General features: G+C 41.3%; 1 protein-coding gene across 2 annotated transcripts; it reads left to right on the top strand.

The window, feature by feature from the left end:
• The first annotated feature begins 62,305 nt into the window (after nucleotides 1-62,305).
• On the top strand, nucleotides 62,306-116,958 carry LOC147448329 (dynamin-2A-like). Of its 2 annotated transcripts, XM_086524175.1 has the most exons (23): nucleotides 62,699-62,828; nucleotides 62,908-63,059; nucleotides 63,230-63,280; nucleotides 63,375-63,495; nucleotides 75,373-75,465; nucleotides 75,786-75,847; nucleotides 76,000-76,117; nucleotides 76,203-76,545; nucleotides 77,399-77,546; nucleotides 78,003-78,104; nucleotides 78,299-78,418; nucleotides 90,560-90,643; nucleotides 90,724-90,851; nucleotides 91,177-91,261; nucleotides 91,366-91,492; nucleotides 91,678-91,754; nucleotides 91,834-91,890; nucleotides 91,961-92,117; nucleotides 92,204-92,367; nucleotides 115,737-115,850; nucleotides 115,928-115,995; nucleotides 116,078-116,241; nucleotides 116,331-116,958. In XM_086524175.1, exons 2-23 carry the CDS (start codon nucleotides 62,934-62,936, stop codon nucleotides 116,588-116,590), a joined length of 2,769 nt encoding a protein of 922 aa, XP_086380301.1. In that variant the 5' UTR covers nucleotides 62,699-62,828; nucleotides 62,908-62,933; the 3' UTR covers nucleotides 116,591-116,958. The 2 variants fall into 2 exon arrangements, with proteins under 2 accessions (XP_086380300.1, XP_086380301.1); XM_086524174.1 differs by having other exon boundaries at nucleotides 62,306-63,059.
• Nucleotides 116,959-144,179: the final 27,221 nt, after the last annotated feature.

The raw sequence follows: 144,179 nt of genomic DNA, 5'->3' as shown, positions 1-144,179 counted from the left end.
TTCAAAACTTCACTTTCTCAAGTCTTGAAGTTACTTAAACAACATTGGGCCTAGCATGATTGGTCCTATAGCCTATTGAATTTTCCCACCCTTTAGAGCTGGAAATTTGGAATTTTTATCAAGAACTTTTGTTTGAGTTTCTCCCTTTGTATTTGATAGCAAAATGCTTGCATATTGCCTCATAATCTTAACCCAAATTTTCCATATCTTGTGACTTGTCATCACACAAAAGCACACGCAAAATATTTTTTGATAATTTTCTATGTAATGTGCACTTTGTGGCCTCCACAAAGGTAAATTATAATAGCATTCCCTTGATGGAGACATTACAAGATATAAGGATGAAATGAGGATGAGACATGCATTAGTTTTTTGTTTCCAGTGTAGCACTAGTAAATGGAGTTCAGGCTTGAACTTAAGTTTGAGCCTCAATTTCGAGTGATGCACTAGCATACAAAGGTAAGGCTATAACTTAAAATCAAGACTTAATACCATCACGGGAGATTCACTAGTAACTTTTCTATAGTACCATGTGAGTGTATAGTAAGGCTTTTTTGGGAAAAAGTGCATAAGTATATACAATAGAGGTAGGCCCCCAAAACTTGCATACACATATCATATATCTAAGTGGGGAAGAGAGTAAGGGAGAGATAGAGGATACTTTAGGGTACTGCTTATAAATTTTGGGATCCTCTCTCTCTCTCTCTCTCTCTCTCTCTCTCTCTCTCTCTCTCTCTCTCTCTCTCTCTCTCTCTCTGGGAAAAGTTTTTGTTTAGATATTCTTTTGAGTATTCCCATTAAGGACCAAAGTAAGGTTTGGAGAAATTCCCATAATAATTTATACAATGTGCCTTACTCCAACATCATGAGCTGTTAAATTGTTTGTATAGACAAGGTACGGGGATCATGTTAAAACTTTCAATTCTTCTTCTCATTGTAATTCTTGTTCAATAATCAGACGGGCCCATATTGATGTGCATTTCATGTACCTGAAGCCTTTTGAGGGGCGGGATGCTTAGTATGTTTTCCATCCCCTTATCAAATATGCTCATTGAGGCAAGTGTCTCGTCATACCTAAATTGGATGAGACAAAGGGAGATGAAGTTCTGTGGAATCAAAGTTGTCTTAAAGTCCTTGCTTCATAAAGGCAACACATTGCACTGCAGGGGTCCATCAAAAAGTAAAATTATTGCATTCAAAGACCTCATAGAAAACTTATTGGAAATGCAACTTAGATATTACGAGGGAAATGTGCCTTTGGAGTTTGTGAAGCTCTAAATGAACTCTTCTATTTCGCTCATATCATTGGCTCCTTATTGCGGCACGTCACATAAGTAGACTTTTGCATGCAACATGTGATGTTGACGCTTGAGTGGCATATGCTACCAAAATACCTTCCTTGCTTGTTGCTTCTTGCAATGGGTATACTTTCCTTGCTTGTTGCTTCTTGCAATGGGTATACTTTCCTCTTTCCTGGTTGTCTACTTCGTGCAAGCCATGGTACAACAAATTTTGTCGAATAGAGGAGCTGAATGAAAAGGATTCAAACTCCTTTGTTTTTGCCAAAGTTTCAATCATTACATTTTGACGCTCCATCATTGTGGGTCATGGTGAATTGGAAAGTGTGTGCACCCCCACATGCATGGCCGACATGTGGCATAGCACTATGATAAGATTCATTATGCCACAATGCAATTTCGGTATCACACAAGTATAAACACCCCCCTTTGCATTGTGATTGGACAAAGTTGTAGTCACGATACAACATGAGAGGGAGTGTGTTTAAACACATTAAACCCCACATTGTGTTGTTGTGTGACAAACATTATGTGTGTGTTGTTGTTGTTGTTGTTGTTGTTGTTGTTGTTGTTGTTGTTGTTGTTGTTGTTGTTGTTGTTGTTGTTGTTGTTGTTTTTAAACTTATACTTATGCACAAAAGAAAATATCAGTTCAAAGACAACTGGCTTTAGACAAAGGACAAGGATTAGCACAAAAACGACTCAGTCTTTGATTCATTTTTGTACATCATAGTGAGAATGAGGTATCATTCTAGTGATTTGTACATAAAATAGCTAAAATTGATACCAAAGTGACAAAGGACAAGTATATTGGTGACAGACAGCAACAAAGCCAAAAAGATCCTAAGCAAAGATAGAGTCCTCACCTGCATCCATATAAACAAGACAATTGATTTGTTAGCCTTGAAAACATATTACAGGTGTCAGCAAACCTATCAATTGGTATCCATGTCCTACTTAAAACCTTTTCAACTTATATCTATCATCCAAATATAAATGTGGGTATCTTTCTCAACATTAAGCAATTGCCCTTTGTTTTAAAGTAATCAAAAAGCTATTGCCCATTTGATTAAGTGCAAGGTTTTTTTTTTAACTTCCTGTTAAATTCGTTTTTATCTTGTGATCATAATGTGATCATTCCTTACGATCCAAGGGAGATTATAGGTTATAAGTAAGGTTACCAGTTTACTCTAGTTTTTTAGGGAATATATACATCTTTATTTAATTAGATTAAGTCCTTATTAGAAGACCATCACCCCTTCTGATCCAAGTGTCTTACCCATGCTTTTGTCCCATGGTGTTTATGTTTACAAATTTTTAAAGCAAAGTTACTTCCAGTTTTCCAAGGTCAATGTTTACAAGATGTGTCACAGATATAACTTCAAAAAACCAACTAAAGCAAGGCAAGGTAACTTGTGAATATGAGAGCTCAATTACCGCCAACAACCATACTATTTATCGGGCACACATTAGAGATCATTACTATTGGAAATTTCAAAATTATGCTAGCTATGTAGCGTAAAAAATACTATCCAGTTTTACCAAAACTCAAATTAGAAGCAATCCAATTACCTTTCCCTATCATAAACACGGATTTCATTTAGTGTGATATAATCAATAAAAAAATTCCAACTTGCAACCATTTTTTTATATTTGGTCTAAACTAAACAGAACTTGGAACGCGAATTGAAGTAGAATCAATTCGTATTGCTCAAAAAATTAGTATAAGACGAAGTTCCAACCCTAAGTCCTATTCCGGACATCCAAAACTAGAGCCAGGTCGAGCTCTCTTAGTATCTCAGCTTGTGAAGACCATACCCATCTCTCAGCAAGGATAGTAATGTCATAGCAATTATTGCTCGAATGTAGTAAGTAATCATAACTAGTAAGTTTTAGACCCAACTAGATGTCAAGATCCTTATGCAATATCAAAGTGGGACAACCTAAACCATACAGTAAATCATCAAGGGATGATTGATAAAATCCCATAATACTTTATTATGAAACCTTGAAGTAAATAACAAGGGTTGATTGATAAAATCCCCTTTTAAATTATGTAAAAATCATCAGGTTGGACCCTTCAATAGATAATCCCACATACCATATCTTTCATCATAGTAAATGATGATTTGCTAAAGGCATTGAGAAACCATTAGAGTCGGCTCAGCCCCAAACTATAAAGCAACAGTTTTCTCAACTAAATTTATATCGAAGTAGCGTTTTCTAGCCGCCTGCTGTGCAGGCAAGGCTTATCAGAAAGCCAAAACCAACTAACATAGAGGTAGCATATTGCATTACCAATGGCCACATTATTATAACAGCCAATTACAGCCATAGTTTAGGCCATGCCAATGTAATATCATCACATTTAAACCAAAATGCTAATCTATGCCAGACATTACTACAGTAGAATGCAGACAATCTCCAAAGTAGAGCTTTAAAGATTGTCACTAAAAGCTAAGCAACCACATTTTATTCTTATCATATGAGTAGATTTCAATACCCACAAAGTAAGTAATCCTGGTTTTTGTTATGCAATATAAAAACAGTAGTATCAATCCTAGATTAGTTTATTCTAGATCCCTAGTACTCCTTACAGATTCCCATAGTGAATCCAACCCTTAGGTCAATTATGAAATAGCCATTATCAAGGTATAAAACATAGGAAAGCTACGTATGTTAGTTAATAGATGAAACATTCCAAGCCAGCAAACAGTCAGCAACCAAAAGTGGAATGTTGTTTAAACCTGTCCAAAATGCGGGGGGTCAATGCACTATAATACATATAGTGGTATACCTAATCTAAAAAGTATCATTAGGGCAATATTGCCAAGTTAGGACACAAAACTCGAGCCAAAAAAAACCAGATTTTTTAGAAGCCAACTACATCCAGAGGTACAGGGAGGTAGTAGAGAAAGCTTCCCAAAAAAATTATGAACCGTAGTTAAACCTAATCCAAACAAATCTATCTGATGTATTAAGACCATATGGTATACCATATCAAGAAGCATCATTTTTTTACAATCATCATGTACTTAATGCAAGTTTTAACACCATCCGACTCATGACATGCACCTCAATCAAAGTCAAGCTCCATATGCAGAACCAGGCCAGGTTTCTAATTCATAAACCAAGAGAACCAACAATTCGGCCTTAGCCAGTAGGGAAAATGACTGTATTTCACATGTTAGATTATGGGGGGAGATCTAGAAACATATCTTAAAGTATCAAATCAAACCATAGCAGCCACAGATACAAAGTAATCAACATTAACAGATTTCGGGTCTTAACCAGTTCCTATAGAGACCATCATTTCAGCCTTAACCAGTCCAAGCAGCAGAGATAAACATTATTTTTCTTAGTTTTAATAGATCCTATATAGACCTTCATCATCCATCATTTGCAACATTCTAAACAAACAAAGAGGTCGCCATCATCAAGCCATATGTAGCATCAATTTAAACACGCAGAGAGGCGACCAACATGAGCGCGCCACTTGATTTAATCCCGATGAGCTCCAAAATGTAAGAGCGGGAAACAACATTCCCACAATCCACCAAAATTTGTAGTGCCATGGTAAAGTTGGAAATAGAACATAGAGCTAAGCCATATTGCAGACACAAGGCTAAATGACTTCCATATTGTAGACAGCCATGCAGTACGCAGATCACAATTCTTTTTCATGAAACTCAAAAAAAATTTCAAGGCTAAGTGAGGGGGATATCAACCCTCACATGTATTTATATTAGCAGACATCGTGTGTAATCAGTAGAGAATCCCTGCATGATCCGCCAATGAATGGACCATGGCACGAGGCAGTTGGTTTACCGAGATTAGATGCAAGGAGTAGTAGGTAGAGGCAGAGAGAGGTGTGGATAGGGAGACCCATCCACAATAGCATCTCAGAGTTCATGTGTCTGCTACCTAGTATGCATAGGGTACGAGATGAAAGGGGAAGAGAGAGAGAAATCGGGAAAACAAACCAAGTAGAAGGTAAAATTACCTTGCCCACTTGTAATAAGTGTGGTGTAATCCTATCATGTCAAACCCCATCATACCATGAGAGAGCTATATGGGCTAAGTTCCCACGAGGGTTTAAGAGCGAGAAGGGGTGGAAGGTGTGATGTTCCAACTAAATATTAGCCAGGTAGCTCCACAACTTAGTAGGAGATTCTCTCTCCACCCAATACCTGGGAGAGAAAAAATAATCAGCTGTGTTGAGAGGCAGTCTTCATTATCGGGCTATCAGTAGGTATAATTGTCCAGTGACTACGACAAACGTAATAGACCTGGCTAATGAAAATGTTGTCTTGTTTATATGGATGCAGTTGAGAACTCTATGTTTACTTAAGATCTTTTTGGCTAAAATGTTGTCCATCAATGTCCAGTGACTACGACAAACGTAATAGACAACCCTAAAACCAGATTTTATACAGAAAACATATGCAGCCAACCAAAACAAGCATGCACACCATGCGAAGCCAATCATGTACTCCTTACATAAAGGAAAAACGATGAGTTTTGCCAAAAGTGAACTCATACAGTGTTGTTTAGCATCTGGAAAAAGCAAGTAATAGTACTCCTTACAAAACCAAAATGATGAGTCTAACAGACTTGTCAACCCCCAAATAACCAGTGAGCCTTTACGCTTATCAATTAAATTCCCTAAACCATAACCCCCTTCTTCTTAAAAAACCAGTACTGATTATCACCCGGGGAAGGAAATCCCCCTTTTTTTGAATTCCAATTTTTGAACAAGCCAGGAACAGAACCCCATTTCTACTTTTACCAGTGTATGTCAAGACATTCCTGCCAGTCTTTCCCCATATTAATGGAACCTATCATTCCAAGGCAATAGAAGTGCCAACTGTACACAGTATGAAGAACCGACAGATCCAGACGGTTGTAAATTTTATCATAACCATGGCAGAAATTGTCTAAAAAAACACCTGCCATTATATAGTGTTTCACCTTACCTTGTCAACACATAGTAGAAGAAGGCATATTATGCCCCTAGTTTCCATGTTGAGCCTATTGATACAACAATAACAAAAAAATATTTCAGTTGTATACAGTGAAAAAAACCGACAGTCCTCGACCTCTGCACAAGGCCTATTATGAATGCGTGCTTAATAAGCCCAAGGTAGGACAACCTTCCCATCTTTTCAATGTTAGATGAAAGCATACAGTGCAGTAAACCAATAAAGCCAGTAACGAAGCAAGCTAGGGTAAAAAAGAAACCTGAGTCACCTGCATCTCCATCTCTCTTTGTTTGTGAAGCAAGCAGTACGACCTTTAAAAAAAACAACAGAACCACAATGGCTAAGTGAGGGGCAGAGATGCACCCTCACCTGCTTATATAGCAGGAGGAGGATGGTCTACACGTCCACTCTGTTACAATAATGAGTGAGCCTGGCCACACTCCCTTGTGAGTGTGTGGTTGCACAGAACGGCACGCAGATACCCATGAATGGGGAGATCCAGAGCCAGAGAGGTGAGGCCACCTTCACAGCGTCATGAGGAAAGAGACCATTGAACACGCTCGGCTCTCCAAGAGTTATGAGTATTATAATTAATTCAAGGGCTATGCCCCATGGTCATAGCAACTAATGGCATATTATGAATATTTTATCACTTAAAGTGACCCAATCAGGTCCGGGCAAAAGAAAGGGGGGGGGGGAACTGAAAAAATTCCAGGGGTGTGTGGGAGAATGATTTATCTATCTATGAGTTATAACAGTGTGTGTGTGTGTGTGTGTACCCGCCCTTTCCCAGGCACCATACACAATGGGTCGGTAGTAGGCCCATTGTGTATGGGCCTACTACCTAATAAGAGAAATGAGATTCTGTTGTTTAAAGTGTAACCCTGGCCAGTTATGTTGGGTGAGAGCTTGTATGATAGTGTTGCAGATCTGATTTCTATTTAACTCGTTAATGCAATACTTTTTAATAAGCAAAAAGACCTCCTCCAAGGCAAGAGAAGGGTTAGAGAAAGAATATAAAATTAAGTGTAGCAGGCCGATACAAGAGCTAATAGCATCCTTGTACGGCCTATTTCTATTCTTTTTTATGAATTCTATTAGTGGTAGTTTCAGGAGATCCCTTTTCCATAAAAACCTAAGATCATACCCAGAAGGGGTATGAAGGGAAATTGAGAGGTTAAGAAATTTTATAGATGTGCAAAAGGCCCCATTGGGTGTGATGGTCTCATGGAGAGAGGTAGGTTCAATTTTTAAGCAGTGAGGATATATCAGACAAATTTCCTTGGGAAAGTCCCTTATGTTAACACTAAGTAGGTCATCCATGTATCTATAAGTATGTCTGAATTGTGGAATTTTATTCTTGTTAGTTTCCATGGTCTTGAGACACCACTTGTATTCAAAGAATGCAAGGTAAATATTGCACATAAGTGGAGAGCATGAAAAACCCATGGGGATACCAAGGCATTGGTTAAAGCAGAAAATACCTAAAACAATAGTGCAGTTGTTCAGTAGCCAGGAAATGTAGGAGAAAAGCTTAGCTTCATCAAAGTGTTGGGAGTGTACGGAGTGAGATAAGTGAATCCATTTAGGTTTTTTGGAAAGAGAGATGTAGAAAAACTTCTTCTTTCTAGGATTGGAGAAAGCCAATTTAATCACCTTGGCAAGAACAGCCTTAAGGCCAAGATCCCCATCAAGGGGAATGTTTTCGTAACATTGTGTGATGTCGGCGGTAAAGATGTGGAAGATCTGCTGAGGAAGGTTAAGCGAGACCTCTTTAGAGTTTTTTGTAAGCCAGAAGGGATTATACCGAACATGTAAGAAGTCCTCGCAGATTTTCTGTTTAGTGGCACAAATAAGCTCAAATTCGGATAGAATAAGGTCTAGGCAAAAAGTAATATCCTTGGTGATATCAGTAAAAATACAATTGGAGGCGTCAGATATCCACCTGAACTTATGCTTATGGATTTTATAAGTGGGAAAGAGCACTGGTAGCTTAGTGTTCAGTATAGAATAGCCTAGCAACCCTAAGTGTTTAGCAATTTTATTGGAAATGGTTTGAGGTGTAGCATTAATGTGATAGAATTCCTTACCAGATACTCGATTACAAGCGGCCTTCCAAGCCAGGGATTTGCAAACGATAGTGGGTTAGAGCTTTTGTCAAGCTCAACAACAAACCATTTATCAGAGATCTTTTGAAAATCAAGAGTTAGCTGAGAAGTAAGCCAAGACTCCTCAGAAGATAACCATTTACTAGGATGTTGTGAAGTTTTATGAAGGAAGCATTCCTTCACTACTTCCCTTAAGTCCGGTAGGACTGTCATCTCCAGTCGGAGAGCACTGACCAGGTCAGTGAGACTGCTTAGTATAGCTGATCAGGCAAGCTATGGGTTTTTAGGAAAGTTAGGTATATGATTGAGCCCTTTGGCTAAAATTCTATGTATTTTAGTACTTTCAATAATGCTAAGATCACAAGTGCAAAAATGGTTGCCAAAAGCCTCAAAATCTCTACAAAAAGTGGTAAACTTAACACATGTACAATGAGGGACAGAATCCTGCCGAAGAAAGTCATTGTTATAGACCAACCTTTTTATGGGATGATGATATTTCCATCCTATGAGTATATTGTCGAGCAATTTTTGATTGCCAAAAAATAGATCAAAACACTCGCAAAAAGGACTTTTTGGTTGAACCCAATCGAGGAGTACATTGTGAAATAGACAGTGTATGTAGATAAAACCAGTTTCTGGATCCTCTTTGTTGAGAGTTCTTCTTCCGCAAGGGCTTGTAGCAACCTGCAACATAACCAGATTTAAAATTCAGGGAAGTTCCTGACAGGGGGAGATTTGCCTCTTCCTCTAGTTAAGCTACAAACTTTTCCTCGGTTAGAGGAAGAACTAGGTGTTAGGAAGGAAGTGAAGGAGTTAGGGGTGATCAAGGAGTTAGCCCTTTTGAGAGTAGGGGAGTCATCTTCATCACCACAAGGTTTAAGAAGGCTAGTGATGAGCTTAACACCTTCAAAGTTAGCATAAGTAGTTAAGTAAATGCCAGGTTCATCAGCTTTTAATTCCTTCAGAATATCAAGCATAAGTCCACGGAAGATGTTGAAGGCAATCTGTGCAATTACAATTTGCTTGTCCACCTAGCCAAGAGCAAATGAGGGAAAGATGAAAATCCACAGGTTTTTTAGGGAAAAGTAAGTCCAAATGGTTGAGAAGAAACCAGATGGCATGATCAAACCACATGATGTTGGATTCACAAGAGGCTTTAGGGTCAAGAAATCTGCAGCAAGGCACATTTCACATAAGGAAGAAATACATTCCAGATGGTGTCAGTGTAGAAATCAGGGTTACTCTTGGCGAATTCCATGTTTCCTTTGGTACAGATGTACAGGCCTGTATTTGAGGAGCACTTGGAGTGATCTATGAGATTGAGATTGAAGGGTGCTTTGATAAGCTCACCTTTGTCCAAGAATTACCCTCCTTTAAGAATCTTGAGTCGTCAATCTTCCACAGTAGAGGCAGGGAGGTTGGCAAGGTAAACCCAGGTCTCACTCAAAATAGGAGCTAAGAAAGCTTTGTTGGGCACGACCCAAAGCTGATGGTCAACCCCGAGGGATTCAATTTCAATTTGTCTCACGGGCAAGACAGGAAAAACTTTGGAGATTTTGGGCACCATCTCTAGGAGATTTGAATCATTGAGAAAGCAAAGATTACTCTGAAATTCCTTAACTGCTTCAAGGGCCGCACTATCCCGGCAAAAGATTCCACCAGTTTGTGGAATAGAAGGGGTGGCAGGCGCACAGACAAAGGAGGGATTTAGTCCACATAGCTTCCTAAGAAAGTTAGATAGATCTGCACCATAGGAGGAAAACAGAGCAAGCTCTTGCTGATATTGTGAGGATAATAGAGGGAGTTGGGCAATGTATTGGGAAATTAAATTTACTCCTTCCATGGAGTCTTTATCCAAAGTTGCTAAAATTTTGACCCAATCATTAAAAGATAACATATGTAAGACAGATAATTTTTTGTCAGAGGTAAGAGCCGAATCATAAATTAGTTGTGAAGCATCCAAGCTGCTAATACATCTAAGAACAAGAGAAGTGGCCACTGAGAGGGGCTCCGAGGTCAAATCCAATCCTTGCGAAAGAGCAAGTGTCTGCAAAAACATTGAGGTGAGGTTCACTTATACTTGCCATAGTAGGTATTACAACTTTTGGCCTTCCTGGAGAGGAAAGGTCTAGTTCTAACTGCCAAGGCATTCTTTGGTTTACAGTCCTTAAGGTAAAGCTTAATCTGTTCAAGAATCTTTGCATGATTCTCAGGGTTGTGATTAGTGCTCATGCGAGCTGTCTTTCTATAAGGTAGGCAATCCTGAAAAGGGAACAGTGTAACATAAATAGGAGTAGAAGCAGTAAATGTAACATTTTTTGGGCCTGCAAACCTTCAACCGGCAAAGTCAAAGACTATAGTACCCGTGAGCAGGGAAACAGAAAAAGAGTCTAAAAGACACCACCTAACACCAGTCAACCGGTCAAGGGATTATAGACTGTGGGTCCAACTTAGAACTCAATTTCGAAGAGAATTTCCAAAGCTAGCATCCCGATTTCTCTTGGAAAGAGAAACCTTATGTATAGGATGTGTGTGTAGCTCTTAAATCTTAGACAATAAGACATAATTGAATTTTTACATTCAAAAGTTAGCTGGCAATGGAACAAGGAATAGATATGTACAAAAACAATTCAGTTTTAGAATCACTTAACTACAATGTTTGTAGGAAAGAGATCCCTTTTCAATATGCAAAAAGTACAAAAAAACTTCCCAAGTCATCTGTGAGTGCTTTATCCAGAGTAGGGTAGCTTGCCAAAGTAAAAAAACCTTCCAAGATAAGATAGAGTCCTTACTGCATCCATCCAAACAAGACAACACGGACCATATCATATGTTATCCATGTCCATCTCATAAACTTTTTTCATTTCAAAAAGCTTAGTGACAAAAAAATGTACTTCTTTTCAGTTTATTAGCTAAAAAACTATCATTATGATTAGAAGGCCACCACCCCTTCTAATCCAAGTGTCATAGTCCCCTATCAATAATTCTTTCAAGTTTTAATGAATTTTATCCGAAGCTCAAAAAGACTTCTTTTATAGACCAAAATAATACCCTAGTTTATGTTTTGTTTTTAGAATAATTAAGTTAAATGTTCATTAAAAAAACATCCTATGGCATGTCAGACTTTCATTAGATACATCTCTCAACTATTTTAAGTGGCAAGGAGCCCTTGAAGTAACCAAGTAATTTTCAAAAAAAACCATATGTAGTCAGCAGCCCAAATCTCCGAAATGCATAGAGCTGGCATTAGTTACTATGAAAGAAGATATCCGATAGCATATCCTCCTTATGCCAAACCAAGGGTTGTATGATGTATAGCTAAAAATAATCCCATAGTGCATACTTACCTCAACCTAGGTTCAGGTTTTTTTTATAAGAAAAAACGGGGTATGTTACAAAGCAATGGGTGCGACAGGTCAAGGAGTACTTATACACCAACTTGTATAACTATCCAGTGAATGCAATAGAGGTAATAGACAATCCTAAAACCAGATTTTATACAGCAAACATATGCAGCCAACAAAAACAAGCCTGCACACCGTGCGAAGCCAATCATGTACTCCTTACATAAAGAAAAAACGATGACTTTTGTCAGAAGTGGACTCATATAGTGTTGTTTAGCATCCGGAAAAAGCAACTAACATTACTCCTTACAAAACCAAAACGATGAGTTTAACAGGCTTGTGAACCCCCAAATAACCAATGAGCCTTTACGCTTATCAATTAAATTCCCTAAACCATAACCCCCTTCTTCTAAAAAAGCCAGTACTGGTTATCACCCGGGGAAGGAAATCCCCCCTTTTTTCAAATTCCAATTTTTGAACAAACTAGGAACAAAACCCCATTTCTACTTTTACCAGTGTATGTCAAGACATTCCTGGCAGTCTTTCCCCATATTGATGGAACCTATCATTCCAGGGCAATAGAAGTGCCAACTGTACACAGTATGAAGAACCGATAGATCAAGACGGTTGTAAATTTTATCATAACCGTGGCAGAAATTGTCTAAAAAAACACCTGCCATTATATAATGTTTCACCTTACCTTGTCAACACATTGCAAAAGAAGGCATATTATGCCCCTAGTTTCCATGCTGAGCCTATTGATACAACAATAACAAAAAAAAATACTAGCTGTATACAGTGAAAAAAACAGACAGTCCTCCTCGACCTATGCACAAGGCCTATTATGAACGCGTTCTAAATAAGCCCAAGGTAGGACAACCATGCCATCTTTTCAATGTCAGATGAAAGCATACACTGCAGTAAACCAATAAAGCCAGTAACGAAGCAAGCTAGGGTAAAAAAGAAACCTGAGTCACCTACGTGGTGAGCTCCATCTCTCTTTGTTTGTGAAACAGGAAGTACGACCTCTTTAAAAAACAACAGAACCACAATGGCTAAGTGAGGGGCAGAGATGCACAGGAGGATGGTCTGCACGTCCACTGTGTTAGGATAATGAGTGAGCCTGGCCGCACTCCCTTGTGAGTGTGTGGTTCCACAGAACGGCACGCAGATACCCATGAATGGGGAGATCAAGAGCCAGGGAGCAGAGGCCACCTTCACAGCGTCATGAGGGAAGAGACCATTGAACAAGCTCAGCTCTTCAGGAGTTATGAGTATTATAATTAATTCAAGGGCTATGCCCCATGGGTATAGCAACTAATGGCATATTATGAATATTTTATCACTTAAAGTGACCCAATCAGGTCCGGGCAAAAGAATGGGGGGGGGGGGGGGGGCGAAAAAATTCCGGGGGTGTGTGGGGGAATTATTTATTTAATTGTCAGTTATAACAGTGTGTGTGTGTGTGTGTGTGTGTGTGTGTGTGTGTGTGTGTGTGTGTAGCTGTTAAACTAAATAAATAACACACCAATTGAACAAGATGTTCAAAAAGATGACTGGCTAAAGATGTCAAGGCAAAGATATGTACAGAAACAATTCAGTCTTTGAATCAAAACTGTACAATACAGTAAGAATGAAGTATCATTCTAAAGGAATTTTTACAAAGGTATCAAAAACTATCCCAATTGCATCAACAAATGCTTCCAAAGTCGGACTGCAGCAAGCTAAACCTCTTTAAGCCAAGATAGAATTCTCACCTGCATCCATATAGTCAAGACAACAGATATGTGAGACTTGGCTACGTATGGCAGGCTTCAAGGAATCTATCAGTTGTTATCCATGTCAAACTTAAAAATTATTAGACCTGTGGGGGAGCAGGAGAGAGAGCCCACTTGCTACTCTATGCAATGAGAGTGAAGGAGAAGAGGAGAGTGGCGCAGAAGAAGCACACACAGAGAAAATACGTGAGAGAGAGAGAGAGAAAACTCGTAGAAGTTTGGGAAAAGACACGATAGATACATTTTGGGCTTGACCTTTGAGTATATGAGTAAGTGACTAGGGGGCCATTCACACTTGGGCCCCCTCACTTATAAGACTTTTAACTTATAAGTTAATAAGTACAAGGCACTTAGGCCTTTATTCCCTAACAACCTCCCACCTAAAGGCAATGTACCTTGGGAGATCAAAGAATCAGCTAACTATGATACATCAGCTGATCATGCACTTACTCATCCAACACCCATCATCTGACGGCAATATGCAAACCGCTCTGCTGGAAGACTCTTGGTCAAAAGATCTGCAGGATTGTCATCTGTGTGCACCTTGACAAGTGTAATGCTCTTGTCATCAAGCACACTCCTGATAAAATGATACTTCACCTCTATGTGCTTTGTCTTGGCATGAAAAACAGGATTCCTTGCAAGCATAATAGCACTCTAACTATCACAGTGTAGCACAGGAACCGGTGACTTAATGCCAAGCTCTTCTACCAAACGCATGAGCCACAAAGCTTCTTTGCATGCCTCAGTGGCAGCCACATACTCAGCCTCAGTGGTAGACAAAGCAACACATTTTTGCAGTCTAGAAATCCAAGAAAATGCACCTCCTGTGAATGTAAACACATATCCAGAGGTAGACTTCCTGCAATCTGGATGTCCAGCAAAATCTGCATCTGTAAAGCCATGCACAGATGTCTCACTCTTCCCAAAACAAATGCACAAGTCTTTAGTGCCTTTCAAGTATCTCAAGATACACTTCACTGCTTCCCAATGCTTTTTGCCAGGATTGCTCATGTACCTGCTTACCACTCCCACCGCAAATGCAATGTCCGGACGTGTAGCAACCATAGCATACATCAAACTGCCAACGGCTGATGCATAAGGAATCTTGGCCATTTCAGCCCGCATATCATCTGTGTTTGGGCAGTCATGTGCAGTCAGTTTTACATATGGACGCAGCGGAGTACCAAGTGCCTTTCCCCCATCCATATGAAAACGATGTAGCACCTTATTAACATAATCTCGTTGAGATAGATACAGACGCCTGTTGGGTCTATCTCGAGAGATACGCATGCCCAAAATATGATTAGCATCACCAAGATCCTTCATGTCAAAGCGATTCTTTAAGCTTTGCTGTAATGCATCCAACTCCGTGACATTTTTACCCGCAATAAGCATGTCATCAACATACAATCAGCAATAGAAGAGATCCATCACTTGCCATTTTGATATACAAACAGTGATCAGAATTACTTCTTTTGTATCCTTGAGACCTCATGAATGTATCAAACTTGTGATACCATGCACGGGGAGACTGTTTCAAACCATACAAGCTCTTCAAGAGTCTACATACTTTCTTCTCTTGCCCCTTTGACACAAAACCTTCTGGCTGCATCATATAGATCATCTCAAGCAAATCGCCATGCAAAAACGCTGTTTTGACATCCATTTGCTTTAACTCCATATCTTCAGAAGCAACCAGGCCTAAAACAAGACGTAATGTGGCAAGCTTTACAACAGGAGAAAAAATCTCATCAAAATCAACACCATGCTTTTGCTTGTACCCTTTAGCAACCAAACGTGCCTTGTACTTAGAAGAAGCATCAGATGTGACCTTCGTCTTGTAAACCCATTTACATGGCAGAGCCTTATGCCCTTTAGGCAAATCAACCAAGTCCCATGTATGGTTTTTCTCCAAAGACTGCATTTCCGAAACCATTGCTTTGAACCATTTCTTATTGTCTTCCCGTTGCATAGCCTCTTTATAGCAAGACGGCTCACCACAATCAGTAAGCATGACATAGTCCAAAGACGGTTCATATCTATCGGGGGGCCTTGTCACCCGAGTAGACCTACGCACCCAATGATCCATAACAGGTGGATTTTCAGCCTGTAAACCATCAAAAACAGCAGGCTGTTCAGCCGGTTGCATCGCAACAACGGGCGGTCTAGGAGCATCAACCTGTTCCCCTACCTGTGGTGCATTAATGGCAACTTGTTGGGGCTGATTTTCAGCACCATTTTCAGCATGTAAAGGCTGCTGAACATTGGGCCTTCTTGGCTGTCCATATGTAACATCTTCACGAAAAACAACCCGGCGCACTTCCTCGACCTTTGTGGGCTGTTTGTGCATGCAATTCTCATTGAAGATGACATCATTGCTGCGTATGATTTTCCGTAATGCGGGATCCCATAATCTATACCCCATTTCACCATCCTCACCATATCCTAGGAAAATGCATTTATGAGACTTTGGTTCTAGTTTGGTGCGCAGTTCACTCCGGATGTGAACATAGGCCTCACAACCAAACACTCTTAAATGTGCATATGAGGGTGGCTTGCCAGACCACACCTCCTCAGGCACCTTTCCACCCAAAGCCTTGCTAGGTGAGCGATTAATCAAGTGAATAGTTGTTTGCACAGCTTCTGCCCAAAAACCATGAGGTAATGCAGCATGTGACAGCATACTCCGAACTTTCTCTTGGATAGTCCGGTTCATCCTCTCTGCAACTCCATTCTGAGAGGGATTAAAAGGAGCCGTGAGCTCTCTTTTAATACCTTTAGTAGCACAAAAGTCAATAAATGCTTTTGATACATACTCCCCCCCATTGTCTGAGCGCAAAGACCTAAGCTTCTTGTCAGTTTCATTCTCAACAAACGCAAGAAACTTCTTGAAAGTATCCAAAACGTCGCTTTTAGCACGTATTGGATACACCCACACCTTACGTGTAGCATCATCAATAAATGAGACAAAATATTTCTTTCCCCCTAAGGACAACTGTGGCATTTCACATACATCGGAATGCACTAAGTCTAACCTGTCAGGCTTCAAAGAAAGAGACCTTTTGTGCGGTGTTTGACTGTGCTTACCATAAATACAGTGCTCACAATGAGAAAAATCAGCATACCTCAAACACGTCAAATAACCACAACGAGACAGAGTTTCCATTCCTCTTTTACTCATGTGTCCCAACCGGCCATGCCACAAAGAAACACTTGGCTGCTCGGTTACGGCGACAACATGGTCACGCACACTAGATACATGCAAAGGATACAAAGTGTCCGATTTACAACCCTTGGCTACAATCCGGGCCCCTTTACAAATTTCCACTTGCTCTCACCAAAAGTGGTGTGATAGCCTGCATCATCTAGCTGCCCTGTACTAATCAAACTCTTCTTGAGTTGTGGCACATGGCGCACTTTGTGCAAAACAAAAGTCATACCATCAGCAAAGGAAAACTAGACACTGCCAATACCTGCAATGTCACATGCATAGTTATCTCCCAAATAAACAGTGCCCTGCACCTCACCTGAGTACTGTGTAAACCAATCCCTATGAGGTGTTACATGAAAGGAGGCACCTGAATCAAGAATCCAAGTATGCATGTCCACATCAGAACCCATAGCAAGGGTATGTGCATCCACAGAAGAGGCATTGAGTACATCAGTGCTGCTGTCACTGTCACAACTACTAGCAACATTGATTTCCTCAATCAACACAGTGCTCTTCTTGGCATTTCCCTTGTCCTTTGCATCAGTTTCAGCACCCTTGTTCTTCTCTTTCTTCCACTCATAACATTCCCGTTTATAATGCCCTTTCTTTCCACAATGATGACACACAACATCTTTCCTACGAGATTTGTTGCGTGCCCTGTCCTTACTGTCAGATTTCTCCCTCTATTGAGACCTGCCTCTCAAGTGCAATGCATTAGAAGACCCACCTGTGGTGTTCTTCCTGTTCATCTCTTCCATCAAGAGAGAACTCTCTACATCTGCATACTTAAGTGACGCACTTGAGTTACTAAGAGCTGTCCGGAATACATCCCAACTCTCGGGCAATGCGCATAGCAAAAAAGTAGCTTTGAACTCCTCATCAATCGTGAATTTCAGCTCTGTCAGTTGGCTGAAAATAGAATTGAATTCATTGAGGTGCACTGACATGTGCGTGCCCTCCTTCATGCGGAGATCCATAAGCTTCTTAAGCGAATACACTTTACTGGCAGCACTCTGCTGTGCATACAACTCGTCTAAACGCTTCCACATGCCCCATGCTGTCTGCTCATTCTCTACATTGAAGAGTAAATTGTCAGACACCGAAAGCATGATCGTGGAGCGAGCCAACTCGTCCACTTCTTCCCATTCTTCAACCTCCATATCATTCAGTTTCACACCCTGTAACTTAATAGGTTTCGCCTGTTTCTTCTGCAACATCACATTATAACATTGCTTCTTCCATATAGCAAAGTTATGGGCCCCTTCAAGCTTGCGAATGTGCAACAAATTGCCACTTTCACTGCTAGAAGCCATTCTGAGTGATTGCAAACATTGAAACCCTGTTTTGCCGACCTAAACACGCCCAAATGTGCGCAATCGGGCAAAAACAGCGAGCAAATTTCACGCGAAATCACCCCAAAACGGCGTACATTCACTGTCAAACCCTTACCAAAGGTTTCCACAAGGTGTATACATCATTTGCTTGCTGAAATTCCCTGTTTTAGGGCAAAAATCAGACCTGTAAACACCTGTTTTGCTGAATTTTCAGAACCTCGTTGGTGGAAACACCTGTAAGATTGACCTGTGAGACTTGCCCTAATGAAATTGCATCAAATTGACCCCGAAATTGGTCAATTTCAGCAGAAATAGGCTGCTGTTCGCCAGTTTTTGAAACCCTAATTTTGGGAAAACTGTCACCGGAGGTCGATTCTACACGGTGAGAGGATCCCTTCGCGACAGAGTTGATCGAAAACGGTTGAATATCCTTCCCGCAGCGAGCAAGAACAGAATTCTGATCTGTGTTGCGAAAAATGGCTCTCTTGGAAACCCTAAGGCTCTGATACCATGTGTGGGGGAGCAGGAGAGAGAGCCCACTTGCTACTCTATGCAATGAGAGTGAAGGAGAAGAGGAGAGTGGCGCAGAAGAAGCACACGCAGAGAAAATACGTGAGAGAGAGAGAGAGAGAAAACTCGTAGAAGTTTGGGAAAAGACACAATAGATACATTTTGGGCTTGACCTTTGAGTATATGAGTAAGTGACTAGGGGGCCATTCACACTTGGGCCCCCTCACTTATAAGACTTTTAACTTATAAGTTAATAAGTACAAGGCACTTAGGCCTTTATTCCCTAACAAGACCAGCTACTGTCCTGTATAATAAAGTATCAAGGATTTTCTAGCATCATATTCCTGCTAGTAGTTAGTCCATTTGTTTTAACTTTTGCCATAAATCAGAGCAATCAACAACCAAACAAGGTATCCGTTATAAATTTGCTTCAGGTTAAGATCATCAAAACAGCCAGCAGATAGGCAGCATCCCAAGAGAAACTCATGTGTTCAGTATTATCAGTCAAATCCGCAATTAGGTTGTGTTATAACAATCTTGGTGATCACTCCTTCTAACCAAAAAAATCAGTAAATAAACCAGTCAAAAACCGAGCAGTAGATCAAAGTCGGATCTCGTATGCCACACTCAAAAAAGCAAACATAAAGTAAGCTCGAGTAACTGCCAAAAAAAAAAATTATATCGAGCAATACTTGTTCGGGAATTTACTTGTATCTGCTATACTTCAGCACAGTAGCAGAGGATCACTTAGTACCAAAAGAAGCCCAAACACCATTATATACCGATGTGAACAAAACTGAACCAGGAAATGGCAGTAAAAACCAGTGTACCCTTTTGCAATGTTCCTTTAGATTAAGCCTGAATATGTAAATTCCAAGTATGACCAGCTAGACCAGGTCAAGTACAAGCACCCCCCCTTTTTTCCAAAACTAACAGGTAGAGAGGCTAAACAGCATTCCATACTGGTGTGGGCATAACTGTACCAAAAAATGGCAACCAAAACACAACCTGAAGATCTGTATAGTGATTAAGCTGAAGAAATAAGGTCTGTGCAAAAATCAGTTTAGACCAGGTCAGATCTATATTTCCTGCAATTTTTGTTACTAGTTTTAACAGAATATGGCAGCATTTCATTAATCAAAAAAACTATGCATAGTCTGCACCACCACCAGGCAATCAGCCCATATGCTCACAATCTGGTTCTTTTTTAAAAAATAGTATTAGATGTCATATTCCAGCTCAGTAGAGGATCAATCAATATCAGGTAAAGAAGCTAAACAACAACCTATACTGATGTGAACAAAAGTGTACCAGAACATGGCAGCCAAACCAGAAAATACCAGTAAGTTAATCATCAAGTACATAGCATCAAATGCCTTGTCGACAATCATCTGAGTATCAAGGTAGTCAGCATGAGTGCCTTCCTCAACCAACCAGATGAGGAATCAACCTAGCAATCCTAAAAGTCAGGGCCAGATAGTGACCATCCATACCATGCATCAGATTCAATGAGACCTAAGACCAGTATCAGAAGAAAACCCAAAAGACCAGTATCAGAATCTGGCAGTATTCAACTAACCAGAGAGTTTATGCATAACCAGCACCATCACTAGGTATTTAGCCAGGATAAGTTAGATGTTATATTCTAGCACAGTAGTAATCAGAGAATTAGAGTTAATGTATGCAGTCATTATCAAGCAACAAAAAGAAGCCCCCATTTGTAAGGGTCAGTTGAATCAGCCCAGCTCTATTAAATGAGAAAACTAGACCCTGCTATTATTCAATCATACCAAAGATTAATGTAGAGACTGTGTATAACTAGCTAGATTAGGCTAATTAAAAGCTCCCCCCCTTTTTTTGAATGTAACATCACCAACTGCAGCTATCTCAGAATGGCAGTATAACCCTCCTTCTATTACTCAGAAAAAGGCATGGATAACCAGCAACTTTCCAGGATTTCAGCCTTAATATTCCCTCATCATAGTCAAAACACCAAAATAAGCACCATATGAAAGATTCGATGCCATCTTCCTAGTATTGCAACTTAACAAAGACATCAGATTTACAACAGTCCTACCTGTAGGCACCGAGTGTCCAGCACCATGTTTTTCAAGAGATGATTCAACAGCACCATTCCTTCCTCTCACTTTTTCTCAAGAAAAAACAACAACAAAGTCTAAGTGAGGGAGCAGAAGATCCCTCACCTTTTATAGTGGAGGAGGCAGGGATGCACTCCGACAGATGCTCATTAGTGGTGGTGCCGCGGCCGCCTAGCCTCGATGAATGTATGAGGTAATCTGGGTAGGGTTCTATCAATGAGTGGGAGGTAGGGAAGCCAAGGCAAACAACTTTCCATCAGAGCGGGGCAGTGATGCAGTCGCGACAGAATGATGAAAACCTAAGTAGAGACAGTGAACTCGAAAGCCGCCCAGGTTTATGCGGGGCCAAATAATAGGTTTTACCTTAAAAACTAAAACTGGTAGGAGGTATATTAGGGGATAGTACCCATAGGGTAGTCAGAACAAGATGCTGGGAAAGCTTTAGCTTTATGGTAACTAGCTCGAATATTAACCAATGTGATCCACATCGCAAATTAATCATTTGTTCAGCACAAGGTAATCCCTTACCAGGCAGCAACTCAATTTAACCACTTGAGCGCAGACACTGATTCGGAGTGTAGTCTACAATCCCCTCCAGATGAGGTGCTAGAGCAGCCAGCCCCAAGGCAGTAATTTAGCATGTAAAACATAAGGTAAAATATCCTAAAGTCACGACTCACAACTCAAAAAAAAGATTTGAGTGTTTGGAGGTCCTATATTGTGGCCAGAAATGGCAATTTAGAACATTAACCGAGCCCCATAGATATTATCCAGGTCAGAAGTCATGAGCAATGTCTGTGTGTAGCTATAGTCAGCTGCTGTGACATTGTGTGTGTGTGTGTGTATGTGTATATCTATGTGTGTGTGTGCGTGTGTGTGTGTGTGTGTGTGTGTGTGTGTGTGTGTGTGTGTGTGTGTGTGTGTGTGTGTGTGTGTGTGTGTGTGTGTGTGTGTGTGTGTGTGTATGTGTAGCAGTTCTAAATCTATCTATATATATATATATATATATATATATATATATATATACGCAAACGAACACTAACTGTTCACAGACCAACAATTCCAGAAAAGTACAATGGATTTGTACAATAATCTATTTGCAGTTGAAAATAAACTTTGTACAAGGTAATGAAGATAACAGAATATAGCTCAAGAATCCGTAAACCCAAAGTCTGGGAAATTTTGCATCACAATAAGAGATCCACCATTTGTTAAGAACGGGACGTTTTAATCAAGGAAGGTAGCCCTCACCTGCACCCATAGCCACAAGAAAACAATTCGTTAGCATGTGACTGTACGCAGGTGATGCTGGGCATCCCAGTTGTTATCCATGTCACCATTAAAAAAACATAGTTCTTAACTTGTAATTTGTTCTTTTAGATAAAAAGGTTTCTTTTAGAAAAAATGAAGATTCTTGGCTTTTCTGCCAATCTGATACAAAAAGTGCTCAAAACCCCATAGAGCAGCCATAAATCTGATTTTATTGTTTTTTATAAAAAGCTTTCTTAAAGGAGTTAAGGAGAATATCAAATTTTACCAGAACTTCATCCCTAACCAGATAGGAGCAACTTATATTCCATTGATTTATGTATAAGCAATCTCAAGCCAGACCTAAACTTACCACTTCCTTGTATATAAACAACATTTGGAACAGAACCTATTGTTTGGAACCAGTTTTATAATCAAGTTGGGATATCCCCCCAAAAAAAATCAGTATTTACCACTTTTACCTACCTGAGATACCCCTATCTTAGATAAATTCATAACCATTATCCCCAAATAACCTTACTATTATGTTATGTCAATCATACTGCTTCCATATGTCAGCTAAAAAATGTATACCACAATACATTGGACGACTCAGTCACACAGAGAGCCCGCTCAGACTCTGTCCGAGAAATATCTAAAAAGTCTCCGGCCAGGCTCAAATAAAGGGAAACTTTATGACATACTCAGCATAACAAGCACCCCCCTTCCAACATACAATAAGCATTTTGTGTTATATATTGCAAGATGTTTAGAAAAAGACCAGTTAACATATACTTTGAGAGAAAAACAAAAAACCAGCAGTCATTGCCAGCAAATATTATCGAATATTCGAGGTGCCAAGAAACTATGGCTAGTTAAAATCAATGTGTATGCTGACTAGGTGAGCAGTAATAGGAAACATTCATTAATATTCCCCTTTAGTGAACTAATATGGTAAAAAAGTCCAAGTATATTTGAAACCAGCTATCTACCACACTCCTGTATTATGATGCATTCATTTCCTACCAAATATCAGAAACTAGGGCAATACCCCCGAAGTATTCAATAAATTCAGAGTATCTTTTAGTTAAATCAGTAAATTAAATCGTCTCTTTTTAAAAATTTAGAGTAACCAGCCAGGATTCGCTCTAAAGGAAAATATATGACTTTCCTTATAGTATCGAGAACCTTTTAAACCAACCCACTAGAGGCTTTTTTGTATATACTACAAGATGGTAGGTAAGGACCAGTTCCTATATACTTGAATGAGAATAAGAAGCGAGCAGAAGATGGCAAGCATATTAAATTGAGTAGCCGAGGTTCAACCTAACCATGGCCATCAGAAATCTGTCAACACATTGAATCAGTGATAGGTTACCAGAAACTATCACTACTCTTCCTAGCATATGATGAAAAAAAACAAGTAAATTAGAAACCTGCTTTTTTCAACCTCAATCCGGTTTGTGATGCCACTTTATTTCCCCCGAACTAGTAATCAAATCAGTCCATGGTCAGTTGTCCAAGGTCAATCCTCTTACCCAAAGTACCTCAGCAATGAAACCACACTATCCAACAAATCTTATACATCTCATTTTTTGTGAAATTCTGGTTATTTTCAGATCTGTAGTACCCCTTTCATAAGTACATTACCCAATTGAGTAGCTATTTTACCAGAATCAACCGTATATACAAACCATTTCCTTTAAATACCACACCATCCTCTTATCCATGCAGCCATAAGTTAAGAAATCCTTCATACCTGGCAGTCTACCTATTTTCAAATAAGTATAAAGGACAATTTTTTTCTCAAAACAACCAGTTTTACAGCCCATTTTACGAAAACTAGATTTATTACTTCCATCATTAAAAATACTTGGTAGTTCTTAATTTTTCATGAGCCATTTCACATAACCAGGAAGAGCCAGAGCATGGTTATATATATTTTTATACAGCAATATACGTCATTAGTCCAAGAGAACCTCAACTTCCCATCTGTCTCAAAGTAATCATACACTACCACATACATTTCCCCCATTTATCATTGTAAACAGTCCTCGGAACAGGTTACCAAAAAGTCTATTAACTGGTTTTTTTTCAAGGCAAAGTTTCACAGTATCTATTGACAGTCTTTGAGAGCAAGAAAAGATTTACTTTTTATATATTCAAGAATCAAAAAACAGATTTCTGTTAACCTGTAGATTAGGAGACGACGACGCCTCCACAATAGCTTTCTCCGATTTTTTCGGCATGTTGAGCCACAGCAACCAGTAGATAAATACACACAGTTTTGAACTAACACACGCAGAGAGGTGATAACAGAGCACGCAGCTATGTGAGTATGATTACTCACCTTATGAGCCTTATTTATACCAGTTGATGCTCCTCTGCAGAAGACGCGACACTTGAGTTGGACAGGTTAAACCCACACCCGAGGATGCCAGCATAGGCACATACCACAGGATCCCTCACAGCCCAAGATCCGGAGGATTACTGGCGAGATTCCGCCATATCTGCATACTATAGTCGGCAGCAGACCCACACACCAATACCTAAGCGGTGGCGTGTAGTAGAGGCAAGAAGGACTCAATGCAGTGAATAATACCACGCTACAGAGTAAAGATTAGTACTATGAATAGAGAGTGTTTAAGTTAAATGTAAATCCCAGTCATACGGTCCACCTCACCACAAGGTAAAATTAGATAGCATCAATTCCCATAGTCAAAGCCCGGTCTTTTAGACTCGTAGCGAGTAAACTGTATTAGGCCTCAGATATACATACCCAGTAGGTATTTACACCTGCTATCTCAGCCCTACTTTAAGCTTTAGCAATCCACTAGTGTTTTAAAAAAACCCTTCTATAATGTGAGAGTATAATCAATTTTGGGTACACTTTCCTATTCCCAATTTGGCTTAGGAGTCAAAAAAAAGGGTTTATTTTAGATGGTTGGTCATATATAAAACCCAAGTCCAGAGTATCATTTTTAGAGTTAGTAGTCTTCAACTATTTTGTTTAAGTTAAATGTAAAGCCCGGTCAGACAGTCCACATCACCTCAAGGTAAAATTAGATAGCATCAATTCCCATAGTCAAAGCCCTGTCTATAGACTCGTAGTGAGTAAGTTGTATCAGGCCTCGGGTATACATACACAATAGGTATTTACACATGCTATCCCATCCCTATATTAAGCTTTTAGAAATCCACTAGTGTAAAAAAAGCCCCGATCTACAATGTGAGAGTATACTCAATTTCGGGTACACTTTCCTATTTCCAATTTGGTTTAGGAGTCAAAAAATGGTTTTAATCTAGATGGTTGGTCAAATATAAAACCCGAGTCCAGAGTATCATTTCCAGAGTTAGCATTCTTCAACTATTTTGCTTCCTCAGTGTATTATGGCATACAGTCATGAGACCAGGTTTTTTTCATAGCAACTGCACATCTCTTTATGTCAAATGAATCTATACGTCGAGCAACATTACTCCATTATGAACTTTATCCATTTCCGTAGTTAGGAACCACTGTTTCCCAAACAAAGTGGTGGACATATCAGGACCGAGTGACACGAGTGACCCTTTGGGGTCGTGAACATTTCAAGAACAATATCCAATTGGTGATGGTTACTGAAGCAGTGGGCCTAGGGCCAAAGTATTATTACATCGAGCATTCAATAAAGCCTGGTTTTTCAGATCGGCTATATCTGCTAGCCCAGTTTCTACCTCCTCATAAGATTTTCTTATACTGTAGCTATGGTCATCAACTACCAGGATATTTTAACTGTACTCACCGCACTCGGGAGTATGGGGTAGCCTTGGCGACTCGTATCGTACCTTTGGCTGAGCATCCAAACACTTGCTTCTACTGTGACAGCTGTTTGTGTGATCATGTAATGGGCGGCATAATAGAGATGTAGATGAAGGGCTCCTGAAATAATCATCAGCTAAGCTTTTTTGTCCCGTGAAAGCTTTTTTTTGTGTGTGTGTGTGTGTGTGTGTGTGTGTGTGTGTGTGTGTATCTATATATACACACATATATACACACACACATACACACACACACACACACATATATATATATACACACACAAATATATATATATATATATATATGTGTGTGTGTGTGTGTGTGTGTGTGTGTGTGTGTGTGTGTGTGTGTATATGTATATATAGCTTCTTATCTATAGAACACCCTCTAGTTCATCTCTGTGAAGCTTGTAATCCTCTATGATAAATCAAGTATCTCTTTTGTTCTACCTTGTCCACGTTCTTTAAATTGTTTCCGCTCCGCATCTCCATATGCTGTTAATATCTGCTCAATCATAATTTGTGTGTCTAGATCCTGCTTAATTGGTATCAAAGCCATGTGTTATTTGGTTTAAGCGCTTCATTATAGCAAGTGGTATTTGTTGAAACCCTATTAACAAGTACCTTCATATAGTGAAATTGGAAGCGCATAGTTGTTTAAGTCGTCGTTGCTAGGCTTGGTGCCGCTCAGACACAGACAGTGTCACCTCCTTTATACCTTCCAATCAAGTTCACTATCAAGTGCTTAGCAGCTTAGTACTTTAATCGAGCTCAACTACCCCTAACTGTGTGAAGCCTTAACCTCTATCAATATGGCTATTATCATATCTTCCTTCAAGAAGTTGCTATCTGATCATATCGAATTCGACGAAGCTAATCCTTGTGGAAAATGGAGCCTCCCTAAGGTATCTTCTGCTCAAATATATAAACATCATAAGTTTTTTTCCCTTTCAGCCAACACCCTGTATCAGGAAACGCATGCCAAACTTACTGTCAGAGACAATGAGACGGATAATCATATTATCCATCTCTTTGAAGAGCTTTCTGACTTTAGGCAAAAAGCTTTGAAAATAGGTCACCAGTTTATACATATAGGATATATAGCCATAGGCATAATCCCATTGTTTTGCAAAGGCTTGAATGTATCTTGCATTAGAGCATTACTGGACACTAGGCATAGAAATTTGGCATACCAAACTATTAGTGACTTGCAAGGAAGCCTTTCAAACGGTACCTATCTATATAGAGTGCTTTCCTAACTTCCCTTGTAGTCTCATTGACAAATACTTTGATGAGATTGTCTCTTTGTTAATCAAAACCCATTGTTTAGATATCAAGCATAGTTCAGATCACCTACAAATAGCTTATCGCATGATCATACGAACTGTGAACACCTATTTACCTTCTGTGTACAATTCTGTGTACTTAAAAGAGGATGCTTCTTTTTAGTCAAGGGACAAAACATTATTATGAAGGTGGACAAGACCACTCAGGGAACCCTACCTGAGATGGTTACTTGGCAAGAAGTCCAATTCCCTCATGAATGGCAATTGGATATTTCTAAGAATCTTTTAAATAAAGTGACTTCACCAACTCTTTTGCAAATGCAACGGTTGGGCTCAATAGACCAGTATAAGATACTTGGTCGATCAAAGTCTAAGAAGCATTTGGAATCTGTAATGGCTAAACCCCAGTACTATGCCTCTACATCAAGCTCTACTGAGTCTACTTCATTTGCTAGACTACATCCATCTCTGGCATGTCTTCATCCAGAAAGTTACAAGGATTCAGAAGGATTATTTAGATGTAAACTATGCAACTGGATCATGGCTTCTGCTTATGTGGCTAATGGGATTGACCTCTTGAGTCATAAGGATATCAATGATAAAGATTTGTCTCATTGTACGCCCTATATTGTGCCTTCTCCCAATACTCGATTACGACCCTTCGAGTCTTTTGCGAATTGGCACACTAACGCTCTAAAGGAGCTTGCTACTTGCAGTACCAGGTACTTAACAATTTTTCCTTGCTTACTTAGTCTTCACCTCTTTTTCCCCGGGGGGGTATTATATCAAGATAAGAAAGAAGGAAAGGAAGCAAAGCTTGTACAGTTAGTCCAATATGTTAATCAATCTAGTGACAAAACTTTCCCAAGGATGTTTTTTGTTGTTTTGCATGAACCCACTATTGAATCAGTAACCCAGTTTCCTGCAGATATGTCCCCGTTTGCACCAGAGGATTTAGAAGACGGGTTTAATCCTAATATTGGGTTTAATCCTAATGTTAGATGGGGAATTAATGCTCAAGTCCAAACTTGGAAACAACAACAACAACAAGGTAAGGTTGTTAGAACTATCTTATCAGAGGATAGTAACTGGACAGTTTTTAAGGATGATGCATATGTGCTGTATGAGGAAGAAGAATTGGATGAACTAGATGTGCAGCTACCACAAATATTTCCTATCCTAGAGGCTTCCTCTAATGATGAGTCAGTGATCAGTTCTGAGATTATGCTTCCTTCTAATGATGAAGATCGGGTAATGAATCCCGTCAAAATGGAAACGAAAGGAGTCAAAGTAGAATCACGCTCGTCAACATCCTCAAATTTAAAGGGAGTAACAAAGATCGGAGATATGACCATACTTGACATCGATGGTCTTTCTCAAGAACAGATTTGGAAGGTTTTTGAGTTCATTTACAACTCAACCTATTATGGAATTAACTATAAGGATTTGACACAGAGACAATCTGTATCTATGATTATAGCAGGTTTTCAGGGAATGCTGAGAGCCTGGTGGGATGACCTCAGTCCGGACAGTAAAGCCTACATCATGCAAGGTGGGCCTGAAGGACGAGAAAACTTTGATAATGTGATTTCTCTATTTTTTGCAGCTCTTGTTGTGCAATTTTTTGGATCTACTAACAAGATACAGGAGCGCAACAAAGAAGCTTTTTTCAAAAGTAAACTATGTGACTTAACCCAAGTCAAGAAATACCGACAGCATATGACACAACTCATGTATCATTTTCCTAGTGGCTATTTCAAAGCAGAATATAAGCAATATTAGCTGAATTCTTTTCCTGAGTCTTTCTCTAACCTGATCAAAGAAAGGATTAAAGCAACAGGTTTGCATGTGGATGAAAACCTTTCTCTAGCACAAATAAATTCTTTCATAGATGAAGTTACAGATTTGGAGTGTGCTAGAATAAGGGTCATAAAAGAAATAAAGCAGGTAAAGGGATTTAATACCAGTTCTTGTGAAAATAGATGAAAGCTAAAGCATTTGGATGCAGAACCTCCAAAGAATGCAGCTGCAAGGTGAAAGCTCGAAGAAACAAATTTGGAAAAAGATTCAAAGTTGTTCGCAAGAAAAGGAAATTGAGCAAAGAAGAGGGAAGGCAAGTTAGATGTTACATCTATAACAAGCCTGGCCATATTGCTCCAAAATGCCCAAAAAGATCAAAGAAGTTTGGAAATGTTGTCTTGAAAGATAGATATGAGTACGAGGTAACCTATTGCAATACGCTTCAAAAGAAGGACTTCTATATTGATTTTGATGCTGATGAAGAATCTACCTCTGAAAGTTCTTCCACCTCAGAGACTTCAAAAGGACCTAATTTTTCTGACAATAGCGAACCTCAACTACAGAATATGGTCAGAAAACCCTTTTCCTTTCCTAGGCAAAAAAGGGTTCAATCCTCTAGTTCAGAGTCAAGTTCGGGTTCATCAGAAGAACTGAAAGAATGGAGAAATAAGTATCCTCCTCTTAAGCTTGACAAGTCCCGAAAGGAACAACAAAGGTTTCAGCCACTACCTCTTTTTAGAGATATGGTTGAAGAAGCCCCTGCTATAGCTCAAAGAAAAGAATGGCTCAGGATGATGAATCAAAAAAGGCAACCTGATTCTACCCATTTCTTTGCCAACAAAGAAACTAGTAGACATTAGGAAAGATATCAAAAGAATCCATCATCAGCACAACTAGACAAAGAGATACATGAAGCTTCTACTTCTCGTGATCATCCTCTAAATGAAGCTTGTGAGTATATTCAAATTTGTAGTGAGAATGATCAGGCCATTCTAAAGGCTATACAAGAGATACATATCAAAAGTGATCGATTGCAGCAATAGATTCGTTCTGTTGAAAATCAGTTAGCCACCCTTGAAACTAAGATTGATCGTGTTCATGGGATTGCTAATCATCTATCAGATGTAGTTGCAATGACAAAAATTGCTAATAAAGCTCCCACTAATTGGGTCTCTACTCGGCCTATGAACAATTGCAGTATCATCAACATTGATCCCAAGTATAATCGGTCTTTCTATTTCGAAACCTGGATCAAATTTCCCTCTGAGCAGTCTTTTAGACTTGATGCATTATGGGATTCGGGGTCTGTTATTTCATACATCAACCAAGCTCTCGTTCCTCAGCATTTGGCCAAAGATCTTCCTTATGGTATCGCTGTGTCTTATGCCACTAATACACGTGGGCGAATTTCTAAGATTGTAATATGCAAAATGGCTTTGGGATATGCTAAATTGCAGGTCACTCTTTATCTTCATCCCAATCCCAATATTGATCTTACAATCGAAGCTGATATTATATCTCAAATCACACCCTACACAGTGAACCCTGATTTATCTATCCGATTTCGGCTAGATAACCAGCACTATACGCTTACTAAATCTCATGGAGCTCTTTTGCTTGGGGGGGTAATTCCTACACTCCCTAATCCACAAAAGAATGAGCATTTCTCATGATGGTTTGAAGCAGAAAAATTGAAACACCACAATGAGCTACAATCAATTGCCACTTAGCTAGCCAAACAAACCAGTGAAAATCCTTTAGCTTTTTAGGAGAAAGAAGAATATTGGGTCTCACTCTCTGGAAACCCACAGCCAACAAGACTAAAAGCTACTCATCCTGGAATGCCTTTTAGAAGACTCGAAGCTATGCAAAGCAGAAATTGATCAGCTGCTTGAAAATGGTTTAATAGTTTCCTCTAACAATACTTTTGCATGTTAGGCTTTCTATGTGAATAACCATTCAGAACAGAAAAGAGGGAAGAAGCGGCTAGTTATTAATTATAAATCAATTAATGACTAGCTGGAAGCAAGGCACTTTCCTTTACCATTAAAGGATGATCTACTTCGTCGGATCAAGGACAGTAAGGTATTCTCAAAGTTTGATCTAAAGAGTGGGTTCTGGCAATTCAAAATCCGACCTGCTGATAGGCATAAAACCAGTTTTGTAGTCCCACAAGGAATGTTTGAATGGACATTATTACCTATGGGATTAAAGCCAGCCCCATCACTCTGTCAAGAACGCATTGAGGTTTTATTTTCAGATTGCAGGGAATTCTTATTGTTGTACATTGATGACATTCTTGTCTACTCCAAGGATATTGAAAGTCATCTCAAGCATCTTAACAGGTTTTTGCAAAAGCTCCAAACCACTGGATTGGTGCTTAGTCTCAAGAAAATGGAGCTTTGTCAAACACACACTACTTTTTTAGGGGTGGAAATCTCCTCTTGCTGTATACAAATGCAAGACGATGTTTTGAAGAAATTATTGGATTTTTCGGATCAGTTGCAAGATCGCAAACAGGTTCAATCATTTGTGAGATGTTTGCAATGGATAGCCCCACAATATCCTCAAGCAATTGGAAAGGATCAAGGACTTATTTTGGTCTAAGAATTTGTCTATTACCGTGCATAAGATAAAGGAGATTTGCCAAAAATTACCTCCCTTACAAATTCCTATGAATAATCCTTTAATTATATATTCAGATGCATCTAAAGAAGCATGGGGAGGTATATTGTGTGAACAAGTAAATGATAACCCTATCATTTGTCGATGGGCTTCTGGAAGGTTCAAAGATGCTGAGCAGCGATATTATCCAATTCAAAAGGAACTGCTAGCTGGTGTGAATGTTGTGTTATCATCCCGATTATTTCTATTGGGAACCCCATTCACACTAAGGAGTGACTTAAAGCATTTTGATAAGTTCCTCCAAGAAAAGAATGCAGGAAAAGTCGGCAATGCTTGCATATACAGATGGGCCTACAAGCTGAGTCATTTCGATGTGACTTATGAATATGTGCCTTGTTGTAAAAATAATATTGTCAATTTGCTATCTCGCGTCAAGGCGAACTAAGCAACGATGTCATACAACATTTCTAGAATAGATAAGCTCTCAGCAATGACATAAGATATGCCCTACTTTTGTAAAAGATCTGCACTAAGGTCTTCTAGTTGACATGTGTATATATATATATGTATGTGTGTGTGTGTGTGTGTGTGTGTGTGTGTGTGTGTGTGTGTGTGTGTAGACAAGAGCGGTAATATACCCTGGTAGGCTGCAGCGCAATTTTGATGATGGTATTAAGAAACAATTATTCCAATCCTACTATAGACAACCAGTTAGTATTTCAAAGGGTACTACACAATTTTCAAAGTTTTCCTTATACAAAGACCACAACATCTATACAATACAAGTTAGGTGTGCTTCTCTTCTTTTTTTTAGGGGGATTAGGCCAAAAAAGTTATAGTATTTTCTCGTACTATATAGAGCAGGCCTGGAGTAGCATTAGTACACACGTACTAGATGAAGGGTTTTTTGATAATAGATATGCAAAAAAATACCATAAGCAACTATATGCAAGGTATTCAGAGGAAAAACCAAACATTATTCCATATATCTATCAAGGCTAAGTCATATCTTCCAGATATCTACAGCTTTGGTAGGCTAAAGGCCCCATACCCGATGATATTTTTAGGTACTAAGAACCAATTAGTCCCTGCCGATTAGTATTTCAAGGGGTAATGCATATTTTTCCAAGTCCCTTTATAAAAAAGCTTTCCTACACCCAAGTTAGGTGTTTTAAGGTATTTCCTTGTTTTGTATAAAGCCCAGCCTGGCGTGGCATCAACACATATGTACTAGATGAAGGGTTTTTAACACTAGGTTATATCACTTCATAAGCAACTACATGCAAGGTATTCAGAAGATCTTTAAACATTATTCCCTATACCTATCAAGGATAGGTCATATCTTCCACCTACCTATTGTTTGGTGTTTTAACCCAAGTCAGGGCATAGCAGAGTTTTACCCTATTTAGTATAAAAGAAAGGAAGCCATTGGAGTGGCATCGACACTAGTACAGGAAGTTAGTATGCTTTTTTACACTTATCCTTCATGGCAACAAACATCGATCTGATATTAGCTTTTGCAGTCCAACACCTGCAGCAGTCTAATGAGTTAGCTCGTAGATCATTTGTCAAAAAATATGCCAGCCTCCTCTTTTCGAACCAGGGAACATCTGTAGCCCAAACACAATGGTGGACATATCAAGATAAACTCACCAGAGTAACATTATGGGGTCGAGAGCATTTCAAGAAGAACATTAGTCTGGCAATGGTAAAAGAGGCCATGGGTTTAGGTCCGAAGTACTATTACGTTGAGCAGTCTATGAAGCGCGGGTTCTCAGAGCGATTATTCCTACTGGCACAATTTATTCCTCATCACAAGCTCTTCCTATGTCCTCATGTTGGCCCCTACTTACGAGGATACTTTGATTATTCCCCCCGAACCATAGGTTTAAGCGTGGCATTAGCTAATCGTCTCCTGCCCCTTACTGAACGACCACCCATATGTTTCTATTGTGATAGTTGTTTGTGTGATCATGTAATGGATGGCTTAACCGTGATGTAAGAGGAACCTAGGCGGTTTATCTGCTCTTATTTATGATAGACTCTTTTTTTGTAAGCAACACTTTGAACAAGTGTGTGTGTGTGTGTGTGTGTGTGTGTGTGTATGTGTGTGTGTATATGTGTGTGTGTGTGTGTATGTGTGTGTGTATATGTGTGTGTGTGTGTGTGTATATATGTGTACGTGTGTGTGTGTATATATATGTATGTGTGTGTATATATATGTGTATGTGTGTGTGTATATGTGTGTGTGTGTGTGTGTATGTATATGTATACATACATACACATATGTATGCTACATGGATACATACATCTATACGTGTATGTATATATATTTATATATACATATATAAATGTGTTTTTGTATGAAACCCCCTCATAATTGAAGCATACCTAGAGAACTGTATTAAATAATATATTAAATAACAATATCATAAAATAAAATGTCTTAAAAATGAATAAAGAATTCATGTATACATCAATACAACATTCTACATTTGAAATTCATTATAGTCATTTAGCTTAAAACTTTGATCTTTGACCATTTAAATTAATATCTTGTGGTTGTAACTCTATGCGTCCATCCTTTGAGATGAGCCTCTACTACACCTACAAGGAGAAGGATCCAATTGTTACCTGCATCCATACAAAAACATTTAGTTAGAACTAGCTATGTTTATACTTGTTGCACGTGTCAACATTGGACCCAGTTGTCATCCATGTCACACCTATAGACCACGTTTATAGCTTACTGTGAGAATTGACAATTAGTTTAACTTGAAATATATATGATAAAGCCTGTGTGTAAAATCAAGGAGGTTTATGAGGTATACATTTTCAATAATCCAATAAATGTCGTCTCTTAGGAGAGTATGGCTAGGAGGTTATTATGGTTTTCTAGCCCAACGCACTAGGTGCTTTCATGTGTTGATGTCTTTAATGTAATTAAAAAAAGCCTATTTATCAAAACTTATGAACTGTGAAATATATGAAATCTTGACTTTCTCAAGGACCTCTTCTAAGAAGTTTGTAACATCCTAGGTATAAATGTTTCTATAGAGGATATTACACACCTAATTGAACTATCTAAATTCATCCAAAAAATTTGAATCATCATTAGATTAATCAATGTTATATAAAACATGAGTATGAGTAACCAATAGTAAATAGAGTCTCGTTCGTAATTGGAGCATTTTCAAAAAAATCAAGTTTCTGTGCCATCTCTTGGTGAGACCCTCAACTAGAGGTTTGAGGCTTCAATATCATACACAACAAGCATTACATACATCAAAATTAGTTGTATGTCGAAGAAGTAGACTCATTACTATTACCATCCAATAGACCAAGGCTAAAGGTTTTCAAAACTAGTTATCTGTCTCAAAGTTTTTGTCAATCTCAATTTTAAGATCCTATTTCCTTCTTTTATCGTACAAGCTATTAGTTTTCTTAGCATATGAATCAACAATGTAGACCTTTTTGTCAAAAATCGGACAACATCTCATCTATATTTGTAGCAATTTTTTGAAATTTCAATAATCGCCTCTCTAGAAAGACCCTCGATGGGAGTTTTAAGACACTCAAATCCATAGAAACTATTCATCTTTTCTCATATTTTGCCAAAAAGCTTCGCAATACATAGCAATTGAGTTAATGTTCTTACCATGTTAATTAGTACTTCCAATTGTAATTTCCAACACTTATGAACATTGAAGTATGATTATGGAAGATTTTAAAAACCTCAGTCAATGCCATCTCACAAGAGACCCTCACTAGGAGAATTTACGACTTTATACATAAAACAGCATGTCAAGGACCTATGATAGATAAAAATTCCTTCTTATAAGAGGAAAACCAATCAAATTCCAATATCTTCATTTGTTATGAGAAGGCAAAGCTTACACCAGACATCTATTAGAAAAACATATTATCCAACCAAAATAAAGTTTTAGCATACTCCTGATCAAAGGCAGATAGCACTTTGTCTTTTTTGGATAATTTTGAAAAGAATTGAATAATAGCCATATAAAATATTGGCAGCAAAATTCATAATATTTACACATATTGCATTATATTCAAGATAACATCCAACCATTATGAATCAATCTTCACAACGTATGGAAAAATGTAATGGAATATGGCTATGCCAATGATTGTAGAGGAATTTAAATAACAATAGTGAGCATTTTGTTTAAGAGAATTCTTAAAGAGCACAAGAAGAGCACTTGATTAAAGATAGCTAAATAAACATTACACCTAATTAGCTTGGCATGAACAATACTTGTAAAAGAGAAGAGAAAGGATTTAAAGAGAAATTGACAATAGTTGAGGACCGGATTTATGTGGAGCCAGTCCCCCCTCCAAAAGGCTTTTGTATTATAGATTCCCCCAAAAAGAGAGACATGGTACAATACAAGCTTGTTTTCCTTGAGACCTCGTTGGTGCAATGAAGATGGTAGACTTCATAGACCAAAACTATGCCCTTAATTAACTTGCAAAAGCATTAACATATCCCCGGCCTCAAACACCTTCAAAGGTGGAGAGAGCTAGCAAGGAGTGAGGGAAGGGAAGAGAAAGAAGAAGTAACATACGAGAAAGAAATAGTCTCCTTACTTGTTATTACTCTTGTAGCTTAGCATAGCATAGTAGCATAGTAATTGAAATGAAGAAGATGGCAAGCTTGCACTTTGGAGCATGGCTCTTGGTTGAATTTGCATAGGAAATAGCAAAAATAAATGAGCAAGGGAAGGGATTGATCGAATATAAAGACTTTACGTTGATCCATGCAATTGCAAGTGGTATGCATCGAAGATGGTGCTGCACAACTGGATTCATTTAAGAGGGTATAAGTATATTTTTGTATTAGCAACAACTAAGCTTGGTTTTTAATAGTGTTATCTATATTTAAGAGCATATTAGTATTCTGACCAAGCTACCAAGAATCAAAACACCTTAAATGAGTAAGTAGCGTGCTTCCAGATATATCTAGGTAGGTAGCATGCTCAAAGCATTGCATAGAGAATTTAGGAGTAACACAATAATAGGTTTTCCATGTGGGGTAGAGGGAAATTGTGTAAGCCGACGTCTCATAGCCATATACCACGATAGACAAATGCGAGCATCTGAGTTTTAAATACATACCATGTGCTTCCATACACACTGCTCGATTGGCTAGGGATTAGAAAACCATGTAGCCTCTACTAAGTGGGATTTAATCCAAGTGTTTAGTACAAAGGTTTTGTTCTTAAACCATATATGGCCATCAAGGTTTTGTTCTTAAACCCATATACATATATGCATTGGACCTTGACTTTCAAAGCCAAATTTTTTAGTCTTTAGTCTTGCATGAGCAGGAGAATGCATAAGTGAGCATGCATGGGGAGCACCCCAGATAATGATTGAGATACCAAATATGTCAGTTTGTAAAGGGAATTCCAATATCATACGAAAATTGATGTTAGTTTGTGATTGATATGCACATGATCATCCCAGGAACCTAGATGGGGAATCGAGGTGGGCTAGTAGGGAGTGTACCTCACGAGCGAGTAGAAAAAAACTAACTCTGGTGCATGAGCATAGAGAGTGGCAAAGAGAGATAGACAAAGGGAATGGTCTTAAGCTTAAGATAAGGCAAAATCATCTAAAAAGGTATACTGCCAAGTAGGTATGCAAGTCATCCACACCAAAGCTCATCCTATGTAGTGTGTGTGTGTGTGTGTGTGTGTGTGTGTGTTGTTGTTTTAAACTAATACTTATACACAACATAACATATGAGTTCAAAAGATAGTCGGCTCTAGAAAAAGGACAAGATAAGCACAAAAAAGACTCAATATTTTATTCATCTTTGCACTTTACAATGAGAATGAAGTATCATTCCAATGTTCTTGTACACAGGATAGTTACGAGTGGTGATGTTTATAGTAGAAAGGGCTAAGATACACCAATGGTAGACAACAATTTTAAGCCAAAAAGACCCTTAAGTAAATAAAGAGTCCTCACGTGCATCCATATAATCAAGTTAATAGATTTGTTAGCCTTGAATATGTATTACAGGTGTCAACGAACTTATCAATTGTTATCCATGTCCTACTTAAAATCTTTTTGCCTTAAACCTACCATCCAAATTTGTTTTTTTGTCACATGGCTTATCTGAGAGGGTATAATCATCTTTTCGCTCCTTTTACGTATCGAAGGTCATCACTCCTTTTGAAATGACATCATAGCTTATATATAAATAAAGATAGTACTTGACTCCATTTTTTAGAAAAGAGTTTAAATTTATTTAAATAAAGTAAATTTTGATCAGAAGGCCACCACCCCTTCTGATCCAAATTTCTTCCCAAAGATCATTGTCCCACAAGGTTCTTTTGCCTCTATTATGGTACCAAATTCTTTAATCTTGTGGAAAAGGTTTATAATTATTTAATTAAATTCACATAAGAAGGCCACCACCTCTTCTGATCCAAATGTCCTACCAAACTCACTTCCCCACAAGGTTTATTTCAAATCCATCAAGGTAAGAACATGTTTTTAAATAATTTGTTATAAATTGCAGAGAGTATGGCCTAAAAGGAGCTACATAAAGTACTTTTTTTCAAAGAAAATCACTTTGGTTTTTAGAGTATGGTATAGGCCAGAACGACTGATTCCTAGATATGGTAGTCCACAAGTTGTACTCTAGGTAAGAAAGTAAAGGCAAAAAAATAAATACTTTTCTATATGCAAGAACACCAAGTAGGATTTTCATAAGGGAAATTTGGACTCTCAAATGGGCCCTATAAGGACTTTGACTTTCTCCATCTTGTCCAAAATGGACGTAGGTGAATTTTTTTACAAATGACATCAAAACTTGTCGGACCTTTTGGATTTAGAATGTACTCATCGAGATCTATCTATTGATATATATATCATGCCATTAGATTCCTTATATTCTAAAAGATACCATTTTTTGATGTGACAACTTCGTCTTATAAATAGAATCTCTCCCCACTTCAGCTTCAATGGGGAGTCCATAACTTCTACAAATGAACTCCAAATTTGTCGTAGTTTGAGGATTTAGAACCTACTTTTTAAGATCTTTCCAACGATATGTTGGTTGATAGGGTTTTGAAAAAGTGTTATGTACTTCACCAAGTTGCCCACTTTGGACAAGAGAGGCAAATTCAAACCTCCTTATAGGGCCCCTTTGCGTCCAAATTTCCCCTTATGTAAGGCTGGGTTCACATCGAGGCGGGGAAAAACATGACGCTTTATGAGCTCTTCCAGGTGGAAAAGCTTGCAAACATTCTCTTCCACCGTCCATGTGTTCACATTGCTGGCGGAGGAAAATGTGAGGCAATTTTCTACCACCATCTTATGTGAACGTCGGGAGCGGCGGAAGAAAGAGGAGGAGGCAAGTGTGGACAAAAGGGTGGGAGGTTTAGTTTAATGTGATTGGTGCCAAGGTGAAGGGTGGAAGAAAGAACTTCGAGGGGGGGAGGGGTCAGAACAAATCCCCTTTTTCTCTTCCACGATGTAGCTGTTGCCGGATATGCCACGACAGACGTTAGCACAGCGAGAACTCACCTAACAAGATTTGTCAGCTAGGGAAGCTCAACCCGCAGGCGCGTGGAAGCAAGCATAGAGTGTCAACCTACACTCGACCGAGTATTGACTACTTCCTACAGAGGTCTCTACCCAATGTCTAAGCTACAGCCTTCAAGAGTACACAAGATGAGATTTTCTACAACGCTTTCAAGAGCCAAATACCCATTAAACGTTCTCGAAACGCTACGGAACTGGAGGGAAATCTTATTAACACCAATAGGTCGCTCTCCCTAAAGTCCAAGAATCAAAACTCTAACCCTAAACACCCGCTGCAAAATCACGTAGGATGTCTCGTCGAAATTTACAAGTCGACGTTTCTGAAAAATAAAGTGTCTAATGTGTAGCTCTACTCATTGCGAACGCGTGGGTATGCTGAAATGCGAAAACAGACAACGTATGCTCACCGATTCACCAGATATAGCTCGTGGGTCGATCTCGCGAAGCCGGGCCATACACTTGCAATGTAGGTGTTGGCGCGTAGCTCTCTTCGGGGGCAACACGCTGCACTTCTCCGCACTCGATTCCGACCACTAGTGCGCACGTAGCGTCAAGATAAAACTCTCACTCTCTCTCGTACACAAAGTACGATCAACTCACACAGACAAAAACTTATCTAAAAATGACAAAGGGGTTTTTTTTTGCATTAAGATCAAAAGTGGTATAAATACCTTACAATCTCAAACCCTAATGTTCCAATTTAACCATTTACTCGGTTTAAATGTCAAAAATGGGATACAATTTGGAAGCTTCTGCAAGCCCCACTATTTACAACGGTGAAATGACGGTTTCTTCTCAATTAAGAAATAATTACAAAGGAAATTAGTATCCCACCAAGCAATCATCCTCCTTTGAGTGTGTTCAGCCGCTAACACTCCCCCCCTCCTAGATCATGTCGGCCCCGACATGACAGTAGAGCTGCTTCTTCAATAGAGGCTTTCATGCATCTTTAGAAGAGACTCATACCGTGCATGCTAAGCCAGTAATGTAGGGCCGAATATATCTGTATGAATGGTGAAGAAACCGGTGTAGAAGGCTTCTTCAAAGGCCTGGAGATGGTACAAGAGCAAAAACATTATTCGCTGGTAGAGAACATGTATCACCTCATGGGAAGGCTGAGCAGACAGTTCATATGCACATCTATATGTGTCTTGGAAGAAGAATATGTTGTTTGTTGCATGTACAAGTTTAAAGATCTCAAAAACTGCCATAAGTGTTTTACATATTTTCCTGAACATAATGCAAGATAGGTCAGGCTAGCCAGTGAACAATTTAATGGCACCCATTAGGGTTTTCACCATGTATTTCTCACTCATTCTCTCACCTGCCTTCAAGCCTGGCAGCTTTGGGTAGTTGAGCCACGTGGGGTGGCTTTTCTTCAGCAGCTCTTGTTCTTTCCAGGTTCGCATCCTTGGTAGAGGGCAAAAGCTAAGGTCATCTCTGATTATTTTAGGCGCCTCTACCAGATCAACTAAATATTGTGGGTATTTAGTTAGCCATGCCTTTCTCCATTTTGGCTGAGAGTCCACAATAAGCTTAACACCTTCTGGTTTGGAGATATCTTCTTCGTATAGTGGCACTATCGGCTCCCCTTTAATCCACTTGTTTATTGTAGCAGCTTCATACTTGAGAAGAGGATATGGGAGAGAAGGTTGTAGCCATTCATGTCGAACAACATTTGCATCTAACTTCTAATGGTCATAGACATCAATACCCTCTGCTCCCACTCCATTGCTTCTTTGGCAGTGTCTTTTATTGCCGCTTCTATTGCCTTTTGTAGATTTTCTTCTTCTTCTTGTGTCAGATCCCGGGGCTCTTGGGATGGTCCCACAAGGATGTCCTCTTGCATTGTTGTGTCCACTGGATCTGACACATTGTCTATGTCAATTCCTTCCATTGTTGTTGGCCCTGTGCTCAAGTGTGGCTCTTTAGTCTTCTGTTGGCCTTTCAGCTCATCAATCTGCTTCTGATATGCTTTCTTTTCCTGTTCAACTTGATCCCCCATGTTTACTAAGAGGTCGTTCAATTCAGCATTGGCTTTTTTAGTCTCTTCTAGCTTCCTCTTGGTGTCTTCATTTTTTGTTTGCATCCTCTTTAGATCCTCGTCCATCTTCTTTTTCAAGGCTGCTAGCTCATCTTTCATGGCCTTGTTCTCGTCCTCCAACCGGCTTTGCATCACTAGGGAGCCCTCGGCCAGCATCAATCTTTGTCTCTTCTCTTGTGTCAACTCCTTTGGAGTTCCTTCATATGTTCTTCATATATATCCTTCTCTGAAGCAGTGCTAGTTGAGGTAGCAGCTTCTCTGAAGCAGTGCTAGTTGAGGTAGCAGCTATGACTCTGCCCGAAGATGCCCTTAGCCTCTGGATGGTCTGATCTTTCACTTTCATTTGATCTTTTAGCTCTATAATTTCGTCCTGGCTTGCCTCATGTTCTAGCTCAGCTTTTTCCTTAGCATTCCTCAAAGTTTCCACTTCTTTGGACTCATCAGCAAGTGGAGTGTCAAGTTGTCCCTTTCTTTCTAAGCATCCGTCAGTGATTTGCTGATTTTCTTGTACTCCTCCTCTGCTCTTTGAAGCTTTTGGTCTGCTGCCTGACTCTGACTTCCCATCTCTTGGCATCTTTTTAGTGCCGCGTCTAGATCAGCTTGCAGCTTGGCTTGCTTCTGTGTGTTCTCTTAGTCCTGCTTTTGAAGCGAGTCCACCTCAGCTTTGATTTGAACTTCATTTGCTTTGAGATTATCAATTTCACTCTCAGTGTCCATAGACCTTGCTCTGAGCCCAGTGAGTCTTTGCATCACTTCATCCCAATCATTGGCTTGTGGCTGTAAATCCACTGTATCTGTGGCCATTTCCTTTAACTCCACCAATCGAGGGCTCAGCATATATTCTTTGGGCCTAGTGCTAGACGACTCAAAAGCTGCATTAGCTGCCTCTTCTCGAGAGTATCCAACAGCTAGTAGATCAAGAAATATTATATAGTTTTTTTGTTCTGGATCTGGCTTCTCATCTTTTGGTTCAACTTTTGTCTTCTGCTCTTCCTCTTTGTTCTTCTCTTCCTCGGAGTCTTGTTGCCCAACAGATTTGTTCAACTCCTCAATTTGTTAGGTTTGAGGAGGACTAGGAGGAGGTGGTGATGGTGGAGGGCTGGATTCTCGGCTTGATGGTGGGGTTGGTTGCTTCTTCTTGAAGTCCCGATCAGTCTTTGTTTTCCTCTCTCTTTCTTGGCCTTCCTACTCTTCTAGCAGCTGCCGCCTCACATCATCAGCTTCTTTTTCGGTAAAAGATATGTTTGGGATATTCTCGGCTGTAGCATCTAAGATCTCAAAATTCTTTATATAATCTTCAAAAAGATCCCTTTAAGTCCTTCAAGATGATCGAGACATAGCCTCAAGCGAGGGCTTCCATAATTCGCTCAGATCCCCTTTTAGCGCTTGGTCTGCTCTGAAACTTTCCATTAGTCTTTCCAGCCTTGCTGCTTTCTGTGACTTTGTTTCCTTTACTGGCACCTATAGAGTTTCTTTCTTTCCCTTCTTGGGCTCTAGCGGCTCTTCTAGCACTGTCTCTAAACGGAGCTTCAACCTTGTGGCTACCCTTGGAGCCTTAGGAGGCTCTTCTTCTTTGTCTTCCTTTAGCTTGAGCCAATCATTTTGGGAGGGAGGTAGAGGCCAATTTCCCTTGGCATGCAATGCTCCATAGATGACTTTGGTTATCAACTCACCAGGCACAATATAAGTGGGATTTTTGGTCCCCATCTTCACAAGGTTGTCGTGAATGTAAGCGGCATAGTTTATCTCCCTCGGTTTTCTCTTCTGCATCGCCCAAGTGAAAGTGGTGGCAATAGCTCCAGGTGGCATCTTGTATTTCTGTGGCCACTTGGTACACATGTGGAAGTACTGATTGTATAGTTGGCCTCATGATGGCCACCTTCGGGTTTGCAATATCTTCAAATGTATAGTTTTTTTTTTTTTCTGAGTAGACCTTAATGTCATCTCGCCTCTTAGTCACACTGTCTCCTTTGTTAGAGAGGTCAAGTGCTGCTGCCACCAGCTTCTCTGTGATAACAATCATTGTATTAGGCTTGCCTTGCAGATCTGTAACTCTGGCTATGCCGTCCTCTTTGATTGTGGTGACAAATTCCCACACTCTTTTAACGTCAATCCCTGCTGGTAAGGCTTCAAAGTAGTTGTGGAGATCCAGTTTCTCCAAGTAGTCCCCCATTTTGCTCCTTACAGATTCATTGAGCTCTTGAGGGATCATGGGTAGCTCTACTAAATTTCCCTCCGGATCTTTAAACACTCCTTGGTAGATTCTCAGATCATTGGTTTCTAGTAGGTCATCTTGAATCCAAGTGCTTGTTGGCTTCAGAGTTCCCTCTGGGATAACAAAAGGCTCCACTTCTTCTAAGTAGTCCTTGATAGTCATCCTCTTCTTCTTTGCAGGTGACTTTGTGGCTGCCATGGATCCTGTTGCACTTAGTAGTCCAAAGTTAGCGTTTTTTACAGATTAGCTAATAAACTGAGTTCTGACTACCCAAATGACTTGAAAATTGAAATAAGAACTCAAAGGGGACTAAGGAAACCATGCATGTGCCCACAGTAGATTTTTGGCTGAAAAATAAGCATGTAGACATCCTACGCGTAGGATGTCTACCTTTTTTGATTTTGATGAAACTTGCAGGCTTGTGGCCCTTGACTTGTGCAACATGGCTATGTACTTGGAATTTGGTTTGGACATCAAAAAGTGCAATTTTGAGCAGATTTAAGCTTTTGGCTCACAAAATGGGTAGGATGTCCTATATGGATGGCAAATGATATTCAATTGGGTTGAAATTTGATATATAGACTTCTTATACCATGTAAAAGACTCCCTTGAAGTCAATTCTTGCACAGAAGGTCAATATGACACAGGAGACATCCTACGTGTAGGATGTCTACTTTCTCAGAATGACTTGATTTTGGTTCTGTGGGTAGCCCTTAGCATGTAGAACATGACCCTGCTCTTAGATTTTGATTTGGATAAGCCTTGGTGTTGTAGGAGCATGTGTAGTGTTTTTAGGCTCAGAAAAGTGCATCTTTGAGGTTTTGGGGGCCAAATGTGATGGGTCTGGCTTGAAATTTGATAGATGAGCTTGTGAAGAGATATGTGGAACTCAAAAACACCAGCTGGAGGTCAAATAGGTCATTTAGACATCCTACGCGTAGGATGTCTATTTCATTATTTTTCATATCTGACCCCACAGTTAGCTTGGCAATGTGCAAATGAGTATATTGTGCAAGTTTCATGTGATTTGGACTAGTTTTGGTAGGTTTATGACCCATTATTGCCTCTATGCTCTGACTTTTTGTTTTTTTATGCATATGAGGTCAACTCTTGTCCAAATGTGATGAAACTTGATGGCTAGCATGTATAAGCTATGTAGAAGCTGTGTACGAGGTGAGATATTGAGTTTGGTGCCCAAACATGGCCTTGAGGCATCCTACGCGTAGGATGTTTCCTGATGATTTTTTTTTAATGAGAAATGCTACTAGTATATGCCCTGAGCCCCCCTGAGTCCCCTTTAAGCCTTATTTCAATAAAAAAGTCAAAAAGTTAGATAGAAACTCCCTGTTTGGCTTTCAGAGCCTCTGAGTCGTTTTCTGACTCTTGGAGTGCTTTTCGGCGATAAAATTTCTTGATGTTAGTCTCCATAGCTTCATGGTTCCTTGGAGATCCTTGCCATATGGTTTTTGTTGGCTTTGGCTTCACCGAAGCTCCGTTTGGCGATTTGCCGCTCTGGAAGCACCCATGGTTGCATTTGCATGCCGTCGATGACTTGTGGTGGTCTACCACCATAGGACTTGGTTGTTGATGGTCTAGGAAAGCCGCTCGTGAATTTGGTGGCAAACGGACATCCGGTTTGGCCGTGAGAGCTAGTTGTTGACGCTTTGTGTGTCTAATGCCGTTTCTAAAGCTTAGTCCCGCTTCGGGTCGCCTTATGGCCATGTGGTCTATATAGCCTTGTAGGGCATGTCGAGATGCTCCTACCCATGAGTTTTGGTAGCATTGGGGCGACTTTCCACCGATTTACCACTTGGTGGCCTCTTGCAGGGCTCTAGAAGTTAGGGTTTTTCCCAATGGTTTTTTGCCGTCTTTGTGCATTCAAGAGTGGTCTCCTATGCTAGGGTAAACCCCCTATGAAGCCTTATTGCTATTGTGTTAGCCGTTAGGTAGCTCCCTCTACTTGTAGGTCTCTACTGCCCGTTCCTCGTGTGAACCCCACACTATTTTTCGCAACAAAACATCAAACATACGCAAAAAGCTCAAGGTGGTGAGCCTACCTCTCATATCTGGAGCCTTTCGGGTGGTCGTGTATGTCGTAGAAGCAGTTGGAAGTCCGGTTCGTTCTAGGTGGCAAGAGCTCTCTCTCAAGAAGGGAATAGTAGAAATGAGCTCCAAGTGAAGTGAAAAAATCTATAATGGGGGTCCCCGAACCACTTTCTATGAAATTTGACATGTGCTCCACTTTCTATGAAATTTGACATGTGCTCCCAACTTCTTGTGAGATGCGGTTTAGGCTCAAAAAAGTTCTTGATTTGGACTCCGTTTGCCCAGGTTCCGAGAATTTTGACGTTTCGGTCAAAATCTGGCCAAAACACGGCTTCCGCTCCATTCACATAATTGCACCCCCATTGTACCATAGGTTGTCCTATAGTCACTGATTATCCCCATATTTTTTGTTTTTCATTACGATCGTATTTCACCTGCTTTTTGTATTTTTGAAGTTTTTCTATCGATAATTAGTAAAATTCAAAAGAAAATAGCAAAATAAACCCAAAAAAAATCCTCAAAAATCACAATAACTCAAAAACATCACCGCAAAACACTATGTACACTCACATGCAATTTTTATGGCCGGATTTCTCTGTTTTACCAATATTTTGTCCGAAAAATGGCTATTTTTATATATATACACACACCTAGGGGCCTAATTTGGCGTTTGGCCCCATATACTTGTAGATTCGTGTTGTATAAGGGCATATGTACTTAAGTTAGTCCAGAAAATTTTGCAATTAAACGAAAACCCTTCAAAATAGTCAAAAAACATGCCCTTTTTTGCTCCTTTCACCTTCATTGGGTCCGCATTGAGAATGCCTCCCCCCCTCCTAGTCAGAGTCCTCCCAGACGACAAGGTATCGCCTCGGGGTATAACAGTGCTTGAGTTAAAAATTGTGATAATGCGTGGCCTTGTAATGTGGCTCTATTTGACGCATACTCAATCAATGCATGGAAAAATCAATGTTGTGCGAGAGGAGGGAATAAGCAATATGCTTATTGGCATTCGACGTCAAGGTTTCCTGTTTGTTGTTGATTTGGTTGTCGGATTTTCTTTGCAAGTAAAAGTTGTAACTCTATAACTCTTTGTTTGATCGTCTTTTTTGCAAAAGTTGCTTGGTTTGCCGCTACTGTCGATATGGCCGTGGTTGTCTCTGTGGAGAGAATTGTCGTGGATGAATTGGCCGTAGTCTTTTTCTCTTTTGCTTGCCATTTGTAGCTTTGTTTTGGAGGCTTTTGTAGGTTTATTGCCTCGTCCGTGGTCGTCATTGTTGTTCTGCTAATCGGCACCCACATAGATCGGTTTGTAGGTTTCATATGTAGTGAGTGTCTGGCTGCTGGTGTTGCTTGTACTGAAGGAAGTTCCTGTTGCTTTGGTTTTGGGATCCAAATGCAAGTCGCATTTAAGTGGTTACTGAGTATTTTCTTTGGGATCCATATCTTTTTTATTCCCGTGGTTGTTGGTTTAACTGTGTTCTTCTATTGACTTCTGCTGTTGTATTGTGGTTTGTATGCCATGTCGCCTCTATCCTTCCGTACCCATACATTTTTTTCGCGTGTTGCTAACCTTGCTCTATTCACTGTTGTCTTATTTTTTTAGTGAACATGGTTGGCAATTCCCTAGTTGTTCTCCATGGGTATCGTGTTGTGCTTTATTGGCACCCATCCTTTTTGTTCTTTATCCAGTGATGGTGGTGCTATCATCTGGTTCTTCCGGGGTTGTCTGAGCAAAGGCTACCACCTGTTGTTCTTGTGCATGCTGAAGTTTGACTGCATCCGAATTCCAATCTATCTGCACATTATCTTTCTACCAAGGTTGTCCCAACAACATGGGGTGTAGTGTGCTCGCATCCTCAACCACATAAAACTTGTGGGGGTAAACATATTGATGTATTTGTACATGCAATATTGTCCAGCCCAATGTTCCTAGCGAATGTGATGTACTACTTTCCAACACTTGTGGAGTAGGATGTAGTTGATCTTTGGGCTTGAGCTGTTTATATAATTTGTAAGAGACCAGATTTGCTTGAGCTCCAGAATCAAGCAATGCCGTCAATTAGACTTGATTGCTACCCATTTTGAATGCAATTATTGGTTCCACTGTGTCTTCACCAAAATTCGTTAATCGAATAGCATTTATTCGCAACGGTGATCCACTCTGTTGTTGTTGTCATAGAAGCCTTCTTTTTGTAATGCGTTCTTTTGCTTCTGTTTGTGCTTCTTCTCGTACCCTCTGTTTCTCCTTCATCCGTTGTTTTTCTTGATGGATTTGTTGAAGCATATCCTGTGTTAGTGGTAAATGCTACTTTTTTAACCGACACCCAGTAATCCAATTTGGCATTTCTTCTCCTGCCAATGTAGCAAGTTTGACAGCTCCACTTTGTGATAAGTCACTAATCACAAAGGGTCACATCCCTCGCTTTTTAAGTTTTTTGGCATGTTGCTTCAAATTATAAACAAGTACATAATTACCTGTTTTGAACTCTTTCATACGCACATTCTTGTCAAAAAACTCTTTTTATCTTCTCTTTTTAGCATAGATTGAAGCTACAGCTCTCAATCGAAGTTTATCTAGCTTTTCAAGATCATCTATTCTTGAAGAGAGCTCATGCCCTGTCCATTCTAAGCGTTTCGCTACTCATAGAGTTGGAACTAAAAACTCTATGGATAATATAGCGTTTAGACCAAACACTATGTTGTACGGTGTTGTTCCGATTGATGTTTTGTAAGCTACCCTGTTGCCCATAGTGTTGAGTGTAATTGCTGATCCCAGTCCGTCCTTGACTCTGATACAATTTTAGTCAAAACAGTGCATAGTGTTTTATTTGTGGCCTCAGCTTTTGTCCATTTGCCTATGGATGATTTGGAGCATATTTTCTATGTATGACCATGAATTCCTCTAGTAGATATTCAATGACTTTATTAAGAAAATGTGTTCCTCGATCACTGACAATTTCTATTGGTAATCCGTATCGTACAAAGACATTCTCATACAAAAATTGTGCAGTGGTTCTTGCGTCTACTTTTTGTGTTGCTTTGGCTTTCTCCCATGTTGTGAGATAGTCCGTAGCCACAATGATATATTGGGTATGGGTGCGATATGCAGGGGGTGAAATAGGCCCCACAAAATCAATGCCCCATTTTGCAAATGTTCGTGCTCCCATCATTGGCCGTAGTGGCATCTCAACTCTCTTTATCGGCACCTTAGTGCGCTGACATGCGTCACAACGCTTTACAAACTCCTCGGCATCCATGCGCAATGTAAGCCACCATATTCCTGCGGTTAAGACAATTTTTGTCGTCTTATTGCCTGAAAAATGGCCTCCACTTATTCCTCCATGTGCGTGTTCTAGAATCAGCAGGTATTCACTTTCACTTGCATAGATTTTAAGTTGATTGTGCTTTCCTCCCTTGTAGAGTTGATTTCCAATTAAATTAAAGTCTCGAGCCTCCAACTCTATAGCCCTTTTTTGCGCTTTTGTTATGTTTTCAGGAAATGTCCTTGTGGTTAAGAAATCAATGATATATTGACTCCATGCAGGTGCAATGTTTACCTGAAACAATGTCGCGTGATCCACCAGTCGTTTGACACTACATATAGTACAATTGTTAACATAAGCATGTGTGTCGGCATAGATAGTTGGCCAATAAACTCCTAAGTGTTTCAATCTTTGGTGTGTTTTCATTGTTGAACAATGAAATGCACAATCCTGGATGTGTGCTTCTTCAAGATAACACTCGAATTCCTCTGGATTTATACATAATCGTAGAATTTGGTCTGAGCCTAGATGGTACAGTCGTCCTGCAATTAACTGAAATTTTTTTGTTTGTCAAAATGTTTGTTGTTTGGATCTGTCTTCCTTGTTATCAAATCTACCTCCAAAGGAAAGAATGCTAACAATTTTCTGAGACCATTTGGGTATCATTTCAATATTGAAAAGATAAGCATCAGGTATGTCATCGTCTACTCCTTCAGGAGCTTCCCCATTTTGCAGCCTTGAAAGATGATCCGCCCGTAGATGAGTTTTACCCTTTTTTACTACCACTGTGAAGTCAAACTCTAGCAATATAATAAACCAGCGTACAATTCTCTCAGTATTGCATGGTTTATTTACTAGATACAAAAGAGCTTGATGATATGTGAAGAACACAAATTTGTTTGCAAGCAAGTAATGCCGAAATTTCTTTACAGCTCTCTTTCAGTGGTGGTGTAGTTCTTTTCTGTACTATTTAGCTGTCAGCTCGCATAACAAACTGGGAAATCCATTGTTCCGTCGTCTCCAGGTTGAGCCAGAATACTCCCAATTGCATATGCAGATGCATCAATGTGAACATGGAATATCTTTTTTTCAATCTGGTGCTTTAAGTACAGGTGCTGATACAAGGTTTTCCTTAAGCTTTTGGAATGAAGTTTCACACTCTTCAATCCAGTCGAAACTGACTAATAAGCGATATAGAGGTTTTGCAATGACTGCATACATATATATGAATCTTCGATAATATCTGTAGTGTCCCATGAAGGATTGTACTTTTTTGGCATTAATAGGCCTGGGCAACTCTACTATGACTTTAATTTTGCATAGGTCAATGGTTATGCCATTTCTTGAGACAATATGTCCTAAGATGCGGCCTTGCCTAACCATAAAAATGCACTTTTCCAGGTTGAGACGCGTTCGATATGTTATGCACTTCTCAAATACCTTTTGTAAATGGTCAATATGTTCTTCTCGTATAAGAGAGTGGACACAGAGATCATCCATATATATTTCTAAGAATATTCTCAGGTATTCTTTGAACGCATGAGTCATTAACCTTTGGAAGGTAGTTGGGGCATTGGTTAGGCCAAAAGGCATAACTCTATACGCATATATTCCCCACTCTAAGGCAAATGCTGTTTTGTATTGATCTTCTATTGCAATTGCCAATTGGTTGTACCCCAAAAACCCGTCTAAAAAAGAATAAGCCCGTTTTCCAGCCACCCTTTCAAGCACATGTTTTGTGATCGTCAAGGGATAATTATCCCTTATTGTGACTGAGTTCACTTTTTTGAGGTTCACACACACAGCTTTCCGTTCTTTTTGGGGACAACCACAATGGGTGACACCCAATCTATATGCTCGATTTCATAGATGAATTCAACATCCATCAGCTTGTCAATCTTCTCTTTGATTCGTTTAGCGAATGTGTCATTATATGTGTAAGGACGTTGTTTGCTAGGTTTGGCATCTGATTTCAAAGGAATTGTATGTTGGCATATCGATGGATCAACTCCTTTGAGGTCTTTGTAGGACCATGCAAACACATCTTTATACTTCTTGAGAAGTTGTGTTAGTAGTTCTTCTTCTTCAGGCTCTAAATCAGTTGCTATATAGATAGGCTGAGGCTCTTCGCCTGGCGCAGCGAGGTCTATCCGTTTTGCATTTTCCGGCCCATCGTAAGATTCCTGGTTTATTCTTTCCCTTATTGGTGGTGTCATTATGATTTTTTTATCCTGAATAGTGAATTTTCGATAGTGAGATGGTACATTCATGTTTCCTTTTTCTGACTCCTCTTTACCGTCACTTTCTCCCTCAGTAGTCCATACCTCTCGTAACGACCATTAAAGTTCTTGGTATTTCTTTTTACACTCCATTTTGGTCCACTCTGGATCTTTTGTCTTTTCTTGTTTTGATTGTTGAGATTTTCTTGATTTTGTTTCTGTTTTAGTCTTCCGTGCTTGTTTTATTTCCTCATGCGTCCTTTTCCTTCGAACTCTTGAGAATCTTCCTGATATTTGGTCTTTTACACAATCCTCAGCCTTGACAAGCATTAGATAGTGAGTTTTATCTTTTATCCTAGGCATCAGGTTCTCTCTAATTTTGTTTTCTGCTCTTTTTTTTTCTATAGCATTCCTGGCGTCTAGAGTGTTGATTTGCAAAATCATAAAACTTGATATTCGCCGTTGTCTCCCCATGCTCGCTTGAGCTGTCTGAACACTCATTATCTGCATCGTTATTTAACTCCAGGTGCTTAGAGGAGTCATAAAACTCTTCTTTTTCTGGTGAGTCTACATTCTCATCTCCTGCTGGTATAAGGCTTACCATGTAATAGGGTAGCACATCATAGCCATCCTTATCGCAAAATTTTGTCGTTGGGCTATCTGTCATAGTACAGACATCCAATGTTGCTAGTATGTGTTCCCATTCCAAAGGTTCTAAGGCATCTTCGGGAAAAGGTTCCGGAATGTAATCCTTGTCCTCGATAGCTCTTTCTAAGATGCATTCCTCTCTTTTTAAGCTCCCACAATGTGAAGCTCCGCACATCCATAGCTCTTTTTTCTGCCCTAACCATGTTGGGAGTTCGGACCCTTCCAATGTAGCTGAATCAACTGGTGTCTGGTTCACATTTTTGTAATGGTCTTTTGGGTATATTTTGGTTGTAGTCTCCCCACGTCTGAGGTATATGTGGTCGTAACCCCAATCCTGGACCATCTTTAATTGTCTCATGAATGGTCTTCCCAAGATGATCTCGTAATTGTTCTTTTTGTCGAAATCAACTATGCTCATACTCGATTCCGCAAGAGGTGACAATTACTTTTTCTAAAAGTCCTAGAGGCTTTTCCATGAACCCATCTGCCAGTTGCAAATTCATTTTGGTAGCTCTCAAAGCTGATTTTTCCCATTTTTTCTAGATTTCTTTGGTGGTGATAGCGACTCCCACCCCACTGTCAAGAATAGCTTTGGAAACTACTCCTTGGAATTCTACTGGTAGTGTGGTATTTCCATCTTCTCCCTCGCAATATTCTCCAACCTTGTTTAAAGGTACTCGTCTAGTGTTTAGTTGAGGCTTGTCCAATTCTCTGATCCCTTCTTGAAGCTTCGAGGTAGGGTCTTTTACTCCAAATTTTTCTAAGCATTTGCCTACGGTGGTCCACATGTTTGGTCATAACCTCACGAGTTCAGCTAACGTGATTGTGCATGCCACAGGGGTGGACAATAACTCAATCAACCCTTGTGAATCCATCACTCTGTTGGAAGAAAGTCTTTGAGATGGGATTGCTCTCACCTCAGACTTAGCTTCATACTCCCCTAGGTAAGAGGGTAGAGTTTTTAGCGAGTCTGGTTGGCTGTGCCCCGAACTAATTGAACCCTGGTCTCCCCCTTGTGAATGCATATCAAAAATTATTTGTGATCTTGCCTCAAATTCTTCAATGGGAGGTAAGATCTCATTTTCCTCCTTTCTCGTGATATTTATTTGGTGGCTCACCCTGTTAGCTTCATTTTCTTCCACATGTCATCTAGACTGTTACAATCTTTACCCATTTCTACCAATGTTTTAAGCTAGAAACCATCAATTATCTCATCTGTTGTATTTGGCACTATGATAGGTTCTCTCCTAGACTTAGAGGCAGTCGTGAGTCTCGCCTTCGTGTCTACTTGTTTCTCTAGATTTGGTTTAATAGGGGTTGGAGCTGGTACCTCGTGCCAACTTGCAGATTTACCAAGCGGATATTCTATCAAGGATTGGGCTGTTTTAATCATCCTTCGATACATTTTCAACCTCTGTTTTTCTATTTCTGCATATGGATAAGTCATCCATCTTTGCTCTTGGGTTTGGTTTTTTTTTAGTCTGGCTTTGTATGCTTTCAAAAGTGCGTCTAACTGCTCATTTACTTTTTCTACCAACACTGATCCTCCTGATCTTGCACTTTTGGGTTCTACTATTTCCTTGGGCCCTATTGTTGCCGCAGTGTGTGAGCTTAAACTAGTTAGACCCTCTATCCTTTGTGTGTTTTAACTCCTCGGATAGAGCCGTTTGCTCTCGTTCTCTCCTGGCTTTCATACGCGCCTTTCTAGCTTTCCAAGTGCTTCTCTGATTTTTCATTTCTACACTTGGGACATTAGTTTTCGGCTCTTCAATTATGGGTTCGTTTGTCATTCGTTGAGCTTGGGCTGGTGTCACTACCTGAATAGGTATTACTGTCTCGTTTTTTGACCCTCCACTGGAAGGCACTACTTCCAACATGTTCAAAGTAGTTTTTGCTCCTTTGCTTGGGTTCTTAGGGCAATCAGGAATCAAGTGAGTAATTCCACACTCGGTGCAATACACGTTGACTTTAATGATTTCATCATGAGGACAGTCTCTTAGCCAATGGTCTCCACCACACTTGTAGCAGGGTCTCTTGGGCTATTGAGGTGCTCCTTGAGCTCCTCTTTGTTGGTATGTATGCCTCTGCCCGCTCATGCCTCCGTTGGCTATGAACAACAATGTTCATTCATCCAAGCTGTATCTTCCTTCTCCTGCTGCCTTTGCAGCTATTGGTGGTGCTGTACTTCCAATCATGCTCCAAGGTTCTGGCGTTGTGGGTTCTTCCGGTGGATAATAGACAGGATTTGCAGCATACCCATTGGAGTCTTCGTAATATGCATGCATAGGTACCAAAGCCTTCTCTTCTAGTTTGTTTATCGTTGGTGTGTATCTTATGTCGAGGCGACTGGTCGTAATCCTGGTAGGGGTGGTTGTTGCCCCAATACTGGTTGTGGTCTTTCTACACTTACAGGTCCTGGTAGGTTGTCTGCTTGATACCTAGGCATCGGTGGAAGTTGAGGAGATGCTACCTGAACTTGGGGAGCATATGGTCGCTCTCTCACATATCCCTTGTTATAATAACATTCCTCCGTCACATGGTTTGTCTATTTTTGTTCAATAGCACACCACTTCGGCTGTTTAGCCTGAGGCTTGGCATACATATTAATTTTTTTTAGCACTTGCTCTACCAGCTGCTCCTAGCTTACAGCTACTTCTTCTTTCGGTGATGTCTTAGCGGACTTGCTTCCACTTTGTTGTGAGGATGAATCGTCATCAAGATCCTTAAATTCACACTCTTTGTAGAACGCACAATTGTCTACAAGGTAAAAAGCCTCCTTAGTCAACTCATTTAACATTGTGCTCCTCTTCATATGTAAGTCCTTCTGGAGATCTGCGTTCCTTAGTCCTTGAATAAATATAAGCATAAGTCTGGACTGAGTTGGCAGTTCTTCCACAAGGCAGAACTTCACATATCTTTTTAGTCGTGGGGTTGCCTTTCGCACAGATTCCCCTTCTTTCTGTTTGAATTTATGGATTTGTGAGACTGTATTATGAGCCAGCCCCCTTTGTGAGAATTCCTCAATAAACTCGTCAAACACCTCCTCCATAGACTCAAAGTCTCTACGCACAAAGTCAAACCAAGTAGCGGCATCCTCTTCTAGGGTAAGTCCAAACCCTGCAAATTGAGTACGGAAGTCCAACACTTCTTCAGCTCTAATTACACGCACAAAAGGTTGCTACATGATCCCTAGGATCTCTGTTTCCCGTGTATTTCTTGTTTACCCATTTTTGCACCTGAGAAGGTCTAATTCTACGATGGTCTACAAATCTCATCATTGGTTCTCCTCGTCCTACTTGATATACCTCCTCTAGCCTTCGGTAGTGGGAGGGTTCTTCTCCTAGAGGCGCCCCTAAGCCATATTTTCTGATGGTTCTTGCAAGAGGTGGTTCATCTCTTCGAACTCGTTCTATGGGTTGTCTTCCATGCTATGCCGACTCTTGAGTTTTTGGCTTACTCTCGCCTTGATACTGTGAATAGAGTGGTGGTTCTTGTAAATCTCTTAGCCCTCGTGCGGCTGGATAACCATCTCTATTTCGGTCTTATTCTAATGTCGCACTTTGTTGAAGCCATGCTTGCAGTGATGGTTGGGTTGCTTGTTGGTTCTGGTAGTTGAACTTCTGTTGTCTGTTAGAATGTGATGTTGCATCGTACTCTTCTGAAAATAGATTTGTCGACTTGCTAGGGGTATAGGTGGACCTTGGTACTTCTTCGGGGGCATATGTTGATGTTTCTAGAGCTGTTGCCTTTTCTACCTCCTCTGGGAGAATATGTTTGTATTCTCGCCCGTACCTATCAACAAAAATGATATCCTTCCCCATAGCAATTTCAAAAGAGAATAAGTAAAGAACCTTGTCTTTGCTTAATTCATTTGGGTAGGGTTATTTGCATCGAAAATAAGAGACTACTCTCTCGCTCTCATGCTTGTAAATTCCCACATTCTCATTATAGGTAGAGACCCTGGTTGTTTTTTTATCATACATAAAAAGAGCTCCAAGTCGATCAATTTTTGGAGGCGGCTCTTGAGCCTCTAAGACCATTTTTCCTTTTGCCACATTATCTCCATATTTGTTGTAATCCTTGGGGTTACTAACTATTAGATAGTGGTTCCCCTTTTCGTCTCAAAATCTATCTCCATCATCATAGACTCGAATTATCTCCAGTCTCTAAGAAGGTCTTTCTTCTATACAAATACACTTGTGTCCCCGATAGTTAGAATAAACTAGTGCTCCCCTAGAGTTTGTTCCTTCTAAGAAGATTATAGTGAACTTGGAATCGTTCAAAGGGTTTTGGGAGGTACTTCCTCCTAGCATTGGTCCTTCACCGGAGAAACCTCCTGGATGTTGACTACCCATCATAAAGAAGGACTTATCTGATGAAGTGTCAGTATCACTACCCTCCTCAATGATTGGTGCTAATGGATCTAGCCTTGCCTGAGTTACACTCTCTTCAGTGGACATTAAGCTATCCTGATCACCTGCCACTTTTTGGTCTCTAGGAATGTGTCTTCATGATCTTAAATTCATCAAACTTAGCAATGCAATTTATCACAAATCCAACCACTCACCTGGCAAGGGATCAGTTTTTGCACAACTTCTTGCCTTGCCGCTGAATATACCTGTACACAAGCATTTAATTTCGGCAACGAATCAAAGCATTTAACTGCTAGAGGTGGTCTTAGTAATGATTGGTATAAGTGGAGGGTTAACCTCAATCACTACTGTACTTTATACACTTCGGATGTTCTTGATTAGGTTTGCTAATTTGGAACTGTACTTCACTCGAATGTTTGTCAGTTTAGAGGGATAGTCTCAATTCCGTCAAAAGGTCAAACAAGGTCCAATTTCACTTCTGAAAGAAGTTCTGGAACTCTTGAGTCAATTGGAACATCACTCTATGTCCACAATCAGATTTTGACTTCAATAAGCCCCTGTAGACATCCTACGCATATCATGTATACCTGCTCTGTTTTGGTTGAAATTTGCACTATAGATTCCCCTTGATGTGCTGAGTCCACAGCTGCTCTCACTTTTTGATTTGGACACCTATAACCTGGTCAACTGATCAAAAATCTGTTCCAGCAGCCTGATGTTGGTCTGACCAGTCAAATCAACTCTAATTTGGACCAAAATTGACTAGGAGACTTGCCTCAGGCTATACAACACCCTGCTATGCCTGCTATGCCTGCTCTGTTTTTGCTGAAATTTGCACTATAGATTCCCCTTCATGTGCTGAGTCCACAACTGCTCTCACTTTTTGATGTGGACATCTATAAGCTGGTCAACTGATCAGGAATTTGTTCCAGCAGCCTGATGTTGGTCTGACCAGTCAAATCAACTCTAATTTGGACCAAAATTGACTAGGAGACTTGCCTCGGGCGATACAACACCCTGCTATGCCTACAGTCAGATTTTGACTTCAATATCATGCAGTAGACATCCTACGTGTAGCATGTCTAACTGCTCAAAATTGCTCTAAATGCAAACCACAGACTCCTCTTAAGGTGCTGATCACTCTGGTATGCTCACAATTGGATTTGGAGTGCTAAATCATTGTGAACACATCCTATGCGTAGGATGTCTAAGTGATCTGTTTGACCCCAAACTTGAGCCACAGCTTCCCCTTGATGTCAACAACTCAATGCTATGCTCATATTTTAGTTTGGATTTCAAAAGACCCCTTTAGCTATCCTAGCCTTTTTTCAGTCAAAAATGCTAAAGTCTGCTTAAAACCCAATTTTCTCTCTCAATTGAGATGAAACCTTTCTCATGCACTCAATAAATCATGTAGATCATGCTCATGAAGCCATCCTATGGTTTTGGTCTTAAAATAATGCCTTGTCACAATTTGGGTAGGATGTCTGGCAATTTCCTTTCTTTTGGCCTTATCCTGTCATATGTGGATACAAGTGAGCTCATTATAGCTAGGATTTCACAAATTCACATGTGTACAGATTACAGATAGACATTTCAACTGAGGTTTTGTACTCACAGATTGCACTTTTTACTGCCGATTATGGGACACAGGGTTCGTGCTCATGTATGACTATGTGGATCATTTTCAAAGAGATTACTGCAATTTTACTATCATATACAACATGTGTGGATTCTATGTGTTTGCGGTTTACTCTCTGATGCTATAGGGGACAATTTACTCCCACTTTGACAGTGTTTGAGTTTGACTCTCGCTTTGACCTTGCGAGAGTGGATAAAGAACCTATCAAAGTGAGAGTCACTTTCGGACACACATTAGTGTTATTGTATCCTCTCTCTCGCAAGGTCAAAGTGAGCTCATTATAGCTCTGATTTCACAAATTCACAAGCTATCAAAGTGTGAGTCACTTTCAGACAAACATTAGTGTTCTTGTATCCACTCTCACTTTGATAGGTACTTTTGTCACTTTCAAACACACGTTAATGTTCTTGTATCCACTTTCGCAAGAGTGAGACTTGTGTATCCTCATAGTGGCTACAACTTACAGTTAGTCACATGTTACATGTTCTATAGGCTTACAAATACAGGATTTCACAATTGTTGAATTTTGTAGACAATTTTGTGGGATGCGTAGTTAGCATTGCATTTGATTATCTACTTATGCATGTGGTCATGCGTTTTATGCTTGATTGAGAGTTGCTTATCCCGATTTTGGATCTTTGCTACTTGTTGTGCTTACGTTAGCACTTGGCGCTTAACTACACGTGGTTTTCTACTAGTTTTGGTAGAGATTGGACACTATTTTCTATACAATTTCTTTGGTAGAGCTACATGTTGCCGATCATGGTTATGGTTGTATAGTGGTCGAAGTGATCTCCCAATTTGGTATCTTTTTATGTTGTTTATGGTTGAGATTTTTATCGACATTTTGCTTAGTGTAGAAGGGAGACTCTACCGATCCTCTCCCTAGATTTCTTGCCATAATTTTGGTCTTATTGTCATAGACTTTTCATGCATATGCATATTTTGGTTTATTGACATCCATCTAGCATACATGGGTGATGTTTTAGAGTCTACAAAGATGACTTGTGAGAAATGGAGGTCATGTTCATGCCAATGCTTGTGTTGTTGGCATTGTGGTCACATAGGGCCATTAGGCATTGTTGCTTTCGATGTATGGAAGATGCAGACATGGTTTTGATGCATGCTAGAAAGCTTGCTCAGTATGTTAGTGATTGTGATGTCATGTTTATCTCTAGCACTGCTCTTGTTTATATGTCTAGCATAGGTGACATTTCTTCTTGTTGGTTGCTAGATGAGGGTGCAATTTTCCACATCACACCATGTCGTGAGTGGTTTATCACTTTTTTTTAGTGGGAGTTTTAGTCCAGTGCACTTGGCTGATGGTTGGCATTGCAGGCATAGAAGATATATGCATGCCATTGCCCAATGGTGCATCATATACGCTTTAACATGTGTGTTATGTTCCTCAATCGACACAAAGTTTGATCTTAGTGAGACAATTAACAGATTGTGGGTGTTAGATATTTCTTAGAGAGTAACACTTCCAGATGCATTGCAGATTGCTAGTGATTGCGAGGGGAGCACGAAGTGGTTTGGTCCACCGTATGCATGTATCTGAGGTTTGAGATGGCATAGTCTTGATTTTTTTGTTGGCATGTGATGAGCAAGAGATGAGATGTGTCTCCTTCATAAGTGATCTCCAATATGCTCAGTAGACAAAGACTTTAGCTATGCAAGACATGTTAGTAGAATTTGTAGAGATAGAGGTAGAGTGACAGTGCTCTAGTGAGACACAACAAGTGTCATCAAAGTTTGTACAAACAAAGGTAGAGCGGCTCTGCTCCTTAGAGACATAGATAGACATGGACAACATGGAGTTATTTGATATGCTCGTGGTAGAGGTCGATGAGGTGATGCTAGAGCACATAGTTCCGCCTATGGATGACACGGGTGTAGCCATCCCAGTGTTAACGAGGACAAATCCATACGTGATGAGTAGTGTATGTAGATAGTACTAAGGAGGCTAGTACTACTAGGTTTGCACATATTTTGTAAGCATTCATGACTCTCATGTATGACCCAATAGTATCATGGCTCGACCTAGAATCTACAATGGGAGCATTTGTAGCAGGTATTTGTCAGTCATACGATGACTAACATTGCATGATGCATTATGGAGCAATGCAGACCATACAATGATGTATGCAGGATTTGCATGCAAGCTCTAGCATGAATACACACTCGCCTATCAGTAGAGCCAATATGATTGTATGCAGATCGAATGAATGAGCCAATGGGCATAGGCTAAGAGAGTTTCTTGCCTATATTTCTTATGTATATTAGTAGATAGCTAGTAAGACCCACTATCAACATACACGCCTTTAAGTGGGAGGTTGTTGGGGTAAAGGCGATATGCCTCACCTCGGACTAGTCATCAACCAATGCACAATCGGCCGTGTCAACCCATACACTAGCCTTATTCTTATGTATAAAGAGAATAAGGGGCTCCGCTTCTTCCTTGAGGCTTGCTCCACCCACACACCGGTCTCATCTTCCCTTGTCGCACACAGACATCATGCACACCGCCCTTCACCTATGGAAACAAGGCCTAGGAATAGCCCTATTCTAGGAGATGCACGTGTGGCATTGTATGTATGGGAGCATGTATATCCTATAAAAGGAGTTGGCTGGGTGGAGCTTTATTGTGCTTTTCAGTGGAGTTAGAGCTCAGAGTTCATGCATGGTGGTGTCGTCTTCCTTTTAGTGCATCTCGTCTAGTACCCATGCAACAATCTATCATCCATGAAATTGTGAAAGCTCCATCCCAAGCCAAAGCGGCTACGATCGAGTCAACGCCTTGCGGGACGTGACAACTTGACATCATGAAATTTAGTGTGTAGCATAAATGCTTTGGTCACGTAGTGGCTTGGGAAGTCTCATGAAATTAGCAAGCAATAGGTTTGTCCTATAATGCAAATCGATTATTTCCCAAGACCACCTTCTCTTACATGAGTCGTAAATCAAAGCACTTTGAAAATGGCATGGAGAATCATAATATTCAATGATAATATGATCGTAGTAGTAAATAGAGTTGCTCCACGATTCCCTTGAAACAAAACTCTAATTTTTTTCTCTATTGGATCCCATCGCGTATAGTTATGTGATCAACATTGTTGGCCTCCTAGTTAGCCCACTCTCATTCAAAATTGGCTTTGATGAGGTACTATGGGGTTTCAACTGTGCTTGCAAAGCTATAGCATTGTTGTGCCTAGCAATCACACTAAGAAACAAGATTTTTTGGACAATGATTGGGAAAAGTGTGTTTCAACTTAGCCTTGAGACGGTTAGAAATTCAACACACTCGGTTCAGGGGAGAATAAAGAGGAAAAATTCCAATGGGATTTTACAAACAACATTTAAAAAAAAAAAAACTAATTTGGATCGCCTTAAAGGGATTTGTGTATATTCGGGATAGAGGTTTTTTTTTCAAAACATTGCTTTGGATAACCTTGCCTTTGGACAATTTGGGCAATAATAAAACTTGGGCCAACTTCAACATCTCAAATGGCCTTGGAAATTAATGGCTTTTGGCAACTCAAAAGGGTGCCCGATGTTTTAAAAAGGGATTTGGATGTTGGGCCCTTGAGCATTAGGGCACCCAAAAGTAGGGTTTTCTAAGCATGTAGGGGTCCGAGGGGTGGGGTGGTCACTTACAAGAAATCACCTATATCATGTGCATTCAAAGGGCACTAGAAAACCCCTATGCTTACATGCTACGAGGTAATAAAACAACCCCCTTTTCTTACAAAACTTACGTATTTTTTCCCAAAAGGCAATTAAAATTCATTTTTATAAATGTAGTACTTAAAAAAAATTACCCAATAAAAAACCCCTTATTTTGAACTCATGTGCTATACATACATTTTTGGGGGTGACCCCCTTGGGCTAACCATATGGGCTTTGGGGCCAACATGGCTAGCCAACAAAGGGAGACCGCTCAAATAGAGCTTACTTTTGACATTGAGACCTTAGGAGCCACAAAGGCCACCCATAGTGGCAATTAAACATAAGTGGTGTGAATCAAATGGGTGAAAAAAAAGCTCAAGCGGCAAACAAAAGTAAGCAAAGGTGCGGAAGTCAATTTGAGACTTAAATGTTTTGTGTGTTGAAACTTTGTAAATGGATGACATTACAAGGAAACACGGTTTTTGTGGTGGCCAGTAATGAAATTGAATTCATAACTTCAATATAGGCTTTTTGTTGTCATTAAAGATTTGGCAAAGATGAGTGAGTTTCATTTAGTGTCTAATTACAAAACTAAGGTTAATAGCCACAAACTAAGTGATGGAGTAATAAGATTAGTTAGTCCAATTATGATTTGGAGGAAGGATTCTTAGTTGCATATTGTTGTGACAAGCTAGATTGCACGTGTAGTGAAATACCTTATGATAGACAACCAACAAGATACAACACGATAGGGAGAACCTTTATAAACATACTACCTTCCTTGCGCTAAATGGTAAAAAAAAAAGAAGATACAACACGATATTGAGAATGAGTTTTATCAGTACGACTAACTAGACGGTCTATTGGATAGATTGAATTTCATCTAGACAATTATTTATGCTCATGATTTGTAAATGCCTATTCCATGTGTTCCCATCTACGAAGCATACATCAAATTGTCATGAAATGGAAGCATAGAATGGGAAAATTCTGTATCTTAAGCTGTTCAAGAAGTTCGTTTGTGTGTGAATCTTTGAGAGACGTCTATGTGTGTGTGTGTGTGTGTGGGGTTTTTTGAAAGATCTCTTAATGTGCGAGTGAAAATGGAACATGAAACCCAAGAAAAAGAATAGACTAACGGGCTAATTTCACATAGACGACCTGCCCTCTTTCTCAAAAGCGTCGGCGACGCAGTGGGTTTTTAACTGGGAGCAGGCTATGAAACTCATAGTTTACCCCACAATTCGATTTCTTCTATTTTGCATCCTATCATCAGATCCCCCCTCCCTCGCTGCCGAGCTCGGGGACCAGAAGAAGGGAGCGTCGTGGCAACGCTAGATCTAACTGCTCCCTTCCTCGGAGCTCTCTGCCACAGGTGAGGAAGCTCCATCGCTCTTCCTCCTCGGCCGAGATCTCTCTTTGTCGTGGAGCGTTTCTCCATCTTCAAACGCAGTCAGGTACCTCTCCGTTTCTTCCCCTGCCTGCCTCGGATCTTGTCATCGCCACGCTTGTCCCTCATTTTACGTTGTTCGGATTCTTTGACCTCGTTTCCAACGACGCCTCCAAGGCGCTTGCTATTGTTAGCTGATCCGATTGGTGACCTCCTCCATAGCCTCTCCCCGCTGCTCATAAACAAGCAGTATCGGGTGCCTTTGTTGATACCAGTTTCTTCCTTCATTGAGATTACCAACAACAACATAAGAGGTGTGCCAAGGACAGCATTGTTTTCAAAGGTTTTCCCACGTCACACCATTCATTATATTCTCAGCTCTTCAAGCCACAGGATCGAACCACAGTTGATTGCACACAATGGAGAATCTTACTCAGTTAGCTGAGTCCATGCGCCAAGCCGCTGCACTGCTATCGGATGAAGATCCTGACGATTCTTCAAAACAAAGCTCTGGATTTCTCAGTGTGGTGGCTTTAGGCAACGTTGTGAGTTTTCAAGTTTTTTTAAATATTCAATGCATACACCTGTTCACGTCTTCTGCATGGAGATCGTGATTTAAAACTGTGGAGCTAAACAAGCTGGTCACAAAGTATGATCATTGTGCTTAAGATTAGTTGTGATGCCGTAATAATGCAGTCTAATTGTTATCTGACAGGGTGCTGGGAAATCTGCGGTTTTGAACAGTTTAACGGGTCATCCTGTATTGGTATGTATAGACATTACTAGTGCGATGAGTGAAATAATCTGTGGGCAAGGCAACAGTCTTAGTGTTGTGAGTGGATTTATGAAAAATTTTGCAGCCAACAGGAGAGAATGGTGCCACCAGAGTACCCATTGTTATTGATATGGAGCGTGATGAGGGGCTAAACAGTAAACAACTGGTTTTGCAGATTGAAAGTAAAACTCAACAAGTTTCTGCAAGTGAGTTCCTCAAATGCCCAAAGCACGAGTCTTTCATGATGAAATGCTTGATCGTATTATTAAAATGCTTTTGCATTTAGCATGACACTTTAGTACCGTGATGTATGTTCTTTGATTAGCGACCGGGGCACGCACTCTGCAATAGACATGAACACAATGCGATGTATGTATGCACATACATACATATCTATCTATCTATCTATCATATATACATTTAGATAGATAGATAGATAGATAGACAGAGAGAGAGATCAACTCTGGTTATGGAAAATGCATCGACTAGTAGTGAGTTAGCTGCCTTGGTAGTTAGATAGATACATTTAGATAGATAGATAGAGACAGAGAGAGAGAGATCAACTCTGGTTATGGAAAGTGCATCGACTAGTAGTGAGTTAGCTGCCTTGGTAGTTACAAAGTTGCTTGAGTAGTACGAGATGGTGGCAAAGGCAAGCTTGATGAGGTCAATAGTGACTGCCTCTTCGAAGGACTCAACTGAGTTTGTTGGTATGGTGCAGACCACGCTAGCAAAAGATCCAGAGAGTTGGAAGACGAAAAGTTTAAAGTTTCAATTGTTCTAAATTTTCAAGTTCACCGCATGGTTTGTCTGTAACCTTTCTTGACAAGTACGATCCTAGACTTGTCTTTATTCAAGGGAAAATTGAAAGTCCATTTTTCTCTTGTTAAGTGTCGTGTTTAGTACAAAAGTGCTTTTTGTAATAGGCGTACATGTCACACAACACGATATACTTCTATAGGATTCTCACATGACTGAGTGAAGTTAAAAGGTCTATTGCCTCAATATTTGACTCATATAATAAGATCATTTATGTCTTGTCTCTCTTGTTAATAATGTTCTGTTATCAAGATGAACTAAGTTGGTGTGGAAGAGGAGAGAGAAAAATGCGAGAGAGAGAGAGAGAGAGAGAGAGAGAGAGAGAGAGAGAGAGAGAGAGAGAGAGAGAGAGAGAGAGAGAGAGAGAGAGAGAGAGAGAATGCATGCTCAAGCTCCGTGTGGGCAAACTCTCTTGTCACAAAAGAGACAGCAAGGCTCACAACAAAAATGCCCGACCCACATCTCAATAATCCATGTCAAATAAATGGGAATATGAAAAATCAAAAACATAAAAATAGGACGTACAACTAAAAGGCCATAAGTAGCACACCGAACAAAATATGGGAAAATCACTCATGATGCGTAGACTCAAGAAAAGCCTCACAAGACAAAGCATAATTACAAAGAAACCCTCGCTCACGAGATCTAGACGGCTCTTCTTCATGGGGGATTTTTCCCAGATTTTGTATTTTGATGGACGCCCTATTTTTATGTTTTTTGACCTTCATATTCCCATTTAGTTGATGTGGGTTTTTTGAGATGTGGATCGGGCATTTTTGTTGCTCCCCTATATTGGGGGCTTGGGGGGAAATGTTAAAGTTATGGCATCTCAAGTGAACTACCCAATGTGGTCCCATTATTTATTTTGGCTTTTAGGTATTTATTTTACTTATTTGTCAAAGTCTTGGTGAGGCAATTTAATTGAATGGGTATATATGCAACCCATTGCCCCCATTGTACATCATGAGTGTATTCATTGCCAAGGTTGGTTGGTTTAGGAGACTCTCTCTCTCTCTCTCTCTCGTGCTTTCTCCCCTTGGTCTCTACGCTTCCCTATCGACTTTGACATGGTATTAGAGCCTTGGTGGAGCAAGGCGGCTCGTTGTGAAGAGAACATGTGAAGACCCTCTCACCTTGTTGGCGGTGTCATCCAATCCTCTCATTGCAATCGGCGTGTCAAAATGCTAGCTACTTGGCATTCTTGGTGTTTGTTTTGGTGTCGTCGTCTTCCCCTCTTGGCATCCTCCCATACTTCCCCTACTCTTTCGCATTTTAAAATGCATCTCGTGAAAGCCTCGCTGGCTCTTTGTAACAAACTGCTGACGTGTCAAAGCCCTAAAGAATGGAGCCAACTCGCAAATGCTGGCCGAGGGGCCTAAACCCTAAGAAGAACAAGTAACAGAAGAAGAAGTCCTACCAACTTATAGGGACCCCGTTCGATGGGGCCCCAAGTGACATAAAGGATTAAAATAAAGCAAGACCCACACAGAGGAAAAAAACTGATGACGTGGTAGATTTTTGAAAATTGCGTTGGCATGATTACGTGGCAGGCTGTACGGATTTCCGTGTTTTGCGTTGACTGATGACGTGGCAGTTGTATGGATTTCCGTGATTTACGTTGGTAGCTTTTTGTCTTTGCTTTTGGACCATATGCTTTTAAGTTAGAAGGCTTTTTATTGTAAACTGCTTTTTGGGCCTAGGGCCTTTAAAGATGAGGTTAGGGCTCATTCTCTGGCATGCTTCCTGGAGAAGGTGCAGAGTGTGGAGCACCGGCTTGTACTGTGTTGATGCAATATAAAGAAATATACCGAAAGGGGCGCCAAGGTCTGGGGCCAATACTCTCTGGGGTGGAAGCCACTTCGTGTCGTCTCTCTCTCTCTCAGTTCAGTTGTTATTGAAGTGCTAAAAGTCTATTTCAGTCAGTTCTTTTCTATTGGCACGTGGTGCCCGTCTTGTGACAGTGGTATTGGAGCATCAGGGGTATGCTTTTCTGAAAGCATACCGGTCCTACAAAATAGCAGATAGAGCTATATTGGATTTTTATTCGAGGTATCTTCACCTTCCAACCCGGACTTATTAGCCACTCCTATTCTTACTTCATCGGGCATCGGGCGCACTCCCGTCTTCACCGCTCATGTTTTACAAGGCATAAGCTAATTAAGATCACTTGCAAGAGAAGGATCCAGATTTGTTTCAAGTCACTGTTTTTCTTAGAAGCAGTGCCATGCAGATGTTGATGTCTACAGCTACCAAGCAGCATACTCCAAGTACTTCGCAAGCTTTCAAGAAATTTTTTTGGCCCGAAGTTATATGGTTTCTGACATCTTCCTTCGAAGTGCAACTTCTGGCAGAGTGGGGTATCCTGAAATGCTTGCTAAGGAAACCCTAACAGATTATAACTTGAAATTTCTCGACATCTCTAAGTAGATGTCTCTTCACAATCAAATGACCTTGGAGGTTCAGCGCGATTGCTATCTTGGGACTACCATCGCCGCCAAAGAAACACTATTTGTCCAAGAGCTGATGGACCATGCTGTGCTCGGCTACGACCCTATGGAATGAACCATACTCCCAAGTACTTGGCAAGCTTTCAAGAAATTTTTTTTGCTCGAAGTTATATGGTTTCTGACATCTTCCTTCGGAGTGCAACTTCTGGCAGAGGGGTATCCTGAAATGCTTGCCAAGGAAACCCTAGCAGATTATAATTTGAAATTTCTCGATATCTCTTAGTAGATGTCTCTTCACAATCAAATGACCTTGGAGGTCCAGCGCGATTGCTATCTTGGGACTACCATCGCTGCCAAAGAAACACTGTTTGTCCAAGAGCTGATGGACCATGCTGTGCTCGGCTACGACCCTATGGAATGAACCTAACCCTAATTTTTTTGGTGCAGGTTTCAGGATGGAAAGTCAGTCGACTTTTCGAGCTCGACTGATGTCGAGATGCTTTTTAAGTTTGAATTATGTCTGAGAATCTATTTGAGAACTTGTTTGGTGGTCCTATTTGGAATTTGTTTGAAATGGATGCTATCTGTTTTAAACGTGTCTTGGTGCCGGTTTTGACTATGGTTTTAATACTGGTTTCAATGATTGGTGATTTTACTCCCGGGTGGAGAAGTGAGAAATACTGTTTTGGTATTGTTTGAACCTCGGAACGACGCAGGCTGATACCTGGGGAGCGTTCTGTTGTATGCTAGAAAACCTCTGAACGACGCAGGCCGATGCCTGGGGCGCGTTTGGTTGTATGCTTGAACCTCCAAGCGATGCAGACTGCGGTCTAGGGAGCGTTTGGTTGTACAATTCCTGAGCTCATGGCCCGGACCTTTTTAGGTTATTTGCGGGGGGAGTGACGAGGTAGTCGTTGAGTAGCTTCATACCGTAGACCGTTTGTCTCGGGGGAGTGCTTAGCGGCGCTGTTTGTTGTGTCTTGTAACATGCATATGTAAGCATTTGTGTTGCATTGTGATGTGCCAAATACTGAATATTCCTCATTGGATGAGATTGCTTGGGTATGTAATTTTAGTGCATCAAGACACCCGTGGAAGATCAATACGATCTGGGTGTGATGGCTAATTTTACTACGCCGGAATATCAAGAGTTCCGATTTGGATGAAAGGAGAAGCTAACTCCTTGATAAAAAGAGCCAAAAGGAGAAGCTAACTCTTGATCAAAAGAGCCGAAAGGAGAAGCCAACTCCTTGATCAAAAGAGTCGAAAGGAGAAGCTAACTCCTTAACAAAAAAAGCAAACTGATTGTCCCTTGGAATGTCCCTCGGAAATTTTTGAGCTAACTTGAGTTGTTTTGCAGATATGCTGTAATCGCGGACGATTACTCTCTTTCAAGAAGGGGAGATGTAACAAATTGTTGACGTGTCAGACCCCTAAAGAATGGAGTTAACTTGCATATGCTGGCCGAGGGGCTTAAACCCTAAGAAGAGCGAGTAACAGAATAAGAAGTCCTACCAACTTATAGGGACCCCGTCCGATGGGGCCCCAAGTGACATAAAGGATTAAAATAAAGCAAGTACCACACACACAGGAAAAAAACTGATGACGTGGCATATTTTCAAAAATTGCACTGGCATGATGTCGCGGCAGGCTGTACGGATCTCCGCTTTTTGCGCTGGCTGATGATGTGGCAGTTGTAAGAATTTCCGTGATTTACGCTCGCAGCTTTTGGCTTTGCTTTTGGACCAAATGCTTTTAAGTTTGAAGGCTTTTTACTGTAAGCTGCTTTTGGGGCCTAGGGCCTTTAAATATGAGGTTAGGGCTCATTCTCTTACATGCTTCCCGGAGAAGGTGTAGAGTTTGGAGTACCGGCTTGTACTGTGTTGATGCAATATAAAGAAATACCGAAAGGGGCGCCAAGGTTTGGGGCCAATACTCTCTGGGGTGGAATTCTGCTACTCCGTGTCGTCTCTCTCTCTCTCTCTCTCTCTCTCTCTCAGTTCAATTGTTATTGAAGTGCTAAAAGTCTATTTCAGTCTGGTCTTTTCTATTGGCACGTGGTGCCTGTCTTGTGACACTCTTCCCTCCCCCCTCCTTGTATTGTGCGTGGTGCACTGCGGCCAGGCGAGCAGTGTTTTGAAACGCCTACTGCAAAAGGTCCACCGCCACCACACTTCTTACCCCTCTCGGCCTTGCGTTTTGAAATGTTGCCAGCGGTTGTCCTTGGGCGACGGCAACGGGACTCTCGAGTCTCCGATCTCCCCTACTTGCTGCTTTTTGAAATGCAGACAGAATTAGGAGGCAACGCTATTGACAGCGACCCTCCAACGTTTTGATATGCTATCTATGACGAGCCCATGGACGACAAGTCACGACACCCCTCTCCCCATTCTTTGCAACGACTACACCCCCCCCCTTATCACCCAAGGACTCGGCGTTTTAAAACGTTGTAGTTGTGGTAGAGGAGGGTGGTTAGGGATGACGAGAGGGAAAAGTTCTCCCTAGGGGGGTGGCTTGGAAGAAGGGATTTTGGAGCAGTTTTGGGAAGACGTATGGAGCAGCTTGGGGATTATGCGGTCACCCTTTTGGAGTGCGAGAATGAGTTATTTCTAGATCTGGCAACTTTACCATTGCGTCCCCGCCCCCGCGCCCCCCCCTCCTCCTCCACTTGCTCGAGCGCCAACGACATCAACGACCAAAACTAACAAAAGGATATGGATAGCAAATCGACCACCATCCAGTTAGCAGCCTTTGCACATGCGAAGTTCTCAAGGAAACAGACAAATTGTTTGGCTCGAGATTGTGAAGCCAAAAGCAAATGCTTAGGTTCGCTAGAGGACAAAGGCAAGCTTAACAAGGAAGGCAATACCAGTACTTAGTTAGTTGCCTCGGTACCCACGAGGTCCGACGACCATTGTCATAAATGTGACACGACGCTTTGTCTGGCTCAGGAGCTTGAAGCCAAAGACAAAAGCAGGAACTTACAAAGAGACAGAGGCAAAGGCAAGCTGGACAAAGATAGTGGTGATAAAGATTTGATAGAGGAGATTGGCATGGCACACATGTGGCGACCACAGTCATGAGGCAATTGCCGCCACTAGCTGCAGCCAGAGAGAGGCTTGTGAGTGGTAGAGAGGGGCAGTCAGTGCTCCCTATAAATCGCGGGTCGGAGTTCAAGGCACGTGCATCTGGTAGTGAACCAACCATGTGTATCTAAAGCACTATGGATGAGTGCACCAATGCATTGTTGTCGGTCGGATTATGGATAGGATGTATTCCAAAGTTGATTATTTAGGAATATTTCAGGCGTGGTTTGTTTGTCAAAGTCGACGATGCGGAAGCATAGACCAACGGGAGGTCCAAAATACAAAACTCCAAGATAATGAACTGTGGGACACATCCTGTCCATGATTCGACGAACAACAATGGATTGGTGCACTCATCCATAGTGTTTTAGACGTCTGATTGGTTTTCTGCCATATGCATGTGCATTGAACTTCGACCTACGGGTTCAAACACCAATAACTTGAACTCCAACACAAGGGTTCAAATTAATTATAGGGAGCACTTCTAAGTTCTTGCCCCTCTCTGCCACTCACAAGCCTCTCTTTGGCTGAAGCTAGTGGTGAGATTGATCTCCATGTGACTAGAAGGCGGGAGTGTAGTCACCACCACACCAGCAGCTGAAACCGGCCCGTAGGGCGGTAGGTGTTGGCTTTCACCCGAAATTCTTTACTTTAGACACACACAGAGCACTTTGCAAAGGTAGCCTGTAACGAGGATTAACACCTAAGTACACACACGGCTCATAAGCTAGAATGCTCCGAGTAGACGCCGACAACATGTAGGCCCCAAAATTGGCGCCCCTTTCGGTATTTCTTTATTCTTTAACAGAGGGAATAAAACCTGTGATCTCCTACGAGCTGCCCCGCACAATCCAGGATAAGAAACACCTGTTCTGGCCCGATTTCGGCAGCATAACTGTACTAGGACGCTTCACAGTCAGTATCCCCATGCAGCAAATGACTTTCCCGACGCATATGGACACTTTGCAAAACCTGGCGAGAATCTGCAGCACGCTGAATTCTCTGTTTTCTGCCCTGAAATTGCGCCAGATCACCTGTACAGCGGTCCCCTCGCATCCCCGAACCTCTTGGGGGAATTAGGGACCGTTTAGGGTCGAAACCCTAAACTTGCAAAAATACCAAGCATGCTGTAATTCCCTGTTTTGGGCTCCGTTTCGCGTGCCGGTCGCATCTGTAATAAGACCTCGAGCTCCCGACCTGTAGGGCTACTTGCCCTTTGAATCGAACAAGATTTCTCACGTGAAACCTCTATATATCCACTCCCTATTGAGTTCACTCCCTAGTATCCACCAACTTGCTAAGTGCGACGGGGGGACCTATATGATCTTGCTCTGAACCTAGACATCCTCTTACTACACGAATTCCAGTGCCGACCACTTCACATCTACGGGTGAAACTACCGTTCACATTGGCCATACAATGTCCGACCGTTTGCTACTTCAAGAAGAGGGTCTCAAAAATAAAACAAAACCCATTGGAAAGAAACCAACAACTAAAGTTAGCAGTTGCCACGTCCTCGTGACATAGTGAAGAGCTGCCACGTCCCCGTGACATACCCCCTCTTGAAATCGCAAACGTCCTCGATTGCATACCATAAATACACGCCACTGATGGTCTTGTGCTATCAACACTCTTTTATCATCGCATGTATCCGCAAGAAAGGTCATAACACATAGATACAAATGACTTAATGAGACCTTCATACTTTTGTCATTTCCATCTATTACACTGAATTCATATGTACATTTGGTGTACTAGCTCTATCATTACCCCTCCTTTGCACACGTTGGGTTGGGGCATAAGTATGCTGTAACCCAAAGGCTTCAAGGTAAAGCTACAATACATTTGGTGACTCTGACAGTTCATGCTTTTCCATCCACTTTGCATCCATAGGCGGATAGTTCTTGAACTTCACCAAATAGCGTCTTTCAACTTGTCCTTTAACTTTTCTGTCCTTATGTGCCAAAACTTGCTCAGGTACCAAGATCTCATCAAGTTCCTCAACTTCTGGCTGATCCTCATGTGGCATATCTTTTGGCACATCACCCACGAAGGATCTTAGAAAACTCACGTGAAACACATTATGAATCTTCCATGCATCAGGCAATTTCAGCCTGTAAGCCACATCGTTGATCTTGTCAAGCACTTGAAAAGGCCCATAGTAACGCATGCTGAGCTTAGGAAATAGCCGTTCCTTGCCCTTCATCTTCTTTAACCTTGCCTTTTCGAACCTTAACAGAACCCAATCACCAGGTGATAGTAGCAATTCACGACGGTGACGATCAGCAGCCTTTTTCTGCTTTGCTTGAGTCTTCTCCAAGGCAACTTTAATTTTCTTATACATCTCATCCATGTTCTCAACATATCGATCTGCCTCAAAGATCTTGTCCTTTGTATGCAAAATGGGAGGAACCTTTTTGCCGCCTTCAACAATCTCAAAAGGTGCCTTGCGTGTGGACGAATGCACCGTATTGTTGTACGCATACTCAAGTATAGGCAAATACTGTTCCCACTTGCCCTTATTATCTGACACATAGCATTTCAACAGATCTAAGACTCGACCCTACTCACCTCCCTCAGTCCTCCATACCATACTCGGGAATGACGTAGATCTATCTGCAGGTATCCCTTCCATTTGGGACCGACACTCAGACAGGATTCCGGTCTATCTCGAATGCCAACCCAAGGGGGTACATCCCTTCATTCAACGATTCTATCCGCTTCTCATAATTAATATGTCCTTGACCTCCTTTGCTGAAAATCAGCGTTTGCAGGTTTGGAAGCAAACCCTAATTTGGCTCTGATACCAGTTGATGAGTGCGCAGCAGTGTGTGCAAGTGATAGAGCACGAGGAGAAGTGCAGGGCTTGAGGCTTGGAGAGAAGGCGCTGTTCTGTAGAGGTGAAGGGCTAGGGAACGAAGTAGGAGGGAGAGAGAGAGAGAGAGAGAGAGAGAGAGAGAGAGAGAGAGAGAGAGAGAGAGAGAGAGAGAGAGAGAGAGAGAGAGAGAGCGCACAATTTCTTGAAGGGGAATATTGAGAGTGAGTCGGTTTGGGCTCTCATTCCCTTTATTAAAAGTATAGGATCAACTTTAAGTTAGTGGCCAAGTTCACATTGAACTTGGCCAAAGGTTAGTAACCTTTAAAAATGTACATAAAAGGGGTCATTTGGGCCTTTAACCCAACACGCAAGAGAAGAAGCGTGGCAGGAGGAAGAGGACGCAAAGGTAAGCAAGCTGCCATGTGTAGCGCTTCTAGTATTTTTACTCTAGCTGTGTATGCCCATCACCTTCGGAGGGTGATAGAAACTTAACTCGTTGGTTTTGTAGAGTACGTTCAAAGCATGAATGACCTCGATACAAACCTGCACCTACTCTTGGACACTGACGACGTGAGTAGGGATGTCATAGCTGTTGTCCAAGATATTCATGATAAAGGTGATAATCTTATTCTTCTTGTTTGGACAAGCAACGAAGTTGAGGTCACATATTGTGAAGTTTGGATCGTTGTACTTCTTTGGTTATTTGCAACCTATTCTTCGTAGGTTTGTAGTAGTAATCATTTTTCGATTTCGTATTTAGCTTACGTTAGGACTTAAGAATTTGTTCCTTTAGAAGTTGTTGTGTGAAGTTTGATTTCTAGGATCAAGTTTTTAAGATGTCTTATTCTTTTTTGTTTAAAGTAAGTACTTGTTTCAAGTTTTAGCCAAGTAAGCTGCGCCAACTTATTTGCCTTTTCTAAAAACATTTTTTAGTTAATAATGTTTTGTTTTATTTAGTTTTGTTTTGTAGCAAATAAGGTGATTTAGTTTTTTTTTTCTTGTGTCCCTCGCTTTTATAGTTTTATGAGTGCTTTATTCCCTCTTATAATTCGTGAGTTCAGACTATTCTAAACTTATAAAGGTATATGCCATCTCTCTCTCTCTCTCTCTCTCTCTCGTGTTCTCTTGTCACCACATCTTCCTATTGAAGTTATGGCATCTCAAGTGAATAGCCCGACGTGATCTCAATATTTATTTTGGGTTTAGGTGTTTATTTTACTTATTTGTCAAATCTTGGGAAGGTCAATTTGCCCGGGTACTTCATAACCAACCCATAGTCCCCATTGTGAATCATCTAATTCATTGCCCAAGTTGATTGGTTTAGAAGTCTCTCTCTCTCTCTCTCTCTCTCTCTCTCTCTCTCTCTCTCTCTCTCTTTCGCGCGCGTGCTCGGAGGGGCTCCTCAAAAACGCAAGCAACTGCCCTCCTCGGAGGGGCTCCTCAGAAACGCAAGCAACTGCCCTCCCCTACCCATGCATCGCCCTACGGCTGCCCACTAGGGCCCCCTGCACCGCAAGGGCTCTTTGCACTCTATCCATGTGGTACCCCTGTCCAAACATATATAGGCCCAAGTCTCTAGGTCGCCCAGTTGTCTACCAGCCCCCACAATTGGAAAATAGGGAAAATATGGCAGATGGGCACCAGAGGCCAAGTAGCGCCAAGGGAAAAAAAAGGCAAGGCTAGGAAAAAAAGCCCTCAGCCTATAGGAGCCTAGTGGCCATGGAAAGAAGCCAAAACCCCAAGCTCAACATGGCTAGACACATCCCGAACTTACTCCGTCGGACACAGCCACAAAATAGCCCTCACTACCCGTCACGTCTGTGAGAGAAACAGGGACCGACTGGATAAATCCATAGGAATGCCTTAACTCTAAACATTTTGATCACCAATCGCCTCATAGAAATTTGAACTGCAGATGTGTTGCGTCCAAGAATCCCCATTCGTGAACTATAAACACATCACGTCCAAAATTCTTTATGACAAAGAACTTTGGGGCATACCTTGTCTATAATCCCGACAACAACATTGAATTATCTGCAACACATCCATAGTGTTTTGTAAACGTCATGTTGACTCCTCGCCAAATGCAACATGCTTGGAACTCCAACACTCTACACACCGGTCCAAACTTGATGACTTGACCTGACACATGGCTTCAAATAAAGTATGGGAGCACCACTTGCCCCTTACCGCTCATGTGCTCTCTGGCTGACGCATGTTGTGGCACCCACCAATGGACTAAAAGGTCTCTCATTTTTGGCCCAACAAGGAAGTGTAACACGGTAAACCTTGAAATGCTTTATGTGGATAGTAGCTACCTTTTCCCTATTTCTTGTGTTGTTAGTACCTGTTAGCTTCAGCGCTCAATTAAAGCTACGTAGTTCTAAAAATAAAACAAATTATGGAGAAGGACAAAACTCAGACACAATGGTCTCTCTCTCTCTCTCTCTCTCTCTCTCTCTCTCTCTCTCTCTCACACACACACACACACACACACACACACACATAGAGATTAGACACGGCGCGTGGGCTAGCAATTGAGAAGTGTAAAAAAGGTAGTAAGTGGTCACAACACAGCTGGGTGGATCCCAAATGATAAGAAAGTCGAACAACGGAAAGTGGGCTTTTTGTAGATAGAAGGGCTGTTGTAATCTGAGCTTAAACTTAGGTCTAAATTGTACAAATGATGACAACAATACCCAAATGATAAAGGGAAAGGTCGGATTATTGTGGAAATCAAAAGGCATTTTCAATTTGTGCTTGTGGCTTGAAACTACTTGATGAAAGAGCTTAGAGCTGAGACTCTGAGTTGCATGGCATCAAATAACTACTTTGTTTTTCTCACTTTGCGGTCTATATGTTTGTTTCTTGTGGGTATTAAACAAGTTTGTGATGGTTTTGTGTTCGAGGCAGGTTCAATCCGTCGCTCTTTACAAGAGAAACTCACATCTGCTTCGGAAAGAGGTCGCCTTGATGAGATTTACCTCAAGCTTCGTTCCAGCACAGGTCAGGCGTACGTCATTGTCCTGTTTTACGAACGTGCATTAGATGGTGTTGTGTTTGTTTGTGAGAAGCCATGCAAATGGTTTGAACTCTGGGAGGATTGTCTACGAGGTTTCTTTGTGGTTTTATGTTCGAATCTCACCTCTGCTGATTGTATTTGGTTATCCATCAGTTATTTGCTCAAGCATTCTCTGTTTCTTAATGGGGTTGCCATATTGGGGTTATAGTTCCATTTGGTGGTTGTGAAGCATTTGTCCCTGGGTTTGGACAATTCTGATGCAATTATCTTTAAGCTATAATAATAGCTTCCTGGGATTGTGCAGCTCCGCCGTTGAAACTTGTAGATCTCCCGGGTCTTGATCAACGTGGTTCTGATGAATCCACGGTGAGTTGCAGATTGTGTGAAACTAGGTCTAAATATTTTGCTTTTGATGGAGTGTTGACTTGTAATGATCAGAATGTTTTGTTTAGAGATTCTTTAGTTTTTATTAACTCATGTTGAGTGCGAATGACTGGTGTCCGGTATCATGTCTGCAGGTAAGTGCTTACACTGATCAAGGTGATGCCATTCTACTTGTTGTTGTTCCTGCTTTCCAAACCTCGGAAATTTCCAACTCTCGAGCTCTCAGACTGGCACACGATTTGGATCCTGATGGTAATCACAGAGCGTGTTCTTTTGAAGCTCCTGCGGGCAAGATTTCATGCTAAGATGACGGTCTACTTCCCTTTTTTAAGCTCAGGCTCTAGGACTGTGGGTGTTATCAGCAAAGTTGATCAAGCAGCCTCAGATTCAAGGAATTTGGCAGCTGTTCAAGCGTTGCTTGTGGGCCAAGGGCCATCTATTACATTGGATGTTCCATGGGTGGCGCTGATTGGTCAATCTGCTTCAATAGCGACGGCACACTCTAGTTCTACAGGTGGTGACAATTCCCTGGAGACTGCTTGGAGAGCAGAGATGGAAAATCTAAAGTCAGTACTCGGCAGTGCACCTCAATCCAAATTGGGAAGGATTGCATTGGTGGATACACTTTCAAAGCAGATACGCAAGCGTCTAAAGTTGCGTTTACCAAGTATTCTTTCAGGGTAAGTTGTTTCGCTTTTAAAGCTTCATCTGATCTGATGATTTCAAACTTTGAAGGTGTCTTCTAGTTGTTTTCGTGGAATTTTGTGCTTGGTACGTGACTGTAGAGAGTCTTTGCATGGGTTTGATGATGAAGAGGTTTGAAGTCAAAGGTTCTGAAGAAAGCAGCATTCATTTCTTAGCTGTTCTAGAGCATAGTTTTTTCCACATGTGTATGGTATTTCAAAAAATCCTTACAGTACCCAATTTTGAGGTGCTTTTGGCTTGCGCAGTTATAGTATAGTAATCTGAGGCATTCCAAGCTCCTTTGAAGTTTTCCATATAGGTTTTGATGAGGACATGAAATGGACAGTATTTAATGATTTTGTATAGTGTAATTTGAGGTCATGTATGGCTCAGCTCAAGCTAGCCAATCATACTTATTCCATACTTCCATAATCCGTATACGTATGGGAATGGAAAACTTATGGAAGAAACTATGTTCTTAAATAGATGAGTGGAAAAAGGGGGAGTTTATGTTATGTTGTGTAGGAGCATTGAATGGCAGCGATTCAGGTTCAGAGCCCTGTAGATTAGAAAGCCACAAAGTAATCACGTACAAGTATGGAAAGATGAGGAAGATAAAGACATGAGAGAGTCAAAAGTGAAGACGATATAGAATTAAATCTAGCGATTTTCAAGGATTGCTTGTTGGCTAAGGTTTTGGTTTACGTTGTTTGAAACATTTAAAGTGGCTGATGAGGTTCTCATACCTCCTCATTGCCAGTGCTACTGCTATTTTGGGGATGACCTCTTATGTCCAGTTAGCATTTTATTGTTGCCATGTATTATATTTTCTTCTTATTTGCTGTCCAGGCTTGAAGGCCGCACACAAGAAGTAGAGGAAGAACTGGTGAGATTGGGCGAATCACTTGTCCAATCATCTGAGGGAACTCGTGCCATTGCATTAGAACTGTGTCGGGAATTCGAAGATAAATTTCTACAGCACATAAATACAGGAGAGGTGTGACGTTTTTCCATCTGTGCTTGACAGTTTCCTAATGTTATCAACAGTGTTCTAGAACATCATGTAAAAGCTCATAGTCCATATTACCAGCTGTGTGTTAGTGAGCATCAACACAATTAAAATGTATGGTAATCATTTTGCACAAGGAAAGAGCTCTCAAAATAAATTATGTTCTTCATGTTTCTGTAACCTTTGCACAAATAAAGAAAATTTAAAAATTAGCCCATTGCCAAAAGTAATTGTGCCCAACCAACCAAGTTATCATAGCGAAAATTAATGCTACTTGTGTTCTGCAAATTCTTGTATCAAGCACATTTCGGTTCGAACAACAAAAGCTTACATATTGTTTGTAGTGTTGTACCAGATATAAATATGTACCTTTCAATCATCAATAGCTTTTTGAGCAGAATGGAACTCTTGTTTGCTTTAATAATTCCAAACCTTTTCATATAGGGAGGCAGCTGGAAGGTTGTCGCAAGTTTTGAGGGTGCACTTCCCGGTAGAATAAAGCAGCTTCCTCTGAATGATCTTTTTGACCTTAACAGTGTGAAAAAGGTAAGCAATTAGGATTTGTTTTGTAATTTATCAAGTGGCGGGGGGATCAATCTGGTGTGTGCAAGTTGAAGATGAACTCTGTTTGCTGAGTTTTCTTTTAATTCTGATTTCAGTCAGAAATTTATTTTTCCTTGTCGATTTTATCTAGCAACACTCATTGACATTCTTCTCCATCTTCTTTTACCTGCTTTTAGATTGTCCTAGAAGCAGATGGCTATCAACCTTATCTTATATCTCCTGAAAAAGGTCTTCGAGCGCTGGTGCGCAAGGTTTTGGAACTAGCCAAAGAACCTGCCAAGCAGTGTGTAGATGAGGTGAGCTAGTTTATCTGTGGATGTTTTTGGTCAACATATTTAATACAAAGTTACTCGTGGCAGGTGTTGTTAGCTCTCTTTATAGTTCTTTGTTGTTTGATATCATCTTCACTCGGCAAGCAACTTTCCTACGCAATTCTAAACAAGCCTTAAACAAGCCCTTTTGAAGCTACATGCATAAATCACAGCATAGTCAGATAATGCACCTATGGTATTGTAATGTTAAAACACAATGGGAACACATCCAATAAAGATTTCTACATTTCTTTGTTTTGCACAAAAAATTCCTTCTGGTACTATTTGAAGTGCCCCATTGGCTACTTTTACCCTACCAAGAGGTACACTCTATAAAACATGGAGACGCTCCCAAAATGAAGGAAATGTGTACAATGGCTAAATCGCAATATGGGAGGTGGGAAGAGCCACGAGGTGGGCTTTAGTGCTAATGAATTCCGTAACCCACTGTGAAAAACAGTGCCATAACTGAATGAAAGTTTGGCACCATTCTCAGCCCTGTCAGAGCTGCCTTGGATGCGATTATACTATCCTCTGAGTATGTCAATCAGCACCGAGAAAGTCACACCCTCACTGCTGGAGGCTCAGGTTGACCCTTGAAACTCGAGGCCCCATGCCTGCCCGTATGCATCATGGGCCAAGATGGCTGAGCAGCTCTCATCTGGGGTCTCTCTCCTGAGTTCATATTGCTGCCGAGAAATCAGACATTGGGGCACTGCTAATGTCAATATGCTTGGAGCCTGATACCTAGGCTGCCCTGCTCAATCTTGATCCCAACTGCTGACCCTGAAACTCGCCGACCATGCTACAGTTCCCCCATGTGAAGATCATATCAAGCTGAATCAGTCACATGAAAATGCTTTTGTCCCTTCGAAATGAGAAGAAAAACGAAGCGCTCAAAATGCTTCGAAACAAACTCAAAATAAGGGGACGAAACGCCTTCCTCAGGTTCCAAAAAAAATCTAATTTTAAAATTTCAAAATCAGTCATAGTGTATGATGTGCAACCACTTGTGTGACCATGTATAGGAGATGTATCCACGAAACTTGTCAATATTAGGTTTCTAATCACCTCTAGAAACATGTCTTTCATCTTGGCATTTTCAAAATGAAATGAAACGTAACGCCTCGAAACGACGAAACGCACGAAATGTTTCATGCATGATGGGAGTTGATGCTTATATTGTCTTTTGGATGACTACCATGAGTCTATCTTGCACTTTCCTTTCAAAGGTGTATCTAGGCTTATTCTTGATTCATCTAGGGAGCTTGCATGAAGGGGATAAAGTAACCTACGGAAGAGGCATGGTGAAGATGACGTAGAACAATACATAAGTCGTATGGTACCATCCAGGGCCTTCTGTTGAAATAGGTGGTACTTGTCACAAACTGCTGACGTGTCAAGCCATCGAAAAGCACAGCCAACCTGTAGATCTCAGCCGAGGGGTCTAAACCCTAGAGGAAGCAGTAGAAGAAGTTTTACCAACTTGCAAAGTCTTACCGGGTGGCCTATTTCTAAAAAGGAGCTCCCACCAACTTATGGGACCCCGTTCCATGGGGCCCAAGTGACCTAAAGATAGCAAATATAGTAGGGCCATACGCACACACTCAATCTCTTGCGTGATGACGTGGCAATTGTAAAGGACAACTCGCAAAACGCGTTAACATGCTGACGTGGCACTTGTACGGATTTCCGCGTTTTACGTTGATGATGTGGCACCTGTACAGATTTTCGCAAAATGTGCTGGCAGCTTTTGGATCAGTTGCTTTTAGAGTTCGATTCTTTTTATGTAACAACTTTTGAGAGGCCAAGGGCCTTCAAATATTAACGAAGGGCTCATTCTCTCGCATGCTTCCGCGTGAAGGTGCAGAGGATGGAGCACTGACATTGTTTAGAGTTCAAGCAATATAAAGAAATACCGAAAGGGGCGCCAAGGTTTGGGGCCAGTGTTCTCTTGGCGCCACTCCCTGTCTTGTGTGTCATGCATCTCTTTCAGTTCAGTTGTTATTTGAAGTGCTTAAAGTTGTTCAATCTGTTCTTTTTCGTTGGCATCTGGTGCCCGTCCCCGTTATAGTGGTATTAGAGCTTCATTCGTGTGCTTTTTTGAAAGCATATCGGTTCTACCAAAGAGCAAACAAAGCAAGATGGCGCTTTCCAAGATTTCTAGGAAAATAAGATGGAAGAATCTTCGTGTCCCGACCCCGGACTTATTAGCCACTCCCACCCTTACGTCATCGCGCATTGGGCGCGCTCCTGTCTTCATCCCTCTGTCCTACATGGCATAAGCCATAAAAGAGAAGGATCAAAGATTTTTCAAGCCGTCATTTTCTCAAAGGCAGCGCCATGCAATGGTGGATGTCTATAGCTACCAAGCCGCACACTTCAAGAACTTGGCAAGCTTTCAAGAAAATTTTTGCCCGAAGTTACATGCTTTTTGGCATAGTGCATATTTTGTCATTGCCACGACGATCGTCGTCGACATCGACATAGTCCCAGATTTCAGCAAATCCTTAGCGATAGCAGATTTCAGCCCTAGTCTCGCATCGTCGTCGGTGACATCGTGGTGTCCGTGACGATCATCGTCGTCGTCGACATAGTACCTCAGCGCCTCAAGCCTCTCAAGCACCCTAAGCATCTCAAGTATTCACAGCATGACCCGCATGACCCCGTCGTAGACCTTCCCGTCCTCGTTGTCTATCTCTCCGTCTTCGACATAGACCATCAGTACCCCATCGTCGTCGACATAGTCCTCATTAGTACCTCGTCGTCGACATCATCGTCGTTGACATAGACTCCATTAGCAGCTCGTCGTCGACATCGACATCATCGTCGTCGACATAGACTCCATCAGCAGCTCGTCGTTGACATCATCGTCGTCGACACAGACTCCATCAGTACCTTGTCGTCGACATCATCGTCATCGACATAGACCCAACAGTACCTCAGTACCAGTACCCAGCATCAATACCATCATCAATACCATCAGTACCTTCAGTACCCAGCATCAGTAGCGTCAGTACTCATTAGCATCAGCACCTCAGCATTTAGTCATTGTATCAACATTGTGCAAGAATAAAGAAAGTACTTGCTTTGACAACAGAGGAAGGGGGTCCTTGAGGGTTTGAACCTGACATCCTATGTCGTCTCTTTTCTCTCTCGTGTCTCTCTCTTTCTTTCAGTTCGATTAGTTCTTCAAGTGAAGTTAAGCAAACCCTTGCGTTTGCGGAGTACTAGATCCGAGCAAAATCCTTATTCACTTCCGCTACACCTGACACCATGGGCCTTGAAATATGTGCCTAGGGCCACTCTTTCTCTCAGACTTACTGACAAACAGCGGAGCATAGAGGATCCTCGGACTTTGCAACTTTGCTCAAGCCGTTAAAATAAAAATAAATACCGAAAGGGGCGCCAGACTTTGGGATCAATATCGAACTACATTGGGCCGTGTCGATTCAATTGAATTGTGATCAAGTTTGTGAAGTGTTTTAAGTGATTCTTCGTGTGTCGTGCCAGATTCCTGACTTGGGGTGTCTAAGTGTGTTATAGACTGATGTTAAATTGTAGCAATAGCTTGTCCACGTGGCTCCAGTGCAATGCGCACGTGACATCCCCCTTGCTAAAGATGAGTCACAATTACCGAACTTCTTGTGGATGCATTCTGTACTTTTGATGCTAAATGCTTCTAATGCTTGTGGATGCATAAACTGATGAAAACTCCTCGAAACGGGTGGGTACTATGGATGTTGGCTGGCATGTCAAGCCACTAAAGACCTGAGTTGACTTGCAGATCCCTACTAAGGGGCCTAAACCCTAAGAAGCAGCAGCAAAAGAAGTAGACGTAGCAAAAGAAGTTTTACCAACTTATAGAACCTCATCAAGTGGAGCAATTTTTAAAGAAGTTCCCACCAACTTATTGGACCCCGTCCGATGGGGCCCAAGTGACACAAGACGTTAAAATAAAGGAGCTCTCTACCTCCTTGCGTAAAAACTGATGACGTGGCAACTGTACGGATGCCTCGCATTTTGCTGAGGGATAACGTGGCAGCTGTACAAATTTCCGCAATTGACGGTGAAGGCTTTTGATGCCAGCTTTTGGACCAAAAGCTTTTGAGTTTGAATGCTTTTCATGTAAATAAATATGACCCATGGTCTCTTACTTTGGTAGTCTACCCACGTGAGATTCAAAGCAGAGCCATGGGAGTATACTTTGTGTACGAGGACGTGGCAATTGCTAACTTGGAAAGTGTCCTTGACGTATACTTTTGACCTACAGAGATATTTGTGCTGTTATGCTAACGAAATTGGGTCAGAAACCTGTAATTACAGCCATGGACAGGTTTGGACGGCTAGGTGAGGGCTAGGTTCGGATCGTTTATATGTTAGGGGAGCCTCGGGAAGTCATTGGGTGCTTGTACAAGACAATTTAGAGAGATTTCTCGCGAGGAATCTCGTCTAATTCAAGGTGCAAGTGAACCCTACAGACGCGAGAGCTCGAGCGCTACCCAGAAAAGTGATCTGCACGCGGATCGGAGCGCAAAACAGAGAATTCAGCGAGTTGCAATTTCTCGCCAGGTTTTGCAAAGAGCTCTAAAGTGCGTGGAAAGTCTATGTTTGCTTGAGATTTTGTCCGTGGAGACTTCTACTGTGGTTATGTTGCTGAAATCGGGTTGGAGTAGAGGAATTTCAGCGCGATAAAAATGGGACAGTCTGTAGAAGTTTACAGGTTTTTCTCAAGTATAATAAGAATAAAGAAATACGGAAAGGGGCCCGAGTCGTTGGGGCCAGCAGGGTGTCGTTGGCTGCTTGGTAGCGCTCTAGCTGCCAGGCCGTGGTTTGTCTTGAAGTGTTGAATTCCAATCACAGGCTTATTCGTGAAGTTTCTCAGTGCGTCTAAAGTAAAGTAAAGAATTTTTGGGTGAAAGTTAGCGCCTACGGCCCCACGGGCCGGTTTCACTTTGATGAAGCAATATAAAGAAATACCGAAAGGGGCGCCAGTGTTTGGGGCCAATGCTCTCTTGGGGTGGAACTTCACCACTCCCCGTCTCTTGTGTCGTGCACTCTCTTTTAGTTCAGTCGTTATTTGAAGTGCTTAAATTTGTTCAATCTGTTCTTTTTCGTTCGCACGTGGTGCTCGCCGCGTTACGAGTTACTAGGTAGCCTTACAACTATCGCAGACCGTCAACCTTGATGCTGACAAGGATTAGTCTTAAACCAAAATCCTCAAGGTACAACTCTAATACTGAAGGTACAACTCTAATACTGAGGAGAATTTGCCAATGAGAGTTTGAAAGTTCTTGCCCTTGATCAAATTATCACTGGACCTAGCTTACCCTTCTGTTCTTTTTCTTGTGTCCTAGGACTTGATGGTTGTTGCCGTGGCTCCTTGTCCATTGGCACATCTTGTGAATCTTTGGAACTCTTTGATGTACCATCAACTGGTTCCTTTGGTTCTTTCTCTGGACACTTCGCGAAGATGTGTCTTTGTTCACCAGAGCCATAACACTTACCCTCTTTGTACTCAGCACGCTGCTCTTCAATAAATTTGGGCCTTGTGGATTCGTTTTTTTGTTTCTTGCCCTTCTCATTTTCCTTGGAAGACTCCTTTCCTGTTGACTTGGACACTGGCTTGTCCGCTGGGTAATCAAGGATCTTGAATGCATGGAGAGTCCATCCTTTGCGTTTTCCATGAGCTTGTGAATCCTCTTGGACTTTTACTTCAAACAGTATTGTCGGATGTTTTTCGGTAAGTAGCACTAAAACTTCTCCATTTGCTCCCGTTAAAGGGATCTTCCGAAAAACGCACTTGGCAAAACGGTGTTCCAAATTCATTGACATACGTAGCCAAGGTATCGTCTTTCATCATCCTCGTTCCAAGCCGTGATGACATCTTGTTTGTACTTCTCGGTCAACCATGCTGAAGTGAACATTTCTTGAACTTCATCCATGTTTTTGGATCTTTCTTGTTCAGAAGTAGGGTCGACCACCATGTCTAAGCATTGCCCTTTAGAAAAGATGTCACCTTTGTACTTTGGAGGCTTCAAAAAAGCTACCTCGGAGAGAAATCTGTGTCCAATTGCTGTATGTAAGCAAGAGCTCGTTGGGAATCCTTGAAACTTGAAAAAATGTCAAACTTTATTGCTTTACCCCCATCCATGAACTCTTTAGTCTTTTTTCTTCTTCTTCTCGAAGTTGTTGAACTGAGTACCATCGTTCATGGCGCGGCTAGATGGTAGTACCGTCCGCCTATGTGGTGGTTTCCTCCTCCCATTTCTTGATTTGGCAATCATTGTATATATCTTACCTTTTCACTAGGAGAGTCTCCCCACATTTGATGTAGCCCTCTCCAGTAGGGGCAGGTTGTAGTCCATTGGGCAGTTTTCTTAACAAATAGAAGGATATTTTTCTTGAAAAAAAATTAGAAAACATGGAACTCAAGGTGCGCCTTGCGGCCTTGGAGACCCGTCTCACCCTCTTGGAGTCACAAAAGCAAGTCGACATTGACTATATTCTTGCCTAAGCGAATGAAGTTGCACGCACGCTCATCGCAAGCGTGGCAAACTTTGCCAGTGAAGTCAATGAAGCAACTGCCGTCTCCTCCTCCAAGGTAGTAGAATGCATGCAAGAACGTCACCGACGGGAAGGATAGGTGTTCACTGCTATCCCTCCACATCGATGGCTTGGCCTCTACCTAATGGGAGGAGAATGATGATTAGCGAAGCTCAACTAAGCCATTTAGCGAACCGAGCTTGATCCCAACACAATCAAGAAGGTCCATCATGACAACCGCACGAAAGCACCCTTGTCTTCAAAAAACAAAGAGGCGCGCATATCACTTTTGCATCAAGCTCGACTACTCAAGGACCCCAAAATTTGGATAAGCGAGGCCTTGATCCCCACTCAACTCATAATCAAGAACAAGAACTTCAAAAGGGGCGAGATGCTCGAGCAACAGGTAAATGGGCCGTCTAGCGAGGCGGCAAGGCCATTAATCAGGAGTTTCGGGTTCCAAGAACACCTAACACCCCCCCCCCCCCCCCCCCCCCCCCCCCCCCCCAAACACCCCACCCCACCCCACTCCCTAAGTGACATATCTCACAATTCTATTGTATTCGTATCTAGTGATGTTTTAAATGTACCCTCTTGAGAAGAGGCACCAAGTATGTCTTTTTGGTTCCATAGGTCATATTTGACCTCTGAGGACGTTAATGAAATCTCTCTCTCTCTCTCTCTCTCTCTCTCTCTCTCTGTTCAGTTGTTTTCAAATGCTAAAGGTCTGTACTTTTCAGTTGGCACATGGTGCCTTCCTGTTACAACTGGAGCCCCCTCTAAAGAGTTCGCAAGTGAAGTTGGAGAAACTGGGTGAGCGGGAGTGTAAGAGGTGGGAGCGTTGGTGGGAGCGTTTGCTGGTGGAGGTGAAGGAGCGGGTGAAGGTTGCAGTGGGTAGGGGGGACTACTCCTTGGTCGCTTGTGCTAGTGAAGTCTGCTCGTGACGACTAGAGGAGTCGAAGTGGTTCCTGTCACAAACTGCTAATGTATCAAATCCCTGAAAAACGGAGTCAACTTGCAGATCTTGGCCGAGGGTCCTAAACCCTAAGAAAAACAAGTAACAGAAGAAGAAGTCCTACCAACTTATGGGGACCTCGTCCGATGGGGTCCCAAGTGACGTAAAGGATTAAAATAAAGCAAGACCCACACACTTGCGCAACCAGTTGATGACGTGGCAGAATTGTATGGATCTCCGCAATTTGCACTGACAATGCTGACGTGGCAGATTTTCCAAAATGCATTGACAATGTTGACGTGGCAGTTGTACGGAATTCCTTGATTTACGTTGGAAGCTTTTTGGCATTGCTTTTGGACCAGAGGCTTTTGAGTTTGAAGGCTTTTCATAAAAAACTGCTTTTTGGAGCCTAGGGCCCTTAAATATGAGGCTAGGGCTCATTCTCTGACGCAGTGGCTGGAGAAGGTGTAGAGTTTGGAGTTTCTGCTTGTACTGTGTTGATGCAATATAGAGAAATACCGAAAGGGGTGCCTAGGTTTGGGGCCAATACTCTCTGGGGTGCAATTCTGCCACTCCGTGTCGCATGTCGTCTCTCTCTCTCTCTCTCTCTCTCTCTCTCTCCTTTCTTTCTCTCTCTCTCTCTCTCAGTTCAGTTGTTATTGAAGTGCTAAAAGTCTGTTCAGTTTGTGCTTTTCTATTGGCACATGGTGCCCGTCTTGTGACAGTGGTTTCAGAGCATCAGGCGTGTGCTTTTCTAAAAGCATACCAATCCTACCAAAGAGTAGACAGAGCAAGATCGCATTTCCAAAGCTCATTGGAAATTTTACCTTCGTGCTCCGACCGCGCACTTATTAGCCACTCCCACCCTTTCTTCATCGCGCATCGGGCGCGCTCTCGTCTTATAGAGCATAAGCCATTAAGATCACTTGCAAGAGAAGGATCCAAGATTTGTTTCCAGCTGTTGTTTTTTTTCAAAGGTAGTGCCATGCAGATGTTGATGTCTATAGCTACCAAGCCGCACACTCCAAGGACTTGGCAAGCTTTTAAGATTTTTTTTTTTTCTTGCCCAAAGTTATATGGTTTCTGACATCTTCCTCGGAATGCAACTTCTGACAGAGTGGGGTATCGTGAAATGCTTGCCATGGAAACCCTAGCAGATTATAACTTGAAATTTCTGGACATCTCTCTGTAGATGTCTCTTCACGAGCAGATGACCTTGGATGTCCACTGCAATTGCTATCTTGGGACTACCATCGCCGTCAAAGAAAACATTGTCTGTCCAAGAGTTAATGGACCATGTTGTGCTCGGCTACGACCTTATGGAATGAACCTAACCCTAATTTTTGGTGCAGGTTTCAGGATGGAAAGTCAGTCGACTTTTCGAGCTCGACTGATGTCGAGATTGCTTTTTAAGTTTGAAATCTGTCTGAGAACTTGTTTAGTGATCCTGTTGGAGTTTGTTTGAAATGGATGGTATCTGGTTTGAACCTGTTTTGGTGCCGATTTGAAATGTGACTCTGGTTTTAATACTAGTTTCATTGATTGGTGATTTTACTCCCGGGTGGAGAAGTGAGAAGTATTGTTTTGGTATTGTTTGAACCTCGGAATGACACAAGCCGATGCTTAGGGAGCGTTTCGTTGTATGTTTGAAAACCTCGGAATGACGTAGGCCAATGTCCGAGAGCGTTCTGTTGTATGCTAGAAAACCTTCGAAGGACGCATGCCGATGCCTGGGGAGCGTTTGGTTGTATTGCTTGTAAAATAATTGTTGTTGTGACTCCCGGCCTGGACCTGGATGGTTATGCGGGAGGAGTATCAAGAAGTTTGAGTAGTGGTTACTCTCAGCACCTCCAAATGACGCAGGTTGCGGTCTGGGGGGTGTTAGGTTGTAAAAGGCCTCTATATCTCCCGGCCGGGACCTTTTTAGGTTATGTGGGAGGAGTGATGAGGGAGTTGTTGAAGATCTCTCGGCCTGGACCTTGTTAGGGTATGCGGGAGGAGTGTTCATCGATGACTTTATGTTTCTATGTCTTGTAACATGCATATGTGAGCATTTGTGCTACACATCACGAGATTGCTTGGGTATGTAATTTTAGTGCATCAAGACACCCGTGGAAGATCAGTGCGGTCTGGGTTTGATGGCTAATTTTACTACGTTGGAATATCAAGAGTTCCGATCTGGACGAAAGGAGAAGCCAACTCCTTAACAAAAAAACAATAGCAAACTGACTGTCCCTCATAAATTTTTGAGCTAACTTGAGTTGTTTTGCAGATATGTTGTAATCGCAGACGATTGCTTTCTTTCAAGAAGGGGGGATGTCACAAACTTTGACGTGTCAAAGCCCTGAAGAATGGAGCCAACTTGCAGATCCTGGTCGAGGGGCCTAAACCCTAAGAAGAAGAAGTAACAGAAGAAGAAGTCCTACCAACTTATGGGGACCCCGTTCGCTGGGTCCCAAGTGACATAAAAGATTAAAATAAAAGCATGACCCGCACACTTGCGCAACCAGCTGATGACATGGCAGAATTGTACGGATCTCCGCAATTTGCACTGACAGTGCTGACGTGGCAGATTTCCGCAAAAAGCGTTGACAGTGCTGACATGGCAGTTGTATGGAATTCCATGATTTACGTGTAAGCTTTTTGGCATTGCTTTTGGACCAGAAGCTTTTGAGTTTGCATGCTTTTCATTTAAAACTGCTTTTGGGGGCCTAGGGCCTTTAAATATGAGGCTAGGGTTCATTCTCTGGCATGCTTCTTGGAGAAGGTGTAGAGTCTGGAGTACCGGCTCGTACTGTGTTGATGCAATATAAAGAAATACCGAAAGGGGCGCCAAGGTTTGGGGCCAATACTCTCTGGTGTGCAATTCCGCCACTCCGTGTTGCGTGTCGTCTCTCTCTCTCTCTCTCTCTCTCTCTCTCTCTCTCTCTTTCTCTCTCAGTTCAGTTGTTATTTAAGTGCTAAAAGTCTGTTCAGTCTGTTCTTTTCTCTTGGCATGTGGTGCCCGTCTTGTGACACTTCCCAATCGAACCCAATGCTAGACTGCTGGCTGATTTCTGTGTTTTGTGTGTGTGTGTGTGTGTGTGTGTGTTGGGGGGGGGGGGGGGGGGGGGGGGGGGGGGGGTGTTTGAGGAAAGTGCAAGAGTTCGGCCTTTGCTTGTGAAGTTTGCTGATGAAGACACAAGGGGTGGAAATGGTTCCTACTTGAACCCACAGCCGGGCTGGTGTTTGATCTTATGAGGCCCAAGGCGCTTACCTTGGCGACCCCAAGTGCACCACGGACGTCTTGTCAACCCCGATCACCTTGTGCCTTTTGAGGCCTAAGAGAGAGGTTTTGCAGAAACTGCTATTGCTCGAGTCTGCCTATTGTCTTTGAGATCGAGTCTTGTGGCGATGAAGGGGTCTCTGGAGTCCGATGGGGGCAAACAAAGGCACTGGTTAGGTAACCTCGAGTACTCAAACCTATTGGGAGGGATCTCTGGAGTCCGATGGTGCAAGCACTCGCTAGATGGCCCATCTAATAGTAAATAAAGGCACTGGTTGGGTAACCCTGAGTGCTCATCCTGTTGTGTGACTGACCTGACCTGACCTATCATCATCATTGAAAGAAAAATCTCCTTTAGGAGAGTGTGGGGCTCCCAAATCAGAACTTGAATAGCAGGAATCTGTGCCGCCCTAGTGGCTATAGAAGCAAAAGACTTGGAGTACTCAATATAGGACCCAATGAGATCTCCCATTTGTGAAAGCAAGGGGATGTCCTTGTGGTGCATGCCCAAGAAGTAGAGTCTGCCTCCTCGGTTGTCGCATCAACTGTAGGGTCAAAGCCGTGCTGCTAGCTCTGAAAGTATGCCTGCAAAACCCCAAAGCCATGGGGTTAATGTGAAGCACTTTGGCCACCATGTCTGCCCCCTGATCCCTCAATTCTATCTCTGGCCTAGAATCTGCACATTGGTAATCTTGCCCAACTCTCCTCTGCTGGGGCTGAGCCCCGATAGTCCTGCAAATGATTAATGTTGCTTGAAGTCAGTCGACCTTGGCTGCGAGGCTCATTTCCGGAGTTCTCCTCTGGCAACAAAGAAAGCAGAATGGTGGGATTTAGTGGGGGCGGACCAGCGGCTGCATTAGAGTCTGCTTGAGACGAAGCTGAGCCCTCCATCTGAGTCTGGTTCTGCAACAAAACTTTGTTCTTGAGCGCAAGAGCTCGCTCAAGCCTGAGGGTGATGCGCACAACCTGAGGGACACAGGAGAGCAATGCGGCGAGAGTAGCAGGGTGTGAGGCAGGTGTCAGTGGCAGAGAATCAAACGGTGTGCCCCGGGGGAGGGGGTGCAGGGCGGCGAGCTCTCAGATTTTTTCGTGTGATAAAATATAGATCTTTCAATGTTTATTTTTTGGGAAAGGAGGGACGGATCGTCCTTTCACTTTGATAACATAGTTTCATGTCTGGAGTTTTAGATGAATAGTCTAGTCTTCAGGAGTTACTAATGGAGATTGTTAGACCCATAAGTTTATGGTAGCTTACAAGGTGAACTTTGTTTGTAATGACCTTTGCAAAATGAACTTAGAAACGAAGTTGGTAGTAAGATCATATTGATTAAAAATTAATAATTTACAAGACTCTTCACAGGTGCATCGGATTCTTGTCGATATTGTGTCTTCAGCTGCATCTTCTACTCCAGGCTTGGGACGGTATCCTCCATTCAAACGTGAGGTAATATAGGCTTATTTCTTCTTGGATTTCTTATCCTCTTGCAGATCGTAAATAATCCGTTTTTGCTTTGTTTAATGCAGGTGGTGGCTTTAGCTAGTGCTGCCCTCGACGACTATCGGTCCGAGTCTAGGAAAATGGTTGTTGCTCTTGTGGATATGGAACGTGCATTTATTCCTCCTCAACACTTCATACGGCTTGTTCAGCGCAGGTAATCAGACATTATAGTTGTATGCTATCTGCACAGCTAATAGGAGGGAAACCGAAAGACCTCAGGGAGAAAACGGTGCTAACATGGACTAGGTCCTAAGTTTTTCTATGGTGGAGGTTAGAAAATTTGTTGGGTTATCTAATGTGGCTAAGAAAACTAGGGGTTTAAGGCTTTAGAGTGTGGCTCCTCATCTATCTCGACATTGTCTTAGTCAGTAGTGAGTCAGTCACTTCTGGAGTGTTTGAAGGCTTGGTCTCTTGCAGAATTTTTGATACTTGAATCTTGAGATTCAGCACTGTTTATACTTCTCTATCTTTGTCTTCAGGATGGACAGGCAAAGGAGGGAGGATGAGCTGAAACAGAGATCATCACGCAAGGCTCAAGAGGCTGAACAGTCCATTATCAATAGGGTAAACTTATTCACTTCGAATATAACACACTTTGGCTAGCTCTTCCTAAACTGATTAGATTCAGAAAGTGCTAATTTAGTTTATGTGCTTTGTCTGGGCTCTAGTCCACTACACCACCTCCACAATCTGGTGGAAATTTGAAAACTATGAAGGAGAAGGGGTCATCGGACAAGGAAACAAAGGAATCTTCTTCTTTGCAGACTGCTGGATCGGCTGGGGAGCTCACAGCAGGTAGGACACGGGATACTTGTCTGAGACACAGTTGGTAGCATGATTACTATCTAGCAATGGGATGAAGGCTGGAATAAGTCTGTCCTTTTGTTTCATAGCAAGTAGCCTCTGGTTAGCTCATACAACATTCACACTTTCTTATCTAATGGGTAATGTATTGCAACGATCGTTTTCTTCCAATGCAGGCTATTTGTATAAGAAAAGCTCAAAGACAAATGCTTGGAAGAAACGGTGGTTTGTGTTTAGTGAAAAGACTGGCAAGGTAAGCAAATTGTTATGGCTGGTGTAGATAGTTGACATTATGAAGGCAAGAAATGCATCTTTTGTTTTCTCTTCAACAGCTGGGTTATACGAAGAGCTCAGATGAAAAGCTTTTTCGAGGTGTCATCAGCTTGGACGTAAGGACTGGTCCTGTACTTTTTTTCTCCTAGGTGCTGGATTTTCATTTCTCATCTGGCACATATACAGGAGTGCATTATAGAAGAGTGCTCTGAAGGAGAGGGTGGAGATGAGGCACCACCACCACCGAAGTCCAAGAGCTCAAAACGTGGAAGTGTGCAGGAGCCAAGTGAAAGCTTCTGTTTCAAAGTTAGCAACAAAGTATCATACAAGACGGTTGTCAAAGGTGTAAAAATGCTTATTTCCATACTGATTTTGTTGATTTTGCTATCACAAGCCCAGTAAATCTAAAATGCTTCCTATGTACTGCAGCACATCATGCCATAGTTCTCAAGGCCGAGAGCATGATCGACAGGAAGGAATGGATGAATAAGCTGCTTGTCAAAGGTCAAGGTGCAAAAAGTGGTGCTTCTGTCAAAGGGCAGTCGAATGACGCAGCTCCTTCTATGAGAACAAGTTTATCGGACGGCTCTCTTGTGAGTTATATCTCTTACGTGTTTCAGGCCAGGGGCTTAGGAGGACTTCAATTGTCTGTGGAACCAGTTCTTGAAACTGATTTTCCATTCATTTAGGTTTTTATTTTTCTTGTACTATTAAGCATTACAATCTGTGGTTTTTTTGCAAATATTTGCCAATCTCTTGCTGAAGAGAGAGAATCGAATGGAAACAGAGAAACATAAACGACTAGTGGAGTGGTGCTATCTTTAGGTGAAACTGAGAATAAACTTCTGAGATAGAGCACATTTTTTTTTTTCTTATAATATTTTGGTGACTTTTGATGTCCATTTTCTACTTCTCAGACATAGGGCATGCTTTGCAAACAAATATCTCCCTTCTTGACCAGACCGTAGCTTGGCATGATCGCATTAAAAAATTTGGCGTCCTAGGGACGATATGGCTTTGGGTGAATGATCACACTCAAAGTTGGATTATAGTGGTTGATAGATTTTTCAGACCCTTTGGAGGTGTCTAGAGCTAGATTCACGCTGCCACGGCAGACAACACACGAATGCATGGTTACACGAGAACATGAAATGTATTTGTTTTTGTGTTTTTGACTTTTGAGTTTTTTTTTTTTTTTTTTGCTTGGTACCTGCAGTCGAGGATGAGCACGTTGATTATAGAGGGCGGTATGTGAATGGTTCTAGGGTTAGGGGTTTTTTGCTTTTAGGTCAGAGATGGAACTGATCACTGCGTTTGTTTGTCAGATTCCTTCCTAGAAAGGTGGGCCATGCCAATCTTCGAGTCATAGCAAAAATTCTCTTAGCTGTGCATTTACTTTCTCTCTCTACGTGGTCCCTTCTTTCTGTAGAGAGGGCTGAGTTTCACTCTAAACCAAATTTTACTTTTTCCTCTGACTGGAACAGAGGAACCTCTCCCTAGAGAAGTTGGGAACTGTTCTCTCTTCTGGGAGAATTCTTTTTATCTAGAATCTATCGTTTTTCTATTTCTAGAGTTTCTAGCAGATTTTCTCTCTTTAAACCAGAGAGCAAGTTCTCTCTGTTTAATACTGATTTTCTCTTTCTTCGTAGAGAAAGAGGAACATTCTCTGTGTGTGTGTGTGTGTGTGTGTGTGTGTGTGTGTGTGTGCGTGTGAAATGGTAATGGCTTGGATGCACACAATGATTAAGAGGCTTTTCAAAAGCATCTAAATGCATACAATATGCTTCTTCAAAGAAGGCGAAGAAGATGGAAAGTAAAATGTACAATTTTCTTAAGCTCATGAGAAAGCACATGCATGTGGTAAGTTTTGGAGAAGCATATTAAGGAAATCTTGAAGAGATTTTGGTAATTTGACACACGTACACATATGCACTGTAAATGTTGGCAAGATGCCATGATACGGGTCTCTTTCATGTACATCATCTCTCTTCACCATTGAGGGTAAATGTGGGGAGTAAAAATATTAGCCACTTGCAAGGCAAGGGATTTGCAAGCTGCAAAGCTAGACTTACTTAAATGGGGTGGAGAAAAATACATGGTTGGATTTGTGATATGTTTAACCTTGCACTTTAGCATGGCATGCCTCATAATCTGACCACTAATTGGATTGTCCTCTAGATAAATGTAAACAATATCGAACTATAATGGTCCAATCATAGCTATTTGGAAGTTGGAACTACAATGCAAGAAAGTTTTAGTGCATGGGGTGAAGAAAAATGACAAACATGCTCATGGGCAAGCCGTCTTCCATCAAAGTCATTGCACAATTGATAATCTTATTACCCTTCGAGGGAGTAAAGTTGACTGAAAGCGAAATGCTTGTATTGATGCTTTGTGGTCTTCAAGAAGGCTTTTGATATGGTCCCTCCAGAGAATCGTTGGAGACACGTGGAAGAACTTCAAGTCTCAAGTGAACACATGTATGAAATTTCATGTGTATATGAGAAAGTGATATATTGAGTATGCTTGGGAGAGGAAGTTGCAATTTTTTTTCAAGCAACATTGGTGTCAAGTGAGGGTACCCACTGTTGCCAACTCTCTTTGGCGTGTGCATTGTTGATTTGGAGCACATGGTTCGAGTATAATGGCAATGTTGTGATCATGCGTTGGCTTTATGCTCATTGTGAAGATACAAAAAAGCTTATGACGGTGCTTGAAAACCTTTTCTTGCATAGGTGAATGCCTCGAAGACAAAGGTTATGCTTGTGGGAGCTCTCAATAAGGAGGGCACATGCAATTGTGCATAATCAAGGGCCAGTTAAGTAGTAGAAAGTATCAAATATCTTTGCCTTGAGGTTTCAACCAACCATCAATGGTGTGAATGTGAGGTGCGTTGTTTTGAAGCCAGGAAGAGAACCTACTATGCATTTGAAAACACGTGTCAGCGAGGGGATATCCTATGTTGGGATCTGAAGAAATTTCTCTTTGACCCTTGGTAATACATGTACTTATTTATGGGGTGGTAGCATTAGGGTCTCCACTTGGAAAGTGTTTGAAATGTTCAAAGCGTTTTCTTCGAACTTGCTTTGAGTGAAGATACATACACCTTACAGGTATAGAGAGTGTTGTGAAGTAGATAATAAAGATTTGGCAAAGCTCGCCACATTGGCTTCCTAGGATTGCATTGCAAGTAACAAAGTGCAAATATTGAGCTTTTGGATGGATACAAGGCTTAAGAAGTGGTTTGGAAGGTGGAATGCAAGACACTTGCTTCATGATGCATCACTAGACCCTATAGTGAATGAGGCTTTCTTACAAGTTACAACACCAATGTAACATTGCATGGGAGGCTCGTGCTTTATGCATTACCCACCCACATTGCTCCCTATTACAAAAGCATGTTCTTTTCTTAGAGAGTAGATTGTATTCACCCATACATGCTTTAGTCTATCCCCTTTATCCGCAATTCGCACCATAATAGGGATCTGGCTTAGCTCTCACTCCCTTCGGTGTGAATTTTTGGGCACTTGGGAAGAGTCCCTACATGCATGTGGAGTCTAGACTATGCCCCTTGCAAGTTCGAGAGTCTCTCCACTTTAGTGTTCAACTTTTGATTACATTCAAACATGCTTCCCTCACATTTTTTAGCCGGCTCCGTACATAGGGCCTCTATGAAGGCCATATGGTAGGCACTCAGAAGACGGAGTTTACTGTTTTGTGCATGAGTGTTGAGGACTTGTCTACACAAGAGGATGTCACAAATTGCTGACATGTCAAGCCACTGAAGATCTGTAGATCTCGGTTGAGGGGCCTAAACCCTAGAAGCATTAGAAGAAGCAGAAGTGCTCACCAACCTACGAATCCTCATCGAGTGGGGCAAACAATAATAATAAGTATTATCAACTTATGGGACGTTATCCGGGCCCAAGTGACCCAAAGACAATAAACTAAAGTTACCCCCTCCCCCCCCCCCCCCCCCCCCCCCCCAAAAAAAAACAGGACTTGCATAATTAGGCTGATGACGTGGTTGCTATACGGTTGACCCGGAAAACGCACTGACAGGTCGATAACGTGGCAATTGTACGGATGATCGTGTTTTGCCCTGTTGATTGCTGACGTGGCAGTTGTACTGATTTGCACTGACAGCTTTTGGACCAGGTGCTTTTTACTTGATGCTTTTCATGTAACTACTTTTGGGCCTAGGGTGTTTAAATATGACCCATGGGCTCTTACTCTTGGCAGTCTACCCATGGGAGATGCAGAGCAGAGCCATGGGAGTTGTACTGAGTTGAAGCAATATAAAGAAATACTGAAAGGGGCGCTAGGGTTTCGGGCCAATACTCTCTCGGGACGGAATTCTGCCACTCCGTGTCTCATGTGTCGTACATCTCTTTTAGTTCAGTTATTTGGAAGTGCTTTAAAGTTTGTCTCGTCTGTTCCTTTTCGTTGGCACATGGTGCACTCTCGTTACAGAGGACTTGCAGATTCGTGCCCTTTGGTTGCACTAAAACTCAATCAGCAAAGAAGTACCCAACCGCGGCCGTCGATAGTGGCAGTTCAAGGCCACAAATTTTCTTGTGTAGGAGCATCCCGCTCCATCTTCTCCATATCTCTTTAACTTTTAGGATTTCGTTTTGAAGTGCTAAAGTTGATTCATATCTTGTAGTTTCTGGTTGCTCACAATTACATTTCCATCCACTAGTCCAACATAGTTAAAAAAAAGAAAATCTGAGAGCTGTAATAGGCTTGGACATCCAAGTGAGAAATCAATTGCAACACTCGAATAGAAACTACAATAACTGAGAGAGAGAGAGAGAGAGAGAGAGAGAGAGAGAGAGAGAGAGAGAGAGAGAGAGAGAGAGAGAGAGAGATTTCATTATTGTTCTCAAAGGTTAAATATGACCCATGGAACCGAGAAAAAATACATTGCTAGAGCTCTTACTAATAGTGTACATGGAGAATCATAACTAATGTGGATGCAACAACAAAATTGTGACATATGTCACTGAGGGAAGAAGGGGAAGGTGGTTTAGGAGTTTTTGGAGCCCAAAATTCTTCGATGATGGCCTCGTCGCCACGATAGATGACCCATTTTTCGGTTGCCCGTGCTTCTCGAACCTTTTGAAGTTCTTGCTTCTTCACTTTGAGCTGGGCGAGGGTCAAGGCCTCGCTTATCTAATACTTTAGTGCCCTTGAGAAGTAGTGCTCGTTGTAGACGCGATATGCCTGCCTCTTTAGTTTTGAAGACCGAGATGCCTTGATTGGTGCGATTGTCGTGGTGAACCTTCTCAATTCTGTCGAGATCAAGCTCAATTGGATGAACGGCTTGATTGAGCTTGACGAGTGTCGAGGTGAAGTCGTTGTTCTCTCCCCACCAAGTAGATGGCAAGCCGTCGGTGCGACAGAGAGTGTCAATCCTTCTCGTTGGAGACGTTCTTGCATGCATTCTTCTACCTTGGAAGAGACTGCGATGGTTGCTTTGTGAACTTGGGTGGAGTTCGACTTCTTTTGCCTCGGGGAGGGCGTGCTCATTGTTGGCTTGCTTTTGAGCCCGAAGGAGGAGAGATGTAACGGGATGGCACCACGTGGCAACAGAAAACAACAGACTGAACAGACTTTAGATGCTTCAAAAAAATAACTAAATTGAAAGAGATATAAGACACACGAGACGGGGAGTGGTGGAGTTCCACGCCAAGAGAGCATGTCACAAATTGATGACGTGGCATTTTTGCCCGGACAACCACAATGTTGACGTGGCAGCAAGCTCCATAAAACTTGGGGTGCCCAAGTTTGTTATAGTGGTATCAAAGCACGGCCGGTTTCTCCTCTACTGGGAAATCAGATCCTTTTCTTGCGACACTTATGGATTCCAACAGAGATCAATCGACTTCTTCTGCATTTGGGAATGCGGGAGGAGATTGCGGAGAAGATTCTCATGATCAAACAGAGGAAGAGTACGGCCCATCTCGGCCTTACTCAATATGAATTTGAAGAGATGAAACGTTGACAGCAGGTTGACGAGGCAACGAAGCAGATGATTAAATTTGCTCAGGTTCCCCAATTTGCAAAATTTTTGACTCAGCAGGCGATGACTGAAGTCTATACTTTGTGGCAGAAAACCACCCAGCCCACCAATCAAACCGGTGATCAAGAAGCCTCCAACTCCAAGAATGTTATTGATGAAGAAATCCTGGATGTGGTCTAGGCCCGAATCAATGAGATTCTGGATACGAAGAAGTCGACGGAAAAGCAATTGAAACAACATAAGAAGGGAACTAACTTCCCCGGTTACTTGGGGCAAAAATCCGCTTTTGAAAATGCTAGAAAACAGAAGAAGCGTGTACTCATCTTCTGATAGCTCGGACACCTCATCTTTTTCTGATTCAAGTGATGAGGACAGGAAAGGCAAGAAATGACGGATAGAGCACATGTTTTATGCAAAAAGAAAGCATTTTTTACAGAGCCAATCAATATGATTTTCTCGACGACAAGGGCAAAAAGCTCAAAGAATTCAAAGAGGGAGGACAGACAGTTTCACAAGACGGGTACCACGTGCCAATAGAAAAGAACAGACTGAACAGACTTTTAGCACTTCGATAACAATTGGACTGAAAGAGAGAGATGACACGCGACACGGAGTGGCGGAATTCCACCTCAGAAAGTATTGGCCCCAAACGTTGGTGCCCATTTCGGTATTTCTTTATATTGCGTCGACACAGTACAAGCCGGTTCTTGAGACTCTGCACCTTCTCTAGGAAGCATGCCAGAGAATGAGCCCTAACCTCATATTTAAAGGCCCTTGGCTTGAAAAGCAGTTACAGTGAAAAGCCTTCAAAACTCAAAATCTTTTGCTCCAAAAGCAATGCCAAAAAGCTGCCAACGTAAATCACAAAAATCCGTACAGTCCTGCCACGTTAGCACTGCCAGCGTAAAAAGCGGAAATCCATATAGTTTTGCCACGTCAACGGAATTTTCGGGCTTTCCGTACAGGTGTGTCACGTTAGCAAATCAATGCGTATCTTTTGTGTGTGTGTGTGTGTCTGTGTGTGATGGTCCTTCTTCATCTTTTGCTGCTCTGCCTCTTCACTTAGGGTTTAGGCCCCTCGGTCGACGTCTGCAAGTTGGCTCCCTTCTTCAGGGCTTTGACACGTTAGCAGTTTGTGACATCTCCCCTTCTTGAAAGAGAGTAATCGTCCGCAATTACAAGATATCTGCAAAACAACTCAAGTTAGCTCAAAAAAATTTCCGAGGGTCATGCCGAGGGACATTCGGAGGGACAATGAAACCGGCCTGTTAATCCAAAAAGGGTGATAGACCTTAGACTTAAACCTTATTTGCTTTCACCCATTTAATTTGTCGCCCACTTTACCTGTACTTTCAAGACACAACAAAGGGGAAAGGGATACAGGCTGCTAGACTGCACCTGTATGTGAAGACCGACACCAAATTGGCCCCTAAATTAGGCGCCCCTTTCGGTATTTCTTTATTCTTTAACAGAGGGAATAAAAGCTGTGGTTCCCTACAAGCTGCCCCGCACAATCTTGGCTGAATTTCAACTGTTTTGGCCTGATTTCGGCAGCATAACTGTACTAGGACCCTTCACAGTCAGTATTCCCACGCATTGGATGACTTTCCCGACGCATACGGACACTTCGCAAAACGAAGCGAGAATCTGCAGCACGCTGAATTCTCTGTTTTCTGCCCCGAAAATGCGCCAGATCACTTGTACAGTGGTCCCCTTGCGTCCCCGAACCTCCTGGGGTTATTAGGGTCCGTTTAGGGCCAAAACCCTAAACCTGCAAAAATACACAGCAGGCTGTAATTCACTGTTTCAGGCTCTGTTTTGCGTGCCGGTCGCATCCGTAGCAAGTCCTCGAGCGCCCGCACTTGTAGGGCTACTTGCCCTTTGAATCGGATGAGATTTCGCATGTGAAAACTCTCCGAATCACCTGTACCTGCAGGGGATTAGCCGCTAGCTAATCCAGTACCTGTGCAGGAGGCCCTGTCTCGGCAATCGCGCATAAACCCACACAACTGTACATTGGTCAATTGAAAAGCCCACTAGAGGGGCATAAGATACTGCCATAGGGGAGAGAGAGAGAGAGCAATGCGTAGTGTGCAGGGCATCACTCCTAGCACCGCACTGTACATAAGAGGGAAAGGAAGCACTCCATAGCTCTCAACCTGTGACAGAAACTGAAAATGAGCCTCCCTTCTCCTAAAATCAGCGCCACTTCCTCCTGCATGAGGAAAGTGCACAGAAATGTGCCACTTGGCACGGTTACAGGCTATTTCCCGTTTCGGGGTTGCCGCCTAAAAACCTCCCGACCGGTTGCCCAGTTGACTTCACGGCAGAGTAATAAAAGGTTTCCCTTGTCATTCGGGAGGTAATGACGCGAACACATTTTCAGGTCCCAAAATAGCAGTTCCCTAAATTTTAGGAGATGCTGCCATTGTATCTTTCTAGGTCATCTCACCCTCTTTGTACACTGCAGCCACACCAAGAACTGAAATGTAGCCTCTGTAGCAAAGGATTCCACTTTGGCTAGTCAATGACCCCACTTTGGCTAACCATAGTTCTTGTCCAACCTTAGTGCTCTCTTGCCCTCGGGCATGGACTCCCTCTGAACAGTTCCATACTAGCTATGCAATGTAGGGCAGTTAGAATTCCAGAGAGGTGTTTCCAAAAAGTGAAAATGAATAAATAATTTGAAAGAAATCAACAAAAAGGATAGATAGTAGTCACACGCTGGTGACATACCCCCCTCTTGAAATCTCAAATGTCCTCGTTTGCATCTATGTCGTACATGCTCATAGTCAACACTGGGGTGTGCGCACACCTATCGACACATGTACGACATATACATGCTCATTGTCAACCCTCGTGTATTTAACACCTTGTCGACACATGTATTGCCTGCGTGTGAACCCTGTCCCAATGACATAGTGGTAGCTTCGCACTCTGCCATTGCTTTGAGTCATTAACTTTCCAATGACAAAATGGTAGCTGCACATTTTGCCACTGTCTTATAGTACACGTTGGATCATGTAACACTTTCGAGCATACCCAAACCGACAGTTTAAGAATGCAGTTACACATGTACTCTTTAATAGAAGCAATTACTGTATGCTTGACAAACTGACAAGAAATACTCACCTCTATAGCAGTAACCAAACTTTTGGACATTCCATAAGAGCAATTGCCAAACTGACAATCTGTACAGCTCTAACATTCATGTAACAGGTATTTCATTTGAGCTCACTTTAAATACCATGTACATAATTTGTTTCAGAAGCCATTGTCACACTGACAATCCATGTAGCTCTGAAACTCAAGGGGTCAAGGTAGGTTGCAAATCGAAGGCTTCAAGGTAAAGTGATAACACAGTTGGTGACTCTGCAAGTTCACCTTCTTCCATCCACTTAGCATCCATTGGTGGATAGTTTCTGAACTTTACTAAGTAACGCCTAGCAACCTTGCCTTTCACTTTCCTTTCTTTGTGTGCCAAAATCTGTTCAGGGACCAAGATCTCGTCAAGTTCCTCGACTTCCGGCTGATCTTCATCTGGCATATCTTCTGGCACATCACCCACATAGGGTCTGAGAAGACTCACATGAAACGCATTGTGAATCTTCCAACTGTCAGGCAATTTCAGCCTATATGCAACATCACTGATTATGTCGCATACTTGAAAAGGCCCATAGTAACGCATGCTGAGCTTTGGAAACAGTCTTTCCTTGCCCTTCATCTTCTTTAACCTTGCCTTTTCAAAGCGTAAAAGCACCCAATCACCAAGTGAATATACCACTTCACGACGGTGACGATCATCTGCTTTCTTTTGCTTTGCCTGAGTCTTTTCTAAGGCCACTTTGACCTTCTTGTACATTTCATCCATGTCCTGAACATACTTATCTGCTTCAAATATCTTGTCCCTTGTATGCAGTATGGGAGGAATTTTCTTGCCACCTTCAACTATCTCAAAAGGTGCCTTGCCAGTTGATGAATGCACTGTATTATTGTATGCATACTCCACCAATGGCAAATACTGCTCCCACTTTCCTTTATGCTTTGACACATAGGACTTCAGCAGATCTAAGACAATAGAATTTGCCTCTTCTGACTGCCCATCTGTTTGAGGATGAAATGACGAAGAGAATTTGAGCGTTGTGCCCATATTCTCAAACAAGCCTCTCCATAACAAACTTGTCATACGTGGATCACGGTCGCTAACAATTGACTGTGGCATGCCATGATACTTGAAAATATTGCTCATAAACAAGTGTGCCAGGTGATCTGGCTTTATCTTCTTTCTCACAGGAATAAAATGAGCCTGCTTGCTGAATCTGCAAATGATGGTCCAAATACCATCGTTCCCTGTCTTCGTTCTCGGATGATCAAAGATAAAATCCATATTAATACTTTTCCATGGTTTATCTGGAATAGGTAGTGGTTGCAATAACCCTGGTGCCTTTTGCCTGTCAAACTTGACCTTCTGGCATATTAGGCATTCTCGCACAAAGGCATCCACATCTCTTCTCAATGTAGGCCAGTAGAAGAATGTCTCAACCGCTTTAACTGTAGCATCGATACCACGATGCCCTGCATACGGTGGGACATGACTCTTTTCCATAACTTTGCGTCGCAATGGCTCTGTGACACACAATCTGCCATGCATCATCACGAACCCATCGTTGAGAAGATAGTGTTCATGACGTTGTCCATCCACTAGTTGCTCGAAGACCCTTGCAAAATCTTCATCATTTGCATACTGTTCCCTCATATCATCAAGTTCATGATGATAAGGAATTGACACAGCTGAAATTTGTGGCTTCCTTGACAAGGCATCAGCCACAATGTTCTTCTTGCCTTCCACATGCACAATCTGAAAATGGAACATGGACAAGATATTTGCCCATCGCATATGCTTCTCAGATAACTTTGCCTGTGTTAAGAAGTATCGCAAGGTCTGGTGATCCGTTTGGACAACGAAATCTGCACCTAGCAGATAGTGTTTCCAACTTAAGAGCGCATGAATGACGGCTTGCAGTTCTTTTTCATAGACTTGCATAGTCTTTTCTGGCCCTTGCAAGATTCTACTCTCATAGGCTACTACCCTGCTATCTTGCATTAGCACTGCACCAATGCTACTACCACAGGCGTCACACTGGACCACAAATGACTTCCTAAGATCTGGCAACACAATGGCTGGATTTGAAGTTATCTTTTCCTTTAAAAGATTAAAAGCTAAAATCTCTTTTTGTGTCCATCTAAAGGTGACTGCCTTCTTTTGAAGAGCATGTAAAGGTGAAGCAATCTCAACGAAATTTCGGATAAACCTTCTGTAATATGAACATAGTCCCAAGAAGCTTCGGACATCGTGCACCGTCTTCAAATCTGGCCATGACTTGATCGCTTCAACTTTTGCAGGATCCATTCTGACACCATCCTTTGAGACAATGTGTCCCAGAAAGTGAATCTCTTCCAGAAAAAATTCACATTTCTTTGCATTGATGAGCAACCTATGGCTGCGTAGCTCTTTGAACACAATGGTCAAGTGATGCCTATGCTCCTCTTCATTCTTTGAGTAGACTATCATGTCATCAAAGAATGTACCAACAAACTGCTGGTGTGGATGGAAAATTCTGTCCATCATCCTATTGAACGTAGCAGGAGCATTTGTGAGACCAAAGGGCATCACTAAAAATTCGTAAAGGCCAAACGTCGTTCTAAAAGCAGTCTTGTGCACATCCTCTGATCTAATGCGGATCTGATGGTATCCACTCTTTAGATCTATCCTGCTAAACATAGCTGTTGCTCCTAATTTGTCCAGAATATCATCAATTCTAGGTATAGGGAACCTATTCTTGATGGTATTCTTGTTCAGTGCACGGTAGTCGATGCACGTACGCCATGAGCCATCCTTTTTCTGCACCAACAACATTGGAGAACAGAATGGAGATGAACTGGGCTGAATCAGCCCCTTTTCTAACAGCTCCTGTACTTGGCTCATTATCTCTTTTTGTTGAGCCGCACTAACCCTGTACGGAGGCCTATTGGGTGGGCTATTGCCTGGCACCAAATCTATCGCATGGTCCTCAGGTCTCTCTGGCGGTAATTGAGATGGTAATGAATCGGAAAAACAGTCACTATACTGTTGTAAAAACATTGACCTTTCTTTATCTAACACAGATAAATTTGATTCATCACAATCTGACACTTCACGTGCAAAAACCAAGTACGCAGAAAGATGCTTTTTCATTACAGAAGTAATAGCAGAAGCTCATACAGTGGGAATAGACTCCCCTTTAAGCTTTACATCCAGAATGTGAGTCTTTCCTCTGCTCTGTACAATGATCTTTTTGTTGTAGGCATCCATGATTCCCTGTACACGAAACAACCAAGGAATGCCTAACAACACATCACATCCATCAAGTGGCATGATGTAAAATTCTTCAGCATCTACATAGGACTGGATATGAGGTGTAACTTTCCGATGATGGGTGTCACAGCCTCTGTATGGCCAGGACATGCCAAACCTGCCTCTGCTGTATACCCCATCTCTTCAGGTCTGATTCCCAACTTTGAAGCCAATTCTGGGGAAATGAAGTTGGTTGTGGCACCTGGATCAAAGAAGATAAGCACTGTTTGATCCCTGACCTTTCCCCATGCTCTGCAAAGCTCACTTGCATTTGAATTTGGCTTGTCGCCCACCATATCTGGCACTAGACCAGCCATGGGCCTCTTTTCTTTCCTGTCCTCCTTGTCTTCAGAATCTGCTGGCCTTTTCTTTTGGGGACAATTATGAGCAATGTGGCCACGCTGCTCACAGATAAAGCATTTGTTCTCTGACCTTAGGACCTTTTCCGACTTGCGAGGAAAAGGTCTTTTCCATTTCTTTGCTGGTCCCTTTGTTGGTTCAGCCGTGGCTTTGCCTCTCCATGCATTGGCTGGCTCTTGAGTCGCTCTAGGAACCTCATTGAGAACGTACTTCTTCGTTGAATTTTTCTTGGCTGATCCTTCCGTGACGCCAATATTGAATTCACAATCTTCTCCCTTAAGCAAACCATTGCTAGTGTTTGCTACCTCGATGAGCTGCGTCAAAGTAGTGACTTTGGTCTTCGTGCAGTACTTTGTCAATCCTTTGGGTAGGCCACAACAATATTTTTCAATCTGTTCTGTCAATGGCACAAACCTATAGGAAGTTAGTGGAAGTAGAGCTTTCCAAAACTTCCGATTGTAGTCATCCAGATTCTTGCAAGTGACAGCATTAAGCTGGTGCCATTCTGTCATGACATCTGCTTCAAAGTCATCAGATAACCATGCTGCTGTAAAAATCTGCTTGAAGTAAATCCATGTGGACGGAGCTTGACCTTGAAGCAATAAAGTTGTCCACCATTGTCCCGCATTCCCTGTCAAGAAGGTGGCTGCCTTGCGGACCTTTGAAGCCTCTGTAAAGTTTCCTCATGCATAGGCCTTGTCAAATTGATGGAGGAATGAGAGAGCCTTCTTCCTGTCATCAAACCCTGTGAAGGTCGTGAATGTCACACCTTTGCCTCCTTCTTTGTACGGAGTTGGCTTCTCCATCGGCGTTAAGTTGTCATATGGAAGTGACTGAAACAAGGGAACACTGTTAGGGTTCATCTGTGTTCCTTGGCCGCTATTAAGTTGACTTGGAGATGCCATATTTGGTTGTTGACTTGTAATTCCAGCCATGCCAACATTTGCGTGTGGCATCTCAAATTGGCCCTGAGTGCTTTGAAACCCTGGTTGCATGCCCACGACACCATACATGGGGTTAGGCATCATCGTTTGAGCACCCCCGAACACTGTTCCTGGGGTGTAAAACTGATTTCCAAGTGCATGACCAGCCATGCTCTGGAATACTGATCCACCTCCAAAATAGCCAGGGTGTCCCGAAGGTGGTGGGAAGACTTGTTGCATAGCCTGTAGGTTGCTTCCCTGCCCATTAGAACTAGCTAATCAGACGAGGTTCCATAAGTTGGTGGAAACTCTTTAACTGGTCTTGCTTGGTGGGCCTTGCTATAAAACAACTATAGAATATAACAGGACATACATAAATTGACATCAAGCATCTAGCACTGAAGTAAACAAGTACAAAGTGCATTTGCAAATTTTTAAAAAAGAATTGCATGTATGATGATTGATTATTTCTATAGCTATCTGCAAAATGGTCCAATTTCACGGCTTTCTTTACATCTGTTCGAGTAGTGAGACCAAGGCACTAATGCTTTTTGCAATACGTGTTCTCTTGGATTTTAGGGTGCAGTTCTAAACTAAACTTTAGGAAGTATTGACAAATTCAAAAAAAAATACAGAAAGCAGCAAAAGACTATAAAATCAAACTGTAGTGCTGACGTGATAATCGTGTATAAGTGTTGTCCAATTGTGCAAGCCAGAGGACAATGTTTGTGTCAAGCTACATAAAAGCAATGTGAATAGTTAAACATTTCGTCTTGAAATGAAGCGCCAGAGATTGAAAATGCTAAATATACAGTGCACATCATGCAGAAATGCCATACAAAAGTATGGTGGAGAGTTGTCACTGTGGTCTCTCTAAAAATAATAAGAAACGGAAGCCGTGCCCTGCCCCGTAGCATTTATGTGTTGCACCAAGCAAACACATAGGCATGGAGAATTAGATGTAGATAACGGACTTTGCAGTGTTGGCGAGCTAGAGTTGTGGTTGTGTAGTCAAACCTCCATTGTTGTGAATACATGTGCTTTCTGTGACACAAAACAGGAGTTAACACAAATACAAAAGATGTAGGAGATAGATAATAGATTAAACTTCAAGAAAAGCAAAGATAACTTTATGTTCTACGGCATAGATAGTGTAGGGTTTATTGTAATGAGGAGTTCTCAATTTATAAGTTCCGGTGCAATCACTACAATAGAATGACTCAATCATTACACTGTAAATACCAAGCTGGAGGGCATCTCATTTTGTTGTTTTTACTCTACACTATGCTATTCAAATAAAAAACTCAAATCGTTTAGAGCAATATTAACTTTGTATCCCGATAAAACCCATTAAACTAAGGTAGATCTAACAAAGGTTCATACATGAAATGGTCTTGAAAATTGGTCTATTGGTTCTTAAGGCGGTAAAAGGAAAAGATGACATTTGAAAAGCGATGAAAGTGTGCAGACTACTTGCTTGCTTTTTGTTTGTAGGATGACACTCAATATTTGGCATCGGAGAAGTAGACAACATGGCATAGCTCTGGACCAAAGCATAGTCTTCAAGACCAAACCATAGGTGATTTCATTCGGAGAGCTGCTCTCCATTTGCATCTGTTGAAAACAGCCCAGAGCTTCCTGATTATGCCTTGTTCCACATAACCTATAATCAATGCGTTCCAAGAGTCGACGACATGTTGTATAAGAAGCTCCTCGAGCAATTTTTGTGCTTTCTAAACTACACCAAATTGCCACATGCCTTCAAGATGCAAGCATAGGTGATTGCATCTGCAAAGATGTGCTCGCTTTGCATCACCTCAAACTTACCAAATAAACACCTCTCTAGCCCTACTCCTGTTTAGCATATCCCACAATCAATGCGTTTCAAGAGACGAGGGTGTGGAAACACCCGTGCACGTCTCGTGCATCACCTCTTAACTTCTTGGAGGCGCGGTCTATACTGGGAGTCGAGCTCACAATCGATAGGTTTGGACTTATATCACTCGCGCTACACTAGCACAAGGCATGCTCGTGGTCGTCTGAGCTCGTCCCCTTCATCACCTCAAGGCGCAGTGTATGCTGGAGTTGAGACTCTTGTAAGATGTTGTTTTGTAGATCAAAATCTAGGGTATGGCTTCGTAGACCATCGCGAAGGCGAAGAAGATCCCAAGAATGATGAGACAATCTCCATACCTCATAGACAACGAATCAAAACCTCCACTTGAAGTAACATGATTACTACTACCCCTAGCTCTCATGAGAGAGTTAGTAAGCAGCTTACGCATGACCTTGCTCTGGAGCAACCATTGGTAGGACAATTTTATCTTATTCTGATCTTATAGCCCAGAATATCACAAGAAGGAATTTGAGGAACTTGAAGGGGCTCATCGATGAGGGAAATCAAGGGGGTTTGTTGATGTTGACCTATATTTTGAGAAAACGATTGTTGAAAGAGAGGAGATATGTTTGGGAGTATAGGCATGTACTCTTGGATTTCATAAGACCAGAGTGCTTCTCCCTCAACAAGTCAAGGCTGAAGAAGCGAAATGACTTCTGTGTGTAGGCGATGGAGATTTGAAAACCTAGGCAAGACAGAGCGTGAGAGAGAGATCTATGTAGGTAATTTTAGGCGTGTGTTATGTGCACACGTTTCAATGTTATCTTTCAAAATTTGAGGGTACATGTTATAAGGGTCACTGAAGTGACCCTAGGGGTGGTTCATACCCAAAGTATAAGTGAGTATAATAATATACATGAGAGAGGTGGCCAGAGGGCCTTTAGACCCAACAACTTCCCACTTAGCCCGATGTGGTACCTTTAAGTAACTCCCACCAAGTATAAGCAATGCTGATGTTGTGTCTTAGCAAGACACTTAGTGAGAACATCTGCAGGGTTATCCTGTGTTCTGACCTTTGTCAGTTTGACAAGACTATCATCCAATACCTGCCGTATTAAATGGTATCGAACATCTATGTGCTTGGTATGACCATGGAACATAGCATTCTTAGCTAGGCATACAACACTTTGACTATCACAACCAAGCATTGGAGCATGTACTAGAAGACCGAAGTCCTCACAAGACGGCCAAGCTAAATGGCTTCTTTGGAAGCTCCATGACTCAAATATATTCAGCCTTTGTAGTGCTCAGTGCAACTGTCACGGGGACGTGGCAACTGTTAACTATGTCACGAGGACGTGGCAATTGCTAACTTTTGTTGTTGGTTTCTTTCCAATGGGTTTTGTTTTATTTTTGAGACCCTCTTCTTAAAGTAGCAAACGGTCGGACATTGTATGGCCAATGTGAACGGTAGTTTCACTCGCAGATGGGTAGTGGTGGGCACTGGAATTCGTATGGTAAGAGGATGTCTAGGCTCATAGCAAGATCATATAGGTCCCCCCGTTGCACTTAGCAAGTTGGTGGATACTAGGAAGTGAACTCAATAAAGGCCTAAAGTCAAGGTGTAACTACCAACAGAAAGTATCCGACAGTTGGGCCACATTGCACTTTTGGATGCGGTCCCAATGAGGATAGATGGTCAGATGACCAGTGGGAGCCCAACGGAATCATTTCCTAAAATTTAGGGAATTGCTATTTTGGGTCGTAAAATGTGTTCGCGTCGTTACTCCGGTATGACTAGGGGAACATTTTACAACTCTGTTGCGAAGTCAACTGAGCGACCAATCGGGAGATTTTTAAGCGGCAGACCTGAAACGGGAAATGGTTTGTAAATGCGCATTCTTGTGCACTTTCCTCATGCAAGAAGAAGTGGCGCTGAATTTTATGCTTGGAGAGGCCTCATTTGCAAACTGTCACAGGTTAAGAGTTATGGAGTGCTTCCGTTCCCCCTTATGTACAGTGCGGTGCCAGGAGTGATGCCTTGCACGCTACGCATTGCTCTCTCTCTCTCTCTCCCCTATGAGGAGTATGTTATGCCCCTCTAGTGGGCTTTTCATTTGACCAATGTACAGTTATGTGGGTTCATGCGCGATTGCCGAGGCAAGAGCCTCTTGCACAGGTACTGGATTAGTTAGCGGCTAATCCCCCGCAGGTACATGTGAATTCGGAGAGGTTTCACGTGAGAAATCTCGTCCGATTCAAAGGGCAAGTAGCCCTACAGGTGCGGGAGCTCGAGGTCTTACTACAGATGCGACCGGCACGCGAAACAGAGCCCAAAACAGGGAATTACAGCCTGCTGTGTATTTTTGCAGGTTTAGGGTTTCTGCCCTAAACGGACCCTAATACCCCCAGGAGGTTCGGGGAAGCGAGGGGACCGCTGTATAGGTGATCTTGCGCATTTTTGGGGAAGATAACAGTGAATTTAGCGTGCTGCAGATTCTCGCCAGGTTTTGCAAATTGTCCGTATGCGTCGGGAAAGTCATCTATTGTGTGGGGATATTGATTGTGAAGCGTCCTAGTACAGTTATGCTACCGAAATCGGGCCAGAACAGGTGTTTCTTAGCTTAGATTGCGCGGGGCAGCTCGTAGGAGATCACAGGTGTTATTCCCTTTGTTAAAGAATAAAGAAATACCGAAAGGGGCGCCAATTTTGGGGCCTACAGGTTGTCGGCGTCTGCTCGGAGCATTCTAGCTTCCGAGCCGTGTGTGTACTTAGGTGTTAATCCCCGTTACAGGTTTCTTGTGCAAAGTGCTCTGTGTGTGTCTAAAGTAAAGAATTTCGGGTGAAAGCCAACGCCTACCGCCCCATGGGCCGGTTTCAGCAACCATCTTCTACAATCTTGAACATCAAGAAATAGCTCCACCAGCCAAGGTAAAGGCATAACCACTGGTAGATTTCCGAATGTCAAGATCTCCTGCCATGTCTGAATCACAGAATCCCCGCACTGTGGTTCCCCGCACTGACAATGTACCCTTTCCATACATATGCATGTGTCTTGTGTACCTTTCAAGTATGAAACCTCTGCGGTTGCCTTTTAACATGTGTAGACCTTCTCACCCAATGATCTACATTGACCGAAAATGGTCCTACATTATCCGGAATGTGCACACCATCAATTGGCGGCTGATTTTCAACATTACCTCGCTGCTGTAATTCATTTTCAGCAAGCTGGTCATGTCGTATAGTCCTATTTTGTGCACCCATTTACTGTCTATTCTCTTTTGGCTGTTGCAAAATGGGTTGCAGCTCATTTTCAGCATTAAAAGGAATCAAATTTTCAGCCAAAGTTGGCTTTTTGGCTGGTCGATCATGCTGAAACTTGTCCTTCTTCTTGTCAATGTCTACATGTGTAGCATTTTTCAGCAACTTAACCTCATAGAAAACTACGTCTCGACTGCGGATTATCTTCCTGTACTCAGGTATATCCAAACTCGATAACCCATCTGTCCCTCCTCTCCATATCCCATGAAGATGCCCTTGATAGATTTCATGTCAAGTTTGGTTTTCTGTTCAACAGGTACATGCACAAATGCATCGCAGCCAAAGAGTCGTAAATGGTCATATGAAGCCGGTTTGCCAGACCAAACCTCTTCAAGGATGCCATTATCTAACACACGACTCGGAGAGCGATTGTGTACATGAACTACAGTTTTAAGAGCCTCTTCCCAAAACTCTTGAGGGAGATTAGCCGTGGACAATATGCATCTCATTGTCTCACAGATTGTGCGATATATCTTTCAACCACACCATTAGATGATGGATTATAAGGGCCTGTTTATTCCCTTATAATGCCATGCATCTCAGAAAATCTGTTAAACTCACGTGATACATACTCTCCCCCATTATCCGTCCCGATAGCTTTTGACTTAAGTCCTTTTTGTGTGGTCGCAAATGCATGAAATTTCTTTAATGAGTCTAGCACATCACTTTTACTCTTTAGTACATACACCCGTGTCTTTTTATTGTGATCATCAATGAAAGACACAAACTACTGTGCACCTCCCTGTGAATTCACAAGCATAGTGCAAAACATTAGAATGTACTAAAATCTAGATCAAGAACATGTAATTTGCGAGCGACACCAGAGGTATAAGAGAACTTCACTTGCTTTCCATAGATACAATCTTACAAAAGTCAAGGCCAAGGCCTTTTACATCAAATTTCCCCAGAGAAGAGAGAACATCAAGCCCTTTTTCACTCATATGGCTAAGTCTTTTGTGACAAAGCTCCTTGTGAGAGTGAACTTCAGCCACAACAAAAAATTGCCAGGTAATGCCTTGCAATGTAAGTAAATAAAGAGTTCCCATCTTGTTGCCCTTTACAATCAACATTGAGCCTTTAAGCACTTTCCAAGAGCCACCACCAAACATAGAGCAGTAACCCTTAACATCTAGCTGCCCAACTGAAAGTAGACCTTTCTTGATGCTAGGTACATACCTAACATCATGCAAAATCAGCTCTTGGCCATTTTCAAGCGCCAAGTGTACAATGCCAACATACTGAATCTCACATGCGTGGTTGTTTCCCAAGTAAACATTACCCAGACTACCTGCAGTGTATGAAGCAAAGGACTCCAAAGATGAAGTAACATGAAATGAGGCACCACTCTCTACTATCCATGATTGTGACATACCATCATGCTGAAAGTAATTCATTAATCACCTTTGATTTTGTGATGTACATGTCACTTGCCAATTGCTACATTACCATCATGAAAGCATGAGTCAACAACAAGTGCATCATCCATGTCAACAATTCCTACAATGACCACACTAGAATGACCACACTAGAAACAACGCTTGCCTTGGCAACTTCCTTGGAAGAAGAGTCATGCTCATCACTTTTAGCATCATTGGAATCATTCTTCTTCTTACCTTGCTGTTTCTTTCTTTCAAGTTTTTGCTTGTAGTACCTGTAGTCTGGCTTTTTATGCCCTTTGCGTCCATATTGATAGCAGGTAACATCCTAGAACTTTTCCCTGCTCTTGCCTCTTAACATCATATGCTGACCCGTTGCTTTCACTAATGGTCTTTCTTCTAATCTCTTCATTGAGAATAGAACCACATACACCATCAAATGTCAAAGCAGCATTGTAAAGCTTCCCAATTGTCAGGCAAAGTCATAAATACAGAATTCCACGTTTCACGCTCGTGACTGATGCCTTGGCAGCCTATACGGAATTTCCCTCAATTTGCGTTGATGCTTTTTGGAGCTAGATGCTTTTAGAACTTGAAGCTTTTCATGGAATAGCTTTTCAAAGCCCAAGGGCCTTTAAATATGAGCGAAGGGAGGTGCAGAGGATAGAGTATCGACGTTCTACTGAGTTAAAGCAATATTAAGAAATATATCGAGAGCGGCGCCAAGGGTTGGGGCTAGTGCTTTCTTGGGGGGGAACTTCACCACTCCGCGTCTCGTGTGTCGTGCACTCTCTATCTCTTTCAGTTTAGTGTTATTTGAAGTGCTTAAAGTTGTTCAGCCTGTTCTTTTTCGTTGGCGCGTGGTGCCCGTCCCGTGACAGAATCTCCATTAATTTCTGTTGTTCCCTTGTTGGATTTAGGGTTCTTCATCTCCCGGCAAACGAATAGTCGGAGGGGTGTTGTCTCTCTATGAGATTCACTACTAGAACCCATTTATCTGTAGAAAAGGATTGAATCCTTTGTAGAGGAAGAATTGTCTGAGCTTTGATATCACTGTTACAGGCTTGGGCGATGGGCACTCCAAGCGAGAAATCAATAGCAACACACAAACGAAAACTGCGAATAAATGAACTGAACTTGATTAGGGAGAGAGAGAGAGAACAGAGGAGTGTCAACATGAAGCGGCGGAGTCTTGCCACCAGATGCATTGCCCCCAAAGACTGGCTTTCTTTATTGCCAACCACAAAGGTACAACTTCCAAGGGTCCAACTCTCCGTGGCTTTGTGTCCAGATGCTCTGTAGAGAGTGGGCCCCATAGACTTTTATAAACAGTACAAGGGGTGCCTAAAAGCAGAGCCCCAAAAGCACTCGCTCTAAAAGCATTTTCATGCAAAAGCTCTGATCCCAAAAGCATGATGTGAATCTTGTCTCCCTGTTGTGTGTACTGGGCTGCCACGTCAGTACTCTGCAGCTTAAAAACGCGGAGCGTCCATACAGTATATGTCACGTCTGCAAGTTCGTTAATTTTTACCTTTTCTAGTTACGTTCTCATCTTCAGGGATAAGTTTTCAGGCCCCTTGGCAAGTTCTTCGAAGTTAATTGGGTCAGAGTTTATTAACTCTAACCCCTTTAGGGACTTGCCTGTGACGTGCACATTCATTCTGAATCTACTCTTTGATTAACCATCAGCTTTTCCCTTTGGTTCTTTCTTTGGACGCTTTGCGAAGACGTGCCCTTGTTTACCACTACCATAACACTTGCCCTCTTTGAAGTACTCAGCAAGCTGCTCTTTTTTCAATTTGGGCCGTATGGATTTCTTCTTCTGCTTCTTGCCCTTCTTCTCCTTGGAAGACTCTTTTCCCGTTGACTTAATTATTGGCTTGTCTGTTGGGTAAGTCAAGGCGCCTGAATGCAAGGAAAAATTGTCCTCTGCACGCTCCATGAGCTTTTGAATGGTTTGCTTCAAATAGTAACTCTTCATTTCTTTTGGTAAACCGTACCAAAACCGCTTCCTCTACAGGAGGCCCTCATGGCACTCCCGAGGGGTAGTTGCCCAGGGGAGGATGGCTTGACCATGAGTTTTTTCTTGAAGTAGTGGGAGGTGCTACCAACACATTTTGCACATTGGGAATTGCCTAACAGCAGGTTTGTTGTAGACCTTAGGTTCAAGGTTGGTAGACTGTTGGTTAAAGTTCCCAGTTTTTGTAATATAAATTTTGAAGTTTTGTAGAATATGAAATTATAATCATTGACTTATCTTTCTAGGCTTCTTGTTTTAAGTATTATATTGGTTTTTTTAAATAGATATAAAAACCTCGTTTTTAACCGTTTCTATTGAGGTCGAAACTCCGAAACTTTGGTTTTTCTTTCTTTGTTTCTGCCGTTTCCGTTTCGGGTTGTCACTATGAAAAAGAGGAACTGTCGAAAGACGAAGAAGAACTAGGGTCAACGAACACGCTTCTTGGATCCACTAGCCACCTCGAAAGTCAATTTTCGATCCTCTAATTTGCGAGAGTGCTTTGTGTTTTTCATCAACCGACTGATCTTCTGTTCAAGAGCTTCGTCAAACTCTTCTTGCGAGTACAATTTCTGCTTTTCTGCACTCAGCTTTGCTTTTGTCTTCATGGCCAACCTGAGAGGGGTGAGTAAACAAGGTGCCCAAAAAGCATCAGAACGAAAGCACAATCTCCAAAAGCTCTGGTCTCCAAAACATAAGACAAAAACTGGTGCAAATCTGCCCTTCTGTACGACTGCCACATCACCAGCAGTAAGCACAATTCGCAGGCTGAGTGCCACGTGTCCTGTCAATGTAAAATCCGGGTCTTGGCCACGTCAGCAGATTCACAGTTTTGCAGGTCTTTGACGATTTGGTCCATTTGCAGGGGATACCTTATGGGCCCTACCACATCACATCAGCAACTTGTGATGAGTCACTTGATTTTGCACCCAGCCATGTACAACAAGCTTGGCTATAAGGACATGTTTCTAACCCATTGTATTTCTGTCTAAGTGGCCATGCCAGTCTCGTCCGTTTCCAGTCTTATGTGACTGGCTGCCAGCCTTTTCATAGCATTGCAAGAGCTCCTCATCAAGCCCTTCCTATGCAGCCTTAAAGGCAGTCTGTGCCACTTGAGTTGCATCCCTTTGTTATGTTGTGTCCATTGCATTCATTCATTAGCATATACACACGTTTTCCACGGGATGCTTCTCACCAATTTATTATGGTTGCATTGACGGCAGAATTTACTGTTTGGAAGAGATACTTTATTGGTAATCTTGCTGCTGATTAGTGCTACTTATATAATGGATCAAGGATGCCCCCTTGTTTCCTATTTTACTTTTTGCCTGGCTAGCTGGCCAAGAATTTTTGAGAATCTACCTGTGAAGCTTTCTATACATATTGTAGTATCTCTTTTCAAGTGAGCTCCTTTGTCTTGCGCTCATTTGTTTACGTTGATTTTGAGGTGCAACTTCTGAGACCCTCAGGTTTTTACACCATTCCTGGATATACGGAGGATTTTGTAGAAGATATTGTCTGGCCCTGCAATAGTATATGGCTCTGTAAGCTAATCCGATTTGGCAGATCTTATGATACTGAATCCAGCTTAAAATTTACAATTCTAATCACAAGAAAAATGTTTTTGGAATTTTATCTTTAATTAAAATGAGTCCGCTTAATGCATCACGCGGGTGGAACAAGTACTTATTCTTCTTTCTTTGCACAGGATACTGTTGTAAGACGTCCTATTGACCCTGAAGAGGACCTGAAACTGATGGCTCAAGAAGTGCGGGACTATGTAGAAGCTGTTCTAAATAGTTTGGCAGCAAATGTACCGAAGGTGGTGGTCTGCATGGTTGTAGTTTGTGTATTGCTGGTGTTTGTCATGTAAAGGCTAAGTCTTTTTTTTTTTCGCAGGCCGTAGTTTTGTGTCAAGTGGAGAGAGCAAAGGATGCTATGCTAAATCAACTTTACAGTTCCATCAGGTTCAATGTTGTATCTGCATGCGACTTAAGTAAGTGCTGTAGGCAGGCTATTGTTATCTCTAAGCATGCTGGCATCTTGCAGTGCTAAACCATTTGAGGTGATACAAGAGCTCTTGCAAGAAGATCAGGATGTAAAGAGGCAGAGGGAACGTGTTAGACGGCAGTCTTCTTTATTATCTCGCTTGACCAGACAGCTGAGTGTACATGAAGCCCGTGCTTCAACAACAGGATGGTCAGGGAACGGTGGTGAGCTCTGTTCTTTTTGCTTTTTTTAGAGGCAGCTGCAAGAAAATTTATAACTGATTTTCAGGCGGGAATTATGTTTGATTTTGTAGCATCTTCACGGGCTGACGGGCCGGGCAGAGGAGAGGACTGGCGTGTTGCATTCGAAGATTCAGGAAATGATGGCTATCGTGGGTCTCTCGATCAGAATATGATGAACGACTCTCGGCTTTCTTCTAATGGAGGGCACAGTCGGCGGCTCAGCGATCCTGAACAAAATGGTGATGTTACTACGAATTCTAGGAGAACGACGCCCTCTCGATTGCCGCCTGCTCCACCACCCTCTGCAGGGGGTTCTGTGTACAGATACTGATTTTTGCCAGACAGGTATATTCTTGCTTTTTTATGCTCCATTTTGAGTATATGACAGGGCCATCTATTGTATAAAGCCCCATTGGGGTAAGTTCTTTCCATGCATTACTTCAGCTTCACTTACTGAAGCATGCATGTAGTCTTTGTTAGTATCCTTGCGAACTTTATATGGGTGATTACTTCCAGCTTGATAGCTGTTTTGAGAAATCTTCTCTTAAGAGAAAATTGGAACAGGTGGTCCTGGGAGCAGATGGCTGTTTTTGTAACTAGTATAATCCTTGCTTTTTGTATACACGCAAATTTTTTGTGTACTATAAATTACAGAAGTATATTTCATTGGGTTGCTTAATGACAGGTAGCTTCAGGATATATTGTGAGTTACAATTGTTGGAACTACTGAGTGGGAATGCTTCGCCTGCAAGGTTCTAAAGGTTTAAAAATCCTCTTTTGTCTTGAAGTGGATGTCTTTTGTGCGAAAGAGTTCCTCGAGTCCCATTGAGAACCCACTGGGACTACTTTGGGAGCAGTTTGATTAGAGCTTTCTAACTGAGGACCGTTTCTTTCAGCATAAACAACCATGGGCTTTCTACGCTCTGCCTCTATATTAGCAATTCATTCTTTTGAAAGTGTTTGCTCCGTCAGTATTTCAGCATCCCAATTAAACGTGGCTTAAAGTATCCCGAACGTCCTGCGTTTGAATCAAGCTTAGCGTCTGGAAGGTTGGACATTTTGTTGGTAAATCTAGCTTAAAGAGTGGTGAGTAAAGAGGAATATTTAGGTTAGGCAATTCTATTCATTCTGTGGAGAACATCGCTTAAGCAAGTGTCATATTCTGTGGAAGGGCATCACTTAAGCAAGCAGATAGTGTTTGAAATTTGAGGCACATCTAGCAATTTCATTAGATAGCAACTCCTTGCTTGGCACACTTGTGTCTTGAAAGTACTTCCCAAATTCATTATTAAGAATAAGTGATTATCTTAAGGTCTTCAAAAGGGTCCACTTAAATTGAATATCGAGAAGATCTATTGCATGCTAACAAATTAATAGGTGTACTTGCAGCTCTCCCTTGATTTACTTTGATCATGAATAGCCAATACAAGTGGGCCTTGACTTACCTTTCCAATGCTCCTTTCCCTTGATTACTTCAATAGGATTCAATTGAAGCTTAAGCATCTTAAGTTTCGGTATGTAGCTATAATATTGATAAGGGATTTTGGAGGGGAACTTAGAAGGTACTAGCTTGGAATCCAAGGGTAGAAGGCAAGGAAGGTGGACTTTCTTTTGGGTGGGGGGAGGGGATGGAAATTAATGAATTTCTGTTTGTGGAGGATGCCCCCTTGCTTATGCGATGATCTTCCACAGAATTAATAAAAGGGCCTGAACTAGAAATCCACAATTCACTTTTCTTTCTTTTTGAGAAAGTAATCACGTTAATCTACATTAAAGTTGGAAAGGAGAATGTTTTTTGGGTGAGCTTGTACCACACTAACCTATCATTGTTTTCCTACAAGTATTTTAATTGTAAATGTTTTACGATACACCTATGCCATTCCAGATATAGAATCGTCACAATTTCTACGGCGAGCCACATCTTGCATTATTCTTTCTAATGCACCAAGATCGCAAATGAGAGACTAAAATATCTCTTCCCCTTTTGCTGTTGAATCTCTTGCCGCATTGTGTAAGCATCGAGCAAGTAGTTAGCGTTTGAAGTGTGAGGCACATCTAGCAGCTCCATTAGATTATTTATAGCTAGGCACACTTGACATATGAAAGTTGTTCTCAAATTCATTATGAAGGAAAAATGATCACCCTAGGTCTTCAAGAGCATTTCCAAGATTGATTCTATGCAAATAAACTAGCTTCAAATGAGTTTTCAAAAACGCTCGAGGTAGCCAAAAATATATTATAGGAAACTTACAAATACAGTCTGAAATTTCAAAAGGGTCCACATAGATCTATTGCATGCTAACAAATTAGAAGGTGTACTTGCAGATCTCGCTTGATTTATTTTAATCATGAATAGCCAATACAAGTGGGCCTTGACTTACCTTTCCAATGCTCCTTCGCTTGATTACTTTAATAGGATTGTGTTGAAGTTTAAGCATCTTGAGTTTAAGTATCTCAAGTTTTAAGTATGCAGCTATGATACTGGGAAGGGGCTTTGGGGGGAACCTTAGCTTGTAATTCAGGGGTAGAAGGTAAGGTAGGCCGACTTTCTTTTGGGGAGAAAGGGTGGGGAGAAGGAATGGAAATGAATGAATTTATGTTGTGAAATTTCGGAGAATGTCCAGCTAGGGATTCAACAAAAAAAAGGGAAGTGGAGATATTTTTCTCTCATTTTGGACATATTTTGGGTCTAATAACAAAGAAGGCATTGTCATCAATTTTCCCTATGCTCAAGTCTCGGTTGCGTTTTTTTGACCCTTGTAGAAGAGTGTCCTAAAAGGCTAGTAGATGCGTCCCTTTGTGCAAAGGCAGGACGAAATGTTGCCTTGTTCTCTTAAGCAAACCATACAAAAAATGCTATGGATGTGTGGGCAATTCATTGTGGTTGGTTGGATTATGGACAGGATGTGTTCCAAAAGTTCGTTGTGTTTGAAATTTTGGACGTGGTGTGTTCACAGCTCACAAATGAGGATTCTTGGAAATAGTGTGGTCTATAGTTCAATTTTCTATGAGGCAACTGGTGCTCAAGATGGCATTCTATTCAAGGATAGGTTGGTGATCACAACCAGTAGTCAGTTGCTCTTGGGTTATCCATGTTAGCTTCTTTATCGACTTGGTCTTCCTATATATGTCCACTATGGTTGCAGGGGAGCTGTTAAAGTTTTAAGCATCTCAAGTGAATGGCTTATTTGTCTTTGGTGCTTAGTTTACTTATTTCATTTGATTCTGGGTGGGGCAATTTCTTGAGGGAGGTACTTAAGGCCCCCGAGTTAGTATATAAGTGCACCGTGAGCTCCCGTTGTAACGTTCATTTAATTCATTTCCCAATTGATTGGTTCATCAACTGTGTCTCCCCCTCTCTCTCTCTCACACACACACACACACACACACTCTCTCTCTCTCTCTCTCTCTCTCTCTCTCTCTCTCTCTCTCTCTCTCATTGATATTGCCTATATAGAGTTTTATGTGATTTGAAGTCCTTTTGCTGCTATCATATGGAGTAACAAGAAGCAACCTACAATTGCTCTATCAAATATAAAGGCAGAGTACATGGGTGCTACAGTGGCAACATGTCAGGTAGTATGGTTGGGATTGATACTTTAGGACTTTGGAGCACAGATGCAGAGACCGATTTTCATCTATTGTGTCAACCTTACCAATATACAATTGGCTCGAAACCCAATGTTTCATGCAAAGATGAAGCACATCGAGATGCATTATTGGGTTGATTGATGTGGTGGTTTCTTGCCTCAAGTGCTTATTGCCATCTCTAAAATAACGTCCTTTCTTTGTGGTCGTCTATATCCATCTCACATATAGAGGTATACCTCATGCGTTGGCATGGATGTGGCAATCTAAGGCCACTCTTATTGTAGGTGAAAGCCTCCCTTGCCTAGGAGGGATAAGTTGAAGTAGCCGATCTTTCTGGTAGTGTAGGTCCATAAGGTATAGACTTGAATATCTTTGGCTTGATATTCCATCACCCGTCTCAATGGGTCGAAGCCCTTGGGAACCCCTCTCAAACAAGCAGTGCAATATCCTTCTAATCTCGTAGTACATTGGGTGTCTTTGGTTTGAATGATCGCGATAGTGAGATCAATCCACATCCTTTGAATATATTAGTATTGGGTTATATGTCTAAGTGAACGTATGGAAGGTTAGTTACCTTGGGAACTTCAAATCAAGTAAAGTGTAGTTTTCTTCAATGGACTTACCATATATGTTGAGTGAACGTGTTTTTGACGAGAGTTTTTTTTCAAAATACATGAAATTTTGAAGTTACCTTGGAACTTCAAATCAAGTAAAGTGTAGTTTTCTTCAATGGACTTACCATATATGTTGAGTGAACGTGTTTTTGACGAGAGTTTTTTTTCAAAATACATTTCAAAAGACATATTCGATCATTTATACTTATGATTTTTATGTATAAGTATTGTAGTACCTCTTGTTGCATTGTAAGAAAGCTTTTATATAAATGTATATAAATTAAATATGTGCACATGTCTGTATTCTAGAGCACACGTGCATATAAACATGCATCGATGTATTTTTGGTGTACAGAAGGCCATGGGAGAAAGTTGTAAAAATGTGCACCTTTTGAGTGTTGATATAGAGGTTGTTGTCGATGGTGGACGAGTGTCCTCTTTGATGAAAAGATAGATTTATAAAGATTATATCTTCCTTTTATAATGTAAATGGTTCTTTTCATCATTGTAACTTGGTCCTTTCATTTAATGCTCATTTGATTTCTTTTTTTTTTGGTGTATATGGGTCCCTTCATTTAAGGACCTAATGACTTTCTTCTCAACTTTTTATTTAAAACATACTTTCTAAATTGTAAATTTTTTGGTCATTCAAAGAAAATTTACGGCTAAAAAATTGTAAATTATCCTTAAATGAAAGATTTCCTTAACAACTAAGAATTAAAGAATTGTAAATTGCAAAAAGAGAGTAAATTTGTTCACAAAAAAGTTTAAGTTGTCCTTGAATGAAAAAACTTCTTAACAATTTAGAGTTTTTTTTCGACGTTTGGATTAATATGAAAATGCCACCTTGTTACTTTAGTGTAGCATGTATCATTATTAGGTATTAGGTTTAGACATTTCCAATATTGATAAGGAAAAACTCAAACATACATGTCACACATAACACTTGATCAAAAGAATATTGCAAGAAGAAAAATGTAATTAATGAGTACGAACTCCATGCAATATTATTACTATCAACTTCAAATTTCACACAAATTTTTTTAGGCCCGTCATTCCTTTAGAAATGCTTATATAATCCAATGATCAATGTTATTTGATCATACTTTGATGCCATTTAAAAAAAATATAAACTCTAAAATCCCAACATACATCAAAATTACCACATTGGTTTTTTTTACATAGTCCACTACAACATTTATCTCAAAAAGCAACAAACTAAACTTCCAAGTTTGGTCAAATTTGGTCAACAAGTAACTTCTCCATGTTTAACAGGAAGACAACTTGACCTATTACTATTACTCCCTTTATAATATACCCTCTCTACAACCTTTCATAATATTTTTTATGAAAAAATAAATTTCACAAACACAACCCTCATCTACTTTTGCATTACATTTCGTGACCAAGCTATCATGATTCTTCACATTGTTTTCCATAGAGTTAATGTGTACACAACGAAAAATATATACATTTTGACATACCTTACAAGAATTCCTAACAATATGTGTGTTAGCATGTTGATAATAGTGAGACTTTGGGAGTGGATAATTAAACTAGGAACATTCATGTTTGTATCTTGATAAAGAATAAGTTATAGAAGTTTTGCAACGTTGTGAATCTCACTTTCCAAGCATAGAAACTCTAAGTTTACATCTTTTTTTAATTTATAAAAAGTACTCAATTGAGCTTGAATTGCATTAATCACAAAAATTTACAAACAGCCCCGACATATCCTTTGCACATGAAACTCCATAAAAGAAAGGACGCACCTCCTCAACTACTCTTACTTGTTAGGCTTGCAATTTTTATTCCTTATACAACATCTTGTAAAAGTAGAGTGGTGCACATGTTCTATTAGTGTGTATCTACAAAGATATTGCAAAGTTTGGAAATGAAACTAAGAGAAGAGATAAGTGGAGGTGCCACTTGTGGACGAGTCAAATGAGGCAGCATGAGATGCACACAAGGAGAAGATCATCAAATTGCATGCATGTAGCACAAGCAAATTGAGCTTGGTATTAGGTAGTAGTAAGAGATGCACTAGGCAAGTAGAGGGAGATGTAGGTCCCATGGAGTGAGAAAGGAGCTCCATATTGACAGGAGGTGAGCAAGACCTACGCAAGAGATGAGGGACTAGGGGGGGAGATTTTTTTAAAACGTGTGGATTCGCCAGACCGATAAGCAACTACTCGCACTGGCTTGTCTCACAACGAATATACTATTTATTTCGTTAAGATTGTGGGGTCGACTTCGACCACTGCTCAATGATTTACCCTTGGATTGAATTGAGTGGTCCAACTTGGAATCATTGGAGATTCCATGTAATGAAAATGTTCACTTTCAACTAGCATTGAAAGTGAACATTTTCATGTTAGAAGTTTTCAAATATAGAAAGTGAGCACTGCAACTTTAGAATAACCTCTTAAAATACACATTCTTAGATTAGAAAATATTTTCCATGATTGGAAAGTGGAATATCTTATCATGGAACTATTTTAACATTTCAAATCAAGGTTATGAATCACATTTCCTTGGTTGTAAAGTCTAAGAATAAGATTGTTGTGGTGCTTGCTCTGTTTAGGAGAAAGTCAAAGTCAGGGCTGCTCGAGAGGCTGTCTGCGGTAGGGAGTGGGGCTGCAGCATAGGGTAAAAGTCCCTATTTAGAGGCATCTTAACTCGACGAGGTAGTGCGATTCGATTTCTGCACTATTTCGAGCGTGGAGAAGCGCAAATGGAAGCCCTGCGTAGCAACAGATTGCAGCGAAAATGCCAACAGGAATGGAGCTCCAATGGCAAAGATCGACGCAGATTACACATTTGTGTGTAACAAAACAGAGCTCCAAAGGTGAAATGGGCAGGGGGGTATTTAGCGACATAGCAACCAGCAAGGCTCGACCTCGCGATCAGACGGTGGAGATCTAGAGTTAGCTCCGCTAACCACGCAAGAATTGCTACGTTCTTGCCTCATAACTGGAGCCAATATGTGTTAATGCTTAGGGCTGGATGGGTCCCTGAAGAGGGACTCGTCTTTTAATTGGGGCTTTTACCCTAGAGGGAAATACGTGCTTGGAGGCCTCTTGGGGGGCACCAACCCTAAACTTGTGTATGCGAGAGTGGTCCTCCCTCCCACCGCCCCTTATGGGGAGAAAAAGGGGTCCAATTATGGTGGCGGCCCTTGCTTGAGAATCAGCTGTCAATTGTAGTGGGTTTGGTCCACCGAAGATGCTTGGCTTCCATCAACAACCTGATCACTTTTGTCTCAAAATCGGCATTCTAGTTGGTGGGCGACGTTTTGGTGTAGGCTCCTGGGAATCGGTGATGGAGCTCTTGGCTCCCCCCATTCTCGGCCTTATGTCTGCCTGGTTTTGGATTGGTCTTGTTGGTCTTTTGCGACAGGTTGGTGTGGCCCCGGTGGGTATGCTGCTCTGCGGTTTCTCCTGACTCCCTTGGGCACTATTAAAGGTGGTTCCATTGGTGGCAACCAAGGCTCTTCTTATATCTATGATTGGTTTGTTCAGTGGGGGATCCCCTGTTCGCTAGGATTTTTTGCTTTAGGTTATGCCTCCTTGTTGTCTTTTATGACGTATCTGATATGGCCCTTATGCCTCCTTGTTGGCTTGATTACTCCCCCCCCCCCCTTCCAATATAGTCGGTGCTCTCGTTCCGCTTAATATATAGCTGAGGGCTCTAACTATGGCTCCCAAAATTGTTACCATGAAATAAATATTTTTGTTTGAAAAAAACAAAAAACACAAAAAATTAGAGAAGAGAAGTATGTTTAAAATTCTTTGAAAAAAATGTTCTTTGAATAGACATGTTCTCATGATGGAAAAATTCTTGATAATGTCTATCACCTTCAAAAGTTCACTTTATAGTGTTACAATCTTTTTTTTTTGCAAATCTCAGAAGATGTGAGAATATATTGAAATAGAAAAGTCAATAGCATTGCCATGCTCAATAGAGAGAGAGAGAGAGAGAGAGAGAGAGAGAGAGAGAGAGAGAGAGAGAGAGAGAGAGAGAGAGAGAGAGAGAGAGAGAGAGAGAGAGAGAGAGGGCGAGGATGTTTTTCAATATATAAAATGAACTACGCATCTGCTTCAAATATCACAACCTGTTTGACTACTTAGTAGATTATTGCGTGAGTTGTGATACCTACGGGATTGAGTTCAAATTTTGCATCCAATTTTTGAAGGATAAAAATTAAGGTGGTACAAATTCCGTAGTTGGGAGGAATCTTCCAAAGTAATGAATTGTAGACGATGGGAATAGTCCTTAGTGGAATGTTGGACAAGAGGCTTCCAAAAGCGGTAAACCGAAGATAGTTACCATGGTAATTGGCACAATACATAGCCAGTTAGAGCCTAGTCAGGAAGGGTATAAATAGGACCGATTACTTCATGAGGATCTTGTCTCAGTCTTGATCCTAATCTTGAATTGTGTATTCTAGTTATTAGTTTCCAACCCCAAGCCTAATACTGGTATCTTGAACTATGGGCTAGTGTGTTTTGTAACTTTCATTAAGTTGGAAACCCATTTGTAGTCACCCCAGTCGTACACTTTTTTGATTTGAATAAACCAATCCAAGTTCCAGTTCTCTTTTCCAATAACGATCTCTTTTCAGTTCCAGTTATGTCTTTCAGTTGTACTTAGTCTGATATGAGGTCTCTAGTCTGATCTGAACTAGCTCCAACTACCAACTTGGAATAGTTGTCTGAACGCATTCAGGTCATTCCATTTTGGCGATCACGATGGTTGATCTAACGCTGCTCTAGAAAACCGAACTATCTCCCAGTTGAGGTTAGAGAGGGTAGATATCAAACATGCTGCCCAAAAGAGGTCGACTACTAGCTACCAGATTCATGGAGGATCCAAATTGCGTCAGCCCAATTTCAAAAGAGTCAAAGCGAGGCTTTGAAACTCAACAACAACTTAGAAATGAGAGAAACGTGCGCCCGAGACTAGGCACTGTTGATGTATTAAGGGATTCTCAACATTCCAGGCGATGAGGAGCTGATCCCATGGATCTCAGAAGAGCCAAAGACATAGTGAGGAAAGTGAGAGTAGCAAACAAAGTCACATATCAACACATAAATCATCCAAGAAGAAGATTTCCAGGACATTGTGTAAAAAACAAAAACAGACAAGGATTGACATGTTGATACTAATCATTACAGGAAGAGACAACCCAGAGAGAGGAAGCTAGTACATAAATCCATAGCAAGTCAAGTTACTGAACATTCCAGTATTCTGAAGATTTCCTTTCTAGTGTTCAAAGGAGGGAAAAAAGATGATCCGGATGTACATATCCAAGCTTTTGAGCAGTATGCAAAACTCAAAGATATCGATGAAGATGAATGGGGGGAGTACTTTCCATAGACATTGAAGGAAGTATCTCGAAAGTGGTATTACCATTACTCAGTCTATCAACTAATATACTACAATAACCTAATCAAGGCTTTCAGACTGGAGTACTTAGATAATAGAGGGGATGAAGACATTCTGTGTGAACTTGAAAAAATCAAGCAAGGTAAGTTGTCGGTCAGGAGTTGTGTCGAAAAGATCAAAGACCTGACCATACAGTTACAAGAACCCCTTCTAAGAAGAGAATGAGAGCTTGGTTCTTGAACGGTCTTAGAAGCAATAAATTAAGAGAACAAGAAGTACCGGCACCAACAAAGAAATTCAATGATGTGGTGTAAAGAGCTTTGAAACTGGAGCAGCAAGCGAAGAAAGAAAAGGGGCATAAGAAAATACAGTCCAACGAGAGTGAGAATTTAACTGAAGATATATCTAGTTCTAGCTCCAACTCAACTTCATCTAAAAGTGAATAAGAGGAAAAGGAGAAGGGAAAGAAGAAAGGATCATGGACCAATTAATTGGAGGAAATGTTGAAAAAAATCACGAAAATTGCAAAAACAAGACCTTCAGTCAAGAAGAGAAAAATTTGGTATTCAAAATGTAGATCCAAGGATCATAAGATTGATGAATGTTCTCATTGCACCTACTATAAAGCTTATGGTCATGTATGGAATAACTGTGGAATAAGAATTTATCATTTTAAGAAAGAAAACGACTTATCAATGATTGCAAAAACAAGACCTTCGGTCGAGAACACAGAAATCTAGTGTTCAAGATGTAGATCCAAGGATTATTGGACTGATGAATGTTCTCAATGCACCTATAATAAATCATATGGTCATGTATGGAATAACTGCGGAACAAGACTTCATCATTTTAAGAAAGAAAAGGACTTATCAATGATTTCACTAACCAACCCTGAAGCAACTAAGGTAGATGGGGCCAGTGGGTCCAAAGAGAATGAAGCCAGTACGAGTACTGGTACTGGTAGTGAATGGTACCGAAGTGGGATTGGCAGTAGGGACATATGAGACTTTTCAAAATTGAACATGAATTGTTACATATGCGAAAATTATGACCACTTTACAACCTAGTGCCATATGATTTCAAGCCATAAAGTACTTGACCTGGTTTGGTAGTTTTTGGATTGTTTGAGCTTCAAACATTCTGGCTATTCTAGAAGCTTATTTGCCAGGTTTTCAATGATCTTTGTTGCAAGCTCCCTTTGCTCCTACCATTCATTGACTACCTTTTCCTTGCCCTTAGCCTTCTAGACTACTCTTTGCTGCTCCCACATTTTAGCTTCGGTAGTCCGTTTTTCCTCCTCATCTGGGATATCTTCAATGACTACACCTTTGCTTCTGGTTACCACCTTGACTGGCATTGGTTATGGTGCCTTTTCTAATGGGTTTGGAGCCCAAAGATGTTTTGTTGTCTTTCTTTCTTTTCTTCTTCTATTCAAACATCTTGCATTGATTCTTGGTGCACAGAAAATGTTTCTTGAAGTTTCTTGGTTGAGTTTCCAGTCACAAAACCTTCTTTTTCATCAGTGGAACTGTCAATAAACTCCACAATTGACACATTTGATCTTGAGGACATTCCCACACCCATATTTGTGACCAACATGAACTTTGTGAACAAGGTTGAATCCAATACAAATTGAAATTGATCACCTAATGTTAGACCATCTTTCAGCTGAGTCTCAATATCCCCATCCGAAGCAAAAATGATGGCAAACATCTCACTGTTACTACTACCCCCATAATCTCTAGGATTGACCATGGAAAATCTTGCAAGGCAATTAAGCAACAAAAATCCATTGCTAATAGTGTCCAAGAAAAAACTCAACTTGCATGAAGATATTGAAGCCATCGGTGGTGGGAGAATATTTTAGAGCTTACACACTATCCATATATATTTTAGCTGACATCTAATGCTATATTTATAGACAATCTCTATTTGCCCAACTATCTCTCTCCCCTCTCTATAACCCTCTACATCCTCTCTCTCTCTCTCTCTCTCTCTCTCTCTCTCTCTCTCTCTCTCTCTCTCTCTCCCTCACCTGTCTTCTCTATCACTCTATCCCTCTCCCCCTTATCTTCCCTCTCTCTCTCTCTCTCTCTCTCTATCTCTCTCTCTCTCTCTCTCTCTCTTTATGCTTCTAGAAAATATAAGACTCTACATCCATAGGTTTATCCGATGGTTTGCTTTCACCTTAGGAATCATTCATTGAGAGAATTGATTCACCTGCTTGTAATCCTGCTCTCAATATACCATCCAACCATGGCAATGGGTGGTTTTAGGTGGGAAAAGCCACTTGGTTGTAGTTGCCTTGTAAATTCCTTTTTTCATTATAATTTTACATCATTTAAACTGGCCAGGCGTGACGGGTAGTCTTGAATGCCATTATGAATGAGAATGAGGGGTTCTTCTCAAATCTGACGCGCGCTACTTTTGGGCATTCTCTAAGCTGTATCACCGCCCGGATTCATGGGGGTTTGGTGGAGTTTGATGAGGGCTCTGCTACGGTGAATCCTCTTTCCTGGTTAGCTGCTTTCATGGTGGGCTCCGTGGCCAGCTAGGGGTGGCTCTAGGATGAATGGAATCTTCTGCAATCTATACATAAGGTGAGCACTTGCTCACTTAGTTTTCATTCAACATTTTTTCTTTTTTTTCTCCTTGGTAGTATCTGTTGATCTGTTTCGGCTCCCTGCCCCTATCAAGTGCACTCAAGCTTTATGGCTCCCAGCAAAAAATCCACTGCTGAATCATCTGAGGTAGCATTATACTCGGTTACTGGTTTTTTCAAATTTGTCATTATCAATTGCCTCTTGGAAATTTCTATAGGACTTATGATGGTCTTGTTGTTTCTGGATGTTTAAACCATACTGTTGTAGTAAAGAAAGAAACTCTGTCAACTGCTGCTCTTTTTGAGGTTTTGGTTTGGAAAGAAGAAGATGTTATAGTAATGGTTTTTGTTAAAATCGTACTGGCCGATTGGTCCTTAGACAAAAGTTGGCTCAAATCTCTTACTAATGTTACTTTGGTTCTGATTATTTTTGGCCGGTTGAAGGTGACTGGTGTTCTTTGCTGGCAGCTAGTTCTCACTTTACGTTTGATATCTTGATGATTCCACGCTGATGATTCCAAACTGTTTTACCGTATCATGGTAATGATGGTACCACTGTTTTATGGCTACAACAAGAGCAGGTAGTATTAGGAACGAATGGAATTAAGAAAATAGATTTAGGAAATGAGTGATATTAATTTCATACTGCTGCTTTTTAAGCTCTTTTCCATGAAAATAAGTTGCATGGAGGGGTTGAGTTGGGGTTGTCTTGCCAACCGATCTATTGCCAATTAACTTGGGAGTATCTAACTGGTTACTAATTTGTTGGGCTTTTTTCGTCTCTGGTGCTTCTTAGAGATAATGCGAGCTGGCTCACATGCTATAGTTACTATTGATAAAACATGTCGGCTAGAAATGGATGGATATGGATATAATATGGTAGTTGGAGCTGTGTATAACAAATTATGTTTGGTTATTGGCATTGATCTCTTTTGTTGGTGCTATTTTTGAGGTTTCGGTTAGGGCTTGACCTACTGTTCAAAGCAGTGTGACTGATGTTGGTTAAATATCTCACCTATGCTCTTTTTATACTAGCGTTCTCAGAATTCTGGAGGTAAGTATACTGGCTGTTCTTTGGTGGCTGACAAAATTGTGTTCCAGTTGGTAATACCCATTACTGACCTGATATTGGTGGCCTTTGAATATGGGTATTGGGTGGAGTAGTATTGGGAACTATGATATATTGGATAGGGCTTTATTGTTGCTGTTCAGGGACTGGGAACTAGCATCATTTGCTGTTGCCTCACTTGAGAAGGATGATACATCTGGTACTTAGATACGGTATTCGGCCGGAATCTGAGAGGGGATTAAGTTTATATCCAGCCATGTTGGGTAGATTTGACCCGCCCATTTTGCAGTTCTACTCCTACTTTTGGCTTATAGGTGCTTGGGTGTACCGGTTCTAAACTCCTTTATATGATAAATATGGTAAAATAATTGGGTTGGGGTTTGTTATACCTCCTGCTTGGTATATAAGCAACTTAAATACTTTGCTGTTGATGCTACAGCTGGTAGTGATTTTTTATTGGATGTATATGGTTAGATTGGGTCACTTTTTGCTAATATCTACCACCTATATGTATTTACATCTCCTGGTTATGGGCTATATGGGCTCGTAATCAATCTAGTGTGTAATTTGAAACTTGTGTTAATGAACTACTCTCTGTTGGTTCACCTGGCTTGGAATACCAGGGAAGTATTACTCATATGTATTGGTTTGCAGGTCGGTTGGATAACTTACTCACAACTTAGATCGAAGTGAATCTCTTTTATTTCTTATCTAGGAGATATTCTCTTTACTGCTGATGATACAACTATTTTTTTTACTAGATATAGATGGTTTGGTTCGGTCACTTTTCGTAAATATCTATCGCCTATATGTATTTACATCTAATTGGATACTAATTAGTGTGGCTTTTTTCATCTCTGGTGCTATTTAGAGGTAATGTGAGCTGGCTCACAAGCTATAGTTACTATTGGTAAAACAGGTTGACTAGGAAATGGAGGGCTATGGATATATTATGACAGCTGGAGCTGTATATTACAAATTGTGTTTTGATTATTGGCATTGATCTCTTTTACTGGTGCTCTTTTTGAGGTATCGGTTAGGGGTTGACCTAGTGTTCAAAGTATTGACCGATGACTGTGAAAACTATCACCTAAGCTCTTTTTATACTAGCCTTCTCGGAACTTTAAAGGTAAGTATACTGGCTGCTCTTTGGTGAGACTGACAAAAATGTGTTCTAGTTAGTAAATACCAATTATTGACCTGATATTGGTGGCCCTTCAGCATGGGTATTGGGTGGTGTGATATTGGGAACTATGGTATGTTAAATAAGGCTTTATTGTTGCTGTTCAGATATCGGCAACTAACATTATTTGCTGTTGCCTCACGTGAGAGGGGTGATACATTTGGTACTTAGATATGGTATTCAGCCTGAATTAGAGAGGGGATTGAACTTGTATCCAACCATGTTGGGTAGATTTGATCTGCCTATTGTGCAGTTCTGCTATTTTAGGCCTATTATCGGACATCACCGGTTTTGACCCGATTGACATCTTGAGGATAATTCTCTGATGGTAAAATACAAAATGCCTAAAATTTGAAAGATTATTATCCTGTTAGTCTAAGGAAGATTTTGACTTCAAAAACTGCATTAACTCACTTTCAAAAAAAAGTTTTTAAGGGAGAATGAGTTCTTTTATAAGATGGAATGTAAGGAGCAATTGAAAAATAATCCTGTTTGGCCTTATTTCACAGTGAAGTAACAAACTTTATACTAGGAATTAAAATATACGTTTCAAAATTTTGAGCTAACACTTTGATTATATCTGGTTCTTTAAAATCAAAGAAAATTTACACATCATTATGATTTGCACAGCATGGTTTTCTTCTTAGGATAGTACCAGGGTGACATGGATGACAACTAGGTCACCCCAGTTACCTGTTATGCGGTTTGAAAACTAACGAACAATTTGTTTTCTTACTTTGGATGCAGGTAAGGGTGTCCTTTCCTTGGCTGCTGTTTGAGTGGATGTTATGCTGTACACTGATACTGTAACACTAATCAGGACCTTCTTTCCCTAATATGGCATGATACTGTGATGTATTGTTTTTGATATTCAGTCAAAAGGAATACATGATTTGTACTATATACTATAGACATAGGTCTTTGAAGTTTGTATCATGTGTTATGTATATTGTAAATAGTTTAAACTCTCTCTCCCTAAACACATGGGTGCTTTGGGTTTTAGACCTATGGCACCAGGACCTTGTCTACGGGATTGTTATCCTTAGGAGATACGACTTGAAACTGGATCTTCTAGGATAAGGGGGTTTCCACACAACCATTATGACCTGGGTCTTGGTTGGTTTTAGGATGGAATACCTACCAATTCCTCTTTTTTGGATCTTACTGACTTTTTGATTTTTTACTTCAGATTGTCCCTATCTTTGATGCTCTTGACCTTTCCACCTTTCCCTTTTCCCCGGCATCCCTGCTTGTGATTAAACTTATCCAGGACCCTTTGGCAATTTCTCTACTAAACCAATTCTCAAAGGTTACAAAAACCCATGACTCTATCATGAATCTATTAACCTTTAATGACTGGGTTCTTATCCTCGCCAATCTGGTGGCTGAGACGAAGGAAGGAGTTCTTCACCTTCAAAAGTTGGCTTCTAACCTTGCTGCAATTGAAGCAAGTCATAAATCCGATCTTCTTCAGTTCTCGGCTAAAGGGGCCGACCTTTCTAACTTTATCAGGAAACTTTGTGGCCTAGCATCTGGTTTTTCCACTACTAAATCTTTTGATCCTGCCAAGGCTCCAAAAGGCCTCTTTTGTAGGGATGCTACTGCTCTTGAAGCAGTTAAAAGCTTTCAGCAAGGACTTAGCTCGTCTAGTGAAACTTCTTTACTAGATATGGTTCCAAAAGTCTCAAAGTGTTTTCCCTTCTTACCTTCGAGACAGATTGCTATTGAAGGAATAGAGCTTGACCATCAGCTTTGGGAGCTCCAAAACAAAGCGTTTGTGGCACCCATCTCAATTGAGACTTGGGTTTTTCTTGCCGCCTTACCTACCTCCACAAGTGAAGACTGTTGAGACTGGAGACCCTCAAGGGAGTTCAATTCTTGGATAAAGGTGATGTCATTAAAGCACCTTTTACTATGCATTTCTTGGATTCGAGGAAATGCCCTATCTTGTCTGGCATCTATGTCAGAACCAAGGGAACAATGACCTTTTCTAAGCAGAGCAGTGAATTCTATTCTGAATCAATCTGGAACATCTACCGTCCCTACATCAAATGTGCTTGCAAAGCTTTGGATGCAAAAGCTGACTGTGAAAGTAACATCCTGTGGTTTGATCATGCTATTTGGTTCCTCCTCAACCATCTAGAGGATCTCTTCCCATCACACACAAAAGAGCATTCTCTACCTATTATTTGTTCTTGGCTTGGAGATCAGGCTAAGGAAGCTGTGCGAGCCCAGATCGCTTACCTTCACTTCAGAAACTTCATGTACGAGGCTCTGAAAGAGCTAAATTTAGACGCCCCAAGTCATCTGCTCTCTAATTTAAGTGCTTCTAAAGGCATAAAACATATCCTATCCCTTCTCAAACCTTCTCTAGATGCAAAGGAAACCCCTAACCTCAAAAGGCCTTTATTAACTAGTTCTGCTTCTCACTCAATCACATCGTTTTTATCCCCTACTTCTACACCAGGGTCCTCTAAAGGAAGAAATAAAGCTAGAAGCTATGTCAAAGGTAGGGGGAAGAATCTCCCTATCTAGAAAATTTTTAACTCTTGATTGTATTGCTCTTTCAGATCAATCGGGCTGCTTCTGGAAAGCTGTTTTTATGCAAGGGAGAGAATCAAAGGAAGCAACTTGTTCATTGTCATTTTGCGAATTGGATCTTTGATTTGTTTACTCCAAAGAGTCTGATACAATTTGCATTTTTACATGTGTTTAAAAACACCGACATGGTGGATGAACTAACCTTTGGTTGGACCTTTGATCCTCCCTTGAAAAACTTTGTGTATTCCACTGAATTTCTCACTGCTGGCGAACAACCATCTTGTATATGCTCTATGTTTAGAAGATTTTGTTCTGATTTCCAAGAGTTCGGACAACACGTGTGTACTACGGATCTGTCTCTTATTAACTCAAAGGATATCAAGGACTTATTATGCAAAGGTTTGAATTATATCCCACTGCAAACACTAAATTCACACTTGGCTTTTGCCACATTGCTTACTTGCCTGACTAACATAGTCAGGTTACTGAATTTAGACAGTCTACAACATGCTAGACTTACTGATTCTATATCTACTCGCTTTCAAACGTGTATTGAGTCAATCCCTCCTGCATGGATTAGTCGGGAAGCAACATGGCTTTCCTCCTCACTATCCTCTCTGATTCATAAACTCAAAAAGGATTGGTTTGTGGTAGGATTTGACAAAGCCCCTCATATACCTACTATTGTTTGTAAACACTTAGCCTGGGTGATGGCTCAATCAAGGGTTACAGGACCGGAATTTTTTCTTTCTGAAAGGAGTCCTGAAGAAGCCATTCATTATCTAGATTCCTCCCTGAGGTACTTTAAATTAGATACTCAGAGTTCGAAACTACCTGTACTTTTTCCCACTTACAAAAGCCACAAGCATAAGTTCAGATGGATTTCAGATGCCTCCAATTGTATAATGTTATAGGCCACGAATGTGATCACTGCTTGCCTTAATCTTGTTCTTACTGACTTTAATACCATTTGTGAGGAAAAGTTTCCAGCGGTGAAAACCTTCACTGAACTTATGATTAATAACTTCTGGCTAGTGAAGAACTCTTCTGAGGTTTTCATTAATCTTCCGCAAAACATTATTTCAATGTTCTCAGCTGATATCACACAATGCTATGAAAACATATCCCTCCTTGGGCCTTCTGGGCTTTTTTATGTTCTACAATAGATCGGCAAAATGGTTTTCGCAAGGAGGAAAGAGATGGGACACCAAACGATTTCACTGGCTAGAAGCCCAAGATGGGTAAAAAACATACAGAAAGGACCACCCACCCATTATAATCTCTTTAATCTAATGGAGATTATTGAATGGCTTTTTCAGAATTTCTTTGTTAGGCTAGAAGAGCAATGCTTTCAACAAATACATGGTATCCCGATGGGTTTCTCATGTTCACCAGTCATGTGCAATCTTTACCTGGCTTTCTTTGAGTATAAATGGATACTTAAGCAGTTAGAAACAACTGTTACTACCATAGATCTTACACAATTTCAACACACTTATAGATATATGGATGATCTTCTTAGCTTAAACAATCCCAGCTTTGCAGAATGCTTACCGTTAATCTACCCTGATACTCTTAAGATTGAACCCACCTTCATGGAATACCTTAGTATTCACGACAAAATTGTTGCTACTAAAACTGTATTTTTGAATCTGGAGTTAACACTCTATTCCCCGTTTACTGGGAGATATATCACGGAATTCTCTTGGAAGAGAGACAAGCTACAACTAGGCCTGATTGAATTTGTCAGGAAAAAGAGTAATCGTCCGCAAAAGATAGCAATCAAAACTTGTCTGGGCATGATATATCTCATTATGTATTCATCCTCAGATTCTTTCATTGCATTTCAAGCAATATGTCATCTTATGAAGAAGTTTGTAGCAAATGGGTTTGCTATGAAGGAGCTGCTTGGCACTATTAGGCACTTTCTTAATAAAAACTCTTGGCCTTTGTGCTTAGCTAAAAAAGAGACGGTGATTGAACGTATGGAACTTATTCACTGATACACTGGTTGTAGGGGAGGTCTCACCACCTGGTGATGACCCTCCTCACCATGTGGTGGACCTTTCCTTGGGTAAGGGTGGGTCTCTCTCTCTCTCTCTCTCTCTCTCTCTCTCTCTCTCTCTCTCTCTCTCTCTCTCTCTTTATGCTTCTAGAAAATATAAGACTCTACATCCATAGGTTTATCCGATGGTTTGCTTTCATCTTTAGGAATCATTCACTAAGAGAATTGATTCACCTGCTTGTAATCCTGCTCTCAATATACCATCCAACCATGGCAATTGGTGGTTTTAGGTGGGAAAAGCCACTTGGATGTAGTTGCCTTGTAAATTCCTTTTTTCATTATAATTTTACATCATTTAAACTGGCCAGGCGTGACGGGTAGTCTTGAATGCCATTATGAATGAGAATGAGGGGTTCTTCTCAAATCTGACGCGCGCTACTTTTGGGCATTCTCTAAGCTGTATCACCGCCCGGATTCATGGGGGTTTGGTGGAGTTTGATGAGGGATCTGCTACGGTGAATCCTCTTTCCTGGTAGCTGCTTTCATGGTGGGCTTCACGGCCAGCTGGGGGTGGCTCTAGGATGAATGGAATCTTCTGCAATCTATACATAAGGTGAGCAGTTGCTCACTTAGTTTTCATTCAACATTTTTTCTTTGTTTTCTCCTTGGTAGTATCTGTTGATCTGTTTCGGCTCCCTGCCCCTATCAAGTGCACTCAAGCTTTATGGCTCCCAGCAAAAAAGCCACTGCTGAATCATCTGAGGTAGCATCATACTCGGTTACTGGTTTTTTCAAATTTGTCATTATCAATTGCCTCTTGGAAATTTCTATAGGACTTATGATGGTCTTGTTGTTTCTGGATGTTTAAACCATACTGTTGTAGTAAAGAAAGAAACTCTGTCAACTGCTGCTCTTTTTGAGGTTTTGGTTTGGAAAGAAGAAGATGTTACAGTAATGGTTTTTGTTAAAATCATACTGGCCGATTGGTCCTTAGACAAAAGCTGGCTCAAATCTCTTACTAATGTTACTTTGGTTCTGATTATTTTCGGCCCGTTGAAGGTGACTGGTGTTCTTTGCTGGCAGCTAGTTCTCACTTTACATTTGATATCTTGATGATTCCACACTGATGATTCCACACTGATGATTCCACACTGTTTTACCGTATCATGGTAATGATGGTACCACTGTTTTATGGCTACAACAAGAGCCGGTAGTATTAGGAATGAATACTACCTCTCTCTCTCTCTCTATCTACCTCTCTCTCCACACCCTCTATCTATCGATATATCTTTCTTTTCTCTTTGTCTCTCTTTTTTCCTACTCTCTCTCTCTCTCTCTCTCTCTCTCTCTCTCTCCCTCTCTTCTCTCTCTCTCTCTCTCTCTCTCTCTCTCTCTCTCTCTCTCTCTCTCTCTCTCCTCCTATTCCTCTCCCTCTATTCCTCCATCTCTCTCTTCCCTCTCCCTCTATTCTGCTTTTCTCTGTCTTTCTCTATCTCTCCATTTCTCCCTAACTCTTTCTCTACCTTTCTCCCTCTTTTCCCATGTTTCGCTTTCTATCCCTCCATTTCTTTCTTTCTTCCTCTTTTCTCTTCCCATCTCTCTCTCTCTCTCTCTCTCTCTCTCTCTCTCTCTCTCTCTATATATATATATATATATATATATATATATATATATATATATATATATATATATCTCCCTCTATCCCCCTCTCCTTTCTCTCTATACCTCTCTATCTCTCTCCCTCTTTTCCCTCTCTCCATAGCTCTCTTCATCTTTTCCTCTCTCTCTCTCTCTTTCTCTCTCTCTCTCCATTTGTATTTCCCTCTCTCCCTCTCCCTCCTTTCTTCCCTCTCTCTCTCTCTCTCTATCAGTATCTCACCATATCTCTTTCTCTATCTCTTTTATCTCTCAATACCTCTCTATCTCTATCCATCTCCCTCTCTGTACCTCTCTCTCTCTCTCTCTCTCTCTCTCTCTCTCTCTCTCTCTCTCTCTCTCTCTCTCTCTCTCTCTCTCTCTCTCTCTCTCTCTCTCTCTCTCTCTCTCTCTCTCTCTCTCTCTCTCTCTCTCTCCATCAAAAAAATCAAATGAGCATGAAAAATATATTAAAATAGCAAAATCTCTCTCTCATGTATATAGACGAGAATAGTTAAGTTTTTGATTTGTTAATGATTAGTAATCATAATTTATTTTAGGTGAGTCTATCCTTTTTTCTCGCTCTAACTTTGCTCCTCTCTCTCTCTCTCTCTCTCTCTCTCTCTCTCTCTCTCTCTCTCTCTCTCTCTCTCTCTCAATAGGCTATTGCCTGTGTTAGACTGAAGTTCCTCTTTGGAACCATACATTCTCTCAATACAATTATTGCTAAGGAAAAGGAGGTTGGCTTTACATTTTTGTTTTTTAGCTACCGAATTCAAGATGCAAGCATAGGTGATTTCTTTTGGAGAGAGTCCTATTTTTGCATCAGATGAAAACAACCTAGAGCCACTTTGCTCTACCCATGTTGTGAACATATCATACTCTTGCAAAAGTGCGCCACACTTGGCATACATACCGACGAACGTTTTTGCTCAACTACTGTCCTTGTCAAGTAACTACATATTACAAACATGGGGGTGAATCCTATTTCTGTGGCACAAATTTTCCTTCTCCAATTGCCGCTAGCTACTAACTTAAGTATGAATCTTTATAACTATGTCAGCTATTGTTTTTTGTTTTTTGCGCCCTTCCATTGCGAGGAATACCATGCAATCAAAGCACCTCAAGAGACACCATTCTGGACCTTGCCGCTTCTCCCTGCCAATTCATCTTAGCGCTAGCACCCAATACCATGCAATCAGTGCACCTCAAGAGACACCATTATGAACCTCACTTCTCCCCTCCAACTCATCTTGGTGCTAGCGCCCAATATGAGAGAGCAAGCGGATACATGTTCTTGCTACAAATAGCCATTCATGTTGGACATACCCTGCATGCACCCTACTATCATGGTCCAAATCCTTCTTCTTAGAACATACGTTTTGTTTTCGTGGGACCCTTGATCACAAAACCAATGATTTTTCTATGCCCATTGCTGTCAATACCATGCTATCAATGCACCTCAAGAGACACCATCCTAGACCTCGCTTCTCCTCTCCAATTCATCTTGGTGCTAGCACCCAATATGTGGAGAGAGAGAGAGAGAGAGAGAGAGAGAGAGAGAGAGAGAGAGAGAGAGAGAGAGAGAGAGAGAGAGAGAGAGAGAGAGAGAGAGAGAGAGAGAGAGAGAGAGAGAAAGAGAGAGAGAGAGAGAGAGGTGCTTCAGAGAGGAAGGCCTATATATAGAGAGTTAGTAGGTTAGTTTTTGTTGGCATTAGGGTTTCAAGGAAACACACATAGCTTGGAGAAGATGAAGGAAGCTCAAGGCACACAACAAAGGGTATACTACTTAGTGTGCAATGGAAAGTTAGATAGCCTAGAGTAATGGGAGTACATACAATGCATGGGGGGAAAAACCTCCTAGTGAGGGAAAAAATGCCCTGACGGTCCTAAGTTTGTTCACACACATCACTACCACATGTATATGGAAACAAATCCCCTCTGGGCGTGATGCGGTGAACAAGAGTTGGCACATAGAGTATAGGGAAGTGCCATACCCCGAGGACACGATCAATTCACAAAGGGGAGTAAGCCCAAAGCTTTGCAGAAAGCTTCAAACTTCTCGCAAGACAACGCCTTTGTGAAAAGATACGCAAGACTGTCTTATATTGGCACATAAGCCAAGCCGCTCTCTCTTGTTGATAGCCTCTCCTTGACATAGTGGTAATGAACCTCAATGTGCTTTGTGCGAGCATGAAATACTGGGTTACTCGCAACTGCCAATGCGCTATGAGTGTCAGTGTACATAGTGTTGGCAGTTTCCTATCCAACACCCAAATCAACCATAAGGCGTCTGAGCCATACACACTCAACCTTAGCTGTGAAGACTTCCCTATACTCAGCCTCACAACTGGAAGTGGCCACAGTAGGTTGCTTCTTTCTCAACCAGGATATGCATGAACTCTCAAGCATGAAACAAAAACCACTTGTGGACACTCACATGTCACAAAAACCAACCCAATCTGAGTCCAAAAAATCATGTAAATTTGGCGACAGTGATCCCATCTTGGGATAAAGCAAGCCAAGATGTAAAGTGCCACTTAAGTTGGAAAAAATTCTCTTGACAGCTTGCCAATGCTTAGACCCTGGGCTATGCATGAATTTGCTAATGTGTGAGACCGCAAAACGAATATCTAGCCTTGTGTTTCATACACAAATAAGGCAGCCAACAACAATCTGGTAAAGAGTGGCATCGGCAAGATCACTAGCATCATGAAGACTCAATTTCAAACTTGTTTCCATGGGAGTGGAAATAGGTTTTCAATTATCAAGTCCAAACGTACATAGCAATGTCTCTATGTAACTTGTCTGACACAAGGCAATACCACCATCACACTGCTTAAACTATATACCCAAGAAATGATGAAACAACCCCAAATCTTTCATCTTGAAAGCAACATTCAAATCAGCCTTAAATTCAACAATTTGTCTCTCATTTGGTCTAGTGATCAGCAACTCATCCACATAGAGAACGACAATGAGAAGTACAATACCCTCACGCTTTACATACAATGTGCTTTCAATTGGGCTATTACAAAAGCCCCGTTTGACCAAATGAGTATTAACTTTCTCATACCAAGCACGAGGAGATTTCTTCAACCCATACAAGGGTGAAAGCATATATTGGTGGTACCAATATTTCATTTTCTGGTGGTTGGCTTAGCAAACAGTAGTACACGGTAATTTCTTTGCAAATCTTATCAAAATTTTGCGGACATTGCAATTTTGGATTCTCCTTGTCAAAAGCTTTCCAATGATATACAACATGGTTGGTATGTTCATACGGGACACATGAAATTAGGATCTTTAAGTTGGGATCAAAGTAGTGTCCAAGACACCACTTTTTGGACCACCAATACATGCTTTGGTCCACAAATCTTTCTTAAATCTGCACACTTTATGATCTTGTCTTTTCTTCACCAAACCGTGAGGTTGCGTACACAAATATGTCACCATTCAAGAAAGCAGTAACAATGTCTGATTGATGTACATCCCAACTAAAATGAGCTGTCAATGCACATAGAAAATACACAGTAGTCATACAACAAATGGGAGCAAATGTCTCTTCATAACCTATGCCTTTTTGCTATGCAAAATGCTTTGCAACAAGTCGAGTCTTATAGCAATCATTCTCACCATCCGGCTTGCGTTTCAACTTTTAAACCCACCTTGTACCGATGGATTTTTTGCCAGGAGGAAAATTACATAAAGTCAACGTGTCATTTTCTATAAGTGCATCATATTTTGATTGCATGGTAGCCATCTAATTTTTTGAATTCTAGACACAACCAAAGCATAACAATTTGATGCATAAGATGCATGAAAAGAACATGAATGAGTACGACTAGACAAAGGTGCATCCAATTTATTGTCATCAAAGTATGCACCAGCCATTTAGGCATACATCTAGACTGCTCATTCTCAACCCCGTAGCCAGAAATTGTTTGAAGCACATAAATACTTTGGACTTTGCCTTAACCGGATACACCCCATGCATGCATGGAGTAATCATCATTGAAAGGCACGAAGTAAAGGTAATTGCCCCAGGATGGAGTTTGCATGGGCCCACAAACATCACTATGCAGAAGCTGCAAGCTGCATGTGGCCCTAACCAAACCATCCTTTGAAAACTTTGAACACTGCATCTTACCCAAAATACCACCTTCACAAACATGTTTGTCAGGTGCTTCAAGAGGTGGCAAAGAAGCAATCGTATTAGATTTCTGCAAACGCAACAACCTTGCAAAATTCAGGTGTCTAAAATGTGCATCCAAAGTTTTGCATCTAAAATAGCCTTTGAGTCCACAAATACATTTGCAAACTTCTACCCACACTTGTCATACAAAGTGAGATTATACAACCCACGGAATAAAATGCCAGATGCAACAATTTCATCAAAAAATTGAGATCATGTACTGTACATCTGTCATCCACAAATTTAACTACTAGTCCAAGTCTAGCCAGCGCAGATACAAACAAAAGATTCTTCTTGATCCCAGGTACATACAATGCATCAACAAGTGTAAAAGAACTGCCATTTGCAGCAGGAAGCACAGTCTTCCCAACTCTCTTGACCGGATAAGAGGCATTGTTGGCATAAGTGACTGAATAGAGGTCATGGATTGGTTTGGGTGATTGTGGATCTTTCAAGTTAACCAAGATGGTTATACATGTCATTGTCAATTCCTGAGCAATGTTGTACGACATTGTGATCCATGTCTATTGGTCATTTTGGAAGCTTGCCTGTAAATCGTGGGAAAACACATCTCAATATTGTCAGTATCCAAAGAGGATAGGCAAATTCTTGAGTGTAATCTTGTGCTAAAGGATATGTGAAGCGTGTACATTAGCACCAAGCAGTTCAATTAGAAAGCATGTATTGCTCTAGTTAAAGTTTGCTTACTATAAGGAAAAGCATGTTTGCAACTAGTTTTGGTCTCTTCATGTTTAAGTTGGGTTCTCAGCCTTGAACACTAGTTATGGTGGGGTTGTTTATTGCTGAAAATTGATAACAAGTCAAGGACTTATATTTTGATGATATAAGTTACATTAGACAGTTACTTTCATGGAAAGTGGAAAGAGGTACTCTTTTTGGGTACATCTTAGTTGTGATAACTCATTTAGCATACTCAAGTGAGTTCTAAATGGAGTCTACATGCTATGATGGATATGATCCGGTTACAAAGGGAAAATAATGTGGAAAATCAAGGTGTTATTATTGGTTTCATTGAGCCTCCTACTGAACCGTGTTTGAGTCAAACAAATAGTTGGATCCATGAAGGATGCCACTATGGAAAATAGTAGTGCTCTTATGAAGATACAACCACTTTTTCTTTTTTTAAAGGACAAAAACGCTTCTCCAAGGTGGAGGTAACACATACCAAGGTGGTGCATGAATTCATTTGGTATTTCATGTAAGTCGTTTACAAAAACGCTTGCATGGGGACGACAATGTTATTGACAAAAAAATTTTGGTCAATTTTGTTGAACCTCCTATCCAGCCACATAAACCTAAACGTGTTATGGACTTCCATGATTTAAGTACACATCATCATGTACGTCAAAACCTTTATTCAAGTGGAAAGATCGACATGAAGAAGGTGCCACTTGGAAAAACATTAATGTTCTTAAGAAGAAGTTTTCCACTTTTGTTTTTGAGGACGAAAACACTTCTCCAAGGCGGGGAGTAATGTCAAGCCAAGGGCCACCCTGGTGGTCAAGGACCGGGCCAAGGGCTAGCTGCCAATGGAGATGGGATCCTAAGGGCAAGGCCTATAAAGGGAGGTTGAGTGGAGGATCAAGGCAAGGCAGTCCCAGGGCCTCACACTCCTGTAGCAGAAATGGAGGCAAAAATGAGCAGGAATTGAAAATTTGAGCAAACCGAGCTCTACAATCTCTCTCAAAGTATTTGTCAATCTATTGACACTCGTCAAAGCTCACATAAATAAAAAAAAGTGAACATGCATGTGATGGAGCTGTTGCCGACTAAGCCTAGGATGATGCAACCTACTCTGATACCAATTGTTGGAATTAGGGTTTCAAGGAATGGCACACACATCTTGGAAAAGATGAAGAAATCTTAAGGCACATAACAAAGAGTATATGACTTAGTGTGCAATGGAAAGATAGATAGCCCTAGAGTGATGGGCGTATATACAATGCACAGGCAAAAAAACTCATGTGAGGGAAAAAATGCCTTGATGGTCCTAAGTGTGCTCACACACATTACTACCACATGTATATGGTAGCAATTTTTGATTTGCTAGCAATCATTATCAGTATCGACATTAAGGTTAGTCTATGGTCTCTTTCTCCTTCTCTCTCGCTCTATTTTTGCTCCACTAACCCTCTCTTTCTTTCTCTCTCTCTCTCTTACAATGCAAGTGTGTGCGCTAGCGCTCGCCCAAGGCTTGCGCATGAAAGAGAGAGGGGGACATTTGTAGTTCACTAGTTGCATTTTTGCATGAGAATATTGACGCTTCTCCCCTCTAAATCAGCTTGGCACTAGCGCCCAATATGAAAGAAACAAAGTGAAAGTGATGATTAAGAGAGAGAGAGTCAAAGAGATGCTTGAGAGAGGAAGGCCTAAATATATGAGTTAGTAGGTTAGTTTTTTCTTTGCTAGTGATTATTGACGGTATTGGCATTGAGGTGAGGTCTTGTTCTCCTTCTCTCTTGCTCTATCTTTGCTCCTCTTACTCTCTTTCTCTCCCTCTCTCTTGTACAAGGCAAGGCTGAGCGCTAGCACTTGCCTATGGCTTGCCTATGAGAGATAGAGATGGAAAGAGGTGGTTTTTTTTTCATTCACTGCCAGTGAGCATTATCAAATTTAGAACTCCAATTAGGCCTCGCACTAGCACCCACTATGTGCGCGCGCGCGAGAGAGAGAGAGAGAGAGAGAGAGAGAGAGAGAGAGAGAGAGAGAGAGAGAGAGAGAGAGAGAGAGAGAGAGAGAGAGAGAGAGAGAGAGAGAGAGAGAGAGAGAGAGAGAGAGATGACTCTATTTTTGGTTGAGAGAGAGGTAAAAAGTGAACGGGGTTTCTCTAGCGTTATATTTTGCGTCGTCTATTTTTTTGATTGAGAAAGAGGTTAAAAGTGAATGGGGTTTCTCCAACTTCTTTTTTTGTGAATCTAACTATTCCACCCGGCGCTAGCATCCACTTTGAGAGAGAGAAAGTGAGAGAGATGATTGAGAGAGAGGGTCAAAGAACAGTTTCAGAGAAGAGGCCCTATATAAAGGAGTTAGTAGGTTAGTTTTTGAAATGCAAGGATTATTGGCAATTTTGTAATTG

This window comes from Adiantum capillus-veneris, chromosome 11 (assembly GCF_014529385.1).
Source record: "Adiantum capillus-veneris isolate H3 chromosome 11, ASM1452938v2, whole genome shotgun sequence".
NCBI classification, from domain to species: Eukaryota; Viridiplantae; Streptophyta; class Polypodiopsida; order Polypodiales; family Pteridaceae; genus Adiantum; species Adiantum capillus-veneris.
The sequence above is the reverse complement of the archived record's forward strand: the minus strand, read 5'-3'. Positions and strand labels throughout refer to the sequence as shown.

Coding starts and splice junctions, on each gene's coding strand:
- LOC147448329 (XM_086524174.1), top strand. CDS start 62,934: ATGGAGAATCTTACTCAGTTAGCTGAGTCCATGCGCCAAGCCGCTGCA. Junction 91,493..91,677: donor GGCTGGGGAGCTCACAGCAG/GTAGGACACGGG, acceptor CTTCCAATGCAG/GCTATTTGTATAAGAAAAGC. Junction 91,755..91,833: donor TTAGTGAAAAGACTGGCAAG/GTAAGCAAATTG, acceptor TCTCTTCAACAG/CTGGGTTATACGAAGAGCTC.